This window comes from Phasianus colchicus, chromosome 1, assembly GCF_987193195.1.
Source record: "Phasianus colchicus chromosome 1, bPhaCol1.hap1.1, whole genome shotgun sequence".
NCBI classification, from domain to species: domain Eukaryota; kingdom Metazoa; phylum Chordata; class Aves; order Galliformes; family Phasianidae; genus Phasianus; species Phasianus colchicus.
Genome location: NC_143436.1, coordinates 156,452,732 through 156,596,910, shown reverse-complemented (window position 1 = coordinate 156,596,910; position 144,179 = coordinate 156,452,732). Strand labels below are relative to the sequence as shown.

At 39.7% G+C, this 144,179-nt stretch overlaps 1 protein-coding gene, 1 long non-coding RNA gene and 1 other non-coding gene across 5 annotated transcripts; 1 reads left to right on the top strand and 2 right to left on the bottom strand.

The window, feature by feature from the left end:
- The first annotated feature begins 54,464 nt into the window (after positions 1-54,464).
- Positions 54,465-112,265, top strand: LOC149920177 (uncharacterized). 3 transcript variants are annotated; one of them, XM_090130748.1, is made up of 3 exons: positions 54,465-61,970; positions 107,882-107,957; positions 111,434-112,265. In XM_090130748.1, the coding sequence occupies exons 1-2, from the start codon at positions 61,703-61,705 to the stop codon at positions 107,950-107,952; spliced, it is 339 nt and encodes a 112-aa protein (XP_089986874.1). In that variant the 5' UTR covers positions 54,465-61,702; the 3' UTR covers positions 107,953-107,957; positions 111,434-112,265. The 3 variants fall into 3 exon arrangements, with proteins under 3 accessions (XP_089986874.1, XP_089986881.1, XP_089986890.1); XM_090130755.1 differs by having other exon boundaries at positions 107,882-107,961; XM_090130764.1 differs by lacking the exon at positions 111,434-112,265 and adding an exon at positions 111,028-111,424.
- On the bottom strand, positions 89,312-119,412 carry LOC149920176 (uncharacterized). The gene is made up of 3 exons (XR_016461492.1): positions 119,377-119,412; positions 91,100-91,177; positions 89,312-89,589 (listed from the first exon to the last, which is right to left on the bottom strand). It is a non-coding gene; the product is annotated as an uncharacterized LOC149920176 (long non-coding RNA).
- Positions 119,413-129,157: 9,745 nt separating this feature from the next.
- On the bottom strand, positions 129,158-129,230 carry TRNAK-CUU (transfer RNA lysine (anticodon CUU)). The gene has a single exon. It is a non-coding gene; the product is annotated as a tRNA-Lys (tRNA).
- Between the last annotated feature and the right edge of the window lie 14,949 nt (positions 129,231-144,179).

The following is a 144,179-nucleotide window of genomic DNA, read 5'->3' as shown; positions in this document are numbered from 1 at the left end:
CTAACCTAAACCTCCACTATCTCAGTTTAAGACCATTCCCCCTTGTCCTATCACTATCTATCCCTGTACACAGCCATTATCCCTCCTGTTTATATGCTTCCTTCAAATACTGGAAGGCCACAGTGAGGCAGAGCCTTCTCTTCTCCAAGCTAAACAATTCCAGTTCCCTCAGCATGTCTTCACAGAGGAAGTGCTCCAGCCCTCTGATTATCTTCGTGGCCCTCCTTTAGAAACTCTCCCACAGCTCCCTGTCTTTCTTGCATTGAGGGCTCCAGACCTGGACACAGTACTTCAGATAGGGCCTCACAAGGGCAGAGTAGAGGAAGACAATCACCTCCCTGTCCCTGCTAGCCAATCCTCCTTTAATTAAATAGCTCATTACCAGGAATTAACAACACCTTGCCTATATCATCTGTTAGGGGTTACGATGTGAGCTTTGAAGTAGTGGTGTTACATTAGGTTACGATAACCTTATAAACCATACCATTCTGAAAGCACATGTTTTCATCTGCACATCATGGTAACACACTGAAAACAAAAGTTATTATTTTTAGTATGGTGGTACCCAGGAATCATTAATCCTATGATCCTAATCTTTGTGTATCTTAACCTTTTTAAGAAAATATCAGCTTCACTACTTTCTACTGTTCCTGCCAAAAGTTTGTGCTTCCTCCATAGAACAGCAGGGAAATTTTTAATTCTAGAGCACTACAGAGTACAACATCCAGGGAAACAGACATTTCTAACTGTTGGCTGAAGAATCATGGGAAATGAAAGCTGGAGATATTTTTTTCTTTCTGTCTTTCCCACTCCTCTGACCTGTCAGTCACTTAATCAGCACTAATGTCTCCCTTGCACCTGCACTTCCCTCTGCATTTAGGTACTGAAAAGACAGGCAGATTTAAAGAAGGGCTGCTAACACAGCAGTGTTTAGAGAAACTAAGTGAACTAAAATTTACATACTGCAGTCTTTGTACTGAGCTCTCAGTTGCTTCTTGGGGAGTCAACCACAAGAACAACACAGTCATTATCAGACTTTCTTTCAATAAGCAATGTGTACAGGAGTGTACATTTCTTTATATAGATATCTTAAGGCTGAGAAGCTTTGAAGCAGATGATGTCTCTCTTAGTAATTAAGTAGGACAGACATTGCTGACTAATTAACTTGATAACCAAGGGGGCAGGGTATGGGGAAAAGCGATGTATTTTTCAATATTGGAACAAAATAACCTGAGATGTGAGGTTGAATTTGTAAAAGGAGGCACTCCATGGGAATTATTGAAGAACTGTCATCAGGCTTGATGAGGCAGATGAAGGGGGGAGGTAAAACAGAGCTCCTTTGGACTGGTAGAAATTGCACTTTTCAATTTTAGGGCATGTGAACAGGAAATCCACAGCATCATCTCCTTCCTTTCTTTCACTTTCCTTCCCTATGATAACTTCCCTGCCACTTGCTTAAACCCCTTCTTTCCTGAAACCTCCTTGAAACCTTCAGCTGAAGTACTACAAACTTCCATTTCTATCTCCATCCCATGCATCCCTGATTTTGTTCCAAACTGAAGGGTGAGAAAAGACAGAAACAATATGCAGAGAACAAAGCTTGTTCTCCTGCATTAACTGGAATACTCATTTTATCACTCCTAGGTTACACAGCATTATATGCCTGTAATAGTAGTAAGAGCAGCCAAGGACTGTGCAGACAAGAAGTGGGGACAAGCTGTTCAGGCCAGAAGAGCCTCAAAATACAGAGTCTGCTATTACCTACAGTCTATTGACCAGAACTGTGATCTTCACTGAATTTATCTCTGTTCCTGTTAGGTCAAAACTTTATTACTAAGGTCTATAAATGGTTCTTCTAGAACTTGCAGCTGGGTGAAAGACTGCCATGTCATTTTCATGCCTGAAACTACTCAGATTTCAGTTTTCCCCTTGACATACACAGTGTGGTTGAATTTTCTATGAACAAGGGGTTATTTAAATTTTAATAAATCATTTATTTTATAGCATTTTTCCTAGTGTTTGCAGCAGATTCTAAAGTGTCAATTAACTTGACAATAAAGCACTATCAAAAATAAAATAAGGCTTTATTTAAACAGTCAAATAATCATTTAAATTATAAATGAAGTGGAACTAAGATTATTCCCTGTGTTTTCTGTGGTAGAAGAACAGCTGAGAATTAATTGGATCAGTTTCTCTTCAAACTGATGGAGAGAGTTCTAAAATATCCTGTCTTAAATCTCCATTAAACTGCTTCAGATGTATTCAGTGAAGCCAGGCACTGTAATTTCTTGCCTGCAGAAGTTCCCAAAGGGTTCTGGGACCCTCTTAGTGCTGGAAGGCTGTAGGTTTTCTTCTTGGAATTACCTTTGTTAATGAGGCTGGCTTTCTTCCCTGGAGATGACTACTCAAACCAGCAGGAAAAATGTCTGTGTCTCGTTCCTCAGAGATCTCTTCAAACCGAAAGAAAGTGAACAGGTTGTTTCCTGATTGCTGGCAGTTAGGCAAGAGCCAACAGCTGAAAACTGTGGTGACTTACAGCAGTGAAATATGGATCATTCAGAGAGAAGAGAAAAATGTTATATTTGGTCACTCAAACATAATATCTCCTATATTTTCCCTTGGAAACTACAACAGATATGGAAAGCACAGTAACACTATTAGATAGAGCAAACTCTCAGCTACAAAAACTCTGTTTTTCAGTATAACCACCACCATTATCTGTGCATTTTCACCAGCAGTGAACCAGAGCGTGCATGGTTTGCTTGCAAAAATCTTTGCCAGTGGAGGTGACCTACTGTTCTAGAGTGTTTCACCACGCGTCACCTCTCTGTGCTCATGTCCACTGTTTGGTCTCCATAAGATTCAGTAAGTGTCAATGAATGTCAGTGAGTACAATTTTTTTTATATGGAGAAATTCAGTTACACCCATTTGCTCCATACGCACTTCCATGTCAGATGCCATTCTGTCAGACTCTCTCTCTGTTGCCATCTGTCATACAGCAACAATATGTAATGGAATATTGGTGGGAAGGTTCAGCCTATACTGCCATAACACCAACTGATGTTGCAGGCCAACATAATAAAATAGGAGGCATTACTTTTGGAGTAGCCCTCATAGATAGACTGGAAAAGAGATTATCTATAATTCAAATGAGATTTCAAACCTTTCTCTTCACTGAGGCTTGCAGATAACCTTATGTCTGTAAACAGAAACTGAAAAAGATGTTTCCTAGAGGGCAGATACTCATACAGTCTGTGTTGTCCTCACGGACATTATTAGACATAGGCTCAGCAGAAGAACACTGGGGTGCAATAGCATGTACTTTGTAGTTTACTTTCACACTCTCTTCAGCTACCTTCTGGAGAGATCAGGACTGATTCTGCTCGTTTGTTTGCTTAGTTGTTCAGCTAGTTTTATTTTGGTGTGGTTTAGGTTTTACTAATACTTCATGTATTTTGCAAACAGCCCCTTCCACCTACATGGAATTACTGTTCCAACAGTTTGTGCATAGTCTGTAGTGCTTAGAAAATTTGTGAAATTAGAAGAATATTTAGAGACATATGTATTGCCATTTAAGGGAGCCCTTCTCTACGTTTATTTACCAGAATAACCCCATAAATGTTTGTTGCTTCTTTTCCAGTTCAGACTTTAAAAGTATCGCTTTCCATGGCACCACTTACAGGTCATTAAGAGCCTCATAAAAAGCTGCAAATATGTAAGTGCTAATATAATTAACATTTCATAATGTCACTGCTTAATGGGATCCGATGCTTTAGCCTACTATTCTTTTTTCCTCATCCCCAAAATAACGTTTTAGTTGGTCAACAAATGATTCAAGATAAGTAACTTTAGACAACATACACATACAATTTCAGCATCTAAGGACTAGATTCAGATGAACACTCAGATATCTACTACCATTGGAGGTGTCCTAGAGTACCCAGGCAGTTGCTTGAGCTAGCAGATAAAACATGGGATCCAAAATAGACCCATTCTATTGTAATTAGATTTAAGACTACAGCTCTGTCCTTTTCCCACCTTTTCTGTCTTTAACTTTGCTGTATTAGGCAACTGCCTCATCTGCATCAAGTTGCATAAAATATTGTAATACTTGTAATAGCCAGGCAACATTGAGAGCTGTTTTACCTCTGGCTTTTAATTTCTCACACTACTTCTGTTCAGATATAGACCCCCTGGAGTAATGTTTTCAGAATACCGCACTGGGAAATACTATAAGTGTGCACAAAATTATAGCTCATTACAACTGAGGGAGTCATTTGACTGTCTGCTTTCTCAGTCTTTATGTTGAAATGAGATTTCAGTGTTATTTTTAAAATGGTTACAGAAAAGGGGAAGTGGGAAGGGAGCGTTATGCCAACGTTGTGTATAGTTAGATGTACATATACCTCTTGTATTTATGGCATTCTCATATATACATGATAAAAATCTAGCGAGAAGACATCAAGCATCACATTATAGACTTCCAGATTATGGCTTCAGTTGCTGTATATCTACAAGGTAATACTTTCTAACCATCATTTATATGTATTAATACGCCTTTCTTTTTGTTCATGAGCCTATGGTAAGCTGTTTTTAAATCTCTATGATTAAGCACCAAAAGAACAGTAGGCAATCAGTTCTGTTGCCTAAATGCCATTTTGTACCATTTGGAATGCTCTAGGATACCTGGGGCATTCAGCTGGGACTGTCAGACACAAGATAGGATATATGAGACACAGGGATACAGAAGTGCTATTCTGGAATGAGAGCTGGATGCCAGATGGCATACCCTGAAGGATCTCACTTGCTTCATATGCCACATGTGGGTAACTAGGAAGAGAATCCAGTGAACCTTAAGGTAGGCACTTATGCCCCTAACAAAAGTAGATGGCTACATTTTCTACGTAGTTACTACAGAGAAATAAGTGCCTTAGAAACCTATATTTAGGCAGAAAAGACTTGAAGGGACCTAGAAATCTCTAGATATGTGTCTATTACTTAACCAGCAAATATTTGTAATTAAATCTGGATTGACCTATCCTAAATTGAATTATCTAATGATTATAACTATCTGCAGGACTTGAAAAGTTGGATTCAGCTCCACAGTTCCATAGTTACTGCTGTTTGACATTACTTAGATAAATCAGAACAGCTGCATGGTCTGGCAGATGAGACACAGAACGTTTGGGAAAAATGCACCCTTTTGGAACAGCACCTAGAGACCAGACCTTTATCATATCCTATGATACTTCAAGTATTACTAAGTTTTTATGTCTAGATGACAGAATCTCTCCCTTCATTTGACTGCCTCAGTTCCATTATGATCAATGGAAATCTAATGCTTGATTCAAGCAATCAGAATCAAGCACCTGAGATGCTCCAGTTACCTAAGATATCATCATCTTCATGGAGCTGGCCTACAAGAGACCCCTGCTTTTCTCAAGTGGCAACCATACATTAGGAGAGGTGCTTTATGGAATCAAACTTTTTCTGTTTAGTACACTAAATTGAGCCACTCACAGTAATAGGAGCTGAAATAGTATTACAGTCATATAAAGTTAGTTCCCTGAATATGGAGCTCAATCTCTACCCCAGTTTCATCTTTCACTATCTCTTGTTCTCCAAGAAGAGGACAGATTTGCTAAAGTAGAAGGTTTCACCTGCCCAACACTACCAAACCTTTTAAACTCCAATACTTATCTCACACATTAATACTTACAGTATAGTCTACTGAATTCCAGTGTCTGAATCTGGAAATAAATCCCATCTTTAATTTAAGCTGGCTGACCAAAATCCATTTAAAGTCTATGGAGAAAAATAAACACCTTATAAGCTCATTTGTATATTTGTTTGGAGATATTGCATCACACTTAATACAGAATTGCAGTTTCACACAATAACTGATTTTGGGAAGCACCTCTGAAGAGCACCTAGTTCAACCATAATGCTCAAAGAAAGGGTCAGCTAAAGCAGGTTGCCATGTTCAGTTGTGTTTTGAATATTTTCAAGGATGGAGACTCCACAATTCTCTGGGCAACCTGTTTTAGTGTTAGGTCATCCTTACTGTAACAGTGCTTTTTCTTATATTTAAACATGAACTTTAGTATTTCAGTTTGTGCCTATTGACTTGTGTCCCGTCATTGGATAACTCTGACAACAATCTATCTCCATCTTCTTTATGAGGGTTTGACATTCCTTACCACATCCCTTCATGCTCAGATATGATAAGGAATCTAGACAGTTAGTCTGGATTAGGTAACGTTTGGATGGAGCACCACCCTTCTTTCAGGAGGATTAATTTGCAGGAGGCCTGACAAAGAGATTCAATAAAAGTGCCTAACTTATACAGGCTGAAATCTTGGATTTGATTTCAAGCTTGAAGAGCTCTGTACATTTATTAGAGCTGTTTTTTCCTACATACATCATGTCATATTCAAATTTACCATGCTGAACACAGCTGTTACATTACAGAAAAGAACTAGAACAGCTACGGAGAGAGAAAGCCAACCTGTTTATGATTTGCTGTTTTTGCCTAGTCTTTATGTTCTGCCTCAGGCACCTATCAACCTGATAGTTCTGGAATACTGCAGACAGTCAGGTTTAACAATTACAGGTGCAAAACACTGCTGAGAAGGATAGATTTCAGTGCAATACCAAAATCAAACAACTCACCGGAAACTCGGATTTAATACAAGATTTAAAAAGAGAAGTAAAATGCAGATATTTTTACATGCACTTTGAAGAGTGTAAATCAATACGAATTAATACAAGACCAGTATTCTTGTCAAAGCAAAGTAAATAATGTCAGGGATATTACAGATGACTATGCTAAAGTTCTTGTTGAATTGTACTGCAAGGAAGCAGAACTATTTTACTCTGAACTAATTTTGGTTAATCAAAAACCACTTTATCTTCCCACCAATTCATGTCAATTTAGGTATGAAGAAGCTAAATTATGTAATTCTTACATTCAATGGCAATGCTATTTGGATATAAAAGACTGTATATTTTTCAGTCAAATTATCTGTATTTATCTATGACTTGAATATCCATATCTAGCAAGCCTAATTCTGAGGAAAAGTTCATAAGCATCACAAGGTGTGCATCTAGCTTTCATTCTGCTTTTTGCATTACAGATATACCAAAATATTTGCAGTAGGTAAACAGATAAACTATTTTTTTTTCTCCATAAATAAGTCTGTTGAGTTCATGTCCCATTCATGATCTGCTCCTGTACCATAAAGGAGAAGATATGTGGGACTCTTCTTTTGTCATAATTTTGTAGCTGCCAGCTGTTCTCTCAGATTGCCAAGCAGTCTGGACTGTTGGAAAAAAAATAGTAGATAAACAGGTATCCCACAAATTGTACATAGTGTCTCATAAATAGTACATATGCAATAGCAGCTCTGAAGGAGTTGTCATGTGCTACTGATCTGCCATGACTGCTTATCTTCACATGCCAAGCCTACTATGGCTACATAGGCTGATTTGGTGCCCCATATGCAAGATTCAGCCACACTCACTATATAAAGCTGGAAGATTATTTCTGTACATGCACAGAAATGTGTACATGAGATTTGTCTTTCCAGGACTATTATACCTCCTAGACAGCAGGGCCACTTTTAAGACAACCTATTTCTAAATGTTGAGCATTCCTGCCAAGTCAACATAATAATTGCTCAGAACTTTTCTAGCTACTTTATGTTTGTTGTCATTAATGTCAAATTCAGTTCAGAGAGGAAAAAAAAAAAGAGAGAGTAAATGCAGATTTCTTGCCATAGTTGGTAGATTTGTCAATTCTATTTCTCATGAACAGAGTATAGTAACATGGAGTCATCCTCATGTATGCAATAATGAGGTTCTCTGACACTTTAACTTTTTTTCTTCTCCAGATCACAAATGTCTTCAGTCACTTACTGATGCAGTTTTGACTCACCTACTTTCTAGTTTTGATTATGATTTTCTACGTATTTTAAAAAAAATCAAAACAACCAAACATAATATTGTTTTAACTTCTTTTCCAGCATAATTTTCACGCAATGTAAGAAAGGTCTTGCTTTAACTAGCTGGGACAAATGGATATCTATAATGAAAAGATATAACCACAACATCTCAGGTACAAATCTCTGCCCCAGGGCTCTCTCTTTTCTTGAAATCCAGCAGACTTTTCTGGGTGAGCCAAGAGCTCCTGTTTGCTGTGAGTTTTTAAGCTTTTGGAAATGTTGCAGGTACATTATCCATTGTCAAATCACCTACAATGAGCAAAATGCCAGATAAAGTTGTTCCCAATACTGTTACTTATTCATTATTTATTCATAGGGAGTGCATTCAGGGCTAAATTGAACTAAACACAGTAGTTAGTGCAGAAATGGTCTTCTGGTCTATAGCTGCCTCTGCAGAAAGACATGGCTGTTCCATAGGTCTTGTGTCCTACTAATCCTGTGCAGATATCTTAAGACTTCTCAAAAGTGAGAGTGACTAACTGAACCTACTGAGTGAGAGTCAGCAACAGATTGCAGACAGCTCCACTTAGGCATCTCAGCGTAGGTGTTTACACATGACTTAGTTGTTTGAGTTCCCTTTGGAGTCAGCAATATCCATAGTTTGTTTCTTAACTACATAGCCATACATAACAAACATAGCCATCTGTTGCAACATTACTGTTCAAGACATACTCATGAATCTGGCAGATATGATAGGGAAGACTTTCTGAAGATTTTCTGTCTTTCTGAAGGAGGAGCTGGAAGCACAGTGGGATATCTGAGATACAGGTGACTGAATAGAGCATCAGAATTCACCTTAAACATCTCAGAGTACCCTGCCAGATTCTTAAATGCCACTTCAGAAAGATGCAGCACACTTATCATTAATGCATCAAAACCAGAAACATCATGCAGATATCTTGGCAATCCTGTAGGCTAGGCAGGATACCCTATAGACTGCTGTCTATGCTTAGGTTCCATGCCTTAACTTCTAGCTCAAGCACATGTCTGGATACTCTAAGACACTTCCAGTGGTAGTAGATAACTAAGTGTTCATCTGAATCTAGTCCTTAGACGGTTAAATTGTATATGTTTATTGTCTAAAGTTACTTATCTTGAATCTTAATCCTGCTGAATCTTGTTCAACATCCACACACAGATTAGTCTCTAGAGAAACTGTATGCAAAACAATTTCAATTGTCTTACTGTAAATTTATGCTTTCATGGATCTATGCTTCAGTTCAGTTTTCCTCCAGGCCAATTCTTTGGTAAACATTCCTTTTCTGATTTTATTCTTCTTTTCTGTTTGTTTGTTTGTTTTTAAATCCAAAATTTAAGAAACTTTTTTTTGTTGTTTATTTAAAATTTAAATGTTATGGTCTTTAATAGGATTTTATTGCTTAAGCATTTGTAATTTGAAAATTATTCTGTTCTTCAAAGTGAAATAAGTAGTTGATAACATGGATAATATTTTAATGTGCTTTAATAAAAATAAAATTATAAAGAATGAGAGATTATCATTAACCAGCAGAAATTTTGTTCTGGACAAGTGAGTCCTGAGATGTTGTAATCTTTTGGGCCAATAAATTGTTGTATGGCAATAATTCATACCTCCTAAGCTACCTTTAGTTATCCTGCTAGTTCCCTGTGTATTTCAGGAGACCGGTGAGATTCACAGAATCACAGAATCAAAGAATGGCCAGGGTTGGAAGGGACCTCAAGGATCATGAATCTCCAACCCCCCTGCCACATGCAGGGACACCAACCTCCTCATTTAATACTAGACCAGGCTGCCCAGGGCCCCATCCAGTCTGGCCTTGAACACCTCCAGGGACGGGGCATCCACAACCTCTCCGGGCAGCCTGTTCCAGCACCTCACCATTCTCTCTGACATCCAACCTAAATCTCCCCTCCCTCAACTTAAAACCATTTCCCCTCGTCCTACTGTTATCTACCCTTTCAAAGACTTGATTCCCCTCCTGTTTGTAGGCTCCCTTTAGGTACTGAAAGACTGCAATGAGGTCACCCCGCAGCCTTCTTTTCTCCAGGCTGAACAAGCCCAGCTCCCTCAGCCTGTCCTCATAGGGAAGGTGCTCCAGTCCCTGATCATCTTTGTGGCCCTCCTCTGGACCCTCTCCAACAGCTCCCTGTCTTTCTTGTACTGGGGGCTCCAGACCTGGACACAGTACCTGAGATGGGGCCTCACAAGGGCAGAGTAGAGAGGGACAATCAGCTCCCTGTCCCTGCTGGCCACCCTTCTTCTGATGGAGCCCAGGATGCCATTTGTCTTCCAAGCCGCAATGGCACACTGCTGGCTCATATTAAGTTTTTCATCTATCAAGACCTCCAGGTCCTTCTCTGCAGGGCTGCTCTCAAGGACCGCTCCTTCCAGTCTGTAGGGATGCCTGGGATTCCTCCGGCCCAAGTGCAAAACTCTGCACTTTGCCGTGTTGAACCTCATCAGCTTCACCCGGGCCCACCTTTCTAGTCTCTCGAGGTCCCTCTGAATGGCATCCCTTCCTTCTACCGTGTCGACTGCACCACTCAGCTTGGTGTCGTCAGCAAACTTGCTGAGGGTGCACTCGATTCCGTCATCGATGTCATTGATAAAGATGTTAAAGAGCACCAGTCCCAAGACAGATCCCTGGGGGACGCCACTCGTTACCAGCCTCCACCTGGACATAGAGCCATTGATGACCACCCTCTGTCTGCGGCCTTTCAACCAGTTTCTTATCCATCGAGTGGTCCACCCATCAAATCCACATCCCTCCAGTTTGGAGAGAAGGATGTGGTGGGGGACCATGTCAAAGGCCTTGCTCAAGTCCAGGTAAATGACATCGGTCGCTTTTCCCTTGTCCACCGATGCCGTCACTCCATCATAAAAGGCCACCAGATTGGTCAAGCATGACCTTCCCCTGGTGAAGCCGTGCTGGCTGTCACGGATCACACACCCTTTCCTCATGTGATCAAGCATGTCATCCAGGATGATCTGTTCCATGATGTTCCCAAGCACAGAGGTGAGACTCACCGGCCTGTAGTTCCCGGGGTCCTCCTTGCTCCTTTTCTTGTAAATGGGAGTGACGTGACCCTTCCTCCAGTCATCCAGGACCTCGCCTGACAGCCATGTGTTTTCAAATATGATGGTAAGTGGCTCGCAACCACTTCAGCCAGCTCCTTCAGAACCCTGGGATGCATGCCATCTGGCCCCATAGACTTGTACATATTCAGTCTCATGAGGCTGTTCTCACAGTGGGTGGGGATTTACCACCCTGGTTCCCACCCAGAATTAAAAGATTAAAAGACCGTGAGAGAAAATTATTGAAATGGGGTACCAGCTACTGCTGGCACTGTCTTGACACTATGTTGCCAACCTGTTGCTTATTTTTCTGTAATAATTATTATTGGTTAAATTCATAAGTCATGGTAATATTTCAGATCTATTAAGACATTTTAATCTCTTAGTGTGCATACACCTTTTTATTTTTGAGTTTTGAGAAGCATCAGATGCATCAATAAAGAAATCCAGTGAGATTTGGAAGGGCAAAGGAAATCTAGAAGCTGGCCTTTTTGTATTTCCATATGCAGCCAGATGCCAGGCTTTCTAAGAATTTGGAGGTCCTAAAGAAAGAGCTCATTGGAGGTCTCTGCCTTCCTGGACAGAGAAGTGGCCCAGAACAAGCCTGTGTTGCATGAACAGTGTGGAAAGGCACATAATGTGCAGAGAATACACTTTCTCAGAAGAGGCATGGGTCAACTGTGCAAACATACAGTCTGAAACATGTCACATCAGGCTCCCTGCTCGGGAGTGACTGAACTCAGCCTGCATCAGAGATGAATATTTGGCAGCCCCAGCTGTTGGGCTTTCTGAAAACTGTCTGGTTGCCCTGAACTGACCTATGGCTTTTTGTCACATTTTGAACTGAAGTCTGCACTATCCGTTGCATATAGATTTCTTATTATCTTTGCAGAGGCATATTGGTCCACTAAGACATGAAAACCTTATTCCCAGTGCTTTCTGAGGGATCTCCTATTCAGCATGAATTAGGGGGAAATATATGAAGCAGAAGTCTATGATTTACATACTTCTGCAAGGGCTTTTCAGGGGTAAATTCCTCTGCTTATGGCTGTTGCCTGTCTTGTGTTGATGCCTGTCTTGTGTTGATGATAATAGATACTTCTAGATCAATTGGAGACAAAGAATTGGGAAATATTATTCAGTTCTCTGAATGACACCCTGGATTATACTAATGCTCTATCTGCTTTCTTTCTGCTTTCTTTTCTTTTTTTCCCTATGCAAGCCATAAAGCAAACACCAGATGTTTCAGTCTGCAGCACAGTGCCAGTCCACAGTGTAGAGAGAAAACAAGTGGAAAATAATATTCTCAGCTTTTATTCTCTGTGTATTTCAAAGAAAATGCAATTCATGTATCATATGCTCCTCACACCTGAAACCCAATGTAACTACCACAGTATGCTGTCAGGACATCACTGCATCCCAGGCTCTTTTGCAAGTCAGGTAGCTGAACATTTTATCAACTTCAAATTCTTCATGAATGTTCCCATCTTCTTCTTACATTTTCACAAAATAATCGTGGTATACTCTTGTCATTCAGGCATCATTCTGCACCAAGATGTTCTCACTGACAATCCTAGTATTAGCTGTCTAGTGCTCTCAGTAAGGACTGGCACAGGCTTTTTTCCAGACACGAGTCTCTGCACAGCATCATAGAGTGGGAGATATAGAAGTGCTGAAAATAGGTCTTGATTTTAAAATCTAATCTGTGATGCCTGAGAAGAACAAAGTAACAAGAACAAAATGGGAAAATCTATCTTGGGGCCTTCTATTTATTAAATCACTGCTAGATTAATATGTCCCTCCCCCACCTTGTGGCTTTGATGAAGTCAAACTCACGTTAAAAATTCCATTGGTTATTTGTCTTGACTGAAGATAACAGCCCTGTCCTCTTAGGTATTTACATCTCTTGGAAATGCCAGCACCCTCTGCTCTCACTGAACACTATGTGAAAAGATGGCAGTCATCCACATGGCAAGATACTCAGAAAATTGCAGGCTTAAGCCCTCAGAGCCCACAGTTCTTCCCTGCAGCTCCTAAAAGAGCAGCCACATTCAATACTAATGTTCTGCTATAGGGTTTCACTTTCTGACATGTGTCCAAATCGTGTACAAGAGCATTATCAAAGCCAACACGAAGATCTTTGTTCCCAGACATTCTTTCAAATCCAGGCAAATTTACAAGAAGCTTAGACACTGCAGCAACATAGGCTGCTTAACAGCCTTGATTTTTTCCTCTTTGTGCTGCAGAGATGAAATGTGTTTAATGATTTTAAAGAAAATTCCAGAGAATAGGTAGGCTAACTACCTGATTCAGAAAATGTTATGCATTCAAAGCCTTGTAGTGATATAGAACTCCGAGGATTAGGATGTGAATCACAAGACATTTGGCTTCTGCAGTTCATTTTGAAAGAGAAGAGCTCAATATAAATCCTGCAGATTTCATCATCTGCTACCACCCAACGTTTTTATTCATGAAATATCATTAGCACAGTAGCAGGTAGTTGTGTTGAGCCAGATCTGCAATCAGAGTAAATCAATACATTTCTACTTAAAAGCTGAGAAACAACTCCCATTTACAGCAGCTGGAAAACTAACATGCTGGCTTTAGACATTAATTTGTCCTTGGTTATGGGAGACTTTGTAAATACTAGTGATTAGTCTTATACTGCTATTAACAAAGAGTTGTTTAGGTTGTGATCACTGTCTGCACATCTTCTGTTTGGAAACACAACTGAAGCACACACGTTTACATGCACTTTAGTGGGTTTGTTTTATTGTAAGAGGTGTGAATTGGCTAAAGGAAAAGGTTGTAAAGCAGATGTGTGCCAACGTGGAAGGAAACTGGAGGAGTGGTCCTCAACACCAATTCAGTGCATCCTCTGCAGGTCACATCACATAAAACAGCCACACAGCTGCACAGACCCTTCCAACAGTCACACTGAAGCTATTTCTGCCTTGGAGGTCTTCAAGTGATTTAAGAGGCACAGTGATTTTACGTAGCTTCTATGCCAAGACAGAATCTCAACACTTAAGATGGACAGAAAAAGGACGTTCAAGCATGCATTAGGGGTCTTTAATCTGCTAAGGTATTTTTCTTGTAAGTAGCACTACTTGAGGAAATATTAACAACTGTAATAATCTTTTAATAATTCTAAAGAAATGTGAAAAAAAGAAAAAAATATTGTAGTTCCATCACAGATGTGTGTCTATGTAACTGATGTATTTGAAACACTACTACTGGACACCAACAGCTTAAGTTTCTGCCATAGCTTTGTTTGTCCCGTAGTGTTTGCCAAACACATTGCAACTTCAGACTTTGGTTGTATCTACTTGAAGAGTCTACCCCCTGTCAAATAAAGCCATCATCAATAGGAGTGAGAAAGCAGAACCTACCCTACTGATTCAGCACTTGCTGAACTGGCTAGTAGAGAATTCTCTCCCTTTCTCCTAGAACGATATGCAACTCCATTTATGTTATGTATTTAGCCCACATTTGTTTAAACTTACCAAAGTTACACAACAGATAATCATTTATCTTTTCATTACTTGCAGTGCTTCTCAGAGTTCTCTTTTATCTGCTTGTCAGGTGAGGGGTTGCACAGAATCTTAGGCATGATTTTTAATAAGGCCTTTAAGAACAGCCCGAAACATGTACATGTTTCTTCCTTGAATGTCTTTACTGTTAACAGTAAATGTCTTTACTGTTAACTGAACTGCAATTCAGAACTTACTGATGTTAATTTGATTGAGGTTGTCTTGAAGGATTAATTTATAGTCCTAGCAAATCAATGGCAGTCAGATGGTAGCTGATTCTTGTGTGATGAAATGATGGAATATAAGGCCTGAACCAACTCTTAAAAGTTGTCAATGCAGGTGCCAGGTTGAACAGAACACTTTAGATTTCTATGCTTTTTAAAAAAGTTACAAGTTAATTTTGTAGACTCTATTCTGCAGAATTGTCATGGTTCTGAATCTATTCAAAGAGATTTAGGATTTAAGCACAAAACCAAGGAGGCATCTGTGGGCGTACAACTAGAAGAGTGAGGAAAGCATTCACCTGGTTCATACCAGAGGCAATCATGTGATGAAGAAACTCTCCATATATAAATAACACAAGTAATTGTTATGTTTCATTGCCTTAGAAATAAAAAAATGGTAAGGTGAAATTTCCCTTAACTTCCACTAATCGTCATGCAACTAGAGGAACATTTTTGGCCAAATACAGCTTTCACTTTTTGACCGTAGATGATTTCACTGACAAAGCACATTGTCTGGAAAACTCATGTAATACGTATTCAAAATGACTACAGTTTAAATTAACTAAAATCACAGTGCAGCTTTGTTCAGTGCCTCACATCTCACCTGTTTTCTATATGCAGTTTTTATTGTAATCATCTTTTATGATATCACAGAATGGTGCCATCTAAGTGTTAGTCTCTTAAGGAATAGTCTGGGGAACTGTGTGTAAGAAGACCATTTCAATGTAGATTCCATAGTTTTCATTTTCAACAGGACTGTTATTCTGTTATTGATATATTTCCATTATCAAAGTGCTTATCAAGAGACAGGAATTCAGTTTACAAAGGGTTAGTGTACTGTGTTGATGAAATTACCCAGATTTGGGCCAATAGCAGAAGTGTTAAAATTATTTTCTACCTTCACTTTCCTCTATTAGAGGCACTTGGAGACAAAAACATCAAATTAAATCATTCTGCTTTGTCTTTTTATTTAACCTAAAGCAGTTCCCCCTTTTTTTTTTTTTTTTTTTTTTTTTCCTCTCCCAAAACCAGCCACAATGTTTCTGCCTCTCTAGTAAAGCACGAGAAAAATTCTCTCCTGCTGTTATTAGCTTGCTACTGGTTTTCATCATAGTGACTTATCCTCTTAGGTAATCTTATCTGTATCATTACATCTAAATGAAATTGTTGTTCTATATCAGTGAAGTTACTTACTACATCTAAAATTTATTATATGCACATTAAGATTTATACATTCAACTTTTAATTAAATTCAGAAGGACTAGGGGTAGCTATCACTTCTTCATTGTTCAGATGGGATGTAAGCTGCAAGAGCAATTTTTTTTTTTTTTTTTGCAGAACTTATCACTGGAGATCTTTAAACACTGATTACACTGAAGTTCTCCAATAAAATTCCTCTCACGATCATTACAGCTGTGCAGTAGCACAGCATGATTTTACGGGACACTGTCTTTTTGTTCAATAAGCAAACCCTTTCCTGTTTCCACAATCTGGTTACCTTTTTCCCTCCATTTCATTTTAAAGTCCGTCTCATCTTAATGTGGACTTCTGACATAGACCTAAAAATGCTTGCTTTTCTCTCTCTATGAAGAGTTTACATAACAAATTCACTTGGATGTTTTTAACAATAGATGCCTAAAATAAACCCTTGTAGGGGCAAAAGGTGTTGAGGTTGCAGTACCTCAACCTACAGCTTTTACACAGAATTATCACAGAGGTATCTGAAAATATGACCCCTTTCTGCCCATGATGATGTAGGTTTCTGGAGAGAACTATGTAAATAAATAGTAATTATACTTGTATGGCTTCCATACCAGATTGCTTGGGTTTCCCTGTCAGCTATTCTCACAGCAATCCTCTTCTCTCTACACCTTGAAGACTTCACTTTCTTGCTTCACTGGATTCCCTAAATGACAGATAATTTACTGAGTTCCATTCTCCAAATTGCAAGCATATAGCAATCTGTGAGAGATATCTCAGCTCTTCTACCTTAGGAAAAAATAGTTTGATTTATTAAGTGATTCTCTGTTTACATCTGACTTTTGTAAATGACTATTTTCAGGACAATGTTATGTGAACAACTGCAATATTGATTCCTGCAGTTATCTGTTTACAAGAAGATAGTTATTCTGAAAGTAATTGAGAAAGTCAAGAGAAGAATAATCTGTCTTGGGAAATGTTCTCATTAAAAAGGCAGTTCCTGTATTATCCCATTATACTCTGACCTGTCAATCCTGCTTATTCATTCACACATCTATTCATATCAGATTCCTTTTGTATTTTATTTTGCTTTCTGCTCACTATATTTAGATTGGGATCGCTGTATTTCCTTTGCAAATGTCAGTTTTGTTTGTGTCCTGTTAAGAAGCTACACTGCAAGGTCTATTAGCAGCAGAATTTAAAGTTTATTGTATTTAAGACATAAACAGTCTCAGTTCTGTTCCCTAGCTTCAGCCCTGCACAGAGTATTGCTGAAAAGATATGGATAAATGCTCCAATATAAAGGTTTGGGCTTACCTGTAATAAACTGTTCTTCTTCTCGATGGTCAGAGGGCTGCAGCACCTCTCCTATGGAGAAAGGTTGAGGGAACTGGGCTTTTTTAACTTGGAGAAGAGAAGGCTCCGGGAAGACCTCATTGTGGCCTTCCAGTACTTGAAGGGAGCATATAAACAGGAGGGGGAATGACTGTTTACATGGGTGGACAAAGATAGGACAAGGAGGAATGGTTTTAAACAGGGGAGGTTTAGGTTAGATATTTGGAGGAAGTTTTCCACTCAGAGGGTGGTGACACACTGGAACAGGTTGCCCAAGGAGGTTGTGGATGCCCCATCGCTGGAGGCATTCAGTGGCAGGCTGGATGTGGCTCTGGGCAGCCTGGTCTGGTGGTTGGTGACCCTGCACATAGCATTGAAACTACATGATCTTTGTGGTCTTTTTCAACCCAGCCCTTTCTATGATTCTATGATTATGATATGATTCTAGCATTTACAATATAGATGCAACAGGGGAAGAGGACATACTCAATCCTGTGTGCAGTGCTTTAATCATCTGTAATTAGAACAACTCTTGACATGCTTTAAGTCAGTTGTGGGGCCATCTCACAGTTTTTCACAGAGAAGATGAAAAGTAACAGCATGTCAATTTTCAGCACAGACTACACTGATACTGGTTTGAACTGGTACAGCTCAAGCACACACAAACATGGAGCAGAACAATAAGTATTCTGCAGTGATTTTCATGACAGCATTAAAATCCTGATAGCCAGTGCTAATCTGTTGATGTCAGCACTGTAAAATTGACTACACTTCTGACTATGTCTCAGGAGAAGAAATGCAAGTATTTTTTTACCTAGCAAGATAATACAACGATGTTTTTTGTAGCTATACATACCATTAAAAACTGATTTTTTAAAAAAAGCATTTTGAAATGGAGTGCTCTTCTTGGCAATAAATGTTCACAAACTAAATTTGAAAGCTGACATAATAGCTTAGAACATTAGTGAGTCAGCAGAGACAAGCTGTACACCAACTAACATTGAGTTTCCAAATCACTGCCACTAGCTAATAAAAATCTTCTAATGTCTCATACTTCTGAATCTTAATAGCCCCCAGCTGTTGGGAGAATGCATGTAGGAGAGAGAAAAATGTTGTCCCTTCCACTATCCCTAACTTAATTCTTCACAGGTCTTAGCATGCATCCTGTTGATTTGAGGGCAGACAGTTTGAATAGACATTTGGTGTAATTCAGAATAAGAAAATGAAGACATTGAGAAATAAAAGAACCAAGAAGCTTCAAGGTTAGGACAGACAAGTGACAACCTGACAAATGGTCTACCAGGTAGATGAGCCAAAATGCCTCTATTAGCCCTGATAGAAGCCAGCTGGAGTCTTTGTTATGCTCACATATCATACAATGACAGGCACTGGCTTTGGGCTATATAGTCTCAGCCTGTCACAGCTGGAATTTTTTGTACATATAACATAAGACCCTTTTTCAAGATTTTGGAAAGGATTATTCTCCTGTCCTCCTCCTACAACAAAAGATACATTCTTCACATTGGTAATTACAAGATCCAATTCATTATTTATATTCTAACAACAAATAATTGTAAAGCCAAGGGAGGATGCCGCATGTTTTGCTGAACATAATATTGTTGGAACAGTTGGCTAAACATTAGTACTTTGTTTTGCTTTTGTAAAATACCACATAAAAATAGAACACATTTAAAAAGCAGCAACAGCAACAAAAAAACAACTTTATTTAGAATGTCAATACATCAGTAGAACTTCAGGAGGTTTGTTTAATATTCATTTAGTTTTGGGGATTGTTTTTCATTTGGGGATTTTTTTTTTATTTTAAAATGGAAAACCACAGAGCATCTCTGCTGCCTGAGGCCAGAACTCTCTGTGCCTTCTTCTGAAGGAGAGACTGACATGTTGAGTCTTCCTGTCCTTCAGCTCTGAAACAGCCAAAGTAGATGGAAAACCTTGCAGTGCAAAAGGCTGACTCTGATGTGTCTAATGGATGATGAGCACAAACCCCATATCCAGAACATGATGGTAAGCTCTGCCAAGACTTTCATAGAATCATAACATCATAGAATGGGCTGGGTTGAAAAAGACCACAAAGATCATGTAGTTTCAATGCTATGTGCAGGGTCACCAACCACTAGACCAGGCTGCCCAGAGCCACATCCAGCCTGCCACTGAATGCCTCCAGCGATGGGGCATCCACAACCTCCTTGGGCAACCTGTTCCAGTGTGTCACCACCCTCTGAGTGAAGAACTTCCTCCAAATATCTAACCTAAACCTCCCCTGTCTCAATTTAAAACCATTCCCTCTTGTCCTATCATTGTTCACCCTCATAAACAGCCACTCCCTCTCCTGTTTATATGCTCCCTTCAAGTACTGGAAGGCCACAATGAGGTCTTCCCGGAGCCTCCTCTTCTCCAAGTTAAAAAAGCCCAGTTCCCTCAACCTTTCTCCATAGGAGAGGTGCTGCAGCCCTCCGATCATCTTAGTGGCCCTCCTCTGGACCTGCTCCAAGAGCTCCACATCTTTCCTGTACTAGGGGCCCCAGTACACTTTGTCCAGTATGTTAGCTGTTTGCAATGCAGTGAGCTCCTAATGCTCTGTTAGGAAGGTGTTTCGAAGCAAGGACATCTTTAATTCCAGACAAAACACTGAAAAATCACTTCCTTTCAAAGTTTTGTATTGCTGTTTTGCTTCTGGATCCCTCTGATCACCTCGCTTTTTCAGACGTCTTCAGCTGACTGCCAGTCAGCAGTAAGGAGAGATGCCAGAAACATGAGAGCAAAAGGCCTCTCCTCTAAAGCCTATAGACTAGATGCAGGGCAATCAAACAATGCCAGATGGTGATGGGCAGTAAGGACACCATCTTTCCCTGCTCTGGGAGAGGCAGCCAAGATTGCCTCCTGCTTTGTCTGCTGTGGAGCTCAGTGAAGAGCAGAACTTCCTAATGGCTCAAGTTCTCCCTCGAACTTTGGTTAGGCATGAGACCAACAGTGAGAGTTACATTACGTTACACTGCTCTCTAGGGAAAACCAGCAATAGGCAAGAGCAGTTTGCTGCTGGGACTGATTTAAGCATTATAAAGAACATAAAAGTTGACCAAACCTTACTGCTCTAGATACAGGTCTTCTGCATAAAATTTCCTTTATGCTGCTGATGCTCAGTGACTTCGTTGCTGATGGGTAGTGAAGAGATTACAGTGTATGTTTCTGCTGCTCTTCTCAACCCCAAAGTTCTGGGAAATGGCATAAAAAATAAAGTGATTGAAATTTTGTGACATTGCAAGGTGAAATTACCATCTCCACTTGTCCCATTGTGCTGTGTCCCAAGGTTTAAAGTGGTTCAGTGTGTTTTCACAGCACCAGGACATGTTTTTGCAAGTGTTAGCAAAGATTCTTGTTTCCTAAGCACCACAGGTATCACAAGCACCACAGCACTGATTTTACATTCAGTGTGGTGTCAGAAAAGACTCACCAAGAATGAGACAGCTCCATTTTCTATACCGGTACAGCTCAGTTTTCTATATCATCTGGAGACTGATGTGGACAGACTGTGCCAGTAGCCCACTTTTCCTTAAAAAAGAAATTCAGTCCCCCAGCCTTTTGCTCTAGGAAGAAAAATATGAAAACCTGAATCATGCACTGCTGTCATAATGACAGAAATTCATAGCCATCAGTCAACATGAGGCACAAGAAAAACAGCAAGCACCAAAGCCAGGGAGAATGCTGCCTGGTATCACTAAAGCAGACTCTGTGTTTGCTATTCATGGTGGCAATGCTTTGCCTCAGAAAGTGAATTACTGCCATGTAGGAGGGTAGCCTGAGACTCAACTACTGCACAAAGGGGAGAGGAGGGAACATTTCCTACTGTTTCACAGGGAAGCTGTGACATCCACAAAGAAGCCGCAGAATAACAACAGGAAGAGAGAGCTCTGACAGGCTTTCTGGTATAGATGGGCAGGGGTATTGCTACATCTCCCCTTCAGAAAATATGGAGAAGTCAATCTGCTGCCACACTGATCAGGAGCAGAGGTGATGGCAGTGTGGAATTGACATAACAGGCATGTATAAGTGTTTTGATTTGTCTTAATGCAACCTTGAGATCAATAAATAAAGAAAGAAATGAGTACATGGAACAAACTTGAGGCTGTCAGTAGAGAGGAAACGATAATATTTCAGATTAAAGCTTTTCATTTTGACCCATTTCGACTGAGCCTACTCATTTTACTCTATCGATTGCACCTATCTGGACTCCAAAAGAGCTGCTGCAGTGCTGTAAAATTTCCTTCAGTTTTCCTTTTCTTCATAGCACATGTTGTAGCTGTGCTAGCATAACTAATAATGAAGTTACAGTGCTTACATTCTGTGGAGAACTTTGTTGTAGCTGCATTATGGTAAAAATAATGTGAAGCTAACAAAAAGGCAGTTAATCATACATTTTAAATGCTATTAATGAAGATGTTAAAAGAACCACAGTCTTCTACTGAACTGCACAGGCCTCCAATTAGAAGAGGATATTATGAACCAATCAAAGAAAAAATTCTCCTACTACTAAAATATTGACATACAGTTCAAAAATATTTTCCTTCACATTCATAAACTGCTCAATGGGAACATTCAACTACACATCTATGAATAAGGAACTTAGCCAAGAGTTATCTTATTCAGTACTGATTTGATAAAGAAAACAACCATAAAATTAAATTAAATATAACTTGCTTGACTAATTTGCCATTAGACGATAAATGTTAGAATAAATTCAATGGGAGTAATTTCATCAATATGACTTCCTTCTGCTGCAATGCATGGGCTTTCATTTCAGCTGTCTGGGACTTGTTTATAACTTGCATTTCATGCATTGCATCCTCAACAACAACAACTGTGACAGTACATTTCAACTGATACACTCCATTAGTGTAAATAAAAATAGCATGAGTTTATTTACTGCAGTTTTCTGTACCACACACCCACTCACATATACATGCTATTTTTGTTTATACTAGATTTATTGTGCTTGTACTGCAGCTGGGTTCACTGAGTAAAAGACAGACTGTTCAGGTGGCTTATCTAAGAATACCGTGAGTATTGCAGAGTCCAGTTGGAGGCCTGTAACCAGCGGTGTTCCTCAGGGGTCGGTGCTGGGTCCAGTCTTGTTCAACTTCTTCATCAATGACCTTGATGAGGGAAGAGTGGCCACCCTCAGCAAGTTTGCTGATGATATGAAGTTGGGAGGATTGGCTGACACGCCTGAAGGCTGTGCTGCCATTCAGTGAAACCTGGACAGGCTGGAGAGCTGGGCAGAAAGAAACCAGATGAGGTTTAACAAAAGCAAGTGTAGAGTCTTGCATCTGGGGAGGAATAATCGCATGGACTGGTACAGGTTGGGGGATGACCTGCTGGAGAGGAGCTCTGCAGAGAGGGACCTGGGTGTCCTGGTGGACGACAGGTTGGCCATGAGCCAGCAGTGTGCCCTTGTGGCCAAGAGGGCCAACGGCATTCTGGGGTGCATTAAAAAGAGCGTGGCCAGCAGGTCGAGGGAGGTGATCCTCCCCCTCTACTCTGCCCTGGTAAGGCCTCATCTGGAGTACTGTGTCCAGTTCTGGGCTCCCCAGTACAAAAAAGACAGGGATCTCTTGGAAAGAGTCCAGCGGAGGGCCACAAAGATGGTGAAGGGCCTGGAGCGTCTCTCCTATGAGGAAAGGCTGAGTGAGCTGGGTCTGTTTAGCCTTGAGAAGACTGAGAGGAGGCCTGATCCAGGTCCTTAGATATAAATATCTAAGGTGTGGGGGGCAGAGTGGCGAGGCCGGACTCTTTTCAGTGGTATGTGGAGACAGGACAAGGGGAAACGGCCAGAAACTGAAGCATAGGAAGTTCCGCACCAATGTGTGCAAGAACTTCTTTAGGGTGAGGGTGACGGAGCACTGGAACAGGCTGCCCAGGGAGGTTGTGGAGTCTCCTTCTCTGGAGATATTCAAGACCCGCCTGGATGCCTACTTGTGCGACATGGTGTAGGGAACCTGCTTTGGCAGGGGGGTTGGACTCGATGATCTCTGGAGGTCCCTTCCAACCCCTACAATTCTGTGCTTCTGTGATTCTGTGAGCAAGTTTTTCTGGGCTTGGAAATACTTCTATTGCTCCAGCTGTTAATGTCAGCATTTCAGCCTTACTGGTGTCAGTAGTTATGAGAGTACTAGCTTCAATAAGTCAACATCTGATGCTGAAGATCTTATTTCACAGACGAACAAGAACAGATCGTTCAAATCCTTTGTCTTCACTAGATAACAAGCTTTGGTACTACCTATGAATATGAAAAGTTAGTATTAGCAGTAACAAAGATATATTCAAGTGTTATAGCATGCTTGTTCCAGAGTGACTTTGCACTGTCAAATTTAATGTCTTGTAGTTATTTTGTCATAACAATATTCCCAGTTCCTTTTTGGAAATATAACAGTATTGCCTCACAGTGTCTTCAAGTAATTTTGCATTTACTGTTATCAGGGCAAATTTCTGAATATCCACTAGTCAATTTTGATCAACATCATGATCTCTGATCAGGTCCACTTCTTTATGGTAAGAAAAAACAGCTAAGAGTAGATGTAAAACTACTGTTTTGCATACTTTTCCCCATCTTTTTTACCTGTTTATCCCTGCAAAGTAATTGTCTGTACATATTATCTTATTAAGGTTGTAAAATTTCCATAATTGAGTTCTGGTTGCAAAGTTTTGGCTTAACCCAGAAAACAGCTAAACACCACAGTCATTTGCTCACTCCCACAAAATGGGTAGGGGAGAGAATAAAAAAAGGCAAAAGTGTGAGAACTTGGGGGTTGAAATGAGGACAGTTTAATAAGAAAGGAGAAGGAAAATGAAAACTCAAAAGGATAAAAAGCAAGTGGTAGATGTCACACTGAATGACATGGTCTAGAGCAGTCACAAACATGAATCAATGGTTGGAGTAGATCTCGGTAGTCTTTCCAGCCTTAATGATTCTGTGATTCAAATAAAGCAAAATACTACCTGATTGCTAGCTGATGACCAGCCAGTCCCCTCAAAGCAGGCCTCCCAGTTTTATTGTTCACCACGACACCATAAAGTGTGGGATGGCCCTTGGTCATTTTGGGGAAGCTGATCTGGTTCTGTCCCCTCACAGCTTCTTTTGTGCATCCTCAGCCTTTTCTGACAGGACAACATGAGATTCTGTGTAGGCGCTGCTCAGCAACAATTAAAATATCAGTGTCTTATCTACATTATTATCCTAAAAAAAAACAAAAACACAGCACCATATCAGCTACTATGAAGACAATTAACTCTATCCCAACCAAAACCAGAATACAATTTCCATTTTCTCTCATGCTGCCTGTTTCCCCCAGCAATATGTGGAAGAAATTAACTTACTTCCTTATCTTATTAATGCTTGATCTATCACCTCACTAATCTATCTCTTTTCTATGACTTTCCTTTGGTCTTTCAATTCACTATATGTTTCAAATATCCTAATCTATAATATGAAGTACCATACACAAACATCACCAACATCTTCATTATGTCTATCCTACTAATGGAAATGTTAGTAAGGGTGTGTTATGACACTAATCCCCAGAGATTCCACTGGATAACTCCTTCTACGTAATGAATTCTTGATTATCATTATCTTTTATACTCCATTACACAGACGATTTTTCAATTTACGATTTTCATAACTGAGCCATTTTCAATCACTTTTCATAGAACGACTTTGGGATACATGTTTTTAAGTATTTTCCTGAACTTCAGAAATACATGTTATTAATTCCTAATGCTGCAACACTATTGATTTATTTTAAAAGTTCGTGAGTTACTTAAATCTTGCAGTAATAGTTTAGCAAACCAGTTAGTGAGGCATGTCAATCATTTGCATTGAGCAGGAATAAAGCATTTTTTAACTTGATTCTTAAGTCTATTATATTTTGATTGAAAATGTTTCGTAGGCTACCATTGGTTTTGTGAAAGGCGCATCAATCTGAACTCGAACCAAACTGCATAGTGTGCAAACAGAAACTGTTCCTTCATTTTCATTGTGCCACAATCTGAGTAAGGAAGAAACATCAGAAGCAAGAAAGTGAGAGAGTGCAATTTAATCCCACCACACTTTTATCATGGTTGCCACCATGACTGTCATCTGCCATTTCCTGATACATTTTCTGACAGAGATAATTTTCCTATTACTCCTTCACTCATAGTCTAGCAGTTCTGCTATGTTTGTTAGGGAGTCAACAGCAATAAGACTTTCCCGGTACTTCATGCAAAGCATGGTGACTTCTTCCTACTGCAAGTAGAGTTTTTCCCAGTCTAACACAAGGCACTAGCAACTTTCCACATTTTAAAAGAGAAAAGCTACTGTGGCTTCTGGATTCCCCTTTCAGAGTGAATTCCCCAAGACATGTCTGGAATTGTGTCTGAATAATGTCTGTTAACTGACGTACTGAGGACAGTGGCTAGCTAGCCTGAGCCTAAACTTGAGCCCATTTCTTAGCCAAGATAGCTTCTACCTGAGCACATAAAATAGAAGTACAAATGCCTGAAAAACAGGAATGGGGACTTTCAGGCTTTCAATTCGTGTTTAGGATTGGAAATCTCCAATCCAGTGCTCAGCTGAAACAAACTAGGTATAAGCAGGGCAGTATCGTAGTAATCATTTTCAGTTCAGCAAAATTTATTAGCAGTATCTTACTGCAGTTCATACCAGACTCAAGCTAAATCCATAGAGAGCCATTTGGGTGTCAGAAACGTGTTGCACCAGTTTCAAGGAAAATACTTTATTGTGAGTGTTCATGTATCAACCTACGACTTCCGAGGTCACCTAGAACTTAGGTAAGATACGGAAACACCCGGCAATTCAGGGAAACTACTCTTGCCTGGCAAAATTGTATTAGGACTGAATTGGCTGTGAATTGTTCTCACATTTCTGTACTGTTCAGCTCAGTGGTCCTCATAGAATCAGAGGGTAGCTGAAGTTGGCAGGGACATCTGGTAGAGCCCCCCTACCCAGACAGGGCCCCAGAGCAGGTTGCCCACAACAATATCCAGACAATTTTGGAAGGTCTCAAAAGAGGAAGACTCTACAACCCCTTTGGGCAAACTATTTCAATGTTCTGTCACCTGCATAGCACAGAAGTGCTTCCTGGTATTCAGATGGAACTTCCTAAGTTTCACAGAATCACAGAATCACAGAATCACTAAGGTTGGAAAAGACCTATAAGATCATCCAGTCCAACCATCCACCTGTCACCAATGGTTCTCATTAAACCATATCCCTCAACACAACATCCAAACGTTCTTTGAACACCTCCAGGGTCGGTGACTCCACCACCTCCCTGGGCAGCCCATTCCAGTGCCTGACCACCCTTTCAGAGAAGTAGTATTTCCTAATATCCAGCCTGAATCTTCCCTGGCGAAGCTTGAAACCATTCCCTCTAGTCCTATCACCAGTTACATGAGAGAAGAGGCCGACCCCCAGCTCGCTACAACCTCCCTTCAGGTAGTTATAGAGAGCAATAAGGTCTCCCCTGAGCCTCCTCTTCTCCAGACTGAACAATCCCAGCTCCCTCAGCCACTCCTCATAAGGCCTGTGCTCCAGACCCCTCACCAGCTTTGTTGCCCTTCTTTGAACACGCTCCAGGGCCTCAATGTCTTTCTTGCAGTGAGGGGCCCAGAACTGGACACAATACTCAAGGTGCGGCCTCACCAGAGCTGAGTACAGGGGAACAATTACTTCCCTACTCCTGCTGGTCACACTGCTTCTGATACAAGCCAGAATGCCATTGGCCTTCTTGGCCACCCGGGCACACTGCTGGCTCATGTTTAGCCGAGCGTCAACCAACACCCCCAGGTCCATTTCCTCTACACAGTCTTCAAGCCATTCCACCCCAAGCCTGTAGCGTTGCTTGGGGTTGCTGTGGCCAAAGTGTAGGACCCGGCATTTGGTCTTATTAAACCTCATCCCATTGGCTTCAGCCCAGCTCTCCAGCCTGTCCAGATCTCTCTGTAGGGCCTCGCTACCCCCAGGCAGATCGACACTTCCAGCCAACTTGGTGTCATCTGCAAACTTACTGAGGGTGCACTCAATGCCCTCATCCAGGTCATCAATAAAAATATTGAAATTTCAGTTTGTCCCTTGTCCTATCACTGGACACTGCTGGAAACAAACAAAAAAACCCTACAACTAAATGGCTTACTTTTTACTGCAAGCAGTAAGATTATGTTCCTGTGTTGCAAGGTATGAGCTAGTAGTCTCTCTTGGACTGGTGTTGATCTAGGACAAATTTCTTTGTTGTAATGCATTAGGCAATCTGTATCTCAAGGATCCATCCACTTGAAAGGAAGCATGGATCTGGCTGTGTTTATAGTGTCCACAGGTCTAAATATTCTCATTTATCTGATTGCTTTTTGAAAGACCACCTCATAATCTAAATTTGAAGATAGCTAATATTTACTGAAAGCAAAGCATCTGCATTTTACAAATTTGTGTATTTTTCACTATTTATATACTTCCATCATCAAGATGTTTCTAACATATTGCGTGCCATATGCTTCCTTAACACCACAATTGTCTTTATTGCAGAACATATTCCCACATATATCGATATTATTAGAATTTAAGACAAGATATAAATAAATATTTCAGGTAAAATGAGTATTCCAAAACCTAAACCCAACCAACCATTGTTAGAATCAAAATTTGCATTTTTCTTTTTTTTACTTACAAATAACTGAAAGTGGAAATTGTTTTAATGTTAAAATGGAGCCATATTAAGTTTTTTTCTGGTGAGTTAAAAAAGAGATGAGTAAGAAGAAAAGCAGAAGCATGCAGAGGAGTAACATGCTCAGTATTTATTTTTAAAAAATCATTCTACAAAATAAAGAGGAAGAGAAACAGAGTTGATAAGGTGGGTTTTTTTTTCCACAAAATTTGTATTTTAAATGTAGAAACTTGCCACCATGACAGTCTGAATGGAAAAAAAATGCAGAAGGATTTGCTTTTTTCTCAGCTATCAATTCAAAGGAATCTTATTTAATGATGACGGAAGTACTGAAAGAATATCACATCTGTTGCTGTAGAAACTACTCCAGTCCCTAATGACTAGAGAGCTAGTTGACTTTAAAAGGCAAAACAGATTGTCTGACATGTGTCTACAGATGGGTTTCTTGAACTTTTATCTGAAGCATTGGTATGACTGACAGACATTAGATGACATATACTTTTGGTTCGAGTTGAGTTAAAATATTTAATGGTTAGGCAAAGTTGCAGGTTGATAAAAAGGCAGGCAAGCATACAGTAGGGAAATTCTCATAGACTTCAGTGATTCAGCTTTCATTCTATTATTCTTTCTCACAGTCTTTTATTTTTTATCCTTTTGCATGCTCTTTATCAAAGGTGCAATTCACCTTTACTTATTGGTTAGCTGACACAGAATCATTAGAGATAGACTGAGTATTATATTCCTGTTCTTCCTCTGCTTCACAATGCCTGGTGTTAAAATAATTAGAAAATATTTAAACAGTAAGAATGCTTGTGGAAAAGAAAATATTATCAATGTTGGGATTTTTCACATGATTTCCAAAATTTTTAAAGATTAAATGCAATTTGTCTGAAGAAATCCATCTCCATTATGACTATCTAGATTACATCCTATTTTAACATGTTGATATTATATTTTCTGATTATGAGATTGAAAGTAAAATTGTCGAAACTGGCGGTAGTACATAGTAGTACGTGGTTTGCTATGTGCTCTGGATCACTCTTCCTTTTTGTTTCCAATTTAAAGGAAAAAGGTAGTAATACTACTAACCATACATTGGTTATCTAAATGAAAGTTTTGAAGTTTTCGTTGAAAAGCAGTAATTGGTAGCATCTATACCATCTACACAGCAAAACACTATGCATCATAAAAACACCTGAACTACCATCAACCAGATGAGACATAGACTTGGCCCAAGTATACTAGAAGTATACTAGAAATAGTCTATCAGCTTCATGCAGAAGTTCATCAGAATAATCATAGAAGCATATGACTACAGAATACCCTTAGGTAGAAGAGACCCACAAAGGATTGCTCAAAATCAAAACATCTGGGTGCATTGTTCAAATGCTCCTTGAACTCTGGTAGCTTGATGCCAGGCCTGGGCAGCCTGTTCCAGTGCCCAACCACCCTTTGGTGAAGAACCTTTTCCTGATACCCAACCTGACCCTCCTATGATGCCGATCCATGCCATTCCCTCAGGTCCTGACCCTGCTTCTTTGTAGTCACTAGAGAGCAGAGCTCAGCAGTGCCCCTCCACTTCCTGTGAGGAGCTGCAGTTGCCACGAGGCCTCCCCTCAGCCTCCTCTTCTCCAGGCTGTATATGTCAAGGGACTTCAACTACTCCTCATCTTGCCTCCCAGACTGTCTTCACAGCCCTTCTTTGGGTGCTCTCCGAACGTTTTATATCCTTTTTACACTGTGTCATCCAACCTTGCACCCAGTGCTGGCAGTGAGGCTGCACAGTACAGAGCAGAGCGGGACAATCCCTTCCCTCAGCCATTGGCAGCCCTGGACCTGTTGCACCCCAGGGTATGGTTAACTCTTAGAATAAGACTAAATCTTTCTTCTCCCAGATCTGTTCGAAATTGTCAGTCTTAATTAAGTTGACCATAGATCTCTGCATTCTAGAACTGTACCTGAATGTTTGCACTCACTCCATGGTCTTCTGCAATGTTACTGAGAGATATAATCATCATTTTGCAGCATGTGGAGAAAGAAGGAGGGGTGATCATCTTCTGTCCATATCCATCGTCAGGATTTATCCCTTTGCTAAAACAAAACAAGAGTCTCTGTGTACCCTATGTCCAAGTTTTGTCTGTTAATCACCACCAGAAACACAGAATATACTAGAGAACTAGTAGCTCATTGGAATAAAAAGAAATGTTGAATGTAAGAAGCAATTTTTTGCTTCTACAGTAATGTATATGAAAATAAACATTATCTAAGTCTTCAGAAAAACACTGAAAGCTTGTGAATGCCTTTAAATATAATTGTCTTTGAACATCAGACTTAAAAGTAAAATAGATATAAAACAGCCTGCCTGAATATGAAAAGGTTACGTGATTTCAAAAAAAGGAGTAATAGGAGAAATTAGTCTTGTGCATTTACATGTTCTCAAATGTTTTCAATCCAAGCAGTAACAGCAATTTTACACCAAATATATATGGAAGATGTTATTAAGTCAGAGTGTATTTTACATAACACTGTGTAGTGGTGTAAGTGAAGTTGTGGAGTTAATGTAGGAAAATACTGCTTATCTGGTGGCATTAGAGCACAGCTGTGAGTGATGTAAGTGAACCATAAGCCTAGTATACTTAGCATGGTGTAATTAATAAATAATTAATGAGCACTGTGTATGAAAACAGATATAAATTAAAGAGCTTACTGAGAAAAGACATGCTTAAGAATTTAAATTGATTTCCTGAAAAGGATTCTCTGATATCTGCTATTTGTTTTCTCTAAACAAAAAGGATTGTGAGCATGACAGTGAACTGCTGGGCTTTTGATAGAAAGCTTATTTGCCTTTGTTTCAGTTGAGGCAAACAAAAACAAAAGAGCTACTTAATTATTGTTACTAAATGAGCATACATTGTACTTTAATATTTTTCATGTCACTATCTACAGGGGCAGGCTGATTAAAAACAATCCTCAGGTTTGTTCTAAAATTTGGATTCTGCTGCTTAAATATAGTTGTCTAGCATGTGTTGAGACACTTCACAGTTTCTGAAAAAGGCAGTACAGAGTCTACAGGAGCCCAACAATTTCTGGAGCCATAGTTGGAGATGAGAAGCCCCAGAGAGGTAAAATGGAAATAGGCTTACACAGATGAATGCCACCTCTGCTCAGCTGATTAAGCAAAGCCATAATCAGGTTCCTGTATTAGGGGAACCACTAAAAGATGATCAGTACAAGCAACTCTGGGCAGATAGAACTTGCAGAGTAAGCATTTCCCTTAGTTTTCATTCATACATCTGTTGAAGACATTAGCAAAGGCCAGAGGGTAACACAGCACCTTCACCAATCCTACTTGTACACCTTGACAATGAATGGCTTCTGGCCTGGCCTAGTTCCTGAGCAGCTGCACAAAGTGGACAAAATTGGGCCCAAAACAATGTACACAGCCATGTCCCTCTATGAGGGAGCTCCCAGCTAGGCGCCTTTTCTCCAAGCAGAAAGGAGCGCAACAGCAGCCTTGGAAGTCTCTCTCTGCCCATCTCTCCTCTCCCTGCCTCTCCCCCTAGTCCTAGAGAAGGCATGTGCCTGGGAGCCCTCCCAACAATACACAAGCAGCAGCTCCCAGAAGACCAGCTGAATAAAGGGCCTTTCCCCCTACCCTAGACGACTCAGCCAGGCCTCCATCCCCACTACAAACTCTGCAAATGGTAACCAGACAGTTGCAATGTGACATGGGATGCAATGATGCCTGAATGCTGGGCCACAGGCCTCTGTCCCTGGTCTCCCTGCTGCCATGTCAGAGGTCCCACCAGAACCAGGGCTGCTGCAAAACCTCAGTGGTTTGGACTCTTGGCCTTGCACAGGAAGCTGTCAGCCAAGGCCCCTTGGACAAGCAGCTCAGCTGTTGCTAGCCTTGGTAATAAGCAGTATGGGGTCAGGCAATGGGTGCTGGTGGTCAGAGGCAGCCCCATTTTCTTCCCTTGATGCTTAAAACGCCACAAGTGCAGATGGGTGGTGGGGAAGAACAAAGAGCCGTTGGGAAAGCTTTCAGGGAAGGCTAGTTGGCATGATGATCTGCCCAGAGAAGGAGGACAAACTGAGTACTTGCATCTTGCAAACATGTCACTGGAAGCAAAACTGGGAACTTTAATTTCAGTAAAGTAATTCTGGAGCTGTGAGAAATTTGTGCATAATTTTACAGGAGTGCAGGCCTAGTGCAGACTTGTTCTTGAGAATATTTTAAGTTTCTGTATGATTTTCTGTTAGGCTTTCTACCAAAGTATCCCAGCCTTGAAGTAGCCCAGAAGCTTAAGTCATGATTATAACAGAAGTGAGCTAAGCTACCGGTTAGAGAAACTGGGAACAAGCGTAGGGCAGCCTTCATCAGAAAGGGGACTACTATGGCTTCCTTCTGCTCCATGTGCCCCGTCTACACTTCTCTGGAAAAGAGGGATCAATGGGAAGAGGGAAAGAACATCCAGATCATTTTGAGGGAAAATAAGAAAGATTAATAAAACAGGAGAGATAGTAACAGCCACAGGCTAAAATGTGACCATTTCTTCAAGGAGAGAAGTCTTTCATTTCAGTGTAGCTTTTGTAGGACTCAGACTTTACCATGGGGGTTAAGCACATTAGATAAAAATGAATAGCCACAATTCATAATTCTAAACTGAATCACGATCTCATTCATTGTTCAGTTATTCATAACATTTTTTAAAGATATAAAAGCAACTTTTCACAATAGAGATTGCTTAACAAACCTTTAAATAATTTTACTTTGATAAATTCAAATGCAGCTTCCTGGGTACAACTATGTCTGATCTACGTTTATATCAAAAACTTTGATTCTGTTCAGCTCCCACCCAACCCTACCCCTTCCTCCAGTCAAACAAACAAACAAAAAACAAAACAAAACAAAAAAAAAACCTTCTCAATCAAAGTTCTTTTTACTTTATTTAATAGAAAGTACTGAATATAGTGTTACTCTTCTTTATCTGCCACTTGATGCTTCAGCTATGCTTGAGATTGCTTTTCTGGCCAAAAGGGAAATCCTTTGCAGAGATCATAGCAAGTCTTTTGAAACACAACATGAAATGCTACTGTCTAATGTTAGCTGACAGTTACTTTGTCATTCATCAAGGTCATCAGGAGCCAGAACTTTCTGCTGAGCAAGAATCCACACCGCTGGTCACATCCTATTTTTGCATTATTGAGATCCTTTAAACAGAGAATTTCTTTTGATTTACAGCTGAATCAGTGAGACCAAATGAGCACAAGCACACACACAGACACCCTACTGGCTCATGCCAGTCAAATTAGTAGAAAGTTCTGAAATTCTGAAAAGTATTTATTGTCAATAAGCACAGGAGTGATAATGTCACCCCATTAAGTCAGCAAAGCAATAAGAAGCCTTCTGGTTGTCTTTTTGAAAGTTCTGTTTTTAACAGCATATGCTGTGGAGGTCATTTTCATTTCAAGTCATAGCATTTCTATTGTTAGTAAACAAGATCTCTATACAGATCAGCCTGGCAATACATGTATTTGACATACTACACTCAAAAGAGCTTGCACTTACTATACAGGAGCTAAGATTCCAGCATTTTCATCCTTGTTCTGTTCTTCCTATGGTTGCAATGTAAGCTTTCTTGTTCAAGTCATTCTCTAAGAAAATAGTGCTGGTTCTCCTCTTTCCAGTTCTTTTCTTTGTGGGCAAATTTTTTTTAGAACTGTTTGTTCTGTCCTTCTTAATACATCCTCTTATTTTAAAATTAAGTCTGTCTGACTGGTGCTTATTCTTCTTACAATTCCATCACAATTTTTGAGTATGATTTCAGTAATACAAATGTTGATGTGAGATCTGCCATAGCAAACCTGATCATTTATTTTCCTGCATACCTGATAGCAACTGACATCACTACACATATATGTTCTTTTTTTAAATGAAAATATGCATGGTATCTGTCAGCATGCCACTGGATAAATGTTTTAGAAAGATGCTTTTAAACGTAATTCTGTGGGCTACATATAAGCAACCTGCTTGATAACTTTGCAAAAATTGACAGCAAGCATGAGAACCTCTGGAGGCTGAATATTTTATAGCTATTAGCCTATTCTAGAAGGATGGACAGAAGGGAAAGTGTGCTTTGCTCTCTTAATAGCCAGTACTCTTATTAAAGTCATGGAGCTCTTGGATTGGGTCCAGAGGAGGGCCATGAAGATGATCAGAGGGCTGGAGCACCTCTCCTATGGGGAAAGGTTGACAGAACTGGGCTTGTTTAGCATGGAGAAGAGAAGGCTCCAGAGAGACCTCATTGTGGCTGTTTATGAGGATGGATAGTGATAGGACAAGGGGGAATGGTTTTTAACTGAGATAGGGAAACTTTAGGTCAGACATTAGGAGGACGTTTTTCACACAGAGGGTGGTGATGCACTGGAACAGGTTGCCCAAGGAGGTTGTGGATGCCCCATCCCTGGAGACATTCAAGGCCAGGCCGGATGTGGCTCGGGGCAGCCTGGTCTGGTGGTTGGTGATCCTGCACATAGCAGGGAGATTGAAACTAGGTGATCTTTGAGGTCCTTTTCAACCCAGGGCATTCTGATTCTATGAAGTGTATACCCAATTTAAGTATGCTTAGGATGAAAAGCACTGTGTATATGCTGTATGATTGTTATGAAGCTTATAGTTGCTTTCTTTTTTCTTTTTCTTTTTTCCTTGATGTCATACACTCATGTATCAGCATTAAAAAAAAAAAAAAAAAAAAACAATGCAAAAACCAATGAGGAAAGATTCCCTGTGGCATCACAAGCTCATCCACCCAACTTTTGACATAGTTTGCATGCTTCATAGTACAAAACCTGAAAAAAAAGTTCTTTCACAGACAGATTAAAAATAGCCAGAGAGAAGGTGTGGCTTATCTAATAAACATGGCAATGGAGGATTTATGTTCTCCTATTTTGGCCCACATTTACAAAATTCAAATGCCCCCACAAATATAATACCTGAAATGTTTTATGACATCAAAGGTCCTCTGTTGCCAGAGTAGTGAACACATACAAGTGATGGAAGAATATCAATATGGCTTTTGTGAAACTAAATCATGCCTTCAAATTAGTAAGAGTTCTTCAGAGCATTCAGTAAGCATGAGGATAACTCAAGATATGAGTGATATAGTCTATTTAGATTTCTTGGAGGATTTTACCAAGATCCATCACTGAAGGCTCTGAAGAAGCTGTGAGATAATCAGTAAAATCTTTTCTTTTTTTTCCTTTAAGGGTATAAAACAGAGCATATGAGTGAATAACAGTTTTCACAGAAAAGGAAAATCAACACAGGAGTTTCTTAGAAATCTACATCGTGATCATCTCATTCAATATGTTCATATATTATCTTGAAGCCAGAGCAAATAGTGAGAATAAAATTGGCTAACCACACTAAATTATTTAAAGATGAAGAGAAGACAATTGTACTGAAAACCTACAGTAGTGTATTACATTACATGGTAAATGAATGTTAAAAGGATAAAAATGAATTTAGATAAATATAGAACAGCATACATGGGAAAAACAAGCAAAAACCACCTGCTTATCTAAACTTTATATATATAGTGTCAGCCTCTTTAGCATTTACCTGGGAATTATAACAGATTATACCAGGAAAAGCCCTACTTAGTGCTCAGAACTGGTCAAAAAGTCAAAAAATCTAGCAGTGCTAGCTCAAACAGTCCTTAATGTTGTTTAAAAAAACCTCAAATTTTTGAGTAAGAAAGGAATCACAGTCACCGAATCACAGAATTGTAGGGCCTGGAAGAGACCTCCAGAGATCACTGAGTCCAACCCCCCTGCAAAGCAGGCCCCCTACAATAGGCTGCACAGATAGGTGCTCAAGCGTGTCTTGAATATCTCCAGAGAAGGAGAATCCACAGCCTCCCTGGGCAGCCTGTTCCACCTTCACCTTACCCCAATACACAAAGAAGCAGGAACTTAGTGTCCACAGTGAAAATAGATGCAGCAAAATAAGTGAAAATCAATTATTCTTAATCCTAAAAAGTAGACAGTAACTCAGTGTGAAGTATTTGGAGGTATCCAAATTTATTTGGATCGCCTTGGTTTGCTGCTTCGGAGCTGTCCCGGCCAGAACCGCAGCGACTGACTGTGAGGTACAGGGGGGTTTCGGTCGGTTCCCTCATCGAGGGAACCCCGAGACAACAGAGCAGCCCGGCAGCTCTCGCGAGAGCAGCTGGCGTGAAGTGGGCGTTGCCAGGGCAACGGCTCTGCATCCACGCGCCCTGCCTAGAAAAAGCCTCAGGGACGGAGCCGTCAGGGTGTGTGAATCAGTGGGCCTTCAGAGGAGGTGAAACGGTAAGCCACCCGTTCGTGGGACTACACAGGGAGGAGCGTTGTTATCTCGCTGTAAAGAGAGAGATTTTCAGGGCAAACCCCGAGCGGATCAGCGAGCAGGCAGGGTGGGGCATCTTGCCATGTAGGAAGTGGCTTAGCACTTTAACAGGTCCTTGCTTTCTGGACACACCGAGGTGTAAAGACAGATTTTGAGTAAGTTAAAGGGACCAGAATCCATATGATTAAATATGTGTTGATTCTGGACACTGAAACTTTTTTGTTTTTTTTTTCACAAAAAACAGACTCACTTCTTTAGAGAAATGGGGTTTATGAGTGAGGAACTGGATTTACATAACTTGTTAGTGATATGAATTGATAAAATTGGATCACACTTCAAACAACATTTCTAAAGGGATATTTTTCAGAATTGTCCTCTTCCAGCTTATTTTCAGCTTGCCATTGAAAGACTGCCATTTTTCCACTTGCTGTGCCAAATTATCAATGAGTTTCCCTTGTGCCTAGTTACACAACAGTGAGAGTATTAAGATTCTGAATCACCTAAGCGCTCAGGTTGCAATGTAAATGTATCCCTGTAAGGTGTAATTTTGTCAGACATCTCATCATCACCTGTCCAAGGAGAGGGATTTTGCTCTCAAGAGAATAGCTGAAACAGAGTTTCATTTAACCTACAAGGGAAACACAGGAATCAGGTTCAGACATCATTGTTACCACAGCACAGCAGGATGTGAACAAAGCTGTAAATGGAGTGTCTTGGCATTGCTTGGTGTCGAGGACAAGATTTCTCCACGTGGTTCTGTTTCTAAATCTAGGGCTTGATTGTTAAGCAAGTTAATATAAAACCCAATCATTAATTGTACCATTTTAAAGCACTTTATACTTAAATGTCAGGCTGAAAGTAAATTAAGTAATTTAGGAAATATTCCAAACATGCCCAATATAACATATGCCAGGTTTTATTTAAAGGCTTAGGGAAGGGGCTGTAGCTTAAAAACCATGCAGAAATCTAACACTGCACAAATTATCAAAACTGTATATTTTATAGTCTACACATTAATACAGTACATCATAAAGATAAATTTTAAGGTAGTGCGAGCCATCACATTTCTCCTTTACTCCTTACAGTTTACTAAATATTGAGTTTGCAATAGATGTAAGGATAGTACAGTGTTTTAAAGCTCTCTGTGTTTATACAGGGGACAAGAAATAAAAACTAGAGACTTAAATAATTAGTACACATGTCCCTTGTTATCACAGGGTTAATTCGCAGTGGATAGAGGAAGAGACTTTCCTAATTCTTCACTTATCTCTGTAGAGAACTCAGAGCACTGTACAATTTCATGCATCCTTCTCTTTTCTATTTAACAGATGAGGCTATTGTAGTCCATAATGTGAAAATATTATATGTATTTAAATACATACATATATAGTTTAATTTCAAACATAACTTATTACTGAAGGGTTATGTTATTTGATTAGAGTTATATGGTTTGGATGATTTGTGATTCAAAACATAAACATTAATAGTATAGCCAAGTGTATGATGTTAATAGGCAACTACTGCATAGTGATAATTTTCTTTGTAAAAATTTGTATTCAGAAACCATCCCGTGATGAGACACCAGCCCTGGGAATACAATGCAAGTTTTATAATTGCCAATTCTATGCAAAGAGATTGTGCAGCACTGGCTCTAAATTGCAAATCTTTCCCTACGGAACTCCTCCTTTAAACATTTTGTTTCAGTGGCATAGAACTGCTGTGCCCATCGTATTAATAATATATTTTAAAAAGAATACTTTCCCCAATAAATGTTAAAACTATGTTGGACTGGGGAAGTTTCAGAGTATCTCTAATTATTAGTTTTAATGTATAGAGCTTATACAACCACAGTACGGGGAGAAAAGCAATAACTGGAACTTATTTCCAGGCATGCTGTTCATTAATAATTGAAAATCCTTACAATGTTCTTGAGCCAGATTGCTAGAAAAGGTTTTGAAAAATAGCATTTTGTGATACTTCCCTGCTAACTATTTCTGTACCTTTGGTGAAGTGCCTGACAGTGTCTGGCACTCATGCCGTTCAGATGTTGCACTGAAGTGCATGGTTCTTACAGCCCAAAGTTCAGGGAAACATAAAAGGGATGTGCTATTTTATTTCTGTAAAGAAAATATTTGTATCTTGGGGAAATAAAAATGACTTGATTTGAAGCACCACTCAAAAATTATAGATTCCAAAACTTGATTGGAATCATACTGCTTTGTATTAAATAAATTTTAAAATATAGTGGAAGTGTGGCTACAATCTGCCTGTATTCTAATGCTGGAAACTTTATAAAACAACTTTTAGTAAAGAGTAGTCTAAATTTGGCTTTGTGATACTTTGAATACTTCCTGGTGATTTCCTGTATGTTGTGAGACAGTACTCCAGAACTCTGGCTTTCTCTCTTTTGTCTAGTAATGATGATAGAATCATAGAATCACCAAGGTTGGAAAAGACCTCCAAGACCATTCAGTCCAACCTATCCCCTGTCACCAATATTTCCTACTAAACCATGTCCCTCAGTACAACATCTCCATGTTTCTTGAACACCTCCAGGAACAGTGACTTTATCACCTCCTTGGGCAACCCATTCTAGTGCCTGACTACTCCCTTTCGATAAGTATTTCCTAATATCCAACATGAATCTCTCCTGGCATCAGTACTTTTATCTTAGAAGTATAAATCTTTACTAAGACCCTATGCCTGAGTCTCTCCAACTTTTATACTGGATGACGCCAGTTTTTATTTTTGTTAACCAAATTTAATAGGACACTTTGTATACATGACTCAAATTTCTTCCTCAAAACAAGGCATATGTGGTTTGGAGAGTAAAATTGGAACACCACACGTTCCTACAATCTGTTCATCTCTGACAGCCTTGTTTCTTTCTTCAGTGGCTGCTCTAGTGCTGATAGAGGTGTCAGAAGAAATTACCAATCATACATGTGGGGTTATAACTCATATTAATCACTTTTATCACAGCTGTAGAATCCCTAGAGACTGTACTCTGCTTCATTTTTTAATTACAAAGTCACTTTTTGTATTTCTCAGTATGGGTGGCTGTTTAGTCATTCATAGAATAACCTTGTTTAAAATGTATGATGTCAATATTACAAGTTACTTATCCACTTTTTCTCTCAATTTAGCTATGAAGTTTTCACAAAAGAATCAGTTATATTCATCCTAAGTACTGTTCATCTGTTCCTAAAGTACTGTGTCTAACCCCAAGCTAGTCCATGATTCACTAAATCTTGTCACAAGTTCCTTCTCTTACCAGTGCCTGAAATAAAGTAAGAACTGAAAGATTTAAAGCAGAATTTTGGATTAGTGTAAAGCCTCTGTTAAAGACAGATATATTTTTTCAATCTGATCTTAGTCGTATGTCAAATAGAAATAAATATTAGTTATTTCCTTCGGAATACAGGGCAGTCAGCAAATCTGAACTGAAGCTCCAAAACAAACAAACAAACAAAATCCACACTTCCTTTACAAATTGAATGGCATATTCATGAAATTTCAGATTTTTGACATTTCATAGCCACCATGTGGTTCTTCAAAACATTTTAGAGGTTAATTTGGTGATTTAATCAGATACTTCTTTCTTACACACCTGTTTATGTCCAAAAAAAATGATAAAACAATTTTATTTTCTTTGATGCAATTACAGTTAAACAATAAAAGGCTATGTCTTTGTCAAAAGTTTTAACTTCCAGTCTACACAGAATTCATCACCCACCTCTCAAAAGAATCATTCTTATCTCTCCTTGTTGTCTTTTCACTGTCTCCTCTGTTTTTGAAGTTTTTTAACTGATTCTGAAACACGTCTGTCAAACAATACCCAGTAAATCCTTAGCACTCATTTCACCATTGGTCTTCTACTAGTTTTGTGTTGGGTTTCTACTGCTTCAGGTAGGTGGAAACGCACACTGTATCCCTCATCTTAAATCTAGTTTGGATAACTATCTCACTAAGTCTCAACTAAGTTTTATCATACTTATATTATAATCTCAATCTTATTTGAAATGAAACAATAGCAATCTTTTTGACACTAACCTGAGGCAACAATCAAAATAAAATGTTCATGCTCTGAATGTTCATTTCATTGTGCATTTATGTCACAGGAAAAGTATTTGTAGTAGCAGCGATATGTAGAGTTGTATGGAATGGCATAGAATCATAGAACAGCTTTGATTGGAAGGCATCTTCAAGATCTTATTGTTCCTATTCCCTGCCACAGGCAGGGCTGCCAACCACTAGATCAGACTGCCCAGGGCCCCATCCAACCTGGCCTTGAATATTTTCACAGATGAGGCATCCACAAGTTTTCTGGGAAACCTATTCTGTAAATAATTTCCTCCTAATATCAAACTAAATTTTTTCTCTTTTAATTTAAAGCCATTTACCCTTGACCTATCACTACCCATCAAGGTAAAAAGTTGATCTCCCTCCTGTTTATAAGTTCTCTTCAAGTACTGGAATGCTGCAGTGAGATCTCCTGGGAGCCTTCTCTTCTCAAAGGTAAACAAGTACAGTTGGCTCAAACTTTCCTCATAAGAGAGGTGCTCCAGCCCTCTGATCATCTTTGTGGATTTGCCCTGGATCAACTCCAACAAGTTTTCATCCTTCCTGTACTGGGAGGTCCAGGTCTGGATGCAGTACCTCAGATGGGACTTTACAATCATCTTTCTCACTTTGCTGGCCACTCCCTCCACACTGCTGGCTCATGTCCAGATTTTTGTTCATCAGGACTCCAAGTCCTTCTCAGTGTGTTCTCAACTCTCAATGACTTCTTCTCCCAGTCTGTTCACGTATCTGAGATTGCCTTAACCCAGGTGCAAGACATTGCACTGCACCTTGTTGGACCTCATTTATGAAGTTCATGCGGGGTCACTATTCAAGCCTGTCCAGTTTCCACCAGATGGCATCTCTTCCTTCTATTGTGCCAAATACACCACTCAGCTTGGTGTCATCAGCATACTTGCAGAGGGTATATTTGATTCCATTGTCTATATCACTAGAGAGCATCTATACCAAGAGAGAACCCTAGGAGACACTACTCATGATCAGCCTTCACCTCAACTGGATACAGGCCTGTTGACTACAACCCACTTGCTACAACCAGTTCTTAAACCACTGAATATTTCAGCCTTCAGATCCATGTCTCTCCAGTTTAGGGAGGCCACTCTGCATAGGTTACACTGCATCTAACTTTGGAAACCAACTTTTTTCCAACTTCAGTAACTTTGTCAAAGAGATGTTCTTAAGTGGAAATCTAAAGTCTTTGTGTAGAAACGATAAAGAGAAATTGGTAATTTTGAAGGCCTACAGACTAATGCCTAAAATTCAGGCATTTAAGTATAGGCCCAATGTAAATCTAGATAATTTACATTTGATCCTATGGCTATGTATGCCCTCTTCATATCCTGGAGTGGATCAAAAAGCAAAATGGGGCAATAAATATGTTTAAGGATCATCTTTATGCTTAATTTGATTCATAACAGTACTGACAGATTTTTTTAGTCCTGACAATGTACAAAAATTATTCCAAATGACCACAGTGTCAAGAATATTTTTAGTATATTCCAGCACACTCACTCTAACATTCTGTAATATTATTCCTCAGTTGTTCTAGCTGCAAGTAGCATTGGCGTGATTCTGATTGCATCATTCAAATATAGTTCACACGTTTCATAGAATCATAGAATGGCCTGAGTTGAAAAGGACCTCAAAGATCATCTAGTTTCAACTCCCCTGCTGTGGGCAGGGTCACCAACCACTAGACCTGGCTTCCCAGGTATTTTCTATGTTGATATAAAATCTGATTTTTGTTACTCCGTAATATTTGAGCAGAGAAATATCATGGAAACTGCATATAGTTGATAAGAAAAAAAAAATATATATGTATATATATATGCAAAGCTTCACAGGAATCTTTCATCCATGACTCATAATGTGGTAAACTTTTCTGCTTATATTCGCTAGTGGTTCTTATTGTCAAGGACTCATACTCTCTAAAATTAGGCCCATAAGTGAAACATATCCACTATGAAATAATCTGTAGGAGCAACACAACAACTACAATCAAACAGTGTTCATGAATTGTTTTTCTTGGCTAGCACCAATACACCCACATGGCTGATATTTATTGTCATCCACCTCATTCTTGCCCTTTTATTGTCCCCCACCTTTTAAACTCTAGCCAACAACTCCACTAATGTAGCAACAAATTTACTGGCAAGCTCTGCAGCAGCTGAGCCCATCCCAGTTGCTCTGTGCCAGTCAGCCAGCTGGTAAGCTGAGAATTATCTGGGAACTGGCTGTAAGGCTGTTTCACAGAGTAAAAAGAGACCCTGAGGTATTTGCCTTAAAGAGACTGCTTTTCTTTGCTATGGTATTATTTTCTAATCATTGTTGCTGGCATAGAAAAATTAATATGGAGGGTAGGAAAGAGAAACATAAAGGGCATAGTTAGGAAACTGCACTTGGAGAGTAGGGAAGGATTTCTTGATAATGTCTGAAGAATTCTGAAAAATACAAAATTAAGGATCAATGATGGCAGTTTAAATATTGCACTTTCATAGTGATGTAAAAAGCAGGAGGTTATTCACTTTAAACAAATAGCATAAAAATAAATTGGTGAGTCAAGTCCTGCTGTTACTGAGTACTCTTGGTTTACCTTTTATATATTCTTTTCTTTTAGTCTCCCACTGCTTGGCTTAAAGCCTGTTTTCTTACTACTGTGCTACATTTCTGTGCTGCTTTATTTATTATAGCATAGTTTTAGAAAGAAGATGAAGACGTAACAACTTCATTCAGCAGAGGAGTGCTTGCTAGTTCTTGAAGTATATATTTCTTCTCAGGTCTGTTGTCATAGAGCTGGAATGACATGAAAATTATGTTCCCAGAGTTTTAGTTAACCCAGTGCTTCACATTATATTGTCCTAATACACTGAGTGATACCCACATCAATAAATTATAAAGTCATTTAAACCTGATCTCCCTCAGCAAGGTGAGTGCCCAGCCATTCAGCTAAAGGCATTCTACTTTAATAAAAGTTTAATTTTGTTCTATATAGACTGTAATAGCTCTGGCAGCATTGCATTCTTTTATGACTATTCAGGAGAAATTTGAAAGCAAGCTTTTAAGTTTTTAATGACAAAACTAAATGCAGTGCTAAAGGAGAGTCTTTCTGAGGGACAAGGAAAGAGAAGATTATGCCTGACACAAACTGTTAACACTGACCATTAAATGTATAGCTCCATGTCGTAATACCCCAGCATGTTCTCAATTTCATTCTCAACCTCTTTATGGGATTTTTATCTTTACAAACAGAATGTACTGACAGAATATTGTGGAGACTGAGAATAATGTATGTTTTTCCTTGGCAAAGAGAGAACACAGACAGGTTGGAGGTCTGAAGTTGACAACAAATCAAACAAAATTTCTGTGTTTTAAATTCAACAGTGCCACCATTGTGACTGTGCAGTTCCTGAGGAAGCTGGCAGTTCTGTAAAAGATGTCTTCCTGATTCTCAATTTCTTTTTATATCTTGGTGGGAAACCTGACAGTTTCTACAGGTACTTGGTAAAACACATTCAAACTCAAAAAGAGAAGAGTTCCAATGTGTCCTGTACAAAATATGACATAAGTCATGAAGCAGTGCAATCTCTATTAAAACCACAGTGGCTGGCTCTCCATCTTGCAAGCCATTAAATCACCATGACAATTCTGAACATACTTATCAGGCACAGACATAGTTCTGTGCTGCAGGTACTACTGTTGTGTACTTACTCACTGAGGTTATAATTAATGTTACAAACTACAAGTGCTGTACAATAATAAATTGTCTCCAATAAATTAATGAAGTCGTTTGAATCTACAATGTCCCCAGTATGATATGCACTGAATTGACTTTCACCGAGGTAGTATACTTGGTGCTTAAACATCAGCTAAATTTTCTAAGATCCAGAGGAGAAAAAAAAATCACTTTGACCATCAGTTTGCTACTGAAATCAGTATAAAAACATGAGATTCTCTCTAAAAGAAACAAAATCTGTTTTCACTTTCTCTGTTACAAATGTATGAAAATGAGAAAATTAGAGCAGTTTTGATGACAGGGATTGTATAAAATAGTACATCTGCAGCCCAAGTGCCACCACTTTGTCCTGGGATTTCTGCCAAACCAGGAGACTGTTCAGTTGTAATTAACATTTCCCATCCCAATATCATTGTTGATGAGTTTCCATGCAGTTTCAAGTACAGCTGCCTGCTACAGTAGTTCATTATAAACACAGGACCTCTTCTGACTCTCTTTCCTTTTGCTCTGCTTATCATGGGCACTTTTCACTTTCTTCTAAAGAATCACACAGTTCCCATCTTGTCAGGCTTTGTGAGATACCTCCATCATCTTTTGTTTGAAGATCTGTCCATTGTTTTTGGCTTGATCAATTTGAACTTTGTTGCCTTTAAGAAGTCGTTCATCTTTTGCTTGGAACTGCTGGACTTCATTTCTTACTGAACCAATTCCACCTTGAGCTAGACATCTTTCAACCCTTGTTAAATTATTTGTCCATTCTCTTTGGTGATCAGATTAGCCAGATCATATCCTGTCATATCCTGATGTGTTTTAGGCTGGCTCTTCTGAAATTCCTTGGCATCACTTCTCTCAAGTCTCTTGGAAGCACAGCTAAAACTAAATGGAAGGCTAAGCAATTACAAGTCAAGTAGGGACATGAGCAACTGTTCTTGAGGATAAATCATATAAATGATCAGTGTGGAACACAGTGGTAAATTGGTAGCCAGCCAGCATGAGGAAATTGCTTAGGAAAACAGAGTAATTTTTCTGCAATTGTTAACAGAAAAATCAAACGATACACTGAATAAAGACCTGTTATTAAAGGAGTAGCTTGTATTATATTTTATCTGTAGTATATTCTTATAATTTCTATCAGAGTTACTATTACTACTAAGTCATGGACCAGAATCTTTGCTTCAGCAGCAACACTGTTTTTTAACAGCTTGTCATTTAAGCATAAATGAAAGAAAACAGCAAAATACAAAGGAAATTAAAGGAAACAAAGAAACAAATCATAATCCGCTTTACCAATCACCTTCCTAACACAGTAACTATCTAAGCACTGAGTGTTTACTTAAGTTGTTTTTGAAAAAGAGAACAAACAAATATGATGAAGTCCAACAAATCTGACTGATTAACTGAGATAAGTGATCTCACTAGCAAAGAAGAGAGAAGCGGCAAGATGGGCACAGCTCCATCATGTGTGGTCTACCAAATTGAGGAAAATTATTTTATTTTTGATGCAATAGAAAGCAGGGAGCCACTGAAGCCAGGAAAATGAAGGGATGGCCTAATTAGTGATCTAGAAAAATGATCTCTCCATCACTTTTATGAACTGAATGGAAAAAAATGTGTTATGCCAAAGAAGAGGTTCTGGCTGGCGCCAATATGCTCCTTCATTATCAGGAAATGTTACACCCAATAAAGAAAAAAGAAAAGATAGTACAGAATTGGAAACATTTGAATATTAATTAAGTTTCAAAACAACATTTTAATAAACATTGTTACAGTGAACAATCCTGAGAAGTTAAGCGGATAATTTCTTAAACATATGGGAGGTGCAGGGGAGGAACTCTGATATTAAATAAAAGAACAAAAATTAATAAAGAAACTTACTGAATATAAATGACAGACATCCAGATTCTATTCTCAACTGACTTAAACAGACTTGCTCTAAATTAGCATGGATATAATTAAGAGCAAAAGGCTGTCCAGTAAGGCCACATGGGTTTTAAGCAAGTCCAGAGCTTTAGATGTGGATATATGAATTATTGCCTTAAGCTATAATGGATTCTACCACAGGATCAATAGCATTTGGAAAAAAAATAAAAATAAATGTGCAATAATATGTATTAAATATTTATTTCTGGTCCAGCAAAGCATAGCTCTGAAAAAAATATCCCAACAATAAGGAAGAACAAGAAGTATGGCCAAGATCTGGCAACAAAGAGAGCTCAATAACTGATTTTATTTACATTTTGTGCTTTTGAATATAGTTGAAGGGACACTCATAACTCTCAGTCATCAAGCACTTGGACACTTAAAATCCAAGTGATGAGACCAGGTTGGAGAAGCATTGCCTAAGAAGTACCTCATGCAAAGCAATTAAATACGACAATTTTAAACAAATTCAACATTCCAAAATTCTGGATATTTTTGGAAAATAATATTTCCAGCTGAGGACTGCATCTTGAACTTTTTTTTTTAATGGAAAATTCACGTATAACCACTCCATGAACTACTGATTAGACTGTGGCTCATAATGATGACATCATGTCTCATCACTGGTAATTGTGTGATCTAGGAAACTGTCACCTTCAGTCTCCTATTTGTTCAGTAGGTCTTGACAAACTAGCTTGTGGTTCTTTCTGTTCCTGTATGAAAATATGTGGGACAAACATGATGCAAAGTTTGTGATATTCCAACACTGTCACCATCATTTCCAAGAAACAGGGTTGATATTCAGCTCCATACACAGTTCTTTGGTTGCAATCTGCTGATTCGTGCAGATGAGCTGATTGAAACACTCTTCATATCGTGGTGTGACAACTGTGCCTGACTGTCCAGAGCATGGCTTGTCTTTCACATTGTTATCTCCACACACTACTGAAACACACTACCCACCACCTCACTGTGCTCACACCCACTGTTTGATCTCTATCAACATTCAGCAAGTGTTAATGAATGTCAATGGGTACCATTTTTTCCTCATGGAGTAACGCACTTTGCTTCATACGCACTTCCACCAGGAGATACCATTTTGTCACAGCCCATCTGCTGCCATCTGTCACACAGCAACAAAATGTGATGGAATACTGGTGGGAAGATTCAGCCTCTACTGCTATACCACCAACATAGGCTGCTCAGGAGGTGGTTGAATTCCCATCCCTGGAGGAACTCAAGAAAATTTAAATGTGATACTATGGGACATGTTTTAGTGGGTAATACTGGTGATAGGTGGACAGTTGGACTAGAAGATCTTGGAGATCTTTTGCAACCTTGGTGATTCTGTGATTCTATGATCTGCTTCTGATGTTGTGAGCCAACAAAATAAAATAGGAGGCAATACTTTCAGAGCAGCCCTCATATACATAAGATTTTGAAACAGAATAAAAGCTTGTTTTTACTGTTCTGCTAACTTGTTTGATTGTTGTAAAAAGTTTTCAAGAGAGAATGGAAATCTTACAAGTTCTAAGACAGATAACATACAAGATGGGATTAATGAGATTAATTGCAGGAGTAACACTGAATAAATAGGTTATCTGTGGTAGCACTGATAAACAAGATCAACAGTACAATTAAAAAAGTTGAAAACTTATCATCATTGTTTATCTGACATATAATGGAAGTACCTTTCAACATGTTATATCTTCAAAAGGCCAGAATTAATCCTTTCCCTACACCAAAATCCAGAAAATTTACTTAACTGTAAAATACAAATGCTCTGTGTTTATTTACCGAAATACTTTACTACTACTTGGTGCAGTCAACACAGTAGAGGGAAAGGGTGCCAACCAGAGGGGCCTTGGCAAGCTTGAGAGGTGGGCCCATGCCAACCTTATGAAATTCAAAAAGGCCAGTGTAAGGTCCTGCACCTAGGTTAGGGTAATCCCAAGGGTGTATACAGATTGTGCAGAGAATGGCTTGAAAACAGCCCTGAGGAGAAGGATGAAAGACTGAAAATTAGTTGACAATGTGCACTTGCAGCCTAAAAGACCAACTGTATCCAGGGTTGTGTCAAGAGAAGTGTGACCAGGAGGTTGAGAGATGATTCTGCCCATCTGCTCTTGTGAGACCCCACCTGGAGTACTGCGTCCAGTCCTGGGGCCCACAACATAAGAAGGACATGGAGCTGTTGGGGCAGATCCAGAAGAGGTCTATGAAGATGATCAGACGGCTGGAGCACCCCCCTATGGGAACAGGCTGAAAGAGTTCGGGCTCTTCAGCCTGGAGAAGAGAAGACTCCAAGGAGACCTTATAGTGGCCTTCCAGTACTTGAAGGGGGCCTACAGGAAAGCTGGGGAGGGACTTTCTAGAAGGGTATGTAGCAACAGGATGAAGTAACATTATTTTAACCTGGAAGATGGTGGATTTAGACGAGATTAGGAAGACATTATTTACTGTGAAGGCGGTGAGACACTGGAACAGGTTGCCAAGAGAGGTTGTAGATGCTCCCACTCTGGAAGCATTCAAGACTAGGCTAGATGGGGCTTTGAGCAACTTGATCTAGTGGGAGGCGTCCCTGCCCATAGCAGGGGAGTTGGAACTAGATGATCTTAAAAGTCCCTCCCAGTCCAAACCATTCTATGATTCTGTAAGTGTGTAGAATATATACTGATAATAGAGAGCTCATCAGTCTGATTTATTATGATCTGATAAGCTCTTGTTATTTCTTCATTCTTAGAATGGTAGAATCATAGAATGGTTTGGGTATATTTTTGTGTATGTCTTTTATGTAACTCCATATTTAATGAAAACCTAGGACACTGGTTGCAGGCCAGTGGTCTTAATGTAATATTAACTTTTAAAGTATATTCTATGGATGTCAGTTCTGAAGTGCACAGAATACAAGGTGTGATTTATCTTATGAGAGAACTATAGTTATATTAAAAATTGTCAGTGAAGTAGCTTAGATTTTTGACATGCCTTAAAAAGATCGACAGCTAGAATGTCACGTAACTATCACAGACGTTTATTATTTCCATTTGCAGGGAACATATCCCTGATAAGGTTGATCATGGCTTAGGCCATTCTTGTATCTCATGGAGACATATATCTATGGAGTACTTCAGTCAAAAATGCAATACTTCTACCCTATTGTATGTTTTTGAAATCATGTCAAAGGCCAAATCTTGACACATTGTACTGAAAAGCTGCTGCCTCAGCTAGTGCAGTTCCATGACCAGGTCTTTCACATATAACCTAATCCTCATTTTATGTCTTCTGGAACAGTCACCAGAAAAACAAACAAACAAACAAACAAACAAACATGGATTTCCTGTCCTAATCCTTCAGTCCTACTTGACTAAAATTAAGAAAGATGATCTTGTTGTAGTCTTTAGAAGAGATTGTAACAATACAGATTCCGATAACATGCATGTCATCCCTAATCATCACCTTTCAGTTGCTGTGTTGCTTTAGATGCAGCTTTGTGCCACTTTTCAAAATGTAACTGCATTGTGTATATTGCTTTGTAATGCTGACTGCTGGCTTTTGCACTTAGTCTCTCATTCATGCATGGCAGCAATACCTTGAATATGTACAGTTGCTGTCACAATCTGTTCTTTTTTTTTTCCAGTATCAGAGCTTGTTTCATAGCTGCAGGGTTTGTTCTTGCTGGTAAAAGCAGCAAAGGGAGATGAATAAAGCTATTCAACTCCTTAGCTGCTCCTTTGCTGGCAGTCTTAGAAAGTAGCTTGTCTCCCAAAGTCCAACCAATTTAAATATCTGCACTAATGTTGCATTTGATACATGGGCTACAAGGATCACTGCTGATCTCTTTTGGCACCATTAGGAAAGTTTCTTCAACGCTAGACTGTGTTGGGAACATATTTTCCTGCATTTCTCATCTGCTCTAGCTCATGCAGTTTTTTAAATACCAACTTTGACTTCAACATCAGGCACTATGTGTAATGGGAAAATGAAAGTTACTGTTCCTGTTTCACAGAATCACAGAAGCACAGAAACACTAAGGTTGGAAAAGACCTACAAGATCACCCAGTAATGGACATTTATACACTTGATCACCACTGGTATCACCAGTGGAAACCATTTATTCCTTTCAGATTTCCACAAGTTAATTATTTTTACTGTAAAATCTGTTTTCATTGTACATTTAAGTGGCTTTGATTTCCAGATTTTGTCTCCAATTATTTCTTTCTCTGAGAATTAATGTGCCACAGAGTAACTGGGTTTTGGCCTAGTGGGATGAGGGTTCACATTTATGCTACTTATACACTATAAACATGTCACCTGTCAGGGTTTTTTTTGTAATAAAGTACACAGTCCTAACTCTTATCTCCTAGCAAGGCATATTACTGGATCTCTATTGACATTTGTGACTTTTACACATCTTTTTCAAACATCACTGTTCCAGATACTCAACAGTGTACTTCTATCTGCCTGCCTACTCAGCTTACTTCGTTACTTATTTATTGTAATTACCTGTGATTTTATGAGTCAACCATTAGCCTTTACCCAGAATTTTTAGAATGTTCTGAGTTGGGAGAGACCCACAAGGATGATAAAGTCCAAATTCACAGAGGACCACCCCTACATCTGAGAGCACTGTCCAAACACTCCCGGAACTCCAGCAGCTCAGTGCCATGACCACTGCCCTAGGGACCCTGTTCAGTACCTTACACTGTCTGGTGCAGAATCTTTCCCTACCACCTAACCTAACCCACCCTGACAGATCCATGCTGTGTCCTGTCACTGTCATCAGAGTTCAGCATTGCCCCTCTGCTCCCCCATTGAGGAGCTGCAGCCGCCATGAGGCCTCCCCTCAGCTTCCTCTGATTGGGCTGAGCAAATCTCACAGAATCACAGAATGGCCAGAGTTGGAAGGGACCTCAAGGGTCATCAATCTCCAACCCCCCTGCCACATGCAGGGCCATCAACCACCAGATTTGATATTAGACCAGGTTGCCCAGGATTGCCCATGCAATCTGGCCTTGATGGTTCATCCATCATGTTAGGTAATGTACAAAATACTGGATTGCAGATACCAAGATGACAAAACCTCACATTGTGGAATTAAATCTGTAAGTAGAGGAAGATCATGCTTGACCAATCTGGTGGCCTTTTATGATGGAGCGATGGCATCGGTGGACAAGGGAAAGGTGACCAATGTCATTTACCTGGATTTGAGCAAGGCCTTTGACATGGTCCCCCACCACATCCTTATCTCCAAACTGGAGATATGTGGATTTGATGGGTGGACCATTCTATGGCTAAGAAACTGGTTGAAAGGCTGCAGACAGAGGGTGGTCATCAATGGCTCTATGTCCAGGTGGAGGCCGGTAACAAGTGGCGTCCCCCAGGGGTCCGTCTTGGGACCGGTGCTCTTTAACATCTTTATCAATGACATCAATGATGGAATCGAGTGCACCCTTAGCAAGTTTGCTGACAACACCAAGCTGAGTGGTGCAGTCGACACGGTAGAAGGAAGGGATGCCATTCAGAGGGACCTTGAGAGACTAGAAAGGTGGGCCCGGGTGAAGCTGATGAGGTTCAACGGCAAAGTGCAGAGTTTTGCACTTGGGCCGGAGGAATCCCAGGCATCCATACAGACTGGAAGGAGCGGTCCTTGAGAGCAGCCCTGCAGAGAAGGACCTGGGGGTCTTGATAGATGAAAAACTTAACATGAGCCAGCAGTGTGCCCTTGTGGCTTGGAAGGCAAATAGTATCCTGGGCTCCATCAAAAGAGGGGTGGCCAGCAGGGACAGGGAGGTGATTGTTCCCCTCTACTCTGCTCTTGTGAGGCCCCATCTCAGGTACTGTGTCCAGGTTGGAGCCCCCAGTACAAAAAAGACAGGGAGCTGTTGGAGAGGGTCCAGAGGAGATGATCACAGGGCTGGAGCACCTCCCCTATGAAGACAGGCTGATGGAGCTGGGCTTGTTCAGCCTGGAGAAAAGAAGGCTGCGAGGTGACCTCATTGCAGCCTTTCAGTACATAAAGGGAGCCTACAAACAGGAGGGGAATCAAGTCTGAAAGGGTAGATAACTGCAGGACAAGGGGAAATGGTTTTAAGTTGAGGGAGGGGAGATTGAGGTTGGATGTCAGGGGGAAATTTTTTACAGAGAGAGTGGTGAGGTACTGGAACAGGCTGCCCAGAGAGGTTGTGGATGCCCCGTCCCTGGAAGTGTTCAAGGCCAGATTGGATGGGGCCCTGTGCAGCCTGGTCTAGCATTAGGTGGGAAGGTTGGTGGCCCTGCATGTGGCAGGGGTGTTGGAGATTCATGACCCTTGAGGTCCCTTCCAACCCTGGCAATTCTGTGATTCTGTGATAAGTAAATCTGAGGCCTAAGTGTGGAAGACAAATCAAAATACTCAGAAAATAAGCTATAATACCAAAGGATAATATGGGGAATTTTCCCTCATAACTGTGTCTTGGTTAGACAAGTGCCTGTTTCCATAGAAGTTTAATACAGTTTTTTCTTCATCCAATCTTTATTTTGTTGCATACGTGTATATTAGGAGATGTTTGAACCATACACATTTGGGACTATTTTCATACCTTATTTAAGGGCTTAGGCATCATATTATATCATTAAAGAGACAAGACACTTTTAAGATACATATGTAAGATCTTATTTTCCCTTTGGAGATATATTTCTGAGTACTGGTTATGAGAGAGACTATAACAGCTAGTCTTTAAATGAAGAATCTAATGAGCTTCCTAAAGTCCTTCAGGAAAAACTCATGCCCAGCCTTAAGTATTCATATTGACTTGTTTTCTTTGTTGTATTTCTAGGAAGAAATGAGGACGTAGGCCAAGGACATTTTGTAAACATCACAGATTTGATCATGGATGAATAGAAGTTGGCAATTAAACTCACAATAACTTTTGCAAACATTCAGATACTTATCTTGATATTGCTGACTTTACTATTTCTAACTTGGCTTGCTAAGTTCACTACTGTTAGAATACATGCCTTATTAGCAAAGTTTACACTGACTGATAACACATTCACAAGAAATTCTAGCTTCATTGATTCTGGAAACAATTTTAATCAATACATATTTAAGTTTTATCCTTTGTGCTGCATCCACATTCTCTTGAAAATTAATTTATGGAAAAGATTTTACAGAATACAAGCATGAAATTAGAAAGTGCAGAATGAGCTAAGGTTGCTTCTTCATCACTTTAAATAATACTGTGGACCACCAATTATCCAATAGGAAAGAATTAATATAATCTGTATATAATGTCATAATAGATTTTAAGCAGATAACACAATGCTATACCTCAAAGAATAAATCATCCCAGTTCTTTCTGGCAACCAAAACAAATCTAGTATTAATCAAATGAAGTTTCTCATAAACCAAAATTATATGAATAGTATATGTTACTTGTTTCATTAAAATCTGATTATACTATAATGTAGAAATCTAATTTCTGTAAGTACCTCATTATTCCATATTTCATCTGCCAACTGCAAGCGTGATTTTATTGTGAGAGTAAATTAAGCCATGGCATAAAAACCAGACTGATACCCTGAACAAAGTCAAACTATGATGAAAGTTTCATTCTTAAGAAATGTACAGATGGTGTGTTAAATGATCCACAATAAATGTTCGTTTTTGTGTGTCACATGGTACCATTATAAATAAAAAGAGTTTAGGTAATATTATGAGCCTGATGTATAATTTTATACTGAAGCAATGCCAATGGCTTTATTAGATTATTTTACAAATTGATATCTAAGCAGATAAAATAAGAACAAAAATTTTTTTTGTTATTGTATACTCAAAACTTGCCATGGAGCTGAAAATATGTTTTGGGTTTTTCTAAACTTTAAATAATATTTACTCTTAATCATAAGATTTACGTACTTTTACCTAAATACTTAGACTTACTGTAACCTGTAGACAGACCTCACTTCACCAGATCAAAGATTTGACAGGAATTTCAAAGAAAAGGGGATTAAAATTATTGTACAGCTAGAGTACAATGTTATTTCATGTTTTCCATGATAGCATTTATTTTTAACAACCAAAATCTATAATGTTCCTTTAAAATGGAAGAATTACTAATGCTCAATAATCATGGAACGATCATGGAATCATAGAACATCCTGAGTTGGAGGGGACCCATAATGATCAAGTCCAATTCCTGACTCTATACAGGACCACCCAAAATTCAAAATATGTATCAGAAAGCATTGTCCATATGTTTCATGTACTCTGACAAGCCTGATGCCATAACCAGTTCCTGGGGTGGGAACCTACTCCAGTGCTGGGCAAAGTCACAGAATCACAGGGTTTGGAAGGGACCTCTGGAGATCATCAAGTCCAGCTTCCTGCTAAAGCAGGTTCCCTATAGCAGGTTACATAAGAAAGCATCCACATGCTTTGGGCTTTGAATATCTCCAGAAAAGCAACATCTCTGGGTGACCTTTCTAATACTCTGTCACCCTCAAAGTAAAAAAGCTTTTCCTCATGTCCATACTGAATTTTGTGTGCTCCAGCTTGTTCCCATTGCCCCTTGTTCTGTCACTGAGCACCACAGAAAAGAGCTTGTCCCCACCCACTTGACTCCCACCCTTTAGATGTTTAAAAACATTGATAAGATCCCCCCTCAGTCTTCTCCAGGCTGAACAGTCCCAGGTCTCTCAGTCTTTCCTCACAAGGGAGATGCTTCAGGCCTCTCATCATCTTTGTGACCTTCCACTGGACTCTGTCTAGAAGTCCCTATCTTTCCTGAGCTGAGGAGCCCAGAACTGGACACATAATTCACGATGTGGCCTCATCAATGGAGAGTAGATAGGGAAGATTATCTGGTTATCCGGAGAGGTCCCAGAGGATTGGAGGCTTGCTGATGTGACTCCATCTACAAGACAGGCCAGAAGGAGGATCTGGGGAACTACAGGCCTGTCAGCTTGACCTCGGTACCAGGGAAAGTTATGGAGCAAATCATCTTGGGTGAGATCACACGATATGTGTGTGGCGTCCACAGGATCAGGCCCAGCCAGCACAGGTTCATGAAAGGTATGTCGTGCTTGACCAACCTCATCTTCTACAACCGGGTGACCAGTCTGATAGACAAGGGAAAGGCTGTTGATGTAGTCTACCTACACTTCAGCAAAGCCTTTGACACGGTCTCTCACAGTATTCTCCTGGGGTAATTAGCTGCCTGTGGCCTGGACAGGTATACCCTTCTTTGGGTAAGAAACTGACTAGAGAGCTGTGTCCAAAGGGTAGCGGTTAATGGAGTTAAGTCCAGCTGGCGTTCTGGTACAAGCGGTGTACCCCAGGGGTCAGTACTGGAGCCCATCTTGTTTAGCATCTTTATTGATGATCTGGATGAAGGCATTGAGTGTACCCTCAGTAAGTTTGCAGATGACACCAAGTTGGGAGGTAGTATTGATCTGCCTGAGAGTAGGGAGGCCCTGCCTAGGGATCTAGATAAGCTGGATTGCTGGGCTGAGGTGAATGGGATGAGGTTCAACAAGGCCAAGCACCGGGTCCTGCACTTTGGCCACAACAACCCCATGCAGAGCTATAGGCTTGGGGCTGAGTGGCTGGATGGCTGTGAAGAGGAAAGGGACCTGAGGGTGTTGGTTGATGCTTGGCAGAACATGAGCCGACAGTGTGCCCAGGTGGCCAAGAGGGCCAATGGCATCCTGGCCTGCATTAGAAATAGTGTGGCCAGCAGGAGCAGGGAGGTAATCATTCCCCTGTGCTGAGCACTGGTGAGGCTACACCTCGAGTACTGTGTTCAGTTTTGGGCCCCTCACTACAAGAAAGACATTGAGGCCCTGGAATGTATCCAGAGAAGGGCAATGAAACTGGTGAGGGGTCTGGAGCACAAGTCTTATGAGGAGCAGATGAGAGCTGGGATTGTTGAGTCTGGAGAGGGGGAGGCTCAGGGGAGACCTCATTGCACTCTACAACTTCCTGAAGGGAGGTTGTGATGAGCAGGGGTTTGGCCTCTTCTCCCAGGCAACAAACAGGACCCAAGGAAATGGCCACAAGTTGTACCAGAGGAGGTTTAGATTAGACATAAGGAGAAACTTTTTCTCTCAGAGAGTGATCAGGCACTGGAATGGCCTGCCCAGGGAGGTGGTGGCGTTGTTATCCCTGGAAGTGTTCAAGAGGCGTCTGGATGAGGAGCTATAAGATATGGTTTAGTGGCTTGTGGTAGCAATGCTAGTGGGAGGACAGTTGGACTGGATGATCTTACAGGTTGTTTCCAAACTTATGATTCTATAATTCTATGATTCTGTAAGATCATTTCCTTTGACCTGTTGGCCAAGATCTTTTTAATGCACCCCAGGATATCTTTTGCCTTCTTGGCCACAAAAGCACACTGCTGGCTCATGGTCAACCTGTTGTCCATCAGGACCCCCAGGTCCTTCTCCACAGTGCTCCTTTCCAGCCTCTAACCCTTACTGACGCATGCAGTTATTCCTTTCCATGTGTAGGACTCTACACTTGCTCTTGTTAAACCTTGTAAGATTCCTTTCTGCCCAACTCTCCAGTCTGCCTAGGTCTCACTGAATGGCAACGCAGCCTTTTGTGTCAGCCAATCCTACCAACTTTATCAATAAATTTGCTGAAGGTGGACTCTATACCTCCATCCAGGTCATTGATAAAGATACTGAATAAGATCAGACACAGTACTGACCCCTGGGGAACACTGCTAGTTACAAGCCTCCAACTAGACTCACTGCTGAACAGAATTCTCTGAGCTCTACACGTCAGCCAGTTCTCAGACCATCTCACTGTCCCTTCATCTATCTCACACTTCCTAAAATAGCCTACAAGGATTGCCTTGATCATAGAATCATAGAATCACTCAGGTTGGAAAAGACCTTAAAGATCATCAAATACAACCACAACCTAACTGCACTAGCCTAACTGTATCAACACTCCGCTAAATCATGTCCCTGAGCACCACATCCAAATGGTTTTTAATCACATCCAGGGATGGTGACTCAACCACCTCCCCACCCTGCCACAGGCAGGGCCACAGACCTCCCCACTTAATACCAGGCTGCCCAGAGCCCCATCCAGCCTGACCTTGACACCAAGGTTCGCTGCTTCGGACCTGTCCCTGCCAGAATGGCAGCAACTGACTGTGAGGTGTTGGGGAAGGTTGTGGAACGGATAATCTTGGGAGCCATCATGGACCAGTTAAAGGTCAACCAGGGGATCAGGCCCAGTCAGCATGGGTTCACAAATGGTAGATCCCGTTTGACAAACCTGATTTCATTCCATGACCAGGTGATATGTTTAGTGGATGAAGGTATGGCTGTCAATGTGGTCTACATGGATTTCAATAAAGACTATGACTCTGTTCCCCACAACATTCTTGTGGAGAAGCTGGCTGCCCATGGTCTGGATTGGCATACGCTCCACTGGGTGAAATACTGGCTGGATGGCCGGACCCAAAGAGTTGTGGTCAATGGAGTTAAATCCAGTCCAGTTACGAGTGGTGTCCCACAGGGCTTGGCACTGGGGCCGCTTCTATTTAACATCTTTATTAATGATCTTGATGAGGGGATGGAGTGCACCCTCAGTAAATTTGCAGATGATACCAAGTTGGGTGGGAGCGTTGATCTGCCTGAGGGGAGAAAGGCAGTATAGAGGGACATGGATAGACTGGATCAATGGGCCAAGGTTAACTGTAGGAGTTTCAATACGGCCAAGTGTCAGGTCCTGCATTTTGGTCACAAAACCCCAGGCGACCCTACAGGTTTGGGAAGGAGTGGCTGGAAAGCTGCCTGCTGGAAAGGGACCTTGGTGTACTGATGGACAGTCGGCTGAATATGAGCCAGCAGTGTGCCCAGGTGGCCAAGAAGGCCAATGATATCCTCGCTTGTATGAGGAATGGCATGGTGAGCAGGACTAGGGAAGTTATCCTGCCCCTGTACTCAGCACTGGTAAGGCCTTACCTCAAGTACTGTGTTCAGTTTTGGGCAGCTCAGTACAGAAAGGACATTGAGGTGCTGGAGCACGTCCAAAGAAGGGCAACAAGGCTTGTGAAGGGCTTGGAGAATATGCCCTACGAGGAGCAACTGAAGGAACTGAGGCTGTTTGGTCTGGGGAAAAGGAGGCTGAGGGGAGACCTTATTGCTCTCTTCCAGTATCTGAAAGGTGCTGACAGTGAGATCAGGACTGGTCTCTTCTCACTGGTGAAAGGACAAAGGGAAATGACCTCAAGTTGAGCCAGGGTAAGATTAGGTTGTATATCAGGAAACACTTCTTTACAGAAAGGGTTGTGAAGCACTGGAATAGGCTCCCCAGGGAAGTGGTTGACTCACCATCCCTGGATGTGTTTAAAAGCCATTTGGATGTGGTGCTCAGGGACATGATTTAGCAGAGGGTTGTTAGGGTAGTATGGTTAGGTCATGGTTAGACTCATTGATCCTTAAGGTCTTTTCCAACATGTGCGATGCTATGATTCTATTATTATGAGAAGTAGTGTCAAAAGCCTTGTTGAAGTGAAGGTGCACAACATCCACTGCTTTCCCCTCATCTACCCAGCTGTTATAGAGAATCATAGAAAGTTACCAGATTGATCAAGCGTAATTTCCTCTTGTTGAAACCATGCTGACTACTCCTGATAACCTTTTCTTCCATTTTGCTTGTAAATGCATCCAGAATAATTTGTTCTATTACCTTCCCATGGACAGAGGTGAGCCTGACAAACCAGTTATTTCCTGGGTCCCCCTTGCCCTTTTTGACAACTGGAATGACATTGCTTTCCCCTAGTCCTCAGGCACCTCTTCTGTTTTCCATGACCTTTCAAAGATGATAGAGAGAAGCCTGGGAATGATTTCTGCCAGCTCCCTCAGCACTTATGGATGCCTCCCTGTGGGGCCCATGGATTTTTGTGCATTGAATTTGCCTGGAAAATCTCTGACAAGATCCTCTTCAACCAATCACAGAATGGCCAGGGTTGGAAGGGACCTCAATGGTCATCAATCTCCAACACCGCTGCCACATGCAGGGATATCAACCTCCACATTCAATACTAGACCAGGCTGCACAGGGCCCCATCCAATCTGGCCTTGAACACTTCCAGGGACGGGGCATCCACAATCTCTCTGGGCAGCCTATTCCAGCACTTCACTACTCTCTCTGTAAAGAATTTCCCCCTGACATCCAACCTCAATCTCCCCTCCCTCAACTTAAAACCATTTCCCCTTGTCCTGCAGTTATCTACCCTTTCAAAGACTTGATTCCCCTCCTGTTTGTAGGCTCCCTTTATGTACTGAAAGGCTGCAATGAGGTCACCCCGCAGCCTTCTTTTCTTCAGGCTGAACAAGCCCAGCTCCTTCAGCCTGTCTTTGTAGGGGAGGTGCTCCAGCCCTGTGATCATCTCCTCTGGACCCTCTCCAACAGCTCCCTGTCTTTTTTGTACTGGGGGCTCCAACCTGGACACAGTACCTGAGATGGGGCCTCACAAGAGCAGAGTAGAGGGGGACAATCACCTCCCTGTCCCTGCTGGCCACCCCTCTTTTGATGGAGGCCAGGTTACCATTTGTGTTTCGAGCTGCAAGAGCACATTGCTGGCTCATGTTAAGTTTTTCATCTATCAAGACCCCCAGGTCCTTCTCTGAACAAGCTGGGCTCCCTCAGTCTGTCACAGAATCACAGAATCACCAAGGTTGGAAAAGACCTACAAGATCATCCAGTCCAACCATCCACCTATCACCAATAGTTCTCACTAAACCATATCCCTCAACACAAAATCCAAATGTTCCTTGAACACCTCCAGGGTCGGTGACTCTGGGTCGGGCAGCCCATTCCAGTGCCTGAGTAGTCTTTCAGAGAAGTAGTATTTCCTAATGTCCAGCCTAAATCTCCCCTGGTGCAGCTTGAAGCCATTCCCTCTAGTTCTATGATGGAGAGCGGCTCGGTAACCACCTCAGTCAGCTCCTACAGAACCCTGGGATGCACGCCATCTGACCCCATAGACTTGTACACATTCAGTCTCATGAGGCATTCTCGGACTTGCTCTGCCCTTACAGTGTGGGGGGGATTTACCACCCCAGTCTCCACCTAGAGGTTTAAGGATGCAGGGCTCAAGGACGTGCAAAATACTGGAATTCTGGCCGCCTGAGTAGACTGACGCAAAGAACTCATTCAGTACCTCAGCCTTCTCTTCGTCCATCTTTCTTGATAGTCCTGAGGCTTTTCTCAGTGACTTCGTCACTGCCAGCCTGAACTATCAATAAGTGGTAATAATCAGAAGGGCAAATCAGTCCAGGAAGTTTCCTAGAAATGTCCCTGACCCGTGCTCCAGGGAGGCAGCACACCTCCCTATGGGTAGGGTCAGGCTGACATATAGGGCCTTCCTTTCCTCTCAGCAGGAGTCGCCTACAACAACCGCCTTTCTGTCCTTCCAGGTGGAGGCAGTCTTGAGGTGTGGGGTTGACCACTTCACTCAAGGCAACCTCACGGCTGGACCTCCCTCCATACCCTCACTCACCTCTCCCTCGAGTTCTATGGCCTCAAACCTATTGCGCAGAGGCACCTGGGGAGCCGATGATGGTCAGGATGGGGGATGCCCACTTCGCCGAGCCGGTACCCATTTCTACTCCTCCTCCTTTCTCAAATTGTTGCTGGGGGGAAGAGAGGACAGGGGGCAGCACCATCTGACTGCTGGTTCCCTTCTCCCACCTGTTTGTAAGGTAGCAGGGGGTGACGTGCTCCATGTGGAACCTCAGCTGAGTGCCAAGGTCTCAGAGCCTATAGGGACTGGCACCACCAATCAATCTCCCCCTCACGGTTCTTTATGGTCCTCAGCCTCTTCACCTCCTCCCTCAGGTCGACCACAGGACTGAGTAAGTCATTTAGTTAGTCAGATCTTATACAAGTGCCGCCTTCCTCGCCCGGCCAGGCCAGGCTCTGGCGCTCATCACAGCCAGTGACCTGCATACTAGCATCTCGTGTTGGGGCCTCAGTCTGAGTCTGCATGCTTTTCTTAGCATCAGCTATCCTTTTAAGCATGCACAGGACCTCAGTCTGGGTCTCCACACTCGTTTTGACTGCAGTCTTCTTTCTGTGTAAGCAGGGGAATCACTGTCTGGGTCTCCACAATTTTTGTAGCCTTCCACCGGGGTGCAGCCATTGCTAACCAGCAGGCACACTAACACCAGTAATGGGGTGTGACTGACCGCTGGCTCTGCTTTTGCCCCGTTGCCGGGTCGTTAACAGGAGCCCGCGCACTTATCACTCACTTGACAGTGATAACAATCCTCCTTGTTGTGTAGTCCCGTGTATGGGTGGCTTACAGTTTCTCCTCGTTAAAACAGCCCAGGGATTCTCACACACCGGCTCCTCCTCGGCCTCCCCGAGGCTTTTTCTAGGCGAGGGAAGTGGACGCAGAGCCGTTGCCCTGGTAACGCCCCTGCCGCGTTAGCCGTTCTCGCGAGAGCTGCCTGGCTGCTCTGTTGTCTCGGGGATCCCTGAATGAGGGAGCCGACCGAAAGCCCCCTGTACCTCGCGGTCAATCGCTGCGCTTCTGGCTGGAGCAGCTCCGAAGCAGCGAACCTTGGTGATCAGGGGCTTCTTGCTTGTTTGCGCCCGTTTAAATCTCCCGCCGTTGCCCTAGCAACGCCCCCGCCGTCTCAGCCGCTCTCGCGAGAATTGCCCGGCCGCAAGCTGCCCGACCGCTCTGTTGTCTCGGGGATCCCTGAAAGAGGGAACCGACCGAAACCCCCTGCACTTCGTACCAAAAGTAAGTCCTTCTTTCCTGACTCTCGCACTTATCTCCAGGATCTGGGGGTATCCAAGCGACAGTCTTATCAGTGAAGACTGAAGCAAAGAAAGCATTCTGTAACTCTGCCTCCACAGTGTCTTATGTTACAGGGGCAGACATATCATTAAGCAGTGGACCCACATTTTTCCTAATCTTCCCTTTACTACTGACATACTTGAAGAAATCCTTCTTGTTGTCCTCAACCTCTCTCACCTGATTAAATTCAAGAGGACCTTATCCTTCCTTGTCACATCCCTGCACACCTTGACAGTGGTCCTATGTTCCTGCCAAGGGCCAGACTTCTTATCCACATTGTATAGAATTTCTTCTTCCGTTTGTGTTTTTCAATTGGCTCGTTGCTCATCTATGTGGCTCTCTTGCCAACTTTGCGTGATTTCATACTCTTAGGGGTTTGCCAATGTTGAGCTTGGACGAAGTACTTGAATGTCAACCGTCTTGGGACCACTCTAATTTTTCCTACCTCCCATGAGGTAGTAGTGATACCGTTTCATGGCATAATTTCTGCAGTTCTGTGCCTCTGCAAAGTTCTGCACCTCATTTGATTCGTAAGAGTGTCACTTTTAGGAAGGTAAATATTTTCACCTATGGATGATTAGCTCAGATTGCACATTGTAATCATTGTAATCAGTCTTCAGCTCTTTTTTTTTTTTTTTTTTTTCATATTCTGTCAAGACTGACCATTTCAAAGAACTAGTCATCTATAAAGAAGCAGAATTACTCACATGCACTGTTGAAGCATATCTTTCTCTCATATGTACATTTGATGCAGCCAGGAGTTATATTTGAAGGACAAAACTCTCTGGCTATTAAATATTTTTACTTATGCATTACACTCTGTCATACCATTAGACAAATTATATTGCAACACTGATTGCTTGGACCAATAACCAAAAAACATCTGCTACAATAAATGTATTCTCATGTCAAATAATAAGTGCTTTACTTTAAAACACTGCATGGATTTTGCGAATCCAAAGAAACAAATATGAAAATGACATTTTCAATATATTACTTTCAAAACTAACTCATTTTGTTTTCATTGTTTCCATAGAAAGTGTGAGCTTCTTGCCAAATTGGAGGACCTTTAAAACAATAGTAGAACTGTTTGATCTTCTAAGACACCTAAAATGTTAATCAAGAATAAACCTCTAGTAAAATGTAGACAATAGGAAGGGAGTCGAGAGAATAAAGGAGATTAAGATCGTCAGCTGACATCATGGATACTGCTTCATGTACATGTCTTAAAAGGAAATTGACTCCAGCTGAGGTTCTGTCTTAATTTTGTTGTGAAATATAGAGTGATAAGTGAGGATGGACATACATTATCAAAGCTTTGCTTGTAAAAAATTTAAAAGCACCAGAAGAGTCATTGGTTATAATTTTCTTGCTCTGATAGTCTATCTTCTCAGAATGTCTGATTGTTATACACTCAGGGAATTGTCCTAGCTGCTTTTGATTAATTTTATGAATCTTTATGCTCATATCTAACTGGTTAAATCAAAATCTCCAGCTCATACTATGAAATTTCAAACCTATAAAATGCTTCAGGCAGTAATATCAAAAATTCAATTCAGTAAAATATATTAAAATACAAATACTGCAGCTATCCTTGGTCTTTTTTTACCTGGACTAAAATTCTAAAGTGAAAAAAAAGCTTTCTGGTACTGAATTTAGTCAGCGTATATATTCAGCATATATAACAACATTTATATATATTTTTTCAGATTTGCACAATATTAATATCAAATATGAGGATAACATATACACATTCTTTCTATATATTGAATAGGTTGCCTATTTTAGTGTAGATATTCATATTCTTCTGTCATCTGTGTCAATATCTTCTTTAGCTGTATCAATATATTTCTAGTGCTTCTGCTATTGCTTCATTCTCTGTTACCCAAACCTGTATTTTTTTAGTTTCTTTCTAAGTGTTTGTAATATTTTTTGCTTCTCCTCTTGTGTAAATGTTTTGGTAAGATCTGTGAAAGGAACAAAGTTTTAAGGTGGCTAGACTGCAAAATCTGGAAATATAATTTAATCATTTTTACCACCAGAACTATCTCTTACCTAATATCATCTCATGACCTTATAAACCTACATATTATAGAAAGTGTTAGCACTGGAGTCTTCACTGGAAGAAAAAAAAAAAAAAAAAAAAAGGACTGCATAACAGCAATGGCTTAGTGTTATAAGTTGTCTAGGTTGGATTGATCTTGAAGGACATCTAAGACAGGAGGAACAAAATTGCAGTTTGCACACTATCCACCTGAGCAGAATAGGGGTCTAATTTTCTAATGATAGAGATGGATTACAAGGAGAGCAAGCAAAAGGTGCAGAAAGGGATTTACAGTGGCATCATTTATTATTATTATTTGTAGATTTTTTTTTTCTTTCATTACAGACTGCCTAGATTTAGTTACTGACTGTTTTCTGTCAACTAAATACATTGTTAAAAGCAGTAAATGTGAAGAGAGTAGAATGTTACAGGTTCACAGTCACAGTCTGATCTTCAGTGTCTTGTATGTGTGCCTGCAGCTTTGCATTTTGTAAGTTAAACAACACAGTGCTCGCAACATCATGTTTCCTGCTAACATAAAATAGACATTCTTCCAAGGACTTGCACCTTTTGCAACAAGCATTTTCTATGGTGCTGTCTCCAGGTGTGGTTGAAACACAGGCTAGTTAATCTCGTATCTCAGGTCTGACCTTCTGAATCCACATTCCCTGCAAACAAGACAGCCCATGCCCGCCCTCCCTAGTGCCCTCCAAGTCACACACTTTGCCCCACTCACAAGATAGCCAGCAAAGCTGTTATTACCTTTTATTTGTCTGCCCAGCCCAGAGTGACTTTTACTGTGGAAAATGCTGGTTCTTGCATCCTGCTGCTTCTCATGACGTTGCAAAGCCAGAGTTAGTGTATGAGTAGCTATAAATATTTGTTGTATCCAATAAATGTGGTTACAAAAATAAATAGGATATAAATACCTGAATTATCTAACCACATCAGTGGTAGAAACGCTAAGGGATGGAACATGGTGTTGCAGCAGAGTATGCTGTCCTTGCTGCCAGGGCCAGGCACACTCTGCACCCATGGTAGGGCTCCTAATATGCTCTTTTTGATGCTCTGGGTACTTCCATGTGGTGTAAACAGCAAAGCCAAGATGAAGAACAGCTACTTCTATAGCATGTTATTATTGTTATATGACTTATACAAATACGTTGGAGAAATGGCCTCAAGTTGCACCTGGGGAGGTTTAGTTTGGATATCAGGAAAAACTTCTTTACAGAAAGGGTTGTGAAGCACTGGAATAGGCTCCCCAGGGAGGTGGTTGAGTCACCATCCCTGAATGTGTTTAAAAGCCATTTGGATGTGGTGCTCAGGAACATGATTTAGCGAGGGTTGTTAGGGCAGTATGATTAAGTCATGGTTGTATTTGATGATCTTTAAGGTCTTTTCCAACCTGAACAATTCTATGATTCTATGTTATATATTAATCTACAACATTTGTATAAGTTATAGTCCAAAATAACTCATTTATAAACTTCAGAGAACATAAAATCTCCAACCTTCCCATTCTTAAAAAGCAGTGGATTTAGGTGTTGAGGGAAAATCTCAAAAAAAATTGGCTACCTGGGTGTGGTGTATTATTATTATTTTTTTTTTTTGCTTTTGTTTTGTTTTATTGTGACAAGCTACAAATCTTCTTTATTTAATTTCAATTTAGTCTATCTTATGATGGGATAAAATAACTTCTAGATAATAGAAAAATGATGGCATTAATACCTGTATCCCTCTGCAGTGTAAGAAAATTAACTTGAAACTAGTCAGCCAGATCTTCAGCTACTGTAAAATCTCCCTGTAAAATACTGAAGATTTACGTTTATGCACTCAAGAGAGATTTTTTTTATAAGAAACCTTTTAGGATGGCATGGCTCTGCTGCACTCGTGCTCTGTCATACAATTTGCAATATCCGAATGGTGTGTCCTAACCAATGGACTTTACTGTACTGAACCACTGCTGCTTCACTAGTGAATGCTGAGCTCTCATAAAGTTTGTTTAAATATTTATCTCATGACTTACACTTTGCTCTAGGTCACTAACTATAGTTTAAATCCTGCTGTGGTCTTTCCTTTCTTCCCATGAGAAAGTCCTTGCTTGAGTTGATTGATTGCATATTTTACTTTACTGGAAGTAATTCATTCTTATGAATGTCAAGGAACTAATTTCTTCAATTATTTCTTCATCCATGTCATTCTTTTAGTGTGTAGCCATCACTAATCACAATAAAATCTCTTAACACTACTTATTATTAACACCGTGTGGTGAACTTGATTGTCTCTACATTTGAATGAAAATTACATTGGATACAATTAGACTGACAATTTTTTGCTTTCTATTAAACATCATTTTTGATAGTTTCTTCCTTTTTTATTAGTTTGTTTTTTTCCTAGGTTTTACATGGTAAGTGTGCAATGAGTTATACAATTCCTACCAATTTAAACTAGATTATTTAAAATATATTTCTCAGTTTTCTTCTCAGTTTAAACCAAGTGTATTCGTCCTTCAGTTACACAGAATGATCATATTTTTTCTTCATTCAAAATTTTCCTTTTGGGGAAATTAACTCTTTGGTTATGTTTTTGTAACTGCATACAAACTCCTTTCTGAAGTGATTTAGGAAAAGCTGGAAAAATAGCATGGTAAGCTGTAGGCAATCCAAGAGGCTCCTGGATTGCATTAGGGACAAATTCTTGAGCCAAGCAATAGACAGCTGCACAAGGAAGGATGCAGTGTTAGACCTATTGCTCACCAGCTCAAGTGAACTGATTGATGATATTAGGATTGGAGACTGCCTGGTGGAGTGGTGGAGTTCCCATTCCTGAGGGATATCAGACAAGAGTACTCTACTGAGAATTGGGACTATATTATCTGTTTCTCTCAATTTCTGCAAAAATTATGGTTCTGTCATTCTTTGCTGAGCTCTTTTGGAGCTTTGCAGGAATAACAGATGGGAAGCTTTTCAACTTCTGTCTCCTGCTTGCCCTGTTTCATTGGATCTGGATTGGGTTATTTAATGTCAAATTCATCAAAGAACTCTTATGAAATGTAGGTTTTTCTAATGACCTGATAACTATTGTTTCCAGACTTCTGTATCCTTTGCATGTATCAAGGACTTTTCACAAAAAGGAGCCAGTATCTTACTGTATATTTTTATGTTGTTTTCATGCATATCTTCTGGCAGTCTTATTCTAAGAGAGTCTCGTATGTATGTGGGAAGTAATAAATTATCAGTCAACTGTTTCATAGTAATGTCTTGAAACTGAAACCAACTTTCCAGCTGTTATCAGAACTAGCCAGGTTTTTTATTACAAATAGCATTCATTTTATACCTGCTTCTTTCCTTGTTTACTTAATATATCTCAAGTAACACTGTATTTTAAGGACGTCTTCATTATATGTAATTTCTCAACCAAGAGTTTCTGAAAAGACATTTTAGACAGTCATTTGTTTCTTCTTTCTCCAATATCCCTTGCACGTAAGTAGTTTCTAGTCCTCTAATACGTTCAACTGCTTGAGCTGATGACTGAATTTTTAAACTAGACTATACAGTAAAGCCTTTCTGATGTGACTTTCGAAGCGAATAATCACAACCTACTAAAGCTAATGAAACTTTGTGAATCTGCAAATAGATGTGTCAGGTAGATAGGTACATGAATGTCTGCTCTGTGATACCAGAAAGTGGAAATAGTCAGTTTAATATCTTTTATTAACAATTTCATCTAACATTATTATTCACATCCCTATGCTGAAAACAAAAAGGATTTATCTTAAATGTTATGTGAATTACAGTCCTTTCTGACAAAAACATTTTTTTAATATCTTTTCTATATCTTTCTTTATACACTGTTTGTAGTCTTGAGAAAATCACTGCCAGTATCTGCAGAGCTTTGTGTTGAGACTCAAAGATCTAGCTGTTGTTGTTGATTCTATGACTTTCTGAAACATCTTCTACCTCAGGATTGTCTTCTTCTTCTCTTTGAGCAACCAGGTCTCTTTGAGCAATGTGGTCTAGAGGGAGGTGTCCCTGGCTATATCAGGGGGTTGGAACTAGATGATCTTCCAACCCAAACCATTCTGTGATTCTATGATTCTCCTCTCCACCCATTCTTGTTCTTCACATCTCATCCAATCATACGTCTTATACAATTTTCCTGCAACCAGAGTTAGGTATCCCTCTGTAGCAAAGATACAGACACAAACCTTGATATAATAAATATTTCCCTTGATTTTCTCATCTTCTGCCAATGCCTAGTGAAGGGCAAAACTTCTAGAATACTTGCAGATTACAGGAACTATCCTCTGAATAAAAATGTATTTTTATTTAGAGTGAGGGTTATACTCCAGACCAGCCCAGAAAAAAAAAACAAAACAAACAAACAAACAAAAAAAAAACAAAAACCAAGAAATACTAAAGGTTCATTTGTACTGAAAATATACATATTCGATACATAAGGCTGATATTTGAAAATGTTTGGTTTTCTTCAGAAACAGCAGATGACCAAGATTTGGTCCTCAGTGGGCTAGGCATTGTACTTTTGTCACTGATTTAAGAGGAAGCAAGGTGAAGTCATCAGCCTAGGTAATCTTGGAAAAGATAAGAGAAAACCTTCTCAAGATTGTTTTTGTAAGATTTGAACAAAAATACTGATAAATAGGAGAGAATTTGTGTATTTGTACATTTTTCCAGAAGAAGTTGGACTGCAACTTATAATTATCCATCACTGACATGTATTTCAATTACCAAAAGTTAGTTATACATGAAGAAACAATGAAGAAGAGACAATAAAAACTAATTGTTCTCTTTTCCAAGGAAACACTAATGGCAACATTATTGGCTTTGCATTTACTTTTAGTTCCTTCTTGAATTCCTGGTGATAAATAATTTAATCCTATAAAGCTATCATTAGAGTTACTGACACCATAAATCATTGCTTTTACAATGGACATCTAAGCAAGCAGTTTTTACTCTCTCAGTATTTCGAATTAATTGAATAAAAGCATTTCCCTAGAGAGTTACAGTAGAATTGGGTTTGGCCTTTGTAAACAAAAACAGATATTGTCATAAAAAAATGTACTTCCAGCTGCTTTATAGAAATTACCACACACATGAATCTCAGAGGATTTCTCTTAAAATGTGAACTTGTGGCTTTAATAGCAGAGAAAGAACAAGACAAACAGAATCAGGGCCATGGTACTTTTCTTTTCCCAGGCATCAGAAAGAAAGCCTTTGGCAGGAGAGCAATAGAAAGAGATATTGGTGACTAGCAAAGCAAAGATGTATGCTGCTTTATTACCTGTACAAGAGCTTCTCAACAATCCAAAGAATTAAAGAAGGGAACTGTATTAAGGTATGCATATTTAAAATAGAAACTTACAGTTGTAAAAATAGAAGTTGCTAAATTCACTATATGCAGGGCCAGAATTTCACACCTAGAACTCTTTAATTATAAAAGCAAACAGTTAAGTTTGCTACACATTCAGAGCTGTATCTAAACATGAGCCAATTATTCCTTATTACTCCTGAGAGGTAAGTGGGAGTTGAATTTTTACTTAAATCTCAGTTTAAAGGGGAAAAATCTGAGGTAGACAGGGAAAAACTCTTTTGCCAAAATGCACTTATTTTTCTGGACTAGTATACCATTTATGTGGAAGATAGCACCTATTCAGAACTATGAAAGAAGGAAGCAACTGGATTCCAGGTGTTCAGGACTGGAATTGTTTTCCACAGCTGGAATGGCAACAGCTTTTAATAGACTCCCTGTTCTTCACTGGTGCTGAAGGCAACTCTGTGCCACTGACTTCAAATGGATCACTCCAAAGGTTGCAAAATAGCTCAGTATCCTAGAATATCTTCAGACTTAAACATAATAGAATGCCATTTTCCTCCTCTATATATCTTTCCTTCCTGTGAGAACATGCAAGTAAAACCTCCTGCTGAAAGCAAGCAACAATGCAGCTGGAAAAGACATTTCTCAGGAAAAAGTGGTCAGAAGATAATAGCCCCAGAATACTAGGTGTCTCCATTAGAGAATTTCTCCTGCACTGAGCATATCCATGAGTGATCTCCTATGCTTCCTTTATTTATTGTGAACTGATATCTTAACATAGAAGTCCTCTCTGCAAAGTCACACTCTATGCACAATATTTTTAGTTTAAAATTGTATAACCTTGTCAGGATTGTAATCAATATTCAATATCTAGTCAAGATTCTTCAGGTGGCTTATTCTAAATACATCCACCATTTGAAGCCGAGTCAAAACTCTCCTTAACTTTTGGTCACATTTACAAAGAGTTAGAACTCTCTTCAGAAAAGGAAATTAATTACAATATTTACATTACTGATATTTTGGAAATTCCTTAAGTCAGGTAAATTCCTTAACTCTTCCAGCTTTTATTTGTATAGAAGAAACTTATCAAAAATATAAATAGTATTGGATTTCCTAATAATTTTGGCAAACTTTCAGGTTTTGTATTGGGAAAAAAGCAATTCTATGAAAATTTAGGCTTGTAAGCCTCCTCATAGGGACAGACTCTGGCAGCAGAGTGGTGCATCATGAAGTACCCTTTGACTCCAGGAAAAATCTAAATGGGAAATTTGGCAAGAAAGTGTATTTTATACTTCCTAAGGCCCCCCCCCCCTTTTTTTTTTTTCCTGTCAAAAATACTGAATTATTCACACTATGCTAATGAAGTTCATTTGAGTCATCTGAGCAGTCTCCTCAGTTTATTAATAAATTATTTAATGAAAGAGTGAATTTGATCAAGTTGTTTCTGAATTAAACTGGCTAGCAATGTAAGGATAATCAGATAGGAAATAAAAATGAATTACAAGACAGGGAACAGTAATGGAATTGTGGTGGGAAATGAGAGCCTGAAAGTACTCCAGCCTGAAAGGCTTTTGGGATATTCGGCTGATAAAACTTGGAGGAAGCAAGTGTGCTCATGTCAAGATGCAAAAAGTTGTTCAAGGCGGGGAGCCAAAATATGACAGACACAGGGCATTCTGACAGTAACTTCATTAATGCTCTCAGGCCTAAATCTCCCAGAGAATCTACAGACAAATTTTGCAGGGGGCATTGATCCACAACAAAAATAGAAGCAGCCTAATTTAAACTGATATTCTACAAATACATTCATTCTTTTCCCATTTTGAAGTAGATACTTTTTCCTATTTATTACAATACTGAAGAAGATTGCATCAGTCTTCCATTTGTCCAGCCCTCCTCTATCTCTATAATTCCATCCAACTCACATTTTTAAACAAGATTATGAAGTACAACTTCTTTCGCTTCAGCTCATAATTTTTCCATCATTCAATCAACACAGATTTTTACAATATAGCAGATAATGTTGCACCTTTTTCCTAAATATTCAAATGAAGGTGTACTTCCAAGAAATTTCGTAGGTGTACCTAAGGACATATCTGTCTGAAAGACTGAGTTGCTTGACAGATAATACTAGCATAGAAGCAAAACAGCAAAGCTCCTTGGTTTAAGAGTGGTGTTCTCACAATAGGAAGTTCTGGTACATCAATTCAGGAATCTTTTATATGCTCCCTCTATTACTTATTCCATAATAACTTGAATTGGATAACCTTCCAAAATTTGATTTTATTTTGTCCTGAATTTGGGATTAGTAGTGAAAGTAGGAACAGAAAACAGAATACAGAGATCCACATTAACTTAGATCAGTGTTTTTGAGTCAGGGATGAAATCTCAGAAGCAACTGCTACATTCTCTGCAAAGGAGTCTTTTTTTTTTCTGTTCCTCACTTTAGCAAGCTAACACTTACAGCTGAGTTTCACTGTGCCTGCAGAACTTGACCATGGAGAGATGTTATGATCTCTTCAAAAGGTATGAACTTGCAGAAATTTTAATTATGTGCCTAAAGATGACTATGTTGGAAAAAATGCACTGTTCTCTGGGGAAGCAGTATAAGAAGTCTTGAAAAAATAGTACTGAATTTGCCTGTGAGTAAGAAAGGCATCAGTCATTCTGCCAACATTTTCTTCTGAATCAAATAGAAGTACAAGAAAATAGTCTGTGTTCAGAGAAATCCTGAGTATGTGTCAGACGCAGAGAAGGGAGTCCATGTCTTTTATATATGTTGAGAAGACACCTCTGACATATTAGAAAGTGATGCACTGATCCCACAGGTTCTTCAAAATGAGTCATGCCCTTTGTTCATGAGCTAAAGAATAGATATCAAGTACTCAAGCAGACAGAAGAAAAATTACTACTAAGACAGCCTGCTAGAAGTTTCTAAGACTGAAACATAGTTTGGCTAATATTTTCTTGACATTTCTATGATAATGATGAGAATTAAGTTATTCTTATTTTGACTCTAACATACAGGCAGATGAAGGGACCTAATGTACATAAGATGATATGTAATTTTTGGCAATATTTTTAATGCATTATCCCAAGGTATTGATTCTGAAGTGTGATATAGTATGAAGATGGTGTTCAGTCCACTTTTTGTTTGTAAATTTACTTAAATATATCCAAGATTATTGATGGCTTTTGATGTTCTTGTATTTCTGCAAAAAGCTTTCAATCACCAATGTAAATTACACTAATAAGTAATTCTGTTATTATTTCAACATTCTGTACTGTAGATCTTGTTGACTGAATATTAAGATTTAGGTATTAAGATTTAGGTAACAAGGAACACAACAACTTGTGGTAATTTAGGCTCTTTTTATATAGCTTCTGTGTTAAAATAATTGCCTAATCGTGTTGTTCAAACTTGTTTTAAATTTAATGAACAGAGCAACATCAATTGATTATTTTAATACTTGGCAAGTAATCTTGACTTTTGACTGACAGCTTTCATTTCTCTTATTTTGCTCTTCAGTGTGGACTGCTGCTAGCATTTCCTGCTACCTGTACATCACTGTTTATGGTGTGGGATGGGATTTGAACCATTTATCACTTTACAGCTGTTTTACAATGAGGCATAAAAAATCTCTTTGACAGAGCAAAAGGAAAATTCTGTAAGTGTAGATAGTTGTGCCAAGTAGAAAACAATAAGTGTAGCAGAACCACAGTCCTCAAGCACAGCAATGCTCTTTATCACTTAAGCAAGGAGAGTAACTTGAGAAAAAGGAAAAGTACCATGTGGTGATTCTTTATTGTCACATTGTACAGTGCCTCAATTCACAGGCTCCAAAGATATGACTTACAGAATTTTGAAAATATCAGATGTTTCCTCTCCAACAGCTCTCTAATCTTATCCAACCAAAGCCCTAAGAACTGCTGGCAACCTTGATTGCAGATCTTCAAGATTTAGCATTTTGTTCAACACACAGTGGCAGGTATCATACTCAGGTATACTGGTTCTCAAATTTGACCACTTTAATTGTTCAGATACATGAGAAGGAGCCTCTACCACGAGTTCAGAAAAAGTCATGAATTTATGTCTGTAATATGCTATACCTCTCTGTTGCTCCTGATTCTCCAGATCCACAATCAATTATTAAAATATAATTTTATTATATGCAGATACAACCTTCAAACCTTTACCAAGTGTTAAAATATATATATCATACATGGAGAATTTTAAAGGTTCCTGAATATTTTATATGAGGTTTTACAGAAAACAAACTTTTTCCGCAATAAATATGCTAAAAGTATGTATAGCTAATATTAATCTAACTAAAATATATTTAAATAAAATGCTTATTTTTCTATTTTTCTTTCCCTACTAATCTAGTAGACACATCTCTAGAATCACTCCTGTTAAGGGTTATTACATTATTTGTAGTAATTCACATTAAAAATGTATTACATCCTCAGGTCTCTTCATTATGATGTATTTTATACAATCTAGGTTACCATTAGGATCACAGTATGAAAAGCACTTTTAAAGTAGCATTTGTCTGTGGAATTCATAGACTGAAATATGTATATGAATTATGCTTATTTGATCAAAGCAAATTGTAAAATATTTCGAACATGACTATTTAAAATCTGTGAAGGCAAAAGCACATGGTTTCTTCTGGATTTGGATTTTTCTTTGTGAAACTATATACAATATCATTCACATGTACATTTGAAATGAATGAGAGATGAGAGACTGTTCAACCTTCTCTGCCTTCCCTCTAGCACAGCCAATGTCCCATCTGTTCCCCAGGCCAAAGTGCTTACATTTAATCATGGTGGACAGTTGCGTCCTTGTTGGCATACCACCTACTTGGCACTTATGGAATGAGATGATAAAAACTAGGCAGTAATGCTGCACAGAGGGAAGCTGTAATAGCTTTTATCCATTCAATATGAAGAGAAGAGAGAACTGTAAAATGTCCTTCACAGCATCTTAAGCAAAAGCTTTTCTCTTCAATAAGCTTCTTTCAGAATTTTTTTCTAAATTGAGTTCTGTCTGTGGTAACTACAGAACTTGCTGAAGTAACGAAACCCAAATCAGCTTACTAAAACTTAAAATAAAAATAAAATAAAAATAAAAATCTATGTTATCTTTCCTCACTAGTCTCAAAAGCTTTCATTTTTATTTTTATTTATTTGTTTATTTAATTTGGCTTCTTTTTCTATTATTATTTGAATTGAAAATTTGATGTTAAACAAAATCTCAAATGTATTGGAAGAAGTAGTAATTTCAGAAGGTGTTTACATGAAAGTAAAATGTATCAAGGTAATTTAAACCAGATGGTACACAAGACAGACAGCAAGTTTTAGACAAAAGGTATGACAGAGAAGGACTTTGCCAAGGTCACACAGGATATCAACTGCAGAGCTGGAGCTAGAACCTTTCTCTCCTGATACATAGTCTAGTCATGTATTTCTTGCTAGTAAAATTTGCAAGTAAGATACTGTATGCAAAAAAAAAAAAAAAAAAATAAAAAAAAAAATCTGTTTATGTATGGTATTTCCATAGTGAGCAGGGGCAAATAAAAGATCAATTATTTAAGGGCTTGCTTAATAAGGAGAGTGTGTTTCAGTAATTACTGAGGCCAACTAGTAGGTTGAGGGTCTTATAAACTGTATATTTTCTCACTGTACTGTCAAAGATGTTCTTGATTAGCCCTCTTGTGGTTTGTTTGCAGTGCCTCTTCTATAATGAGAATGGTGAATGCACATGGTACTGATTGACACATGGTTCTTACATGTAGATCTTTAAGGTTGAATTTCATTTCATTTGCATCAAAAGCATTTTATTTCTATTGTTTCTGTGAGTCTTAGAAGATGTTATTTTAGAGGAAGATTTGCTATTGAAGTGGTAAATTTAAGAAAATTGTGTTTATATTTCTATGACAGTAAGAGCACACATATAAAGGATAAACATCTATGATTATCTAGTTTTCCTTCTTGCTTTATTTGGATTTCAGTATTTATAAGCATTATGTGTTCATTCAGCTATATATTTTGATTGACCAGTTGTATATTTATACACAGTGATTAAAATTTGAACATAGAAATTAACTGTTCCTCAAAAATACCTGAGGAAAACTTATAGTGTTATTAACTGAAAGTTGGGGATTTTTTCTTTAAAACTTAATTTCCCTATTTTCCAACAAGTCTCTTCCACAAAAAAGTATCTATCTCATATTCATAACACCAAAATCAGGATACAAACTTGACCGAAAAGCACAAATAATATTTAGACAACGTTATTTTCCAGATAAGATTTATTTGTTACACTCATGTTTGTTTGAGGTTATCTAAGCCATCTCTCCAACACAACCAAATGCTAGTATCATGGTCAGATGAGATGTGCAAATGGGAAGTTAAAAATTATATTTAAAATACATACTCAGTTGAAAAGGATGAAGTTAACTGCCTGAAAGTGGACAGCTCTGAACAATGAAAAGAGTTACTCTCTAAACCAATAAATGGTATTGGTAACCCCAGATCCATGAAAGAGAAAGTCTGATATCAGTGTTGCACTACTGGACGGGAAACCTTAGCCACAGCATGACATAACCTACAGTACCTAGTGGAGGTGGAGGGAGAAATCCTTGTCCTAAAGAAAATAGGTGAAAAGCAGAACTATGCATCTACTTTAAGAAGAAACCAAATTAAATAAAATTGAAGTTACAGTAAAGATTTAAGATTAAGATGTCTAGGAGGACAACACAATGACAAGTTTTCAAATATTCTGTTTTATCTAGTTAAGTTCACTTACAACAGCAGAGGATGAAAATTTTATCTATCTAAATTCAGCAGAATAATTCCAGCCAATCTCCTCAGATCTGTCCATGCAGAACAGGTGCTTTCATGAAGGCAATTAATCCCATTTTAACTAAGTCAGTTGGAGCACTCTTTTGAAGATCTTCTTTCTCCTTACGATAGCAAACACAGGGAAGACTTTATATCATATATGTAAGGTCAGCGAATTCTCCTCCAAAGAGAAGACTCCTGCAGAATCTCTGATGTCATCTGAACTTTTTTAGCATACTTTTTGCAGGAAAGGGCAGTGATAAATCCTCTGGTTTGCACTAGAAAAAAAGCAGGTAACAATCTCAAATGTAGCTATTTGCAGTTTCCAAGGTACCTTAGTAAAATAAAGTGGTCTCTTATTCTAGATAAATCTGACTTGAAAGTGGGAGATTTACAGCTATGTGAAGGTTGAAGTCTATTACTCAGTGTTAAACTTGGGTCAACTGTTGTTCTCTGCCATGGGATCTGAAAAAAGTCTTGGTGGACTTATTTCCAGAGTATTAAATTACACCACTTTTTGCTGTGTTTCAATTTCCCATACCACAAGACACAGTATCACATTGGAAATGTCAACAAGAGAAATGACAGAAGGGCACTGTAAGAGACTTGCAATAAATGGATGCAATTCTCATAACCTTGTACATCCCCTCTGTCTTTAAAAAGAGAAGCCAGTAAAACACAGGGCATTTTCTGCGGATTAATGGTAAGAAGAAGTGTTGGGCTGTGGCATTGCCAAAGATTACTAGATTACCCTGGTTACCCATTCTTCAAGAAGAGCCCTTTGTAAAGACAGCATATATGAATATCAGTGATTGAAAATGACCATAGTTTATGCATTTGCAAGGCATGGAGAATAGGATCTCATCTCTTTTTCTTTCAGTTTTCTAAAAGACATTGGGAAGGGCTCTTTGTTTTTTAATTTCAGATTCATATTTCCCACTTCCTTTCTCATTTTACAATGTAAAACAGCATAACCTGGAATTGTCAAACGTATTCACTATTTGAGGAATCAAGGTGTTTTAGTATTTTCTTCTCATTGTCTTTTTTATATTTCTGACAACCTCTACCAAAAGCAACCTTCAGAAAACGTTAACATGCTCTAGGTAGCAAACGGCTAATGTTTCTCACGGCATTAGAGTGTCACATAGTCTAACAAACTGAATAGTATTTTGTTTCCCTGTTCTCACAAAAAGTCTGTAGCAGTGGCAGTAAATATTCTGGTTAGCATTGACTGTGTGGTGAGGCATTAAAGATTTTTAGGATAGTTTGATCTTTTAAATTTATTTTTATATTACTTCCATGTATGAAGTCTGCAACTGGAAAAGGAAGAAGGAAGGGGAAGGGAAAATGGGAAGAGAAGGAAAAAGAAGAAAAAAGGTGCTGTTATCTCACATAACTACCTTGTCTAGGTGTCTGCAGTAAAATGCTACTGAAGATACATACTCCGCTTCTTTGCCTCAAGGCAGCTACATAGTGATTTCTTGACCTGTATTCACTACTTTTTTTTCTCAGAAAACTAAAGTTGCTTGTCTTGCTGTTTGTGATTTAATTGTGCAACAATTAAAATAATCTGGAAAAAAACACTTTTTTTCTCAAATCAGTTGATCCAGTCTTTGTAATACACAATCAGAGAAGATCTGTTGTGTCCAATTAGACATATGCTACAGAATTCTCTAGGTCTTTCTTGACTACTCTTAAGTTCTCCTTACTAGTAATGAAGAGGAAAAAGCATTTTTAGGCTATCATTTATTTTGTCTTGAATCTACGACTTTCTGTTTTCAGTCTCATCTTGGAAATGTCTGTTTTTTCCACTGACAATTAAGTTACTGAGAGTCACTATTTCAGTTGATTTTTGATGACTATTCTGTAGAAATCCATTTTCACTCAAAAGCATTCATCTTAGATAAAGGATTAAATTCTATCCAGCACTTGAATAAGTCAAGTATTTCTGAAGAATTGAATGAGTTCATAATCCCAACATTTTTTAATGATCCATGTCATAGGCTGTGCCTTATACTCCTTGGCTAAGTCTTATATTCTCTGTCTGAGCCTGCCATAATACAAGCCATCAAGAAAGAAATAGCTTTGGAACATCTGGATTTTATCAACTAGATCTTCTGTTTTCCATAAGTATTAGATGCCCTTGACTCCACACATTACAGCAAGCTAAATTATGTTGCATTTCATACTCAGTTTATCCAGGAATACTCCAGTCTCTTCCTTCTCCTGTATTAGTCCCTCCTCCTGGCTGTCCCGTACACTTTCCAACAAAAGCACAGAAGATTGACTTTCAAAGATCTTTACCCAGACAGGTAATTTAATAACATACTTCTTAAACATCTTAATTTGGTTGTTGTTCTGAGACCTGCCTCTCTTCAAAGACAACATAAATAATAAAATATAAACTTCTAACTCGCATGCTTAAATCTATGTCAAAAGTGAACAAAGTGAGAAAATGCAGTAGTTTACCAAACACTGTTTCTGTTTCCTTGAACAAATTTTCCAAAGATTTCCTCAGCATACTAACAGTGCCAGGGAAGATATTTTAAAAATGCTAGGACTTGGAGGAAAGAGAATAGTTTGACTATGCTTAGGAGTTTCTGAGGAGAGGGAAGCAGCTGCAGATGGCTAGATGTACAATAAGGATCTATGTTGGCCCTCCACAGAGTCTTGGCAGTAAGGAATAAAAGATTCCCCCACACTGCAATCCTGCATGACAGGAAACAAAGAAAATATCCACATCAGGATCACAGTTCTGTAGTCTCCAGTACTTAAAGGGATATTTCAACCATGACTCACTACATGATTTACTGACAAAATAAAACACATGTTTTCATAGGTCTTGATATAGAGGTAATAGTTTATATTGAAAATTGTTCTTCATTCTCAATTTTCAGATTTTTTTTCCCTAATAACTCTGCCTTCAAGCTCAGCAGATCCTTAGACTTTTTTTTTTTTTTTCCTCTTACAAATACTGTGAATATGCACAGAAAAAGCAGCCCAAATGTATGCAGGCTTTGCTATACTTACCAAAATTACTCTGAAAGATTTCTGAGGATTACAGGGATTAAAGAATCTGGGACTGATTGGAATTCTTGACCCTGATCTTGTATAGACAACTGTCTGACAGTCGAAGTAGTCTTTGGCCATGGGCAGAAGAAGACTAGCAGGATCTATAACTAGCCTGTGGAGCCTAGCAGTGATCTTTTTCCTTTTGCTCTTTCATGGAGAAGTTAAAATGAATTGAGAGTTTCATAGAATACTGGATTTTAGGTTTATGTGCCACTGACTAGGTGTTTCACTGGACATTATTTGCTTTTCAGTATTTTCATGTTTTCCTTGGCATTGCCCTTGTTAATGTACAAGCTTGATGCGCAAGCTTTACAGCCTGTAGAAGTTTTCCTTGTTTACTGCTTCCTGTTTCATTCTAGTTTTTCTTTGCTCACTGGTTCTTGCAGTTACCTAATAGCAATTTCAGAACAATCAATCAGCAGTCTGTGCAAGCAAATAACTTACCAAACACTTGAACCCTATAATTGCATTCTGACCTTGGTTTTACTGGAGGTTAGAGTGACAGATTCTTTGCAGCAGTACCATGCACTATTCTGAAAGTGCAGTTTGCCTGCAAAGGGGGAACTTTACTGCAAAGAAAAGACTTAACTGTAGCCAAAAAAAGCGTAGCAATACATGATGGATTAAGTGTAGAGAATGTTGGCAGACAAGGCATCATAGATATAAATAAAGAAAACCTCTTTGTGGTATTGTCCTCTAATCTAATGCCCTAGATATTTTCTTATCCCAGTGACTTGATTTAACATCATTTTTCTTCCTGGATGAATATGAACTCATATATGACTGTGGGAGTGGGAATTTTTTCTCTCAGTGTTTAAGTGATCAGTAAACACTAATTGGACCAGAAATTCTCTAAGTATGTTTTGTAAGATTCTGGATGATGATTTGTTCTTCCTTTTTTCATCAGTGAACAGCCATTCTAAAGAGAACACTTTGATGGTGGTATAGTGGCTTTTAATCTGGGAGGCCTGATGGCAACTGCAGCTCCTCAAAGGAAGTGGAGAGGCAGCGCTGAGCTGTGCTCTGTGTGACAGTGACAAGGCCCAAGGGAACGGCATGGAGCTGTGTCAGGGGAGGGGTAGGGTGGGTGTCAGGGAAAGGCTCTGCATGAGAGGGTATCTGGGCCCTGGAACAGGTTGCCCAGGGCAGTGAGCATTGCACTGAGCTGTGTGAGTTCAAAAAATGCCTGGACAGCGCTCTCAGATGAAGGGTTTGGATTTTGGGTGGCCCTTTGTGGAGCCAGAGGCTGAATTCATTGATCCCTGTGGGTTCCTTCCAACTCAAACTATTCTGTGATTCTGTGCAAACCAAAGGAAGCTGAAGGTGAAAACTGTCTAAGGCAGGTGGGCAGGAGAACTGACAGTCCTCATGCTGAAAGTGAAAGAACACGAAACATTTTATAATATCTAGTTTTCCTCCAAATTTGTGGAAGAGGAGTGTAAGGTTATTAAAAGATTTGCAGTGAGATAGTTTTGCACTCCGAAATCCCTCTTCCACCCGGAAAGTATGAAAAAATGCTGTTTTCCCTATAATTAAGTAAATCAGAAGAGTTATTGATAAAGTAGTATGTTAAGTGTGATTCCTACTAGGCAAACGACATCCAAAATATACAGATTTCCCACTACAATGTTATTAATACCACCACTTATTATGCAGCCTTTTTAAGAAATATGCCTATTTCCATGCATTGCAGGAAAAGTATTCTGAGACTGAAGACCAACTGGCTGAAGCACATACAGTTTCTTTAGCAGTTTAAAATGAACTAATTCCCCCTTTCTAGAAAAGATAAGATGACAGGTTTGAGTTATTGCCAAAAACTGTTTTAACAGCCTTGGAAGGTTTTGAATGTGAAGGATATTTCTGAGGGGAATATTGCAGACATTGTATGTGTGTGTATATGAGCCTGACATGCTCAGAAGAGAAAGATGGTAATGGGCAGAGAAGCAAATCAAAGCAACAGGACCTCATGCTCTTGTACTTTCCTGACATAGAATCATAGAGTCATAGAATTGCTCAGGTTGGAAAAGACATCCAAGATCATTGAGTCAGCCGTGACCTAACCATACTACCCTATCTCTAACAACCCTCCGCTAAATCATGTCCCTGAGCACCACATCCAAACGGTTTTTAAACACGTTCAGGGATGGTGACTCAACCACCTCCCTGGGAAGCCTATTCCAGTGCTTCACAGCCCTTTCTGCAAAGAAGCGTTTCCTGACATCCAACCTAAACTTACCACCCTAGCACAACTTGAGGCCATTTCCCCTCGTTCTGTCACCTGTCACCAGTGAGAAGAGACCAACCCTGCTCTTGCTGTAAGCACCTTTCAGATATTGGAAGAGAGCAATAAGTTTCTCCCCTCAGCCTCCTCTTCCCCAGACTAAACAGCACCAGTTCCTTCAGTCACTCCTTGTAGAGCATATTCTCCAATAATTCTTCAGAATCCTTGTTGCCCTTCTTTGACTTCTCATTCTATGCCCTGCCCAGACATAGAAGGACATTGTCTTGCAGTGTATATGTCAAAACAGGGGTTACAAGTGAGCACAGGTAATTTGGAGGAGTAGAAGGGAACCATGAATGTGATATTGGTGTCTGTGACCAATAGCAATATTGGTAAAATTATGAATTGTAGTCAAGACATAAAAAGTGAAAGAGAGTGTTTTCTTGAAATTCATCTTGGCCTCAGAGGAAACATGACAGAAATTATGAAGGTGCTTGTTTAAGAGTATTAGAAAAGAGCAATGAAGCTGTCTGAGAAGATCTGTGAAACAGAACAAAACCGTGAGGACTTTAAAAGTAAAGACAATATTCATGCTGCTAAACAGAGATTAGTTCTCTAAATTTGCTGCTTAGAATCTTAAAGCCTATTGTGTCTTTCTCATGACATGGCATTCCTTACTCATGGCAGTGCAATCAGTAAAAACTTTAATTGCTATTCCTGTAAGAAGATTCCACTTTAGGGTTTGTAGTTCCTCAGAATCAGGCTTGTTTAATGAACACATGGAGGGCCCGAGTTACGGGATACCTTCTGTATTTCATCCATCCTCCAGAGGCTGTCTCCCTTAAGGTCAGTATCATATCGGCACTGTAAGAATCTTCATACAGCCTATGAGATCTCTGGTAACCCCAGTCACGGACAGTTTGGGAAGAAAGCGGACATAAGCACTGCAGAGTTTTCCCTAGTGACAGTTGTTGGGAGAGGAGCACCACTGGGTGATTATAAGAATAATGCACAGTAGACTGTGAAGTGAAAAAGGAGAAAGATGGTCTTTAATGGGCTGTGAAACAAATATATTAATTAACTGTAAAAGCATGTTCTAACTATGAACATGAAGGCAAAAAGTGGGGAGAGGCAGGAAAGATAGGAACTTAAATTACCAGAATAACACCTTTTTCAGAAAATATGGCTGTTAGCAAAGATGAAGATCTCTCTCAGAACCCACCTAAATATCTGGCTCTGAAGGTGTAAGCAGGGTCATAAACATGAAAAATCAGAAAATGCATGTGAGAATTTAAAGGAATGGCAAAATGAAGCTATTACAAACATGTTGGGTTATGCCATCAAAAACGTATTTATTTGGGGGTATTTTGTGTAGCTACAGACTTTCTAATGAACTGAAAATAAACAAAACATAATGTGAGACTCCATAGCATGGGTTCCCACACATATTTTCTAAGATTCTTTGTTTTTCAGAAGGTGAAGTGGTGGTGGTGATTTTCATGTGATGTGCTTTTCACTTGAATTGAAAGACATGGACTACAAAATCCATGGCAGACTTTTATTTCTCTGACAAAGTTCCCTTCAGACATTCTCAATTCTAATTGTCAGTGGAGATTTTATTTAATAGACTGCAGCACCAAATGAGATGAAGCATCTCATTTCCCAGTGCTGCTTGTAGCACAAAAACAGAAGCAAGTATACACTAACTTATGTCAGATAATTAGCGTGCACTAATAGAAATTTATCAAAATCAGTAAGCACAGTGTATGCAGCACAAGTGATCAAATGCAAACAGTTGAATTTTCACAGTAATGTAGCTTAAAAGTCAGGGAGCCTACAGAGGGGAGGGGAATCAATTCTTTGGAAGGGTAGATAACAGCAGGACAAGGGGAAATGGTTTTAAGTTGAGGGAGGGGAGATTGAGGTTGGACGTCAGGGGGAAATTCTTTACAGAGAGAGGGTGAGGTACTGGAACAGGCTGTCCAGAGAGGTTGTGGATGCCCCGTCCCTGGAGGTGTTCAAGGCCAGATTGGATGGGGCCCTGGGCAGTCTGCTCTAGCATTAAATGAGGAGGTTGGTGTCCCTGCATGTGGCAGGGGTGCTGGGGATTCATGATCCTTGAGGTCCCTTCCAACCCTGGCCATTCTCTGTGATTCTGTGATTTTGTGAAAAGTTATTAAATTAAATTAGTAATTCAGCATAACCTGCGGTTGTATTCCCCTCTCAGTGTAGCATGGTAGATATTTGAGCAAGATTTGATTCACATCCGGGAACCTTGTTGATGTGAAATATCATACAGGTTTGAAGCCAGATGTAAAATTACCCTTATTAGGTGTTTTTCTTTAACAATTGGGTATTACCATGGTGATTAGACCAGATGTAGCATAAATCTTTTCTTCCTTTTCCTATTTTTTCTTTTAAACCTGCATCCTTTCAAAATCCTGTTACCATAACAACTTGGTTTCGCTATTTTTTGTTAAATCATCTTCTTTTTATATTGCACCTAGAACTTTTGTCTGGCTAACAAATGAACACAGCTAATTTTTTAGTTAATTATTTGCTGTCAAAAGTCTGTCAACAACTTCCCTTCCCTTCCCTTCCCTTCCCTTCCCTTCCCTTCCCTTCCCTTCCCTTCCCTTCCCTTCCCTTCCCTTCCCTTCCCTTCCCTTCCCTTCCCTTCCCTTCCCTTCCCTTCCCTTCCCTTCCCTTCCCTTCCCTTCCCTTCCCTTCCCTTCCCTTCCCTTCCCTTCCCTTCCCTTCCCTTCCCTTCCCTTCCCTTCCCTTCCCTTCCCTTCCCTTCCCTTCCCTTCCCTTCCCTTCCTCTTTTTTTCTCTTTTTTTTTTAACATTTTTTTCCATGGGGGAAGGGAGAGAAGGGCTATTGTCTTTTGTTTTGTGTGTTTAGTATCAGCAGTGAGTAGACAGAGTGGTAATATAAAACTTCTACAAAACAATAAAAGAGGACTCCCAGCAGAAAGCTTGAGAATCTCAAACCATACTTACACAGACCTCTAAAGATATTTTTAAAGGACATTTATTTCCATGAAAATTAAATACTCCTGGTAATTTCACAACATCAGAGCTTTGTGTATGTTTCTCTCTTTGTTTGAACGGCCAATTCAACTCTTTTATGATAACAACATAAAACCATATTGCAGTAAAACACCTTCCCTTCTGCCTCTTTTTTTTTTCTCTTGCTTAATATCTATTTGACTCTGTCAGAGAGAAAAGAGAAACAGTGGGAGGTGTGATAAGTTAATATCTAGGAATAAAAAGGTGCTACCTAGCAACATTTCTCTGGAAACTAAATCTCATTTGTCAAACTACTCTAAAACAGGAGCTACATTGCCCATGGGATTGATAATGGCATACAGAGCTTTTCACTGCAAGTTACTAAAATATAAATTCAGCCTAGGTCAGTAGCAACTGAGCACTGTTACCATCTGACAGCTGTTTAGCGGCCTGTATGAAACACCTTCTTAGGCATCACACTATTCCTAACGGGAACTTGGCTGCATCCCAATTACTGCTAATTGGCTCCCTTGTTGTTAGCTACAGCAAGGAACTAAGGAATGTAGAATCGCAGATCAGAGGACTGGAAGGAGCATGCAGTGATCCACCAGGCTAGTGGTGTCTAGCCACTTTAACTAAAACATTCCCAACAGTCAATAGTACAGCGTGTGTTTAGAAGCCTGGAGTAAAGAAACCTCAACAGAATTCCTTCAGTGTTTCAGCTCTCCTGTCCTTACAGCTTTTTTCCCTCTCCTAAATCTTGCCAAAACCATCTTGTTTGAAAAATCCAGGGATTTTTTTTTTTGTCATTCTACAGGGAATCAACCCATCAAAGAAAGTTATTGGATTTCATGGCCTTTTATTCTTCTGCATTCTTTTCTCTATACTCTTTCCAACTTGCCTTCACACTTCATGAAGTATAATGACCAAAATGAAACATGATGCTCCAGTTGAGGCCTTACCAATACTAACTATAGCAGAATTATTATTTCCATTGCCATACATTAGTACTTGTCCAGCATGGCTCAGACCAAGATGTGCTTTTCTGCACCAGATTCTCACGTTGACTCATTCTTTCAGATCTCTACCACACAATGAGCTTGTACACATTTCACACTCAGAATCACAGAATGGTTTGTGTTGGAAGGGACCCTAATGATCACTTAATTCCCTTCTGTGGGAAGGGTTACCTTCTACAAGATCAGGTTGCCCAAAGGACCACCCAGCCTGGCCTTGAGCACTTCCAGGAATGGGGCATCCACAGCTTCTCTGGGCATCTTGGGCAAGATGTACAAGTTTTCTTGTGTCTCTGACTGGAAATTAAGTTCTTTACTATGAGATTGGTGAGGTACTGGAACAGGCTGCCCAGAGAGGTTGTGGATGCCCCCTGTCTGTGTTCAAGGCCCTGGGCAGCCTGGTCTAGTATTGAATGTGGAAGTTGGTGGCCCTGCCTGTGGTGGGGGTTTGGAGATTCATGATCTCTGAGGTCCCTTCCAACCCAGGCCATTTTATTAATTACTACAGACATTTTATTAATTACCCAGACATTTTATTAATTACTACATTACACTTTTTTGGGGAGAAGGTATAACAACAGACAACAGACCCTTTCCTTGCCTTTGTCCTCCTGCTGCATTTGTAGAAGTTTTCTTGTCATTTTTTGTGTTCTACTTCACTTAAGAAATCTCATTCTGTTCGCTGTATTTCTACCCACTTGCCTCTGCTATTTGTTGCTATGTTCTATACCCTATTTCACTTTTTAAAAATTCCTTCTTGAATGTCTTTGAACAGCTTTTTATACAGTCAGGAATAGGCTAATAGACTGTTATTAAACTTCTCATGTCTTTTTTTTTCCTCTGCAGGAAGATATCTTGCTGTTGCATACCTGATAAAACCCATTTAAATAGCTCCCACCTCTCCCATTCTTCTTAATCTCTTACATCAGAAATAATTAACTGAATGTCTTCAATTTAGATGAGCTAAATGAGGATTAGGATAGGAAAACCAATTCATTCATAAGAGTATCCATCCTAGAACAATTTGAAATGCCCTAAGTAGCCTTTCCAGCCTCCAGTCTCTATTCCAGAAGAGCATGGGACAGCTTTTGATTTTGTGCAAAATCTTCCAGCCTCATGCAGGTGTTTTTCAAATCCTAGGAAGTCTTGAACACAACAAGAAACCTGTGTTTAAGCATCAGCCAAGCCGATTTTCTTCTATGGGGCTGTTAACTTTGTTCTGATGCACACATCTATAGTTAGCCTCACAACACTCCATACCTCATTCACTATTTTGAGCACAAAAAACCTCTTCATTCAGTTATCTGGATGCTTGTTTCCAGTACTGCTTGAGATCCATAGGCCCTAGCTGTCCTTCAGGAGTGTCGCAGATATTCTGCAGGGTCCTATGTTATACCTACCAGCTCTATGCTGTTAGGTACATACATATACTACATACCTATGTATGAACCACACTGAAAAGATGGACAGGATCAATCTGAGACCATCTAGCATGTGTTACCTTTAATTCAATGTGGTCCTGCCAGGTTTGAAACTAAACAGTATTGTCTGAAGACGTCAGGAGTCTTGAGAGCTTCATGAGGCTCTCTCTACATGAAATGAAAAGGGAAATTTAAAAAAATCATATACATATAAACTTACTGCTTGTACTTTATCTCTTGTGACATCAGTGCATGTTAAATTCATGTAATTTCTTCATCATTCCTCAGTGCACGTTCAGAAACAACTCTCCATTCACACTGATTTCTTTGGCTGAGGTGCACAACTAAGTTTTGAGTTGCTCACTGACCCAGTTGTGTTAGATTATGTAATAAACCACTCACAAGGGATCTCAGAGAGACCATGGCAGGAGAGACAGGTCATAGGATACAGAGAAAGAGTAGCGTAGGGATTGCACAGTACTTATGGGAAGAGCCAAAGCTGGGAACTGTTTTTCTGAAGAAACAAATATGAAAATGTGAAGTGGTAAGGGGATAAAAAGAAGCAATTGCTTGTAAATAACGGGCTGCTTGATATATCTATCTGAGTGTGCCCTGCATCTGATCAGTGTAGTCTGTCCTGTCTTCTTCTGAATTTCCTTTCTAATGCATCTCTGGGAGAAGCTTTTCTATTCTGTGTGCGAGTGTGTGTATTAGAGTGTGAGTACAGCAGCTGGAATTGAACCATGAGTTAGAGGCTATGTGTGTCTATGGTGCAGCAATTGGAAGGAATGCAAGTGTGTGAGAGAGTGTGTGATTGTTAGTGAAGGTAAAGCCGGATGAGCCCATGAGTTGGTGATGTGACTTGGAAGCTAGGGCATGAGCCCATCTTCTTGTTGGACTCACCTTGTAGATATGTGTACATCACTGTAATCTCACTGGTGGACTTCCAGCTTGTTCAGCAAGAGATGGTAATAGGATTAGGATATTGATCCTGTCTGTGTTCATGTGGATACTCTGAGTGTCTGTCCAAGACTTATGCGCCCAGCTATGTATATGCATGTATATGCGCATATATATATGTGTAATCTGTGTGTGTGCCTACTGGAAAAACATTTTCAGCCTTGGTATTGCTTGGACTCAGAGAAGTGGGGCAGGAATAACCTTGTCTCTCTCAGGTGTATTTGTCATGACATATTTTCCTCTAAGAAGCTGGTCTCCCTTTGCTGTAATTTTAAGGCACTGGGAAGAATACCAGGATGACAAATTGGGAATCTCTGTTGGCACTCTTAGATATTCTGTCTTCTTATGTGTTACTGAATGTCCTGTATGAGAGCTTTAGATTAGCACCAGGTTCTTTTGCTTTCCTCCTGTAAAGTGCGTTAGAACTCCAGTCACTAATCACCTGATGTAAGGAGGGGCTCACAAAGTGACAGACACCAAAAAACTCTTAAAAACAGACTTGTTATCAGAAGGTCTTGCCTGAGGATGAATTATAAATAACTCGAAAAGTGAGACAAATATCTGGTTGGTAGTGTTACTCTTTTATCCTTAAAGACTTATTAAAGCATTGTGTCTCTCTCAATGACAGTTGCAAGGAGCTGATGGAAAATCCAGGCTGTTAAGTGCATTTGTAGATGCTGAGGAAAATATCATATGGTTCAGTACCAGAGATTTTAGGGCTTTTATCCCATCAGCAGTGCCTTTTGAAAGACTGGTCTCTTCTAGGTTTGCAGCAGAGATCTGCACAGTTGTACACTACAGCCAATCATATATTTTATGGCCACTATGGATATGATGAAATATTCTTCAAACGTAGCACATTTACCTGAAATGAGCTTTTAGCTTGAAATAATGATACTCTGTCTTCTTACTCTGTGAGATTCTTGAAAGGTTCAGGAAGCTCAAGCAAAGTGGCTTCCAAATCATCAATCTTCACTCAGCACATGAAGCAGAGATCTCTAGCTCTACCTGGAAGCAATCTATTTATTGGACATGGAAAAACTCCAGCACATCCCCCCAGTTCCCAGAAGATTCCTTATAAATGTCACATCATGTTGGTTTGACAACAAAGAAGCTGTTCATGAAGCCGTGGATCTTCAGTGCTGTTCTCTTCATCCAAGCTCTGAGGCTGTTCAAGTGGCCGTTTGCTATTGCAGTTTCATCAGAGCTGTCATTACATTTTACTTCTCCCCAGTGAACATGGGAGCTGCTGTACCTTCCCTGCCATGCTGCACAAACTGCTAGAAGGGCCCTCAGCAATGTGTTGAGCACAGGGCAAGCGATGAGCAAAGGTAAGTGCTGTAAGATCACAGTCTCTGTAATTTTATGTGAGAGCATAAGAATTACAGCTTTTTGTGTGTGTGCTGATCTTCATGAAAGTCAAGATGATTGGGTAGTTTCATACTTCAGTTATTTGATTTTAGATAGGAAACAATTTTTCCTTTCTGCTTCTGTCATTGAACATCAGCATCTTCAGCATTACATCGTTCTTGGCAGATAAGCTGAGAACAGCATCGAGTTTGCTGTCACTTTTCTCTGGGCTGTGACTGTGGTGTAGCAGGAGTCTCTGTGTCCCCTGAAGACAAGGCTTGGCTCTGGAAAGTATAAGTGATAACAGCTTTCTTGACTATCTGACATTTTATTTCACTCTGTAATTGCATGAAAATTTCATGCTGCTTACTAGATATCACATTGGACAGGTTTCCCAAATCCTCTGTATTTGCTAACAGCACCGGTACTTTTCACAAGCAGCAAGTCTCTTGGCAGTGTATTTTCCATTGCCCAGTGCTAATGTGCGTAGCTATCCTAGAGGACGCACACCCAGTGAAACTGGCAGGAAGTGTGCACGATATTTGCAAAACGCACCATCTTTGGTCTTGGAATAAGGCAGGTTTTTTCTGAAATTAAAGATTCTTAAGCCCTTTGTCAGGAAAGCAGAAAAGCTGGTCTCAAGGAGCCATAAGTTCTCCAACACCTTTACCTTCTGGTCTCTACTTGTCCTTTCATCCGACATTGCTCCTTTGACTGAGAGCTCAGTAGGATCTGTGAGATGATGTTAGCATCTGTGAGATGATGTTAGCAGTCCAGTTAGGTCTGGACTGCTGCTGCAGTGCTGGCCTAAGTCAGAGCTCTTCTGCTCATTTCATTAACACCAGTAGATGTTTCCATGGATGCCATGCCATTTGCCTTCCATTTTTTACGACTACAAGTGTTTTTTTTCTGACACAGCAGAAACATTTAGGCCTTGTCAGACTTGTTGAAATAAAGTATTAAACAATGAAGTAGAAATGATATTGCTAGTCACTGTTTGTACCTAGCAAATGCTCTCAGAAATGGAGCCACAGTTATCAGTCACTCATGCGGACACACCGTACTAAGTGAATTGCCTGCTGTGACTTGGGAGATAGCCAGAGTACATCCAAGCCCACTCTAGTGCAGCATATCTAGTGTCACCACAGCCTTGGATGAGTAAATGATACGTTTCACATACATAATCCCAAGAAAATGCCACTGCAGGGATGTGGAGAGCTTAAATATCTGCCAAGGTAGTGACAAAAAGACGTTTATCCTCCTCACTCTACTGAAACGATTACTTCTAAAATAACTCTGTTTGACAGTAATAGATGATTTCCACTTTATTCAACTGGAAAAGTAGCAGTGGATAATTTTTACCTGATTCCAACCTCATTCTGTTCCTCAGAATGACTTTAACATGGATATCATATCTTCACCAATTACTGAGAAACTTCCAGTCATCAAATCTATATCTTGGGGGATGGAGAGCATCAGAAATGAGATGTGACTGTGGGCAAACTTGTGGAAACATTATTTAATCTGAGGATGATGACCTCTTCTCCTTACGCTCTCTTGTAGGGTTTTCTCCATGGCACCCTTCACATTTTTCTTGCTGTATTGGCTTTGCCTTTATTTGTCATAAAACACTTTATTTCTTTGCTTCCAGAGACCTCACCAAGAGACAGATTTTGAAGTGAACTATGGAAGACATTTCCAACTACACAATCACACTCATATGACTTCTCCCAACTTAGCTGGTACAAAAACAAAATTATTCAGACAAGCATTTTTTTTACTTAATTACATTACCTGAACTTAATAGGGAAAGATCTTGACATGATAGAGATCTCTGCTTCAAGGCTTAGAGGTGCCATTTTCATTCCCCACCTGGTAACAAAAACAAAAAGGTTACTTTTTTTCCCCCCTTTCCATCCCCTCTGCTTCAGTAATGCTATTCTGACCATTTCTTCCTAGTATCAGATATAATTTAGTCTTACTAAACCTGACCTGTCACAGCTTTTTAATGTTTTATCTACCTTCTACACACTTGAACAAATTACTAAAAAGCCAGTCTAGTGCCATTTGGAAAAAAAATGCCATTCAGTCATCAGCAGATTAAAATTAAGATGTAATACTTAATATAGAGACAGTATTTATTGTTTAAGATTTTGCACATCTTCCTAATGCCATAAATCATGTCTTGCTTTTAGAGGAAAAAAGTTATTTCAAGCACTTAATAAAAATCACATTTAGACATGCAGATCTGAATTACTAGTACTATTAATATTTCAAAAAGTAAATCCCTAATGGGAAAGTTATCTTCAAAAACAGTCAGAGAAAAAAAGTGTATGTATGCATATATATATTCATATAATGTTTGTATATAGACACTGTGTATTAGAAAAATATATATCATGTTTCTTTTACAGACTTTTGTTTATATTAGCTATTCATACATCCCTGTAGCATATTGACATCACTGCTTCTTTCTTTAGGGCAGCCTGATATTCTTCTGTTTTGCAGGGAAAAAAAAAAAAAAAAAGGACTGTTTTATACAAAAGTCAAAAAGTAGGAAATTACTTAGTTACTTAGTTATCATACAATTGGAAGAAAGAAAACATTCAAGGTCAGCTCCCTAAGTTTCTTCCAGGGCAAGAATGTTCTAAAATCTACATGCTATAGCATTCGCTAACTTGACGTCTTCTGAAGTAGAACTATCTGAGTTTAAATTAGAACAGAAACTGTTTCGTTATGACTGATTAAGGAATGATGGTGTTTGAGGGAGAGTTCACAAATGTGTCTTAAGCAATGTTGCAAGATAAGGCTGAAATGGTGGAAGTAGGTAAAACAGACTAGGGACTCTATCTTGTTATACTTATGAATTCTTCTTAATTTTCTGAACTTTACCTTTGACCAAAACCTTCAGTGCAGATTAAATCTTCCATTTTATGGGCAAAAGCACTCAGTGCCAGAGACTGAACAAGACCATTAACATTTAAATAACCTTGTACTGCTAAAACAGGAGAGACTATGAACAGTTAATAACCTTCTGCCAAAACTCTGTCAGAGGTTGGAGAGAAAAAAAAATGGAGATGCACAGAGTATTAGGAACCTTTTTTTTTTTTTTTTTTTAATGAAGATATGGACCCTTATATTTTGTTTAATAGCAGGAAGACTTAGCAGGAGGCAAAGCAGCAGGCAGAATGTGCACCTCAAAGTCCTTTTTATTTTATTTTTATTAAGTTCTGAAAATCTTTCAGGGACAGAATGGATTTAGAATCTGCAGTGTTCAAATATATGTAACTTTTGAGATTTTGCATCCACTAAACATCTAGAGACATTAATTCCATGGGTTTTCCCAGTGCTTTTCCTTCTGTTTGATCCTTGGCTATAATCTAGTAAGTCCCATAAGTATGCAAGAGCTATCAGTGAAAATCTCTAGTGGTTGATACTGGTCTTGTGACAAACCTCTTGTATTCCAGGGAAGCAGCCTGACTCCCAGAACCGATCTGAGGGGTTGGACATGGTGATGATAGCCATTTTTTTCTATGTAAGCAACACATTTTTTTCTATGTAAGCAACACATCAGCATAGGTGCTCAGTTGCCCTTCAATATGCAAGCATAACAGAGATCTTCAAATTCACCTCTCAAATACTGATTCACTTAGTAAATGACTGTGTTGTGCCGATAGACATTTACAAAATCACATAGCTGTGTATCCTTGGGACCCAGATTCACACATCAGCAGAATACTTTACTGTTATCAGAGTAAAGTCCTGGTTCCTCTCTGAGGAAAAGGGAAAGGATTCTGCATGCAGCTTGTTATGACTCTCACATGGATTGTAATGTTTAAATTATAAAATATTTGTATAAAGAAAATGTTCAACAGAAGGAGCTATAGATAGTTCCAGCAAATAGCACCCATAGACCAAATTTAGAACACCCATCTGAAAAACAGGAAAGAAATCTCTAAACACATGATCTTAATACAGAAATCTAAAAAAGAAGTTGAAGTCAAGCCTCCAGACTTCAAGGAGAAACCACTCTTAAATATGACTAAGTTATTACACATATGGAGATGGAACTTCGCTTTTTTTTCTCCTTTTCCACTATGTTGTTGTTCGAATTTCACCAGTTTCACAGAAGGAGGAACTGCCCTGCAGCAAAGGGTCCTGGTTAGTCTTGAGCAGTGAGCCCATGCCAACCTCATGAAGTTCAACAAGGCCAAGTGTAAGGTCCTGCGTCTGGGTCGGGGCAATCCCAAGCACACATACAGGTTGGGCAGAGAATGGCTTGAGGACAGCCCTGAGGAGAAGGATCTGGAAGTGTCGTTTGATGAAAGATTCAACATGAGCTGGCAACGTGCACCTGCAGCCCTGAAGGCCAACTGTATCCTGGGTTGCATCAAGAACAGCATGACCAGGAGGCTGAGGGAGATGATTCTGCCCATCTGCTCTTGTGAGACCCCACCTGGAGTACTGCAACCAGTTCTGAGGCCCTCAACATAAGAAGGACATGGAGCTGTTGGAGCCGATCCAGAGGAGAGTCATGAAAATGATCAGAGGGCTGGAGCACCTCCCCTACAAGGACATGCTGACAGAGCTAGGGCTCCTCAGCTTGGAGAAGAGAAAGCTCCAAGGGAAGCTTATAGAGGCCTTCCAGTACTGAAAGGGGGCCTACATAAAAGCTGGGGAGGGACATTTTATGAGGGTATGTGGCAACAGGATAAGGGGAAGTGGCTTTAACCTGGAAGATGGTAGATTTAGATCAGATATCAGGAAGAAATTCTTTACTTGTGAGGGTGCTGAGACCCTGGAACAGGTTGCCCAGAGAGGCTGTGCTCCCTGGAAGCATTCATGGCCAGGCTGGATGGGGCTTTGAGCAACCTGGTCTAGAGGGAGGTATCCCTGCCTATAGCAGGGTGATTGGAACAAGGTGATCTTAAAGGTCCTTTCCAACCCAAACCATTCTATGATTCTGTGATTCTGTGAAGAAGAAAAAAAAAAAAAAAAAAAGAAAGCAGTGCAATACTGATTGAGAATATCCCAAGATTATGTAGTATTCCTGTAAAAATAAATAAATAAATAAAAATGAAAGCAGTTACTTCAGATAATAGGAAGGTATAGGTAAAGGAAGATACAGGGCATAAAGAGTTCTGAGAAGGAAAAATCAAAATGTTCATTTTCTGGTGTGCAAGAGATTAAAAAGTAACTATCAATGAACATCTTAAATGAGAACTTTGCTTCATTTTTAAACAGAAAGCAATAATCCATCATATTGGGTATGGAGCAGTTTGGGAAATAAACCCAGGAGGTTCAGGAGACTGAACCTTAGAACTGCCAGATGGATTTGGGAAATTTGATCTCAATTCCTGAGACTGAACCTTAGAACTGCCAGATGGATTTGGGAAATTTGATCTCAATTCCTGAGTCAGTGAGCTATAGGATGCATACCATCTGAGTGGGCAGAAACTCACCTACACAGGTCAGCTGGTAGGAGACTGTGAGAATGAGAATGCTTATCAACAACATCATCTACCAACTACCAAAACTTAAAACAAAAACAAAAACAACAACAACAACAACAACAAAAAACATGCGCTAACATGGGATGGAACAGAAATGCTTAGATTCAGTTTTTGAAGTAGTGTAAGCCAACTGATGTAAGGTATCCACATGGAGATGAATTATGAAATGTCTAGTGAACTGGAAACTCACATGCTAACTTACTTTGAGGTTTTTTTCTCTATAGACCATCCCTTAGGAAGATTCAGTCTTTCCCACATAGCAGGACTGAACTACGGGCATTTACAGTATTTACAATTCATATTATGTAGGCCAGTGCAAATTGTGAAGTATATTTTGTACAATCAATCTATAATCAAAATTCATTTCCACAGACAATCCAAGTATTTTAGATAAGAATACACTTTTTTGGGTGTTCTTAATAGTAAATTCTAAGCAGTAGATTACCATAACAAGCTTCTATAAAATGATATTGATTGTATTTGAATCCTAAGTCAATTAATATTGATAGGAAGTATTCGTCACTATTTGCTCAGCTATGACACACAATCGATTCACAATTACATACACTTTATCTTTTATCTTATAACCTGGAAAGGCTAGTGAGATTAAGTAGTCCAGCTAACGAACATATAGGTGTTTCCTTTACTTCTCCAGTAACAATTAAAAGTACCAATAAAACTGACAAAAAAAAAAAAAAAAAGATACTTTTGAAGGTAAAACAATGTAAGAGACACTTCTAAAATGGTATAGTTCTGTTACTATACTGATTGTGAGAATAACATATTTTAATGTAGTAAATGACAAGACTCAACTATGCCACTGCAAGATCTCAAATGATTTTGTAAACAAATTACGATTATACACAGCTAATTTAATTAATATATTAATTTCACAAAAATTAGTTTCACAAAAAAACACAGCATAAACAACAACAGAACATCAAAATTATTCCTGTAGTGGTTTAGATTCAGTCATGCACTGAAAGCAATAATTTCATTTTTGTCCTTAGGGTTTGGAGGCTGAACCTTAGAACTGCCAGATGGATTTGGGAAATTTGATCTCACTTCCTGAGTCAGTGAGCTATAGGATGCTCACCATCTGAGTGTGCAGGAACTCACCTACACAGGTCAGCTGGTAGGAGACTGTGAGAATGAGAATGCTTATCAACAACATCATCCCACAGATGTGAGGGTCTTCCCTGTTGACAGATACAGATTCTAGTCACACCAAGAGCATTCTGTACTGGAGGGAGAACTGATTTGTAGCATATTATGGGAGCAATGGGTGAGGTTTAAAACAAATCCAGTGATGTCTGATTATTTGATAAAATAACTACTGAAACAAAACACAGAATGTGTTGAATGACAAAATAAATTTGAAGAAAATCATACTGATTTATGAGTTGCACATATTTAAAATAAAATTCCATTGTTAGTTTTTACCTCAAATATCAATTTGTAAAAGTGATAGATAAACATGTCAAGAGCAAAAGAGATTTGATATCAGCTGATCCATTACTTGATTGTATTATGAATAAAGTTTAAAGAACATTTTTTACTGATTGCATCAGGTCATCTATTTACATATCAAAGAAACAGAAAGAGATTGGAATCAGAGGTGACACAAATGTACAGAACCTTTCTTCTGAAATAAAGTGTCTGTGTTTCCAGGTATGTAGAAGCACACCTAGAAGGAAAAAGAGACAATAGATCTTCTTTTCTCTTCTGAGATCCACAGTGACAAAGAATTCTCCTACGGGCCATTAGTAATAAATAATGTCAGGTTGATTGAGGGCATCATATGACAGATAAATGTCAGTATGCTCTCAAGCAAACATCAGTTTAGCTGAAGAACCATTACATAAAGCCACCAAGGTTTCAGTGGTACACATTCACAACCTGCGTACTTCTCGTATTGCTGCACTGTCCCTGGGAATGAGACTTGTCCAGAGAAGAAGACAAAAAATAGAAGTGATTTATTAACCAACATATGATACCATCTTAGGTATCTTCTGGCTAAGATCACATGCACAGTGTCATTTTGTATTCAAAGAAGTTTATTCTGTAATTGTTCCAAGTATTTTTCTAATAGAAAAGCAATGACTACAACAAATTTAATTTCAGTTGTCCTACAGCTGTCAACACAGAGGAATGTCAGTTGATTTCTTCTTAGTCTGTTAGGCTTAACTTAGAAGAAACTAAGATTAAAACAAAGACTACATGCATGCAGATATTATAAACATTATATATTTCAGTGTGGTACATCCTAAGAAAAAATAAACTTACATCAAAAGACTCCATGAGGCTCAAATAAGACCTCATAATCTCAGACAAAATTTGGCAGGAAGCACTTTGTTGTGTCAGTGAACAAAGACAAGGTAAACTCAAGTATAAGTAAGAACACCAATATTAAGGACAGCATTCTGCCTTTCACCAAACAAGACAAACATTTTCTCTTCTTTACATAATGCTGTCTCTATAGAATAAGAAAGGATTCCAAAACTTGAAATCTACTGCCCCAAAAAACACATAGAAATTTTAGTCGTAGATCAGAGCTAAAGGCTAGGTTAATTCTTATGTGAGTTTGTGTTCAAAATGTATATCTGAGCATTCAGTGGGGATCTGTACTTTTAATAAAACCATCTTTTCTTACAGAGGTGAGATGCAAATAGAAGACATATAGGCATTAATCATAAAGCTGGCTGTTCTATTAAAAGACTGTTTGCTACGTGTGTTATTAGAACATAACTTTATTCAGTAAGCAGCATCTTACACATCAACCATACAAAATCACACTTTCAATTGGAGTTTTAGTAATAGTCATTTTGAAATGGAAATACCTAGTAGCACATGATCAGGAAAGCAGTTTTTGAAGATGTATGAACATCTTTACACTGTAACTGTTCAGAATGCTCTAGTCTTTATTGTCCATTTACAGTACTATCTACCATTGTTGGGTATTTTATGGCATCATTTCTTTCTCCAAAACTACTTCATCCAATTAAACACCATTGTTTGTTTTCAGTTTGTACTCTCTTTTTTTTTTTTTTTTTCTCCTGGATCTCACTGCTTCTACAGTAATATTTTTTTAATAATGGTGGATATAAATTACACTGCAGGAATATTACCAATATAAAAATTGGCCAATAATGACTATTACCCCAACAGTATGAATATGTACAACTGTACCAGATCTTGTCACATTCCCTGTGTAGAAGCAAGAATAACATTCATGCCATTTCACTTGTTTACTTGACTTGCACTGGTAAAAATATCAGTATGGGGGTTTCAAGTTCATCAGCTCATTTACAGCAGTCTTTCAAATTCTTTCAAAGCAGCACTGTAGTTTCTGACTCTTAAATTAATATTCATCATCAAGCAGTCTCACTTTTACTTCAGCATCTCAAAAAATGTTCTAAGTCACCTGGATGAGCACACAAAATGGACTTCTCATTCTTTTTTTTTTTTTTTTTTTTTTTTTTGCCTCTATTCTATGGTATTAAGAAAATAGAACACATTCCTATTGCCTGAAGGGACATACACAAACTGTCCGCACTAGAATTCCCTGTGAACAGAATGTACTGAGCTACTAAGGAGTCACTGTGGGAGTTTCATTCAGACAGCATACTTGGAGTTGATGAAGTTCATGCTATCTACAGTGATGTGACTTCCTGTAGGAGTAGAACAAGGAACAGCAAAACCTCAGTATCCCCATTTCTGGGCAATCTTACATTCTCTCTGTTAATCGGAGCAAAAAATAAATAAAAAATACCAGTGGATCTTTGTACAGGTATCAGCCTGCTCAGACCCTAGCAAAGCACCTAGTTTTCTGCATGCTTAAACAAGAGTGACAGTCTCTTTTTTATGCCTCTTTCTTTTTTGCTTTTTTCCTGTGTGTGTGTATAAATAGTGGCTCTGTCTCACAGATGTCATCACTCTAAATCAGAGACGCCTTCTCAAACTCAAGCTCCAGGCTGGTGGCCAGATGTGCCACCTAAATCATACTCAATAGGAATCAGACATTGCCTACTGCTTTCCAGTCACACAGGAAGATGGATGGTATGGCCCAACCCTTTCCCTAGGCTGCATTAAGAGTACCGTTTACCTTTTTCACATAAAGATTCAACAACAAAAGCAGGGCTGCACAGAGAAAGGAAATCATCTTAGTTGAGAATTCTTTATGGTTTGATTAGGAAAGGACCACAGTATCTAATTTATTTTAATGTGGTTATGATGTTACTGAAACAAAGTATCAGCTTCCCCTTTTCTCATCTTAGTCTTATTTAATGATCACACAAAAGTAATGCAAAAAGCCACTATTTTTAACCTCTAATAGTCAATCATTTAATATTGAACTTGTAAAAAAAGAGTAACTCAGAAGCAATACTGATTTGAGGATTTGAAATAATAACCAAAAAAAGCATTTAATCAAGCAATCTACAAAACAGTGCTTGCTGATAGCATCAGCTGGTATGGCACAGCAGTGACCACTAGCTTTTATGCCTGCTTTGCCAAATGGACTTCCTAATTACATAGTTTTCCTCTACATAATTACTGGAAAAGGAAATAAGTGCTGCCTTTTTGAGACTCAGTTTTCTGAATAAAATGTTTTTCATAATACTAGTAACACTCATAGTATGAAAAATTGAACTTATATTTAGTAGGATGACTGCTTTAGCGTACAAAACTGATTTCTTATGTGAATATTAACCAAAATTCCTAACTACAGAAATTATCTCCAAGGGAAATTGCTTCAGGAACCTGAATTGAGTTCTTCAGTTCTCACTGCTGTTACTATGAGCAACACAGCAAACAATTTCAGTGGCATATCAGTAAAATCAAAAACAGGCTAGAGGTGTAGGTATATATTTATCTAGCCTGCTAAGTGCCCATCCAAATGAAAAGGAGAATATGACTGATAAGTTTGGCTTAGTTAAATAAAACACTCTTGTATGCTATTTTTTAGCATATCTTCCCTCCACTCCGTTCTTCTCCTCAGCAAGAATATTTAACCTGTACTGAGCTGCACTTTTTTTTTCAATATCCAATTCATCTGCCTCATACCTCAAAGCATTATTTACAGCCAGGACAGCGTTAATGGCACTCATACGATGTCCATCCCATCTTATTAACTATTACTGCTAAATAAAAGAGGACCAGATGGCCCATGCTTGTCCACAAGACCTAATTACCAAGTTACTGTTTAGGTTGTTTTTCACTATTCTCCCTACAATATAAATTTCGTACAGAAGAGGGTGGCACTCAGTAGCGTGGTGCATGCTAGTCCGTGGCACCTGGATGCTGAGCCTCTGGTAAGCTCAAGGACTTCTCATCACAAACAAAGGTACAATGGCTCAGAGTCACTTTCACTTATGTGAAGATGTATTTAACTCCAAAGGGCTTGGGCTTGTAGGGAAGGCCAGTACTGCTAAAATAATGCCTGTGTTTTGCCTGAGTCTAATAGTTAGCTGCTTTTAAGGACTTCTAGGTTTTCAATAGGATCAGTGACCTCAAGAGATGAATGGAGAGATTATAAAGAGGAGTAGCTTTGCCAAAGTCCTATGCTGGAAAAATTATCTTACCAATTTCTTTCTGTATTTCTGACAAAAAAAAAGTTTATATTTGAGAGCACTGAGGAAAATGTCATTACACTGACAAGAGACAGACTAAATCTGGATTTTAATATTAACTATGTGAATGGAAGGAACAAGACATTTTACAGCAAGTTTAATCCATACCATGGTTTCATGGATACAGAGGCAGGTGAGGCAGTGACGTGCACTTGCTATATCCTGCTATTTCAGCAGTGACATCCTTTTGGTAATAGACTTGAATGCCCTTTTCATTGTGTTATGCTTAAGCTGACAGACAGACAAGCACAGGAAGGTGCAAGAAAGATATGATATAATTTGACTTGAAACACGGAAAAGAGACCTAAATAGGATAAGATCTGTGAATCACCTTGATCAAAAGAGAAGTTGAATGTGAGTGGATTCTGCTGCTTGAAGAGAAGAGATAAAGGTGAGGAAGCCAAAAGGTGAGGAAGCCAAAGAGAAACCCCTGAAAAACACCTGCCAGAAGCTGGGGCAGGGTTGTTCAAAAGAGCTTGCCAAAGAACAGAATTTCTTAAGAAACAGTTTGGACCCTGGAAGCCACCCAAGAAAACAAACAGAAGATAGTGGAGTGGATGACAACATTTTGAAGGAGCCTTTCCAGTCTACACTGAGATTTAGGGTGGGAATGGAGCATTTCTCCTGTAATTCAGTGGAAAAGGAAGTATATTATGAAAATAGTAGTTGTCAGAGTCTTGAGTGCACTAATAAATCCTAATAGTCTTGACCATCTTCATCTAATCTAAGGGTAATCTCTGGCTATGACCAAACTATCCCTCAGCCAATGGCCCATATGTGCCACTCCTAGGAATGTAGACCTGCCCTGAACTATGTTGTAGGTTTGTCAGTTTTTCCAGTCTTGTCTTCTGCTTTTGCTGACAGTCCTGAGGTCTGATTGGTTACCTTGCCTTGACGAGTGGTCATTGACAGAATCTGCCATGACCACCAGCTTGGCCCAGTGCAGGTCCATGGGTCTAAGTCATAATCACTGAGGTCACAGACTACGCAGCAGTCACCCTCTTCCCTCAGGTAGCTTTTCCTTCTGAAAATTGTCTTTCAACTACTATGTCACATAGACAATTCTGAATTCTGAAGAGCAGCTAGTAGATGATCAAATTTTCACCTTGGCTCATACACCACGTCATAGACAGTGACCAATACTTTGGCACTGTCAGAGGATTTGGTTTGCAGACAAAACATTTGCACATATGCAAATGCACATATGCACACTTCTACATGTATGAAGAATGTGAAGAGAGCTGAAGATTTGAGCTTTTCAGCCCAATCACAAAAAGATAGCAGTATTGGCATTTATGTTCTAAGCTTCTGCTTTACTGGACTGAAGAAAACATATCTAGCACTAAGAATAGACAAGGGAACCACTGTATCTCCAGTCTGCACAAAACCTTCTGACTGAAGTACAACTTCTCTCTTGTTCTCATTTGACTTCTAAATACAGTTAACAAGGAAAAGATAATTCTACATCTCTGCTGCAGGCTGGCATAGGTATCATGAGCCTTCATTGCTTCATGTGCAAATTGAATGATGGTGCATCAGATTAAAGAACTAAATGTCCTGAAACACTTGAGTTCACATTCATTTATTTTCTTGAAACCACTTTGGCCTTACAATCAATTCTTTTCAATAAGGAGTTGAGTACAGTTAACAAGATGCTGTCATAGATGTTAAAAATCCTGCCTATGCTGCCAATGACAGAATCTTCTGTGACGGTGTATCATGGTGAAAAAAACCTTTACACATTTCAGCAAGGGTGTGTGCTTATCTCCATTACTCAATAATATAATATAAAATAAATGAAGCCTGAAATACTGATAAATGTAAAGTGATCTTACCAAAATGTGAAATAGCAGAAGTCTACCAGGGATATCACAAACTGCCTTGGGTTGGGAGGGACCTCGAGAATCATGAAGCTCCAACGCCCCGCCACAGGCAGGGCCACCAACCTCCAATTTAATACTAGATCATAGATATGAAATTGCCATTTATAAATTTAAGATAAAAATAACTCATTTGTAAATTTGATTTCTACATTATAAAAGTAAAGAAGCTAGAGAAATAATTTCCAACTGTATTTATGGAGAAAAAATTATCAATAAATAAGTCAGTACTTTAAGACAATGTCTGAGATCTCTGGAAAAGCAAATTACTGTGGCCCATTGTTCTACCACATTTCACAGAATCACGGAGTCACAGAATGGCCAGGGTTGGAAGGGACCTCGAGGGTCATGAATCTCCAACCCCTCTGCCAACATGCAGGGCCATAAACCTCTATATTTAATACCAGACCAGGTTGCCCAGGGCCCCATCCAATCCAACCTTTAACACCTCCAGGGATGGGGCATCCACAATCTCTCTGGGCAGCCTGTTCCAGCAACTCACCACTCTCATAGTAAAGAACTTCCCTCTGACATCCAACCTAAATCTTCCCTCCCTCAACTTAAAACCATTTCCCCTTGTCCTGCTGTTTACATTTATTACAACTAGTCACAGAACTGGGCCAAACCAGCCCGTAAACCTTAGACCTTATTGCACTCTATAACTTCCTGAAGGGAGGTTGTGATGAGGAGGGGTTTGGTCTCTTCTCCCAGGCAACGAACTAGACCCGAGGAAATGGCCACAAGTTGTACCAAAGGAGGTTTAGATTAGACATAGGGAAGAATTTTTTCTCTCAGAGAGTGATCAGACACAGAATGGCCTGCCAAGGGAGGTGGTGGAGTTGCCATCCCTGGCAGTGTTCAAGAGGTGTCTGGATGAGGAGGTACGAGATATGATTTAGTAGCTTGTGGTAACAATATAAATAAGAGGACGGTTGGACTAGATGATCTTGCAGGTTGTTTCCAACCTTGTGATTCTATGAGTCTGAATATATTCTGAATATTTTGTTTCATTCTTATCAGGAAAATTAAATACCACAACTAACCTTTCATCCACATTTTACAATCAGTAAAGAAAAAATACTTACCAAATAGGAGATTTGAATTTGTATTATGATTATGAACACTGAATGTTACACCAACTAAAACCAACTGATTCGAGTCAATAATTTTTCAATTTAACATCACTAGAACGAGATTTTTGAAGCTGAAACGTAGAGTTAGATACATAAATCTGTACCTGTCTGACTTTCTGGCAGGTTTTTCAAAACTTGTAATACCTACCAGTCTGTGACTCACTATGCAAGCAATCAAGGACTCACTGAGAAGCTAAAATTAAGCTTTTTGTTAACATTTATGTTTCTTGAGGTAATCATACAATCTCCCTTTTTAAACACTGGATTGATATCTTACACTTCTGGGCTCTTACCTTAGGGGGAAATGAACCATCTTCTGGCCAAGGCCATGAGCTATAGAACAAACATCTGTTCTATATCTAAACTATAAGCTATAAACTAAGCTATATCTAAACAATCTGAACCTCATCTGTAAGGTCCGCAAGCAAAAATAAGGCCATTTTTCTGAGCACAGCTTCTTGCGGGATCCAGTTCAAATTCAAATTTACAGTTTTACAGATCTAATAGAATGTTATAGTTTTACTTTGCAGGAAGTTTTAGTACAAAAATGTGTAATGCTGAAAGAGAGTGACATCTAGAATTCAAATACTAGATGCCTGAGTTACCAACCCCACCAAAAGTCTTGCCAATGTCATCATCCATTCCAGTAAAACTCATATGAGAAGGAGGGTTGGGCTGAGGAAAAGCTGAGTCACTATTTTTTATAATTTTACCATTTTAAATGTAAAGAAGATATGAAGAATGATGTTACTTTAGAGGATCAGACACAATTACAAAGTAAAACAAACAAAGCAAAATGAACAACAAAAATAAACAACATACAAATAAAAAAACAAATCCACAGAAATCGGAATGTGAATTCTAGAAGAAGTGAGTACTCAAAGCTGATTATTTTTCATCGGTGCTGATCTCATGAATGATCATAACCATACAAGTGGAGAAAAGAGAACCCACGTGAACCTGCATTGTTGAATAAGAAGCAAGCATCTCTGCTCTGTTATTAAAACACAGGCAGGACACTGCAACAGTCCTTTCAGAGACAGACACAGCTGTGTTGAAGTTATGCTCCTAAAACAAGTGCAGAGATTTACAGCTTGAATGCATACAGAAACTGAAGCTGGCTTAGACTATATGAAACTAACTGCAGTACTGACTGTCTTGCCATAAATACTAACTCAGTGCTCTGTATTGGTGAGCTTGCAGGTAAAGGTTAAGTTGTTGTTTTTAATGAACAGATACATAAATTAGTCTAGGATCTCATGGGCTCCGTGTTCACCAACCCAGACAAATAAACTGCCAGCAGACTCTTTGACAGGCAGTCCTTTAAATTAGCTTTATTTTCAAGCAATCCAAACAAAGAAACCATTAACCCTTCGCTGGGCCATGAAAGAGCCAAGCCTGCTGCTCCTGGTAGTCCTTGTAAGCTCTATTTCTTCACACTTTGGGAAAACCAGAGTACACCTAATGGGCAATGTGCATCTTTCAGCTGGGAATAATTTTAGCTGATCCCCAACACCTTAAAGATTTTTTAAACAAACAGTACAAAGACAGCTGCTTTTGTTGATAGTCATATACTGCTGTAAAAATCTCCCATCCTCTTCACCACTGTCCCCCTTTCCCTGAAACAAAGAATTCTACAGCCATCAGTCTTTATTTCATGAGATAAGACAGAAATTGTGTAGTCCAGGAGCAGAGTCAGGCTGTAAATATAGCAGTGCAATCATTTTTAGCATGGCAGTACCAGAGCAATTCCCAGCAGATGCTACTTAACAGTTTCAATTGCCCAGGTAGAAATCTGTGTTTTTCTGGAATAAGCTTGACTCAGACGAGACTAATTTTCATCCTCAAACTCACCTCCTTTGAAAACAGCAGTACAAAAAATTTTTCAGAAAAGTCTAGTTTTTCAGGGATTAAAATATTAAAAACTACACTCTTACTCCCATCAAAAATGTCAGTGTAGTGCTGCTTGTTTTGAAGTGCCTTTCCATACAAAACTACACTTTTTATATTGCTACAATTACTGCAAAAATTTTTTGTCTTGGTACACTGGGTAACGGGTTGACACAAATCCTCTGTTACAACACGTTTAAGGACCGCTGCCAGTGCACAGATTTTCTTTGAGTTAAGATGGCATGCATTACAATGTCAAGCTCTTTTCAGCAACTTACCTGAAATAGACCTGATATACTGTGCTACGGATACCCAAACCAGAATGACTGCGGTACTGAAGTAGTTGTACAAGCAGGTGGTGTAGGCACTGACACAAAGAAAAGGAGAGCAGAGCAGCAGTCTTGCAGCATGAGCTGAGAAGAAGAATCGTTCTTCAGGCTCAGAAAATATTTCAAGATCTGCCCTTGTTCATTCTTGTTTTGGAGAACTGACAGACATCTAGAAGGCCCAAAGAGCGGACACCAGCCAACACAGACCATAAAGAAGGACACTGTCAGCTTCTAGGTCCCCAGGACAAGTCTAGCCTGATTTGGCATGTCAAAGGCAGTTGAATAATCTATTTTTCCCACCCTTCTTCAGCATTTTTCAGTCTGACACATGAACTTCTATGTCAAACTGCTGTCATACTTAGCCCTGTAAATCACTACAAAAGCAGATGCACTGGCTGGATTTGGGATCCAGTTCAGCTAGGTTGTGTATTCAATGACAAGTGTTAATGAAGAAATTTACAGCACCACTCACATACCTGTGTGAAAATAAAAGGGAGAGTTAACTTTCTGTAGACACTTCTCAATAACTTCTTATATAGGCTGAGAATACTAATTTTGAAATACAGATATATTTGTCTCAGTTAATGGGCAAAAAGCTGTTGTGAATAAAGTCTTTCATATTTGAGTAGTATTAAACAATAGTTTTAAGACTAATTCTTCAGCTTTCTTTCTAATTCAGAGAGTATCTCAAATTATATCTATTTAATGTTTCTGTATCTGTAACAGAGGGTTTCCTACTGAGAAAAGGAACTGTTTTAATGACCCTCTCATTCAGCAGGTCATGCAAATCTCAAACAAACACTGAAGAAGGCCTCTGGATCTCATCAGCCCTAGTTTTAGCAAAGGCTTCTTTTCTGCTAAACGAACCCATCCTGCATGCCTGCAGCCCTGCAGACCATCCATTAGAGCAAAAATTAGAATTAGAATTAGCTACTGACAGTGAGCCACCAGCAACAAGCAATCAGCTGATAAAAGCCATAGATAAAAATCAGATCCTCCAAATTAAATGTTTAACATACTTAAACATACATCATCAAATATAAGGAATAAATGACATTACTCCAAAAAAGGCAAGCTGCCAAATAACAGTCATAACTAGGTTAAAAAGCAGAAATGATAAAGAACCTGATAGAGAAGACCAAGTGGCAGGAAGTGCAAGTATAAGGATAGATCAAAAGAAGGCAAAGAACTGCTTGCCTTTTATTCCCTGCATCTATGCAATAAGCTAATTTTGTTTTAAACCTATCATTCCAAGACATATTCTTCAGTGTCTGAAGTCTGAAGATCTCTTCCAACTCCCTGGGATATATAAACCATCTTAACAGAAGTGAAGGAGTATCAAGGCCTTTGAAGGACAAATGGTCATTACAATAGAACAGGCTTCTTAACGAAGGCTCTGGGTTTAAACTGAGAACCCATAAGGGAATTCACATTCCTGGCGCAGCAGTCCCAGCACGAAATACCAGAGAAAATCCCACAAAATAGATAACAAGAGAATTGGTATGGATTGAAGATTTTCTGGAGACAACCTATCCCAGACCCCGTGTATATGAATTCGGATGGCATCCTCAGAAAGTTTGAGTTTCATAGAAGTAATTCTGACAAACAGGTCATTTTTCATCTGATTTAAGTGAGGGCCTAGCAAGATCCCTACTCACTCCAGTACAGAAAAGGCACAAACTTCAATTCTGTTTCATATTAACCAAATGATGGATTCTTCCTAAAGGACAGTTAACATGGTTTCTATCATTATTTCTGTTTCCTAATAAGATGTTTTCTAGAACACTTACCCATCGTGTTCTTACTCCTGTTCTTTAGTGTTCTCGATGGCTTTTGAACAACTGTTCTCTTTGTGAAAACAATAATTGTTTGTCACAAGAGGTACTATGTTCTTTGATTGAGAACATGCATCCCAAAAGAGAAAAGGAAAGAAAGCAGAATAACTGTACTGTGTGAAAAGTCTTAGTTCACAGTACTACACAATGTAGTCTTTATTCCACCCCATAGTCAAGTAACAATGAATTACAAGATTTCTAAGATGTAACATCTGTTTTATATATATAATCTATAAAAGGTTTCCAAGTGCCCTTAAATGAATCTGCAGTCTTCTGCAAATTTGAATCCTTGATAAGTCCTCTGTTTCTTAATCTATATGCAATCTTCTTATAATGGATTGAACTAAGAATTTCCATTCTTTTTAGGTATGAGGCAGGAGGATGAAAAAGAAGAGAGCAAAGAGGGGAATTTGCAGAATAAAAAGAAAGAAAATTAACTTTGGTTTGTATGTTCTGCATTTTATTAATTAAAAAAAGTTTTTAGATACATAATTATTTTTAATCCCTTTGTACAGCTTTCCCAAGAGATTCAGACATTGTTATAGTATTTTGTGCTATAATTTCCCTCCACTTTAGAAGGTACTAACCAAAATGTCAATCCACCCTGTTGGTTCATACCATTTGAAGCAATTAATACTATAATGGTGGATCCTTATCACTATTTATTCTAGTTTTGCAGCCTCATTCTTGCATCATGCCTTAATGCGTCATTTTATTCCATGAAAAGCAAATGCCAACTAGTATCTCTTCTGGAAAGTGTCATTTCACAGAAAATTTTCAAAATAAAGGTATTAAGATATGAGAAAATATTTCCAGATCATTATCTATTTGCCTCCAAGCCCTGAATGCTTTCAAGCAGGTTATCTTTTCCTCTCAATAAGGCTATCCTAAGAAACAAAGAAGAAACACGTTACCAAGCTCTTGTTATATGAATTGGAAGTAAAAGAGTTTTCATCAGTTGATTTGTATGAGTAATTCCATGGCTGTTCTCACATGTATATTGCTTACTAAGGGTTTTTCAAATGGCAAACATTATTCAGGTTAGGGAGAAGAGTTCAGGCATGCACAGATCTGCTTTCTGTTTGTCACCAGAGTTTGGATAATACAGTATAGCATATATTTGAGGAAGAAAGTTACACAGTAAAGAAGAATTAAAAATTGCAAAACTTTTTCAAGAGAACACATTTGATACTGAGAATATGATTTTTATATTTATATATTTATCCCAAACCTCTTCTTTTACCTAATAACCAAGTAAACTGCAGGCAGGTATTTGGAGACCAACATGGAGAACAAAAGTACCAAAAAAGCAGAGCACCGGCTTGAATCACAGATTTCATTTTCCACTTAACTTTCCACCATTTCCACGAGGGAAATGACTAATGGATAATGCTGTGGTGGATTCCTCAGTTTCGCCTCTTCCAATACTTGATTCTCAGCCCAGAAAAAAAACCTGTAGATATTGGCACTGTACTGCAGAAAAAGCTTTCCCCAAGAGAAAGCATTCATCTCCAGTAGAAGTCCTCTCTAGACAAGTTACTAGTGGGATGGCAACATTTACCTTTATGGAAGATGCCTGCAATGAGAGGCAATTATATGTTCCACAACAAGCAACATCATCCTCAAGACTTTGCACTGTCTTTGCAGTTTCAGATACCCATTCAGTCCAAAAAGCCTAGCTATGAAATAATAATAACTAAAACTATTTCTGCTAAAATAACCAGAAGGAAAATTCTGAATTTGACCCCAATTCATCTACACTATTACATAGTACTAAGGTATAGTTATATGAAATGGCAGTGTGTGTATTTCTTAGGTTTTCCTTTCATCTACTGCAATTACACAAACAGTATAAAATCATAGCCAACACTTCGGAAAGCTTTTTATTTCTTTTATGAGAACATGCTGGTCAGTTTTTGCACATTTCTCTAAATGTGTAGCTGAATTTCCAGATCTGCTTTTTTAGCATTACTTTTCTGCACAAACTTTGCTGTGATGACTGATTGTCCCTATTCAGGGGTTGCACAGCCAGAGCATTACACATCTCGCTTTCACCTTAGGTTTTTCACCAAATGGTAAAGACCACATAAAAAGTAATCCATGGGAAGTCCTCACTGTGAATTTTCTCTCACACTGCTGTTTTGTGTCTTGATGGAAGACATATGAAGCAATCATGGTTCTCTCTAACATTTTTAGACTCAGTGTGGGTTGAAGCCACAGGGTTTTTGTGAATTTCCAAGTAAGCCTTGAAAAATAGGTAATGCTTGCATTTTGGCATCACACCCTACCCAGTTCTTTTAGACACACCTTTTTCTCCAGCTTGTTTTTCTACTCCACCCTTACAGTCTACTATTGCTAAGATCACAGGAATTTCAGTACAGTAACAGTATATTTCAAGTTGACTGCTTGGAAAATAGGAGCAAATTTTGTGGGTTTGGCAGAAGATGTTCCCTATGAATCTTGAAAGTGTAGCCTTATAAAAGCATGCACAGAAAATCATTCTGGAGCATTTGAAATTTGCTGTGCACATCTTCTATTCAATAAATAAAAACTATTTCAGGATCAAAGCTTTCTGTGTAAAACCAAGCTAAATCAAAAGGCTTTTTATTATTGTTTGCACTCTTACAGTAACAAAATGAAATAGCCTAGCAATTTGAAGGTAATATTTCTTCATTAAGAAGTTAACTAGTTCAAATTCATCTGATTAAAACACTGCAGAGAGTATTCAACTTGATTCTTTATAATGGCTGCCATCGCTTTTAAGCTAAATGTATCTTATAAACCACTCTATTGTGAATGATAGAGGTCCAACAAGCAAGACAGAAGTGCAACTCTGCAAAGTTTATTGACTCAAGACCAGCAGCAGCCTAACTAGTAGTCAATGGCTTCCAATTCAGAGGTGATTTGGTCTTCTGTTTCCTGGGGCATGTGCTGAATTTGCCTGCCTTCACCTACAAAAATCTATATAAATACATTCCGAGGTGTACTCTATAGAAGTCCCAATCTCTTAGAAAATATGGGGTGGCAATGGAGGATATCTCAATGAGAAAAATGAAATCTAGGGAAATGGAAAACATTCTATTTAGCTCCCTTTGCACAACATCTCTCATATTGATGCCACCTCAGCAGTCTAGTTCTTCCACACAGACCCTTGAGCAGTGTGACAGAGCAGCTGTCACTTATTTGCCCACTAGCACTTCAACATGTCGTATTCTTCTCCTCGTTGTGTAACTTTTAATCTAGGAAAGCCCAAGCCCTGTGAACTTGCTCGTCCACATTGGAGCTCAGGGGCCTTGGGCAGCCTGGCAGTCTGCTGTTCATGCGTCAGTGGCTGGGGCTGCCATTCATAAGCAGCCTGTGCAGCGCTCCCAGGCACTGCAGCTCCCACTCACTCAATTTCTTGCAGAAAGGAGTGTCAGAAAAAGAGCTTCAGCAAGAAAAAAATAAATAAATAAATAAATAAATTAAACTTTGCTTTAAGGCAACCCGCTTTATTTTCTGTTTCACTGCAGATATTTCAGGGTGTTCAGACTGAATTGTAGAATGGCCTGGATTGAAAAGGACCACAATGATCGTCTAGTTTCAACCCTCTTGCTATGCGCAGGGTCGCCAACCATATCAGGCTGCCCAGAGCCACATTCCAGCCTGGCCTTGATAGCATCCAGGGATTGGAATCAGAAAAACTGATTCTTCTGCCCCAAAAGAAATCATAGCTCATGCTGAGTCCAACGGCCTGGTGAACTTTTCAGCCACTTAATTTTATTTAACTCAGTATGTTAATCAATCTACTCAGCTTGAATCAAAACTCTTGTAAAGCAGCTTGAAAGATGGAATAAACCTTGTGCAAATTCTCTGCAAATTTTGTGATTTCTAAAGCAAATCTCCTGCTGTTATTCTAAGTCTCTTTATTCTTTATAGGCAATCCCAGTAACAACTGTGATCTTTGGATAGCTGCAGGGAGTGCTGCAAAAGCAGACATATGACTTCATCTGGATTTCACCCCACTGGCCAGGAGACATGGGCAGGCTGCCAGAGAAGTGATTCCCTCTGAGAAAACAAGGTCTCCTTATATCATCTCTTCTGATGTGACTCCATGCTAGACACAGCACACTTAGGGCCATAATAATAGTAATGGTAATAGTGCTGAAGTGCTGATATCTCTTTCAGGAAAAAAAAAAAAAAAAAGAATTAAAACGATGTTTTATGTGCTCTTTTCCCCATATCTACCTGTATGCTAAGGCCAATTTTTACTAAGTCTTGGAATACTTCAGATGGAATGTTTCAGATGGCTGAAAGGAAAAATTATGCTGTGGCAATATTTTAAAAGGATTAAGGAGTCCTGAGTTCACAATAAGGCTGTCAGCAGCTCTGCAGTCCATGGTAAAATGAAACAGGAAAAGGGAGAGAACTTGATTAATACAGCATTAAAGGAGAATAATGCAATTAATGCCAATCACCCTGGATTTATGGAAAATAGACTTTGTCAGAGAACATTTCCTATCTTTTTTGATGAGGTTACTAAACTGATTGATAAAAGTAATCATGATAATGTAATATACTTAGATTCCTGTAAGGCATTTGATTCGGTACCAGACAATATTTTGATTAGGAAACTTGAATGATGTAAAATCAATATAGCAGACACAACATTGAGTGAATTAAGAACTGGCTAACTGATAGGTTTAGAAATATAATTGTAAACAGGGACTCAGTACAATGTGAGAGTGTTGCTGATGGATGCCTGCACAGATCATGGCTTGTACTTTTCAAGAACCTAACAGTAAAAAAAAAAAAAAAAAAGGAGAAAAAAAATCAAAAATCATTGCCGATCAAATTAGCAGATAACACAAAGATTGGTGAACTGAAAAATAATGAAGAGGAAAGGTCAGAGACACGAAGCAACCTGAATTTGCTAACAAAATGAATGAAAGCAAAGGATGTAAGCACTAGTATGGCATAATCATATTGATCTAGAAACAAAAATAATAAGATTTATAGACTTAGGATATTTTCACTGGCATGTGTTGTGGAGGCAGCAGTGAACACTAGTATTCTTTTTATGATTTAATGTTAGCATAATTTGATCTTTATGTACACTTGTTTAATTTCCAACTGGATGAAGCAATGAAAAGGGGAAGAGACAATATCTTTCCCATGTAGAGACCATGTTTGTCCAGAAGTAGGTATTAGCCTTCCAATTCAACTTGGTGATGGAGCTATTAACTCTGAAACTGTACAGTAGAAGAAAACAGTATCCTAGGAAGACACAGTCCTTATCTAGCTGTGGGTTTTGTTTGAAAAAAAAAGAAAAAAGATGGATTCAGCTAAAAGATTTCCACTAATCCTTCTTAGATTTCTGCACCAGGGTAGAAATAACATGCTAGTACTAAAACACTGAAAGATTATTCACAATAAATGTTCAGAAAACTAATGGAAAAGGTTTTATCCAGCCAGTTAAGGGTCAGCTCTAAGAAAAAAAAATATAAGGGGGTCAAGATATACCAGTTAGTAAAAGTGTTGTATTGCTTTCTAGTCCTGTTACGCATGTGGCAAAAATAGACCATTAACAGTGGTGAATGTCTTATTATTATTATTATTATTTTTCCATCTCTGACTGTTGCCAGATGTGCAGGACTAATCATTGAAGGTGATCAGAAAGATCCCCATGGAGCTCCTTCAGAGAGGCATTCCTTTCATTCTGTGGGTACTGGCAGAACTGGAGGAGACCTGCCAGACCCATCACCTCATGGTTTGCAGCCTATGTTCACAGCATCCTGCATGTACCTCTGAGGGAGAGCCAAATGCTGGGAGCCTGGGCAACAAGAGTGCTGAAATTCTTGAATTTGTTAAAGCCCACTTGTAGAATATCATTTAGAAATTACCTGGACGTTAGCTAGCCAAAGCCTCTTGACTTTATTCATGTAACATATCCCATCATCATCACATAATGGGGTGAGTGCACTCATTACATTATAACTGAAATGTTAGCAATCAAGGAGCATAGAACTGCCTTCCCTGAGTTGGGCTAGAGTCTTATATGAGCAGAGTAAAGAATTAAAATTGAAATGCAACAATCACATCCCTATTTTTTCCTGTGCAACCACAGAATGTGGGACAGAGTGGAGAGCAGGAAGATGAAGGCCTTGAAAGCTGAGTGCATTCAAGCTGAGATTTGCAGGCAACCAACATGTCAGATACATGTTTGTACTATAGGAGACATACATTGGCTACATATTTCTGCAAGAGTCAATGCATTGGTATTTCAGTTGCATTCAGCATTTCTCAGTCAAGAACTATGTTAACATAGGAAAACAAGACTGTATGAATTTATATTCAGTTCATACTGTTAAAGGCTATCCACAAGTGTTAGAAGCAGAAGCATTCTATTTTTTAAAAAGGAGGAAGAGACTCTTGAATGAAGTTGGAAAGTGCAGATTTAATTCTGCGAGTGAAGAATTAGAGGCAATTGGTTAGGATGGAGCTGAATGACAGTCCTGTCACACTTTGGAAATACGCCTTTCTAAACATAAACATTGGTGATTTCTGCATTCTACTCTTCTGAATGAGTGTTCAGTTCAGAATGGGACAAAATGATTAACGATCAACACATCACTGAAATACAAAGGTTCAAACAGGTCTGCTGATTTAATGTTCCACTGGGCTTTTTTTGGCAAGTTTGGAAAAGTATTTTGTTTTGAGATCATCTCTGACTATTTTGATTAACAGATACTTCCACACATAACTCAGTACTAACCCCTCCTTGCTCTTAAAATGAATATACTCCTTGTAAATATGCAATTTAAATTGTTTATGAAAATTTCAGCAGCCTCATTACAGATGTTTTATTTGCCTGAGGGCACAGTTCAAATTTGCTTTTCTCCTAAAGAGAATATGCATGTAACTACACCCATACAAACTACAGAACAATATTTTAAAGAATCTAGAAATATATGCAATTTTAAGCCAGATTACAGAGACTTTCAGAGACTCTGACTCAAAATAATTGCAAGGAATTTCTCAATTTCTCCTTTCCATATAAAAAGAAAACTGAAATCAAGCCCAAAATAATTTAAATGCTGACTGTGCATGAGGATGTGGAGGCTTTCACTAGATCAAGGAACAGGACCTAAACATGTAATCAACTCTCAATCACTTACTGAGAATCTAGACTTTGTGTAGCTCTAGTAAGCCTATGGAACCTAAGTTTTGTCTAGCACTGCCTGAATCCCTGCAGCATAGTCCCACAGAGTACCTCCTCTGTCTTATAAATCACCTGGGAACAAGAACTCAGAATGTATTTGCACATGCCATGGCAAATAACTTTTCAGACTAGGTAGGTGCCTTTGCTGCTTAAGCAACCTACTGCCTATTGTAATGAATGTAACAGGAGCTAGCTTGTTGCTTAGAGCAGTTATGCTTCAGTGATCCAGGAATCACATCCATTTGTCTGTTGTCTGTGCCGCCATGACATGAACAATCAGGCCAACATGGAAAGACAATACAAAAGATGAAAAACCATCGAACCAAAACAGAGCTGGCAGCCTTCTAGTGGCACAGGCATGACACTCATAAGTTGTCCCCAACTCTTTACAGCCTAAAAAAAAAAAAAAAAAAAGAACAACTTCACAAGCACAACTCATTTGGATTTATCTAGACATATGGCAATTTTGTATTGCTGGGCTGCCTTCTGATTTCTTTTCTTTTCCACACTCCATAGATATTTTAAGAGTAAAGGCTAAGTGCTCTAATCTTCTCAAAGCATCCAAGTTCTGGCAGTGCTCCTCTCAACCCCATCTTCCTGCCAATATCCTTTTGGCAGAAGCAAGAGGTGGCCAAGGACCTTCAAAACAGTTCCCCACAACTTTTTCACAGTTTCTGTTAACTCCTCTGAATGCATCTGAAAAGGTACAGATGAAGAGAGAACACCTCCACAAGTCTACTGGAAAGACCAAGCTATTTGCTTACATGACTGCTTGTGAATAATTCAGCACTGACCTAACCTGTACATCTTTAATAACACTGTTCTTTATCCTGAAAGAGGAATGAAGTTATAGGGGTAAATATAAATATTTTATAAAAAAGCAGTGCAGTAAATGCACAAGTAAAATCTTACTGAGACACCACATTGGCAGGAAAGTCAGAGTACACAGAGGGTGACTAGAGTGTTGTTACATAAACAAGTGGTATTTATTCATTTCCAAACACAGTATATTATTTTTCGATTATACTTTTAACACGATGTCTATGCAGAGGCTTTTGAACACCAAGCCTTTCCAAAGTTATTTTTATAGTCTAGAAACTTCTAAAAATTTCTAATGCAAAACCTCTAAATTTTAATAACTGTTATAGTATGCCAGTAAGGTTTGTCTAAATTACATACTGCTATGACGTAAAAGTGAAAAATAAGAAAGAGGAATAACAAAAACCTAATAGAGCCAAGTGTGATGCAGGTAGGGGTCTCAGGTCAACATTCCTCAGAACTGTTTATGTACACAGTGTAATGCTCCAAAGTTTCATTTATCATGTCCTTCTGCAATATCAGCTCTTTTTCTACACAGTACTCTTCTGGGCCAGTTAAGGAAAAGTTTGGCTTTAGCTACTCTGGTCATTACAAAATCCCTCGCTTTTGTTCACCACAGCCAACCATTCAGGAATATAAATAACAGAGATCATCCTGCAATCCGAAATAAGAACTTCTCTAACAGCTAATGGATCAAAGCTGGGATTGCACTGTTATATCTGGGATTTTTCAGAGAAACTAGAAGCTTGATGAGCTGAATCAAATACCCTTCACAAGACTTCTCTTCAACATCAATATTGTTATGCAAAAAAAAAAAAAAAAAAAAGAGGGAGAATGTTGTAATGAAATACACATTTCCCATTTACAGAAATGTTTTATGATTTACACAGATTCCATCAGCATTTATAATGACAGTAGAAATATTTCTGGAATAAGATAGGTTTCCCAAAGGATTTGCATCATTAGATGGCTGACCTTTCCAATGAAAAGAAAATAAGTAAATGTGTTGTGTTTTTTTTTTAAGTTTATTTTTCCCATTAGGAAAAATTTGAAGCCAACATTGGAAACTGTTCAGTATTAGGTGAACTTCCAAAACCATGTAGTTATTTAACATGAGCATAAATACTCACAAAGACCTTTGTGAAACATAGGCTAAGAAGGAACAAGACAAGGATTGCGTGTGTGTGAGTCGCTTGTATTTGTTTTATCAACACTGACATAAGAATTAGTATCTTACTAAGAAAACTAGAAACCTAAAGCCTCGAAGATTATTAGAAGGATAAATAATGCTCTGCTTCTAATAAGCTGCTATCGTTTTCTGCCTCAGACCATGAATCCAAATTACTTGACTGAAGACATGAAATTATTCCCGTGGTGCTATGGCCAAAAACAAAACCCCCTCAGTTCTGTTTTAATTGCTTGTTAAATATTGGTCCTTTAGATGACATTGTCAGAAAACAAAGCTCTTAGAAGTGATTAACTTATGAAGACTCCAAGATGTTCCAATCAGGTTTTCGAGTACTTAGTTTGCTATAAAACCAAATAACTTGAGGCAAGTCAGTGAGGATGGTTATGTGATGGTTCAGCCACAAAAGAACAAAAGAACACTACATCTGTAAATTATGGCGTACTCAACAGAGACAGAATAAAAAAAATTGTGGATTTAAGCACATTTCTACTTGCATCAAAAAACTAGTCCAGTACCTCAACAGGATAATGTTAATAACAAACGAGTAATTATTTGTTTTCAGAAAGATGTTCTACATCTCTTTACCTCTAATACATTAAGTTTTGGGTTCTGCTTTATTAATCTTCCTTTTCCTTTTCTCCAGAGTTTGCAGGAAAGGGTTGCAAAGTCAGGGTCAGTCTTAGACATGTAAATAAGCAGAAAAGACAGAAAACTGATAACAGTTTCACAATGTATAACACTGAAACTCATGTTCACAAGTAGGACTACAACGTTTTCCATGAGATCTCAAAAAAGAGTGGAAAACAAGGTGACAGAATTGACTGTATGTTACTCCAGTCTAACACATGCTACAGATGGTGATATACCCAGGCATGTTGTCAGATTTGACTTCTCAAACTTTCCAGGGTGCTTTCTTTTTAGTAGCCACATCCTGAGAAATTTAACTGCATAGCTGAAGGCCAACTAAAATCCCTTTCCAACTGTAACACTTTGGATCTGCTGAGGCTGGAGCAGTGAGAGACCTACGGATGCCCTGCCAAATCGGAAGGAGCTCAGCAGGAGATGGAGTGGGAAAGGAGGGTGGAGGCAAGCCAGAGGAGGACAAGAAGATAGACTGCTCGGATATTACACACACATATTCATGGCCACGACACATCACACACTTGGCAAAATGGAGCTGATGGAACTAACACTAGTGTTAAAACAGTTAAACACACAGAAGGTGTCAACAGTTTGTGGGTTAATTTGGCCCAGTTCCATGACTGGCAGGGCACAGAGACCCACAGATCCATGCCCGGAGAAGGGATAAGGGAAAATAATAGAAAGATGGGCCTAAAACAAAACAGCAACAACGATCTGAGAAGAAACAAACTAATTTACTAAGTAAGATATGAGAATGCAAGATACCACACTATAATACAATATAATAATGAGAATTGGATAATAAATAAAATGAGAGAGAGTGTCCAAAAACCGAAGGTGTTACTCTAATGCTGAGGCGAGACGTGCCATCCATACTAGTAGAAGAAGGGAGGAGAGCCTGGTCCTGTGACTTTGCCAGGGGCTTTATCTCCTCTCTGAATGCACTGTCCTCTGGGAAATGTAGTAGTTCTTCTCTTCTGGGACAGTTACCTGGACCTGGAGCATTCTTTAACTTCCAGTGCACTACATGATGTTATGATGTAGAACACTGATAACCAAAAATCATAAAACCACGACAGAAGGGTTTCCACTGAGATTCCTCTTCTTGGTCCCCTGTTCTGAGGGAATCTAAGCTGCATCTGCAGCCTGTCTGCATCTTCCCTGCCTTGAACACATCCAGCTTTGATGAAGGTGAAATGAATTTTATCTTTACATCAGATTTTATTATTATTATTATTTTTTTTTTTTTAATATTTGCCCATGTCATGGGGTTATCCTTAGATATAAGTCTGTGACAGGGGCACAGGTCCCGGGTACTAACGGTACTAATGGTTTGCCACGTGCACTCCAGGAGAGGGGGAAGGACAGAGAGCTAACAGATAGTTTTAACGAAAACACAATGGCAACGATCTGAGGAGGAAGGGTAATTTACTGAATTTAACTAAATCAAATAAAACGAGAGAGACAAGAGTATCCAAAATGCGAGTAAAACCACAATAGTGCGAAGGAAAGCACGTGCTTTTCTCTGCAGCGAACTGAGACAGCTGAGCCAGGGCCAGACGGAGAGAGGCAGACGCTTGGGCCCTGTCTGGAGCTCCACCCCACTTCCTCTTCCCACCAGGTCCTCTGGGGATGCCATCCCCTCCCCTCCCATCAGGATACTCAAAGAGTCCACAAAAGGCAGTAAACAGAGCCAGAACATTAACTTGTTAACTCCCACTGGTCCACATGATGTTCTGATGGGGAATACTTGTCAACGGTTTATGGGCTGGTTTGGCCCGGTTCTGTGACTAGCAGGGCGGAGGGATTTTGCAAAATCCGCACCTCTGGAAAAGGGAACAGGGGACTCCAAAATAATTAAAAGCAGCAGCAATTATCTGAGGAGAAACAAACTAATTTACTAAATACATTATCGGAATGCAAGATAACACACTATAATACAATATAATTAAATTTGAAGCTAATAAATATAATGAGAGAGAGAATATCTGAAAGGTGGATAGGCCTCACCACAATGCTGAGGTGAGATGTGCAGTCCAGTTGAGCAGCAGGGAGACGGGAGGAGAGCCGACAAAAAAAAAAGCAGGCGAAAAAGAGCACATCAGATGACCTTGCCAGGAGTTATATCTCGAGACTCTCTGTGACCGCAAAGTCCCCTGGGGAATGTAGTTCTTCTCTTCTGAGCAGGTACCCAGAACTTGAGCATTAACAGTTAAACTCCCAGTGCCCCACTTGATGTTATGATGTGGAATACTGGAAAAATCACAAAACCATGACAATACTGACAACAAAAAATCACAAAACCACAGCAGCCCAGAACAAAAAGTTCACTTTGAGAAAAAAGCTATAAGCTGGAGTTCTTCTACATTCCCTACTGCATCCTGATCTCAATTCCAAACCTGACAGCATGTCTCTAGTCACTCATATCATTTTAGAAATACTGTATTTCATGGTAAAACTGATCTAGACAGGTTGACAATCAAGGTTTTCAGTAAATCAGACAGTGCTCCTATTGCTCTTGGTACTGTGGAGATTAAAGATTCATGTTTAGTATTGTCTCGCTCCAATTTATAGGAGGGAGAGGAGGTTCTTTGATATCTGTATACCCGGTGTGAGATTAAGAAACAACGGTTCAAATGTTGGTCTGACCAGTTTATTATAAATCCTAATCAGGGAGATGGGGAAGGGAAAGATGGCGATTATTATGAATTAGGGCGATGGGGAAGGGAAGGAGGGCAATAGAAAAGATAGGAAATAAGCAAGAATCACGTAAAGCTGGGATAGTCACCACCAGGATCCAGCAGTGGTCCGGTTGCATGCCATTTCAAAGGTCCGAGGCAAAAGTGCAGGGGAAGAGCAGCAGCAGCGTGGCTGGCCTTGGGCAGCAAGCAGGTAGCAGGAAGAAGATGCAGTATAAGTCTGGGAGAAAGCAGCAGGACTCAGGTAGCAGGCCCAGGAGAGTCCATCAGCAGGCAGGAATTCCGTAGTGAGGAATCTGATGGCAAACAGTTTTGTTCTTTTTCAGCATGCTGATAGAGTGCGGAGTAGGTCCAGGAGGAAGAGAGGCAGGTCGTGAGGCTTCTCATGTCAGAAATTCTCATCTTCCTTCATCTCATGAAGGAAGAAGTGAAACTGAGGATGCAATCTGCTGAAAGTAGTGCTATGTATACACATTCATTACTAAGTATAAATATGTTCCCTTTTTCTTATCATACTGACAAGGACAAACCCTTCTCAGAAGTAGCTAGTTATTTTTTTATTTTTTGTCTTTGAAGGCAAGCTAGAGGAAACAAATACCTGTGTCAGTTCTGTAAAACTTTAAAATAAGTTAACATCTAGGCTTTCATTTTCTTTATTTTCCTTCCAGTAACATTAGGTAGCCTCCAGATGATCCCCAAACACAACGGTATCTTAGTTGTTTATAGTGATGTCCTATCTTCTTGTTAGTAGAAGGAAACAGTAAAAACACAAATGTTTTGTGCAAATTTGCATCGTGCCAGAATATTAAAGGGATAATATGATGCGGAAGGATAAAGAAGTGCTATAATAATAATACAGATAAAATGAAAAATGGTGCAAATCCAGGAATTTTGGTTTTTTTGACCATGGGGAAACTTACTCAGCACCTGGCATGATGGCAGCAAATGGAAGTAGTCTGTCTCTGAGGGGGAGGAGGATCTTAGCTGAGGAACTAGCAGGACTCATTGACAGGTCTTGAAATTAGGTATGAAGGGGGAAGGGAGCAAAATCAGGGACACCGGGGTTGAGCGGGTCATTCCAGGGCTCATACCGAACCTGATGGGTGATGACAGTGAAGTACAAAGGGATGGACTGGAGCAGGGGGGTGTTGGGGATGCTGCTGTTCTAGGGGAACCTAGATCATCTATAAAGGCAGTGAGACGGAAAGCCGAGCTGAAGTGCCTTTGTACCAACGCACGCAGCCTGGGAAACAGGCAGGATGAGTTGGAAACTGTGATGCGCTTAGAAAGTTACGACCTTGTTGCTATCACGGAAACATGGTGGGATGATTGCCGTAACTGGAATACCACCACTGAGGGCTATCGGCTCTTTAGAAGAGATAGGCTAGGTAGGAAGGGTGGGGAAGTTGCCCTCTATGTCAAAGAGTGGATAGACTGTGAGGAGCTCCCTCTGAGAAACAGTCAGGATCAGGTTGAGAGCCTGTGGGTTAGAATTAGGGACAGGTCTAACAAAGGCCAGCTGGTGATGGGAGTATACTACAGGCCACCTGATCAAGGGGAGACTGTTGATGAGGCTTTCTTGCTTCAGATGAGGGAAGCTTCGTGCTCACGGGCTCTTGTCCTGATGGGGGACTTCAGCCATCTGGATATCTTCTGGATAGACCACACAGCAAGTTGCAGGAGGTCCAGGAGGCTCCTGGAATGTGTTGATGATAACTTTCTGGTCCAGGTGTTGGACAGACCGACCAGAGGTGAAGCATTGCTGGACCTGCTGCTCACCAATGCGGAGGAAATCATTAATGGTGTTACGGTTGGAGGCAGCCTGAGTTGCAGTGACCATGCTGTGGTCGAGTTTGTGATCTCGAGGGATGTGGGCCTGGTGAAGAGTGGCGTCAGGACCCTGAACTTTGGGAGAGCAAACTTTAAGCTGTTCAATGGACTGTTGGCCGAGATCCCCTGGGACTCTCTGTTTAAAAACAAAAATGCTGAGGAGAGCTGGTTACTCTTCAAGGATGCCTTCCTGAGAGCACAAGAACTCTCTGTCCCTCTGAACAAGAAAGCGGGCAGAGGAGGTAGGAAGCCAGCGTGGCTCGGTAAGGACCTGCTGAGAGTGTTGAGGGCGAAGAAGGGTGCATAGAAGCTCTGGAAACAAGGGCGTGTCACCTGGGAAGAATACAGGGATGCTGTCCAGAGTTGCAGACATGAGATTAGGAAAGCCAAGGCACAGGCGGAACTGAACTTGGTGAGGGACGTGAAAAACAATAGGAAGACTATCTACAGGTACACTGGCCAGAAGAGACAGGCCAAAGCGAGTGTACCTCCTTTGGTAAATGTAAAAGGAGAGCTGGTTTCAACGGAAGAAGAGAAGACTGAGGTACTGAATGAGTTCTTTGCCTCGGTCTTCATTGGTGGCCAGGATTCCAGTACTTCTCCCATCCCTGAACCCTGCATCCCTACACCTCTAGATGGGGACTGGGGAGGTAAATCCCCACCCGCTATGAGGACAGAGTAAGTCCGGGACCGCCTCATGAGACTGAATGTGTACAAGTCTATGGGGCCGGATGACGTGCATCCCAAGGTTCTGAAGGAGCTGGCTGAGGTGGTTGCCGAGCCACCCTCCATCATATTTGAAAAGTCGTGGCTGTCAGGTGAGGTCCTAGATGACTGGAGGAAGGTTCAAGTCACTCCCATTTACAGGAAAGGGAGCAAGGAGGACCCTAGGAACTACAGGCCAGACAGTCTCACCTCTGTACCTGGGAAGATCATGGAACAGATCATCCTGGATGACATGCTTGATCACATGAGGAAATTGATCACATGAGGAAAGGGCGTGTGATCCATGACAGCCAGCATAGCTTCACCAGAGGAAGGTCATGCTTGACCAATCTGGTGGCCTTTTATGATGGAGTGACGGCATCGGTGGACAAGGGAGAGGTGACCGATGTCATTTACCTGGACTTGAGCAAGGCCTTTGACATGTCACCAGTCTTGGGACTGGTGCTCTTTAACATCTTTATCAATGACATCGATGACAGAATCGAGTGCACCCTCAGCAAGTTTGCTGACGACACCAAGCTGAGTGGTGCGGTTAACATGGTTGAAGGAAGGGATGCCATTCAGAGGGACCTCGAGAGGCTAGAAAGGTGGGCCCGGGTGAACCTGATGAGGTTCAACACGGCAAAGTGCAGAGTTTTGCACTTGGGCCGGAGGAATCCCACGCATCCATACAGACTGGAAGGAGCGGTCCTTGAGAGCAGCCCTGTGGAGAAGGACCTGGGGGTCTTGATAGATGAAAAACTTAATATGAGCCAGCAGTGTGCCCTTGTGGCTTGGAAGGCAAATGGTATCCCGGGCTCCATCAGAAGAAGGGTAGCCAGCAGGGACAGGGAGGTGATTGTCCCTCTCTACTCTGCCCTTGTGAGGCCCCATCTCAGGTACTGTGTCCAGGTCTGGAGCCCCCAGTACAAGAAAGACAGGGAGCTGTTGGAGAGGGTCCAGAGGAGGGCCACAAAGATGATCAGGGGACTGGAGCACCTCCCCTATGAAGACAAGCTGAGGGAGCTGGGCTTGTTCAGCCTGAAGAAAAGAAGGCTGCAGGGTGACCTCATTGCAGCCTTTCAGTATGTAAAGGGAGCCTACAAACAGGAGGGGAATCAACTCTTTGAAAGGGTAGATAACAGTAGGACGAGGGGAAATGGTTTTAAATTGAGGGAGGGGAGATATAGGTTGGATGTCAGGGGGAAATTCTTTACAGATAGAGGGTGAGGTACTGGAACAGGCTGCCCAGAGAGGTTGTGGATGCCCTGTCACTGGAGGTGTTCAAGGCCAGATTGGATGGGGCCCTGGGCAGCCTGGTCTAGCATTAAATGAGGAGGTTGTTGGCCCTGCATGTGGCAGGGGTGCTGGGGATTCATGATCCTTGAGATCCCTTCCAACCCTGGCCATTCTGTGATTCTGTGAAAGAAGACTGGAGAAACAAAATCTGCCTATGTAGACAAAGCCAGTATAGGCTTTTTGTTCTTCTGAGAAGGAAAATGAAAAGGTAAACAAAAAAGAATAAAACTGGGGGGGGGGGGGGGGGGGGGGAAGGAGGGAAGGATGGTATAAGAAAAATAAAAAAAGAAAAATGAAAAAAAAAATTAATGAAAGAATTTTAAAAATGGAAAAAGGAACATGAAAAATACTGATATGGATACAGACACAGCCTACTTCAGTGACTAGAGAGATTTTATCTACTTATGACTAGTATAAGTAGAAATAGAAATTCTGGTGAAACAATGTTGTTGACCCAAGATATTCCAGCTTTTATGGTTCTGAATTTGAAATCTTTCTCACTCCCATACTGTATCACATCAGCTGATATGTTCACATTATTTTTGTAAATTAATATAAATTATTATAAATAATTTATAAATTATATTATAAAAATAAAATATAATTAATATAAGTGGTTTTTTTTTGTCATTCCCATTGTGCATAGTAGCTAGATTCATAAAAAATAAAGAAATAAATGTGGAGATAAGGAATAGGTAGGGCAAGGAAGAGAAGCTTCTCTTGGTTCTTTTTTTGTAGCATGAGATATGCAGCTTTTATATCAGGTCCTACTGTTTCCTGTCTGTTCTCTTGGGACTTATGCACTGCTGGACATAATATAAGTTTCCCATTGTTACTTGACAGCAGCTGCCCCATACTGTGAGTTTAAAAATTCATGAATCTGTAACGCAAGAAAGGGACACATTTTCCCTACTGTATAACTTGAGCACTGCACAAAGGTCATGACACAGAAAGCCTCGTGGAATTAAATGGATTTTTTATTTAATTTCAAAATGCAGAAGCTATGTTTTGAGAAACAATTAATAATGTTATTCCTAACAAAGCCAGCAGCGCAGCCCACCTGAGAAAGATTCGCTTACAAACAGTTCAGCTCTCCTCAAGGAGAGCTATACAGAGAGAGGGAATCAGGCACATTTCTTAGAGACTTTCTGCCCTTGCACCTCAGGTTTTAATTTCTCCATTACTCTTCCTCTGAGAAATTCTTCATTATACTTTTTTCCTCCCTGCATGTGTGATAAATAAGCTTTTGGCCATATTAGATAAACTATTTAAGGATAATAATTTAATGCTACTTAAGAAGAGACAGCAATGAGTATTGATACAGAGCAATGCTGGTCCATAGCTGCCTGCTTATGAATCCTGAACCATGACTCCTCACCACTGGGCATTAGCTGAGCAACATGGAAAGCAAGAGACATGTCTGGCCTTCCTCACATCCTCTCTATGGCACTACAGTCTGTCTTCAAGGAAACAGAAGGACAAAGCCAGACAAGGGCTACAATTTTTTGACCCTTACAATAGACAGACTAAACCAGGAGGCCATTTGTGTTGCTTTCCTTTTAAGCTATATATATTCATTGATGAGACAGTTACTTCCAGTGAACAATTTAGCATATTTAAGTCATAAAGAGTTTTGTATATGTTGTCTGCACTATCTATAAGAAACAAGGACAAACTTTCCCATATTAGACTCTTCCCTTCAATGCAGAAAATTAGATATTACGACATTTGGTTTCCCTGACCTTATTTGACTACCCAACCATGCCATGCACAACAAAATCTGAACTTATAAAGTTACTTGGTTTTTTTGGTCATAATGTTTTATATTTCCAGCTTGTCAATGAGATAAACAGGTGAACTGTGGATCTCGATTCTTAAACACGCAATTCAGCTGTGTTAATGTATGTCAGAGAGCATGCTGAAGCCTGTTCTGATAATGAGAACTCACTGTGCTGAGTCCTAGGTCATGGGAGAAAGCGAACTAGAAAGAAAGCAAATTCAGATATCATTAGGTCTTCTTAGTTGTAACTATATTCCTGTAATTCTGAACTTTCCTAGTCTCTTGGTTGTCCAAGTGAGGAATAAAGCCAGTGCAGTCCATGCTACATCTCTAATGCTAACAAATAAAGATAGGAACAAAACTTGGTCTTAAGTGTGATGGGTACCATATGCTTCCCATAGCAGCCTGGTTGGGATAGTCTAAGAAAAAAAAACAGGCTAACAAAAAGCAGCATGGACAGCAAGAGACATAGTGCTGAAGATCACTCATTGCCCTGTTTTAATTATACATCTACTCCCAGAGCTTGGGTACACCTAGATCTATTCAAGGAGACACTTTTGCCACCCTCAGTTTCAGGCCCTGTTCCTATGACCAAAATCCACTGCATGGCCAGGTTTCCTCTTGCACTTTTCTGCCCCAAAAATCACTTCCTGAACTCCTCATTATTGGCTTTCTGAAGAAAGTATTGTCTAATGTTCAGGGAAACACTCTAAAGTTAACTCTCAAAGTAGTACCAACACAGCCTCTGCATACACATGAAACCTCAAGCTAATGACAGTCTATTGTACCTCAGGGTACATTTATTACAGAGTTAACTCAGGTTATCCATACTCAGCCCATCTCAGTAAGAGTTGCCAGACTGTGAAATAACATTTAAACTGAAAAAGCAGTCTTTATGTTATTGTATGGAAGGATGGAACTAGTGCTGATGAATTAAGCTAAGAATGTACAGATTTGACTCCCTGAAGAGCTTGGCAGGAAAATGGAAGTTGAGAGTGGGCTCTCCATTTTTCAAGTGACTAAATCATCTCATTCATGTAAATGCATATGCTCAAAAATTAGTGCAGCAGCTTAGCCATACAGTAATCTAAATAAGGATCTACTTAAAGTGATGAAAGACACATGAGCCATGCATGGTGCTGTGCACACACAGTCAGCTAAGCAACTTACAGATGTTGATTCTAGACCTAGAATCAAGCACAGCGTTCTTGGACATTTTAAATTTTTTCAATATTTTTAAATGAAACAAGAGCACAAAGAAATAGGAATTTTCTTCCATATTTTCTTCCATTGTTAATCCTTTTTCAGAGAATTAAAAAACACAAGGAAAAGTGAGAAATGTGCCTGAAACTGGACAAAGGGCTTCACATTTTCCAAAGTTAATATATTCTCTTTCCTTTCCTTTTTGTTTTAATCTTAAAAGGTATTTTGAGGTAAATGAGAAACCAAACAAAAAAAATCATTAGGCTCATACTATGAGCAGGGTTCAAAACATCTAATTCGAGCTAATCCTTCTACCATAGTAAATGAAGAGATGCGTGATTGCCTCTGTAGCATGGGTCAGTTAACATTAGCATACCTTCAAGAGAATTATGCTAGAAGAATGTTTAACTTTCTCCATTTACTACACAGGAATACAGTATACAGTTAGCATACAGTATACGTTTAGTCAAATCCTATTAAATATCTCTTACTGACAAAAAGGGCCCTCAGAATCCTCCAGTGCTCTGGAAATCCTACCTACCTACTTAAGTTTAGGCAGACAACCTTTTCCTGAAGACATCAAAGACACTTGCCTTCCTTTAACTGTCTTCCACTTCAGCTGACTGTATAAGATTTTGGGAGTACTGGTTAAACAAGCACCTAAAGTGAAGGCATAACTTAAGTGGATGAAGCCGGAGGCCCGCTCCAGCCTCATCAAGGTGTTCGCAATCGTTAGGGACATCTCGGTCTGTCCATCTACCTCGGTGCACACCAATGTGGTGGGTGGTAAAATGGCGTTTATTAACTCGTGACAACAGTTTATATAGCCTTGTACACCTTCGTCTACGCCCCTCTTATCATACGCAAGCACCTACATCACTACTTCTTATCTAGTTACTACGAGCAACTACTCGAAAGTTCTCTGCTCACTGCTACATCTCCCCCCCCCTATGCACAAGCATAACTACCCTATGCACAAGCGCAACTACTTTATCCTGAGAGGACCCTAACCGCGTACAACCGAAACCCCGCTTTGCGCCTATACATGCCACTGTCCTCTCAGTTAAGCCTTGCCCCGTTACATCCCGAATCGCAAAATTCCCGCGCTACCCTTATACCGCTACGTTTTCTGACTACCTACAAGCCTTTTGCATTTTACTATATTCTACGCGATAATTGACTGTGCGGTCAATCATCCTTTGAATACAACCTAACATAATTTGTAGAAAGCACGGCATACACACTATCAAAAGCAGGATAACTACAAGTCCTAAAAGCAGTCCCTTCAATAAGTGCACACCCCATTCTCCGATGCTTCCGAACACACTTCTCAGCCAGCCTCCGATGGTGTCCGTCTCCACGCCGATCTTTTCCGTATGGTCGCGCAGGGCTCTCAGCGCTTTATGGATGGATACACTGTGGTCACTGAGATTGAAGCAACACATCCCTTCTAGGTCTTCACATCCATGCCCCTGTTAGAAACGCGTTTTCTCGTTGGCAGCAACAGTTGAGTTTCCTCCATGCTTCTCCCGGCCTTCTTTCGGGGTTCCTGGGCTGTCTCCTTCTTCTTCTTCGGTGTTCATAGGAGCCATACCTGCAAAACTCAGAGTTCCCCGTTACTGTTCTCTTTCATCAGATCTGGTTTGCACTGGCAAGCCAAGGACCGCAATAGCTACAGCCCAGTGGGCCTGGGCCGAGGTAGAATTAGCTTTTCCGTGTTGGGTAGCCACGATCATCGTGGAGGCTGTGTCAACAGTAACTGCCAACCACGACCGAGGTGACATTCGCGGCTCCCACGTAAAGCCCGTCTGCCATATTTGCAGCCCTAAGCCGCGGGGGTTGACCCCCGCCCCAATAGCAGGAGCTGAATTACAGTGAGGGCAGGCCTGCACCACACCCCTTGCAGCTGTAATGGAAATACCACAGGCTCGAGCGAGTGTCCGAGCGCCTATGTGAAGCGTGGAGTGGAGGTCTCTGGCCTTCCAGATCGTCAGGACACGGGACCCTGCAGTCGCATCTGCGGCTGCGTTGCCCTCTGAAAAGAATCCTGGTACATCCGAATGACTTCTTACATGTAAAATTGCTACAGGCTCTACTCGGGTGCACAAAGCATCTTCTAAGATAAGCGCTGCTTCCGTACTAGGGATGTCTTCTTGGCCCATTTTCAAAGCGAGCTTAGCTGCAAAAGCAAAATCTGTGACTATGTTACAGGGAAGGAAGGGTCAATAAACAATCGCCGTCGCAACAGCCCTGACCTCGAGCATCTGAACGCTGGTGCCCAACGTGGGGCTCGAACTCACGACCCTGAGATTAAGAGTCTCATGCTCTACCGACTGAGCTAGCCGGGCCTTGGTTATTACAGACAGGAACCGTAAAGGCAAAAGCCTCCCTGTCTTGCTCAGCCAGGGGTATGGAGAAAAAGCAATCCTTCAAATCGATAACAACAACCCCCAGCCTGCAGGCACAGCGGATAGTACGGGCGCACCCTGCTGAACTACACCAAAAGGCACTAACTGAGCGTTAACTGCGCACAAGTCGTGCAGCAAGCGATAGGATCCTGACCGCTTCTTATCACAAATACAGGAGTGTTCTATTGACTAAGAGAGGGTTCTATATGACCTAAGCGAAGCTCTTGCTGTACTAATGCGTGAAGCGCTACAAGCTTTCCCGTCGGTAAGGACCACTGATCCACCCAGACAGGTCGCACTTCCTGTCTCCAGCGCAGTGGGATCGCATACTGCACTGACAATTGACAGATCGTGGCCCCCACTATAAATTGTTATGCGTGCTGCCCCTGTTCTGCTGTAGCAGAACAGGCCTTTCCAGGGAAACATCCCTGCTGATTACGATAATCTCAACCATCTGGGCGGACCTCCGAGTGGGCGTTGTTCCTCCCACGGTCTCGGGTGGCTGCCGCTACAACCGTCTGCAGCTGGACGTCCCAAGCGTCCAACCACAAAGCATATTGAGCGGGGGCTAGTACGACCCTCATAAGATTCGTGACATCGTGCGGCAGCAGCGGGGAAGACATCACAGCTTCCACTTCTGCCATAGTAACCGGAGACCGCAAGCCTTTGGTCCTAACTGTATCAGCCAATCGCGTAATTACTTTCGACTCCAAAGGAGCCCAGGCCGGCCCCCCCGCTTTTATCACCACGGGCATAGCTATCACGGACGGAGCTGCCGCTGCAAGCTCCTCCCTTACTCTCGCCCAGTCAGTCAAGGCTGGCCCGGGGGCCGAGCCGAAGCACCCCGGCTCCACCTTTCGCTCTGCCCCTCGGGGCGGATCGTCCCTCCCCGCCGGTGACGTGGCTACGCCCTCCCCGCTCGGCCCTCCCAACCCCTCCAAAGAAGGATACAAGCCGCTCCCCCCGTAAGGAGGGGGGGCCGAGGGGGCAGCTGTGGCGCAGCTGCAGCCTGCGCCTGTCCCACAGTGATAACAAGATGTTGTTTTTGGCGCGATCGCCTCTCCCGGCGCCATCTTCGTGTCTTGCTGCGCAGCTGAAATCTTCTCCTCTCCGCCGTTCTGAGGCTCCGCGACCGGTTTCCCTGTGGAATCTGCGGGAGAGACCTTTCCTCCCCCCAAGCCCAGCCAAAACTTCGCTTGCTCAGATGTAACCTGCTCCTCTCGCGCTGCCTTCAGCGCCCCCCAGACCAATCCCCAGGTTTTCAACTCCCCTGACTTCCCGAGTACCATCGCCCGCTGAGAAAGCGCTGCGGTGACAGCATCCCACGACCCCGGGGAATATAAATCTGAGGGAGATGTAAGCAGCCCCTCCTTTAATAGCAGTGATAACACTGTACCTATTTCCTTCTTAGAAGGAGCATTTTTCCCGCAATAGGTCTTACACGCGGACGAAATCACCTTTATGACGGCTTCCATCGCCGGGCGTAATCTCCCCGACGGATCAAATGACCACCAGGCTCCTCTTCCGATGGTCTCCTGGGTCCTCGGACAGGCCTTATAGGCTATCGGCCGTACCTTCCGACGCTACCCAGCTTCCACTCTCCTAAGCCGCAGCCCCCTCTTCTAGGGTCATCACCTCCTTCCCCAAGGGAGGTGGATGAGAGCAGGATCCTGCCACGCCGCCTGTGGCCGACCACTTTTCCCTAACGTCACGTCGGGGGTCACCATATGAAGCCGGAGGCCCGCTCCAGCCTCATCAAGGTGTTCGCAATCGTTAGGGACATCTCGGTCTGTCCATCTACCTCGGTGCACACCAATGTGGTGGGTGGTAAAATGGCGTTTATTAACTCGTGACAACAGTTTATATAGCCTTGTACACCTTCGTCTACGCCCCTCTTATCATACGCAAGCACCTACATCACTACTTCTTATCTAGTTACTACGAGCAACTACTCGAAAGTTCTCTGCTCACTGCTACAGTGGAAGTCTGGATCTTACCCTGCTAGGATCTCTGCTAGGATGTTCAGCAGATGTACAGCATTGGCTAATGTAAATGCAAGTTCATTCTGCAAAGGGCAACAGTAAATTCAAATTCAAAACAATTTGGGTTTTTCTGGATGTTTGTTCCTTGGGAAAATGCACAGAAAAAAAATCCACTGATCTGCACAGCTGAATGAATAATTGAGCTAACAGGTAAATGGGATTAGAAAGACAAACAATTGTATCCAGGGAATATCATGCAAATGCTTCACCCAGAAGCTTGCTTATGTCCTAGATCAGGTGCAAAAAAAAAAAAAAACCCATAAAGTATGCATTGGAATAAGCACTGAGAATAATGCAGACTATGTTATCACATTGAAAAAACAGTGCATTTTACAACTGTTTCATCTCTTAACAAGTTTTCATCTCAATCACTATAGTAAAAGTTCAGATTCCTGGAGAAGGAGGATCATGCATCCTATTAAATTCCCATCTCACTAAAATTTTTTCTACCCTCTTTGCCAAGGAATAAGCCTGGTTTTATTCATGAAGAAAATTTACCAAATATACACCAACATTTTTTAAAACATTTTTAAAAAACTCAGCTGAACCATAAGCTCTACTTCCCAGCTCACAAGCTGCAAGTTATTTAACTAAAAGGAACTGCTGAAGTTGAAGAAAGGGAGAGAAAAGAAAGGAGAATACAAAACATGGTATGACTTGGCCCCAAAATTATTATTTAAATAATATCCTTCTCCTATTTACTACTAGTAACTGTTGGTACACTTTGACTATACAGATTAACTGTTGGTATGTTTGACTTGCTGTGCAGAGATTTTAGTATAGGTGCTGCTGATCTTGATGGTCACCCTGTTCTGCTGCAGTACAGTCTCCCACCATTCTCAAGGATCAAATGCCTGGCAGCATTAGCAAAGTGTGCAGTCTCCTGGACCACCTTCACTGATTTTCTCTGATTTGGCATCTGGACTGCTGGTCTCACCCCAGAAAGGCATGTACAGGTTCCCTATAAAACCTCAGATCAGGAGGATACAAAAAAAAAAAAAAAAAAAAGATTAGGAGGATACAAAAAAAAAAATTAGTTCCTTCTTTTTCTGTATATGGCAGAGAAGGAAGCAGCACTCTGAACACCCTTTGCAGCACATCTCTTGGCACTCATCAAGCAGATGTTAAAGATGAGTGAAAGCCCTGTAATTCAGTGCTGTTTCTGCTTGTTAACTAAATGGCAAGGCAAAGTGGAAGTCCAAGGACTCTCATGTGAACATGTACATAGATATTCATAATCCATTTGGACTGTAACAGTCTCCTTCTTCCATTCATGTTGTACAAAGTCCTGTGCATGTGGAAGACTAGAAAGAAAAGCATATTTATCATAAAAGTTCATCTGTGTATTTAAAAAAAGCTTAGAAGTATGACATTAAAAGAGCAAAGGAAGTGCTGACAGGGAAGGAAAAAGATTATAAACTCAAAAGCTAAACAAATACTCATTCTTTATTAACACCTTTAATTTCATTGCCCAATAAACTCTGATGAGAAAAATCTGTCAAAAATCCAACATCTTTCTCCTTTGGAGAATATCTCATTAAAAGTTTTGCAATTTCTGAAAGAAAAAAGAGAAAGAGGCCTCGCAAGAGATATGACAACCTAAATTAACATATCAAGTAGGAAAATATTACAAACCCCCTCCAGCCAAGAACACACTCACTGAGAATCAAGATTTATTATGAATCATAACAGAGGTTGAAAAATCAAGGATGGGTTTCATTCCTAAATACAGGTGTCTTCTGTGTTTGTAAATTCCATAATATGATCTCACTCCTGTAGATCCTGGGTCACATTATCTACCTACACAATTATCTCAGACACCCTATGGTGACAGTAACTGCCTATGCATTATCTAAAGATGATTTCTTTATTGTTGATCACCTTAGTATCTAGATGGCATAATTACAGAAAAGTAATAGGATGAGCCCCAGACCCAAACAACCGGTAAATATTTCAGATACATTAACTTTGACATGTCATGTTATTTGAGATTCTGTACATCATGTAAGACATCGCACAGGAATCCCAGAAGATCTGCATCTACCTGGAGAGGCAGGACATACTTTAATAGCTTGAAGACTTACATTTGAAAGTAACAGAAACTCATCCTTCCAATCTGGAGGAAAGTTATTAGCATGTCCTTCACCTCTGCAAAGTTCCAGAATGAAAGCATAGCTTCAGCCACACAAATTTGCCACAGTTCTCTTTTTCTGAGCTTTGTGCCCCGCCTGCCCTCTCTCCCCTTCCCCCCCCCCCCCCCCCCTCCCAGTGGTCATGTGTGGGGTTTTTTTGTTTTTTGTTTTGTTCTTGTTTTTTAAACTGAATCTTGTCCAAATTAGCAATGTCAGACAAAAATCAGAAAGATGTAGAAACATTTTTCTCATACATTTTTGTGCAAGATACAGAGAAGAGAAAAATAACACTAGAAAGTAGAATAGCTTGGCTTAAATTGTACCCCTTCAGGAATAAGAAAAAGCCTACTAATAGAATAATGAAAAATTATGACAAAAAAAGAATGTTCAGTCACAGTACGACAGCCAGCACTAAATAGCAGAGCAAAGATGTTGTCCTTTTAGAATGGTAAAAGGAAATTACTTGTCTATGTCAAGAGTTAGTACAGTGTCTATCATCATGGCCACTATTCAGTGTTTTAATTACTAAGTAGTAACAATACAAAAGGGGCTAAACTAATGTGAAACAAAACTAGTGCATGTTCTTCAAACTCTAATGAGCCATGAGATTTAAGTATCACAATATAGATAGAGATAAAAGTTGGAGAATTGTGAGAACACTTCTTTGTTTTCTGGCTCGGAGTTTGCTTCCTGAGGCATTTCTTGTCATAAGACTCTCACTTATCTAGATGAGAAGTGGGTGTTGCCATGTGGCAATCAGCATCACTGTGTGGGCAATTTTAATTTGAAAGCATTTCTCTGGAGCTGTTTGCCTTCAGAAGGGAGTGCTCAGGACTGTTTACTGGCAGAAGATCTGGCCTGTGACTAGATAACTCCAGCTTGCTATTGGAGACTGGGGGATAATACCATTGTATCTTGAAGGCAAGATACAAGTTGGCACCTCCATACTCCCTCTTATCTGCTGGCAAGGCCCTGGAGATGGGAACAAAAGAAGTTCCTGCTGAGATCCAAAGGCCAGTAGCTGTCACTCCAAAAAGAGCTGACTCAACCACTTTGGACTTTCTAAATAAGTTTGTTCTGCCATTGGAAAGTATCACCGTCATCACTGTGGTCACCGTCATCATCAACAGAACAATGCCTGACAACCCGGCACTACTGAAGATCAACAACTGAACTACAAACCATGCTGGACCCATGGTAGAGACTATCTCCCTCTTGCTTCCTATAAAGATTCCTTGCTTTTATTTCCTATCTTTTCTACTGCCCTTCTTCCCTTCCCCATCACCCTAATTTGTAACAGCATCCGTCCTCCCCTTCCCCATCTCCCTGATTAAGATTTGTAATAAACTGGTCAGACCAATATTTGAACTGTTGTTTCTTAATCTCATGCTGGGTATATATATATCAAAGAACCTCCTCTCCCTTCTATAAATGGGAGCAAGACAAGGGGGAAAACCTTGCTTCAAACCAGTGTTCAAACTTAATATGGGATCCCTAATACAAGGCCAAGCAGGTCCAGTAATCTGTATTACTATTTATATTAGTAGTAGAACCATTGAACTCAAAATAGGCTTTTTTGAAGACTCTAGATTAGAGAGTATTATTATCTTTGTTACATTTGGTCTTAAATACTGTCATGAGTGCTTTAGTACAGCTCTGATGCAGAATGTGCCAATTTCTCATTATTCCCATGGCCAGGGGGAAAGATGTATTTTGATAAGTGCATAAAATAGCTTTTCTCCCCACCCATTGATTCTTTCTCTTGGTTGACAGGTACCAATATAGACCTCTTCCTAGCCAGGCAACAGGAAAAAGAGCGAAATAAGATTCCTCAAACAAACAGATGTTCCACAAAGCACTCATAGGTAGGCAGATGTTTGCTACATTAAACTGAGCCTCTAAGAAAACAATGGGAGAATATTTTAAAATTCTTATGCAAATTTCACTCACTCAACCCTTTCTCGGAGGCCTGCAGACAATGAAAAAAATAAAAAGAAAGACAATTCACATGCTCATCTCAATATGGTACTCATCAAAATACTTCTCACCCTTCTCCATAGGGATTTTGCAAGGCTGATTCATACTTCATCCTTAGTAAATCTCTCAAATCCTGAAGAAGTTAAAGAAAGCATTAAATCCATGATACTTTAACAAAGGTGAGGTATCTTAACTATTCCAAATGGAAGCATACTTGAACAACGGAAGCATACTTGAACAACATTTACAGAGCTCCAATACCTCCTCTTTCCAGTATGACTAAATCAGAGTGTTTGAATTTAACCTCATTATTTTCCTCAGTTCCTAGATATAATGTGATGGAGAACACAGCAATAATAGCAAAGAAGCAAGGTCCCAGGCTGCAGCAAGCAATGACTTGCTCAAATGCAACAGCAATAAGCACAGAGATAAAAAAAAGAAGCTGCTTACCTCTAGAAGGCCTCAGGTACGCATGGATCTCTAGCAAAATCCCTTTGCCTCCCCTGCCAACACTTAAATGAGGCCTGGGAAGGCATGGATCCTGGCTCCACCCCTTCCAATCATTCAAGTGCATTGTATGCATCTGAACTCCCCTGGGTTGGCCCTGCCTTCCTACCAGGTGCCCAATCACTGCTTCAAGCTATGATTTAGCATTTCCGCTATACATTCCTCTTTCTGTTTCATTTTTCCCCCCAAAATGTTGTCTCCAACTTATTTGTCTCTGATAAAATTTTTCTTCTATGTTCAACTTTTTCTTTTTATGGTTTTGTTTCTTTTTGTTTGTTTTCTTTGTTTTGGTTTGGTTGGTTGGTTGTTGTTTTCTTTTGTTTTGTTTTTGTGTTGATCATAAATTTTCTGAAAAATTTGACCTTTCAAAATTGTCTGCCCTGTTATGGAAGAACCATCACACGTTTGACTAAGATATGCTTCAAGTAGCTCTGAGCCACCCCAGCTACCTTGGCTTCTTGGGAGAAAAACAGGACTTTGTTTCATCCATTAGCACTTGGACAGATACACTTAAGCATCTCGCTAGCTTTTGCAGTAGGATGACATGATTAGCAGAGAGTAAGCAGCATTTCTTCAGGCTTTTTCCTTAGAAAGCTGATGCCCCTAACAGAAACAAGAGATGGAAGGCAGAGTGCCTGCAAATTAAACACAAATAAGATCATAATCATCAGAGAGCCTTGGGCATCAGGTTCTCCTGCGACACAAGGCTTCACATTCTTTTTGCAATTCCTATCTAGATGCAGAAATAATTTGCCTCACATTTTACATGTGGCCAAAGGAATTCTTGACAATTTGGAACTTAGTTTAGAAGAGTCCACTAAGGTTTTTCATGGCCTGACCAGTCACTCCTACAGGCATCTTCTGGAGGAATCTCCTATGGGAGTAGTGATGGATCTAATGACAATCCCATTTTGCTCTTTCTCAGCAAATATATGGAATTTTTCCATACTACTAGTCCTGCTTGGCATAAACACAGAACAAAATACCCAGAGCTTTTTTTTTTTCTCTTCAGTTAAAAAATTAATTCCGTATCTCCAGACGAAGACTCTGTAAGATCTGTATTGTAACATGACATAACTTTTGATCTTTTTTTTTTTTTTTTGCCATATTACTGGGTCTTAAGAATCCCAAAGATAAACTCCAAAGTCAACCGTCATTTCCAAATTCTCATACAAAGTATCTGCTTTTATTTAATAAATAAATAAATAAATAAATAAATAAATAAAAATAATAATTAAAAAAAAGGCGGATTTTCTTTTCCAACAGGAGACGAACAGACTATTTGACATCTTGACAGAGGTTTGGAATATTAGAAGTAATTCCAGCATAGATTAGTAGGCAAAGTGTGACTGAAGAAGATGCTCAAGGAAGAAAACATACATGATTTATTTCATGGTTTCATAGCTTGCAGAGTGAAAAATACAAAGATATAATGTACTACTCTGTTTGCAAAGCTCCATCATCAATGAGGAAGAAAGTTACTATTTTTCTGTTAAGGAAACATTTTCCTCTGACATTTTTCCCCATTAAACAAGTTCTTTTCATCTAAGTAGTACTCACCAAATGGAAACTTTTATGCGGGCTTGAGCTACTTCAGTCCATTTGTTTTTCTAGGGCTGTGCTTCCAGAAAGAAGTGTGTGGAACTTGTTCAGATCCAGGTCTGAAGCAGAGGGGCAGGGATTTGCTTTTTAAAAGTTGTGTTTTGCAGCAACCCCATCTAGACTCAAATAATGACTTCGTTTTTAGAATAATAACAGCAGGAGGAAGTCTGTTGCCAGCTGGCTCCTTTCCTCTTCCTAGATTACCACAACTCACTTTAGCCCACATCTTTTCTTCAGCATTGAAATCAATGTTTCCATCTGCGCCTCACAGTAAAACGGATGTGTGCTTTTAACAGAAGTTGGCACATCTGTCCTACCTTGTTTTCACTAGAACAGATGAAGAACAGTAACAAGATGCAGCATTGCAGACTTTTATGACTACACCAGCATGCAAACTTGACAATGTTGTCACTTGTCTTAGTTGTTACTGAAGCTATTGAAATTACATTAGCACAGATTCTCCAGCTAAGGCTAAAATCCTGCCTCAGTTCTGCTATGTAGATACATGCATCCATACGATGAGAGAACTGTAAGAGGTATTCAGATACTCAGTCCCATGACAGATCTCTTAATATCTGTCTATCTGTTAATAGCTTTTGCTAATAGGTGGTTTCAGAAAACGCACTGTGCTTTGGGGCGTTGACCAGCTAATTCTGCAGAAGGATATAGCTGAGACATCCAAATCTGCTAATTAATGAATAGGGAGTTTAATATTGCAACAAGCTTAATTACGCATCTGGCACACAATCTAGGTGTAGTGCCTCTGCCTTCATCTTTGTCATGATTTCATAGGCAAATTCTGAACAGGGATGCCAGATGTCTCCAGCAATTGCAACCTCGGAAATTGTGAAGTCCTCAATTGTACTTTACTAATAAAGGAGGTACAGAATTTAGCCTTCAGCCTAGTGTATAAACATGGAATGAAGAGTTACGTGTTGAGCTCAGATGTACAAAATTACTTAAGAATTGTTAATTTACTTCAAGTTAAATGTATGGGATCTGTGTCCTGAATCCTAGCTCTGAAACTAAACTTATACATCGCCATATAAAAGCAATTTAAATTTCAAGAAACTGTTTTCTCCCTAAGCAAAATTCTGAATCCCACCAGTTTTGCAATTAAAAGTACTTAAACACAAACCAGTTTATATAGGTGATTACTAGCTTCTGGTGGAAATCCTGTGTACCACTGGGCACGTAAGTCCACTCCAGTTTATTCCAATTAACTGATCCTCTAATTTATTCTGCTTCAGGGCAAAAGAATGCATAAGGACTTTACAGACTCCCTCAGCATTATACTTCAGTAACGGTAAGAACTATTCTGTAGCTGAAATAATCAGAATCTTCTTGTGTAGAGAAGACCAGTGCGCATATAAGATACACTTGGTTGATTAGAGGTATTATTATTATTGAGCCATTGCCTTTCATCTGTTAATTACTAAAACCATCTCAACTATGGAGCATTAATAATTCATACAGGTGGTAAATGCCATGGCTTCAGTTGCAATCGCTTCAAATGGAAAGTGGTCTATAGGCAGTATTTTGTGGAAAAGATGCAGCGCCCCAAAATAAGAAATAATATAAATGCAAAAATAAATGGGTCATTCAGGATTAAACACTACACCGAGCATGACTCTGACCTCTGGGCACATACTGAGATTCTATCCCTTCTATTCTCCCCCTCTCTTTGACATTTTGTCTGTTGTATTTTGTCTAATGGAGTCACTGATGAGATCATGGTGGAATACTGTGGTCTGCAGGATAGGACAATATGATAGGAAGTATTATATGAATGGTATGAATGGCTGCAAGTAAACCTATTTAATTTCTCTCTCTCTCTCTCTTTTTTTTTTTTTCCCAAACATTCTTAAGAATGCTGTGTGCGTTGCAAGGGAATCTCAGAGATACTCTCAAACATCTCTGCAGAAATAACAGACTTTTGTCATGCTATTGCACGGGGACTAAGCTATCAGAGAAGACGTCCCACCAGAAGAGGAAAAGATGGCAATGATTCCAGATGACCTGCTGCACTTCTGTCTTTCCAAATCCCAGTCATCCAGCAGGAAGACCTCTCTGGTGTTAGAAAAAATGCCAGCTGATGATGCTACTTATTTCTGTCCAACTTCAAGTGTGTACCACAGTAAAAAATCCTAAACAGACACCGAGGGGTAGATAGCACTCTGTTTGGAGTAGGAGGGAAGGAAGAAATTTGAAATACTGCAGTTTCTATGCAATGTTATTTTCTCCCCACTTTGGGCAACACTTCATCCAGAGAAATCTGATCTCATAGTGTCTTAAACAAAGATTTACTGGCTGATAGCAGAATCTGTGGGTGTGTGAAAAGCCTGACAAAAACCTCAAGAATTTATTTATGGCTGCAAATATTACATCCACATGGGAGCCTTGAACTTTTTGCAGACAATGTAGAGACTGTTATTGATTTAAAAGTCTACTGGAATATAGAAGAAAAGAAAAGAAAAGAAAAGAAAAGAAAAGAAAAGAAAAGAAAAGAAAAGAAAAGAAAAGAAAAGAAAAGAAAAGAAAAGAAAAGAAAAGAAAAGAAAAGAAAAGAAAAGAGAAGAGAAGAGAAGAGAAGAGAAGAGAAGAGAAGAGAAGAGAAGAGAAGAGAAGAGAAGAGAAGAGAAAAGAAAAGAAAAGAAAAGAAAAGAAAAGAAAAGAAAAGAAAAGAAAAGAAAAGAAAAGAAAAGAAAAGAAAAGAAAAGAAAAGCTAATTATGATAATAGGAACAAGACATGTATAATTCCATTTAAAAAATCAGTTACTTCTCTTCCTCTATCTTGATTTTACCCTAACGACAGTTCTCTGTTCATTAGGAGATAATTACCTTTACTGTGAAACAGACTGTAAATGTGCTGTTTATATCAAAAGCAGAAGATTTTAGAGTTACATTTCTTGTAAAAACATTATTGCTATTGAGGTAGTCATACTGCATTACATCAAATAAGTCACTGGACATACAAGCATGTCTGGGTACATTTGGTAATGACTCAAAATTATTTTATTTCTAATAGGCAGATATAACAAGGATGATTTTTTTTATTAGACTTTTCATCCCAGGCCATTTCTATCAACATACTGAAAGCTACATCAGGAAGAACTCCCTTGCTTCTTTCTTTACCCTCCTCTGTCTCTTCCACTTTTCAGATTCAAGCAGCTTCTGAGCAATGTGTCTTAATCTTGCATCTGAATAGTACATGCATTAATTAAAAATCACACCACTTATGCAATGTATCACAGAGTTACAGAATCATAAGGGTTGTAAGGGACCTCAGGAGATCGTAAAGTCCAACCCCCTGCTAAAGCAGGTTCCCTACAGCAGATTACACGGAAAAGCATCTAGATAAATTTTGAATATCTCCAGAGAAGAGAACTCCACAGTCTCCCTGGGCAACTTGTTCAAGTGCTCTGTCACCCTCACTGTAAAATTTTTTTCTCATGTTCATATTGAACATCCTGTGTTCCAACTTGTGCCTGTCACTGGAAATCACCAAAAAGAGCCTGACCCCATCCACTTATTTCCTATCCTTTAGATATTTATAAACTTTGATAAGATCCCACCTCAGTCTTCTCCAGGCTGAACAGGCCCAGATCTCTCAGTCTTTCCTCATAAGGGGGATGCTTTAGGCCCTTCATCATCTTTGTAGCCCTCCACTGGGCTCTCTTTAGAAGTTCCCTCTCTTTCTTGAACTGAAGAGCCCAGAACTGGACACAGTAATCCAGATGTGATCTCATCAGGGCAGAGTAGGTAGGGAAGATCATCTCCCTTGACTTGTTGGCCAAGCTCTTTTTAATGCACCCCAGGATACCTTTGGCCTTCTTGGCCACAAGTGCACACTGCTGGCTCATGGTCAATCTGTTGTCCATCAGGACCCCCAGGTCCTTCTCCACAGTGCTCCTTTCCAGCTGGTCAGCCCCTAACCCTTACTGATGCATTCAGTTATTCCTTTCCATTTGTAGGACTCTACACTTGCTCTTGTTGAACCTTGCAAGATTCCTCTCTGCCCAACTCTCCAGTCTGCCTAGGTCTCACTGAATGGCAATGCAGCCTTTTGTTGTGTCAGCCAGTCCTACCAATTTTGTATTATCAGAAAATTTGCTGAAGGTGGACTTTATATCTCCATCCAGGTCATTGATGAAGATGTTGAACAAGATCAGACCCAGTACTGACCCCTGGGGAACACAACTTGCTGCAGGCCTTCAGCTGGACTCTGCACCACTGATCACAACTCCTGTTCTGCCCATCAGCCAGTTCTCAATCCACCTCACTGTCCACTTATCTATCCCACACTTCCTATGCTTAACTATAAAGATGTTATGAGAAACAGTGTCAAAAGCCTAGCTGAAGTCAACTGTTAAAGCCTAGCTGTAGACAACTAGTTAATTAGCTAGTCATGGTACTCAATTAATTACCATCATCTTCTTTTTAATAGATGAAGAAATGTGAAACATGGGAAAGTGAGGACATGCAGCAAACCAGAGCTCAAGAGCCCCTCTTGCTCACCTCTGCTATTATTCCTCTGCTTCCTGCTGTCATTCTGTACCACAGTTGTTTATTGCCTGGTAGCCCGATATACTGCACACAGCTGCACAGAAAATGCTGCCTCAGTCCCCCAGCTCCTGTATCTTAGTTCATTGGTAAGAACAACCATGACATTAAGGCCCTAGTTGTGCAGAAAGACATGTCCAGCCTTCTTCACTGATTATCTTCTTTCAATCAAGAATACAGATAGAGGATAATTCACAATGCAATTTGTATAGAGGGTAATTCTCAATGCAATTTGTATTCCATGATCTAAGTGTCCCAGTCAGTGCCAGAGTTGCTCATTTCCCTCCCTTGAAAGTCAGCAAAAAGAGTTAGTTGCATTCAGAAGAGGACTCAACTTGCCTGAGATCTGAGTTGCTATGTGTTAATACAAAAAAATTATTTACTCCTGCAAAAAGTTAAAAAAATCATTGACCCTAATTTCTCCTCTCCGACATATTCCTCCTGCTACTTGTTGAATGTGCTGATTTCACAGTGGTATCTGAATTTGCACATAGTAATGCTCATTAAGCAATAGTAATGTGTAGTAATCACTTTACTATAGACTTCATTACCACAAGTTCCTGGAAGCTCAATGTTGTAAAGTTACAACATGCTTCTTACTTGTAGGATTAAAGGATTTGAAGCATGTGATTCACAGCACACTGCAAAACAGGCTAGAAATGACTGCAAAACTATTTTATTCTGTCTTATACAATAAACCACGACAGAATGAAGTTCCCAGAAAAATACGGTATAATGGGAAAGTAAAATAATTTGTAGGTTTTGTGCCTTTCAGGAGTTATTTTTTTAATGGATTAGACCATTTCTGATGCAGAGAAATAATTTTACAAAATCAGTGGAACTGTTGTTAAACAAGGGAGATTCAATCACCTACTCCTGTGAAGAAAAGTAAAGGTAAAATATATGTCTTTCCTTTACAATTGTTCATAGCTGTTTTTCCAAGACTCGTAAAAATTCACCCTGACTTTGGAGAGCAGGAAATGAGGGACATTTTCTGGTCTCTCTGTAGACTGGAAACCCTGTATGAAGCAGAATAAGTGCCACAGGATTGACTTGGTTCACTCTTGATATTTGGTTCAGCACGTGAGCTAAAAGTTGAGAAAGCAAAATGTAGTAAAAAAATGTCACAAAATTAACATAGTGTTTGGATTTAAGATTTTCATTCAGTTGGAATTGAACATTTCTATTTTTATTTCCAGATATTGAAATGTTAAGTTAAATTAAAAAAAAAAAAAAAGAAAAGAAAAGAAAAAAATGAAAAGCTAGACCATGGAGCGATTCATGAAACCACAAAAAGGATGTGGCGGCATTTGTCGCCTCTCTCCAGAGTGTACTGATTAAGGAACTCATCTGGGCCCAACTTCCCCTTGCTCGAAAGAAAGAGCTGAGCTAAGTGTCCCTCCCCAAGACTCCCACCCTGCAGAGTCTCTCTCCTTCCCAGTGAATATTTGTTTAGAACAATTCCATTTTGAAGTGGAACAAATCCAACAAAGGAAAAAAAAGTCCTAAAGGTGGACTTGAGAAATGCCCCTTTGAAAAGGAATGTAGATATCCAAACTCCCTTTCTGAAACAGATAGAAATAAGCTTGGGGGTTTTCAATATGTTGGGCTAGTGCCCTAATCACCAGTATTATGAGAGATGGAATTCCTTCAGCAGATGCTCTTTTTGAATCCAGCTCAAAAAATGGAAACACTGTGTTATGGAGAACACCGAAACTAATCTTTTTGACATTGCCAACACTTTTCTTTGCTTGCTTTTCCTCAGTCAGAGCTTTTCTTTCAACTTGACCTGAATTTGCCACTGGTTTTAATTTGACTTTTGAATGCCTTTAAGTCATAAATTGCTAGAAAACACTAAAACCAGAAAGTGTCTAGCTGCAGTCAGCACTGGTCTCAGAGAACCTTTGCCACTCATCCGCCCCTTAAAAAGTCTGCTCATTTACACTCCATGCCAACCTACTATTCTGCTAAGTCCACAGATTTCTATCTGCTTTCAGTGGTTGCCACTATCAGAAAAATTATTTCATCTTACAGTGGGAGCTTTAGAAAAATTAATGTAGTCTAA

Coding starts and splice junctions, on each gene's coding strand:
- LOC149920177 (XM_090130748.1), top strand. CDS start 61,703: ATGAGGGAGCCGACCGAAAGCCCCCTGTACCTCGCGGTCAATCGCTGC. Junction 61,971..107,881: donor CCCTGCACTTCGTACCAAAA/GTAAGTCCTTCT, acceptor CATTCTTTTTAG/GTATGAGGCAGGAGGATGAA.